Source organism: Eublepharis macularius, chromosome 7 (assembly GCF_028583425.1).
Source record: "Eublepharis macularius isolate TG4126 chromosome 7, MPM_Emac_v1.0, whole genome shotgun sequence".
Lineage (NCBI taxonomy): Eukaryota > Metazoa > Chordata > Lepidosauria > Squamata > Eublepharidae > Eublepharis > Eublepharis macularius.
The window spans coordinates 5,468,069-5,612,247 of NC_072796.1; the positions used below are offsets into that span (position 1 = coordinate 5,468,069).

Here is a 144,179-nt window from a genome sequence, read left to right on the forward strand (position 1 = left end):
GTTGGAAGAGGCCTTACAGACCATCTAGTCCGAACTCCTGCCCAATGCAGGAACAGCCTAATGCATCCCAGACAAGTATTTGTCCAGCTGCTCCTTGAAGACTGCAAATGAGGGAGAACCCACCACATCCCTAGGCAGCCAATTCCGCTGCTGAATTACTCTTAATGTGAAGAAGTTTTTCCTAATGTCCAGCTGGTACCTTCCCTCCTGTAATTTAAACCCATTATTGCGAGTCCTACCCTTTGTTGCCAAAAGGAACAACTCCCTTCCCTCCCCCTGATGGCCTTCTAAATACTTAAAGAGAGCAATCATGTCTCCCCTCAGCCTCCCTTTCTCCAAACTGAACATTCCCAGGTCCCTCTGTCTCTCCTCCTAGGGCTTGGTCTCCAGGCCCCTGATCATCCTGATTGTATTCCTCTGCTCCCGTTCCAGTTTGTCCACACTTTTTTTTTGAAGCGAGGCCTCCAGAACAGTACACAATACTCCAGGTGGGGCCTGACCAATGTAGTATACAGTGGGACAATAATATCCTGTGATTTGGATGTTATGCCTTTGTTGATACATCCCAAGATTGTGTTAGCCTTTTCTGCTGCTGCATCACACTGACTGCTTATATTTAGCTTCCCATCCACCCATGTCCCAAGATCTTGTTTACACACACTGCTACCCAGAAGTGTATCCCTCATCCAGTATTCATGCTTTGTATTTTTGTTACCCAGGTGGAGAACCTGGTACTTCTCCATGTTAAATTGCATCTTATTAATTCTGCCCACTACGGTATCTGAAGAAGGGAGCTTTGACTCTTGAAAGCTTATACCCTGAAAATCTTGTTGGTCTCCAAGGTGCCACTGGACTCAAGTCCTATCTTCATGTTTAGCATGCTAAACTCTCATGATCCCTCTAAAGCCTCGTTCAATCAAGTATCCATAAGGTTATTTAGTATGACAAACTCTTTGCCTAAGATAAAACATGTCACAATGAGCATTTACTGAGAAATTTACGGGATTTCTGGCTTTTCCCTCCCAATGGCTCTGAGTGTGTGGAGTGGTGCCCCTTCGAATCCTGACAGAAAAGGAGCTGAAGGTCAGACAAGAGGCACCACCACCAACTGTGCTGGGAAGTTAAAGAGCCCAGAGGGGGATATGCAGGGCTTTTTTTCCGTTGGAATGTGGTGGAACGGAGTTCCGGAACCTCTTGAAAATGGTCACATGGCTGTTGGCCCCGCCCCCTGATCTCCAGACAGAGGGGAGTTGAGATTGCCCTCCACCGGAGGGCAATCTCAACTCCCCTCTGTCTGGAGATCAGGGGGCGGGGCCACCAGCCATGTGACCATTTTCTCCGAGGGCAACCCACTGAGTTCCACCACCTCTTTTCCCAGAAAAAAAGCCCTGGGGATATGTATCAGAGTAGTGCATGTGTTCATTGCGCAGGCATGACCTTGATTGGATTGAAAAGCAAACCTGGGAGGGGGGCAACCACAATGGCAACAATGAGGCAGTCTTGGCCGTTGCCTCCTCTGCACCACGAGCAGGGCTGTTTGATTGGGACCACTTTAAGCCAGCTGGCGTCTTTCAGCTTGGACTTGGTAGCAGTGGAGAACCGGCAGAAGGTCTGTTTTTACCTGACCAGGGTCAAATCCACATTCACCCATTACCCGCATGTTTATCGGATATCTTCCGTTTGCCTCCAATCCGCGATTTTTTCCTCTTCGTTCACATTCCTGCTTCCAATCCATCTTTCTCGGGCGTCCCTCCCATCACACGGCCGCTCGAAAACCGCTTTTTGGGGCGGGACCTTTTTTCCCCCGCCCATTTTTTTTTAATTTTTTTGAGCGCACTTTTCCGTTATTTCGATCTTTCCTTATAAAGAAACATCATTGAAGATAATGATGCCTCTCTTTCCCCCACTGACAGCACTGATGGCTCTCTCCCGTTTCTTTTTTGGAAATTTGGAAGCATGTGGGAAGCTTTCGTGGGCATTTCCTATGCAGGACAGTTCAGTGCCTGAATTTTACTGAAGTTTCACTTCCTCGGAGTGTCATTATTTCGATATTTTGTAATTTCGATATTACAGTAATATAAAATAAAAAAAATAAAAAACAGTTAAAAAGGAAGTTTCGCGAGTCCATTCTGAGGGTGGATTCACCCGAAAATGATTTTTCAAACTACCAGATTTGATTCAGAAACAGCATAATCAATAAATCCAATGCTATGATGTCAAAAACAGTCTTTTGAAGACTACAGAGCACTTGCAAGTTGAATCAGCCAATAGAAACTCTCGGAACGGCCGGAGCGACAGGAAGGGGGGTGGTTTTTAAAAAAAACGCGTAAATTGCGCATTGGCCCGTTCACGGCCACCGTGAAACTCCCGTTGAAAACCTGTGACCACATATTCGGGAGAAATGCGAATGAAATGCGTCTGTTTAATGAGGTAATGTGACCGGCACTCGGGATTGCGTGGGGAATGCGGGGAACATGCGACTTAGAATGAGTAATGTGGATTTGCCCCAGGTTGGACCCACGCCTTGCTGAATGGTGGCTTGGCTGCCAGTGGCCCTTCATGATATCAACCCACCAGCAACTTTCCCTGGAAGTTAAAGGACTGGTTAGTCCCAACCAGTGGTGAAGGCCTCTTTGGAAAGAAAGGATCCAGATGAACGTCTGGGTTTTTGGACAACCTCCCGTGTACCGTTTCTGCTGTCATGTCACAAGTAATTAAAAGAAGCATTAGATGGCACTGAATTATCTTTATTAACAGGTTCATCTTTATTGATTTGTACATGATTCTTAGTGCATCCTTTCAAATAAAACTATCAAACTGTACAAAAAAACCTAAAGGTATTTTAAAAAGGGAGTGGCAAAACAGGGCGGTGGCTTCTCCGTGGTAAGAAACATTATGGAAACTCAATCATTTATAAATTCTTAAGAGCTGTGAGAATCCAAACAAATCTCTTTATTACCCTTTTCTTAAAAAGCTGCAAAAATATAACCTGTAAATTACTGTAATTAGCAGCAACAAGATCCTTTAAAACTGGAACTTGGTTAACTGTGAACATGTCTAGAAAAAAAGATGAAGATGAATCAATTTGTAAATAAAGTGCTGGAGGCCTTGAAAATGCAGCAGGAATCACTTCGATTGCCAGAAGAAAGAAGAGAAGCAAGACGTCCCGTTAAGCAAGTCTGTTTATGCTGAAAGCGAAATGGAGTTTATGTACAACTATCTGTGACCAGCAGCTTGATTGCCCACCCTCCCCAATGCATGTAGCGAAGCTTGCGATTGCTTGGATGCCCAGAAAGCAGAAGCAGAAGGAACTGGCACAAGAGACAGCAGCAAATTGGCTATTTATGGCAGTGGAGCGCATAGCAACAGGAGCGCCGAGGCCGCAAAGCTAGATGGGAATCTTCTGTTACAAAACAGAAGCAGAAATGTTTAAGCGATTACATTTTTTTAAAAAAAAAAATGCTTAGCATTGCTAAGATCCCTGTATATTAAAGTTGATTTCTTCCTGCCAGTCTCTCACCTCTGCAAAGTTGTACATTTGGCGCTGCATTTTAAAACTGTACAGGCCGCTAATGCAGTTTTTGCAATGCCACTTAGGGAGTTTGCGGGATAGTCGCTAACTCCCGCTAACTCAGAAACTGTCCACCCCAGACCCTGTCATTGCACTGTGGACAAATTCTGCCCACTGTTTCTATACATTTGCTGTCCTACAATTTCTTGACTGATACATAGTGCTGCAGTCCCACCGGTAACTCTTAAAAATAAAAGGACAGACTTGGTTGCGTCTCCAGGTTGTCAGATACCGCAGGAATTGCTCAGTAGAAAAGCCGGCAAACCCCAAGGAAGAGCAGCTACCAAATGAGCAGCTCAGCTCTTCTAAGTGGGGCAGGACCTTTTATTGCACGCCCTTTCAGGCTAACGTCAGTCAAGGAAATGGCTACAGGAAAAACCACAGTGGACAGTGTGATCCTGAAACACTGAAGCACCAGGAGAGATTTAGTGTAAACTAAAGCTTCTTTGAATTCTTTTTGCTGTCGTATTTGAGCCACGTACATTGTGTACCTCTCAGAAATAATTGTGCTCATATGTTGTAGGTGAGGAGGACTGGCTATCCCATGTGGACCACCTGCACTTTATTGGTGGCCAGAAGTGCTTTGCTCTGTAACATCCTTTTCTGCTTTGCTCATTGCCGGCAACTGTCCTTGGCTTATGGACGGGCTGGAATACGTCTTCCTCAAGGAGATGTCTTCAGTTTCCATTGTGAAAAGATTGGCTTCAATTTTTTCCAGGTCATCTGTCCCAGCCTTTATCTTCATGCACAGGAGATTGATATACGTCTCATAGCGACTTTTCTGCAGGAAGTGTTGAAAAAGAAGGAAGCATTTGAGCATCAGCAGTGATCATGGCCACAGAAAGAGGCAAACGATGGCTATTACTCCTCTTGCCTTAAGGGAATCCCATAATCTGTGTTAAAAACCCCTGTGTTTGCTCCAGTGAAAGCTAAGCTGTCAGGCTATTTGGGCACACTGAGAACTGAAAGCAACAATTTCTTAGTCGCAGGTATGAATGGGATTCTGGGAGCAAAAAGGGTTGCACTTACCTCTAACCAGGGCTTTTTTTCAGCTGGAATGCGGTGGAACGGAGTTCCGGAACCTCTTGAAAATGGTCACATGGCCGGTGGCCCCACCCCCTGATCTCCAGACAGAGGGGAGTTGAGATTGCCCTCCGCGCCACCAAGTGGCACAGAGGACAATCTAAACTCCCCTCTGTCTGGAGATCAGGGGGTGGGGCCACCAGCCATGTGACCATTTTCTCCGAGGGCAACCCACAGAGTTCCACCCCCTCTTTTCCCAGAAAAAAAGCCCTGCCTGTAACTGTTGTTCATCAAGTGGTCTTCTGTGCAGGCACACATGGGAAGGCCAGCCTATGCACGTGCAGTTCCCATGTGTGCCAGCACAGAAGACATGATGAGGAACATAAGCGTGTTTTTGGCTGTGGTATATACAACATGCAATACTCAGCCTTGAAGGTTCTGCCAAAATACTGTTTCTATTCATACACAGGACTCCTCCTATTAGTTACCCTTTCCATAGTCCTAGAATTGGCAAACCGAGATCCTAAAAAGGCCATTTGGTTTGTTTGTTTATACAGAGCCATCAGCTTGCATGGTATTGTACTGACAAAAAAAGGACATTTTAAAGAGAGTGAGCCCCAAACACAGTCCATCAGAAAGGGAGAGTGTCAAATAAACTTGGAGGTAAACCCAGGGATAATGAACTTCTGCCTTAACCATACTCAACCCAGTAGAAATAACTGAACAACAAGTTCAAGACGTGTATCACTGTGTCACACTCTTTCCCGTTAGTACTGGTGTAATGTTTATATTTAGTAAAAAGATGAAATTGATATTTTAAGGATTGTTTTCATTAATGCAGAAGAAAAAACTGAAATAACGAAAGGAAAGAAATTTGAGGTGGGGGGGTCGAAAAGAAAGAATCAACATAGTACAGGTTGTTAAAGGAGCCAGAAAAAGTATGCTAAGTTATTTTTTAAAAACTAGGCTAAGAATAAAGTCAAGAGGAATTGTGATCAGGGCTCATTTTGAGGAGGAACACGCAGGAACGTAGTTCTGGTAATTCTCCGAAAAGGTCACATGTCAGGTGGCCCCGTCCATTTGATTTTTACCCATTTTGGGCCTGTTTTGGCCTGGATCGGGGCTGAAACAGCCCAGTTTGGGCCCAAAATGGCCAGAATCAGGCCCAAAACAGCCAGGATAGGCGATGTCAGGGGGTGTGGCACATGAAAATCAGTTATACTAATGACACACTTCCGGTGATGGCAAGGGGAGTGGCATATGCAAATGAGTTGTGCTAATGAGTTGTGCTAATGAGGTCCTGCAGCTCTTTTTCTACGAAATGACCCCTGATTCTTCCCTTGTTATCTGGTCTGGAGGGGTTGCCAGATACCATATCCTTGGCAAAGCTATTGGCTGACAAAAATCCAGCTGTCACTAGGATGACAGCTACGTTGTGCGCCCAGGTGACTGCGCAACAAAACAGACCTGCAAATACTGGAATGGCCACGAGGGATTCTCCACACCCTGATTAAGTTTTAAAGACTTCTGCCTAATACCACTTTTATATATATTTTCCCAGAAAAAAAGCCCTGGCTAAAAGATTAAGGGAAGGAAAACTAGGTGAGGGGAAAGAGAGAAAATAATAAAGCCCTTGTGTAAACCATTGATTGCTGGGTTGAGAAATTTCCGAGTTTGGTCAGATAAATTGAGGGCCAAGCTACAAGTGACGAATGACACTTGAACGGCAAGTGTATTTCTCCCTGTTCACTTGCCCTCCACTGGCGCTCCACTCGATCCACTTGCCGTTCAAGTGTCATTCGTCACTTGTAGCTTGGCCCTGAGGGACTGCACAACTTGTTTATTTCATACCTGGGCTTGCTGGCCATTTAGAGAAAGCTTTAGAAGAAGGTCGAGTGAAAACTGGTGGAAGGAACATTAACAATTTGAGGTATGCAGATGACACCACATTACTGGCAGAAAACAGTGAATCGAAATGACTACTGGAGAAGGTTAAAGAAGTAAGTGCCAAAGCAGGATTACAGCTGAATGTCAAGAAGACAAAAGTAATGACTATTGAGGAATTATGCAGTTTTACGGTTAGCAATGAAGAAACTGAAATTGTTCAAGGTTTTCTATTCCTTGGCTCAATCATCAACCAAAAGGGAGACTGCAACCAAAAAATCAGAAGGAAATTGAGAGTTGGAAGGGCAGCCAAGAAGAAACTAGGAAAGATTCTTTAATGATAAGGAATGGATGTGTCCCTGGGGACCAAGATCAAGATAATCCACATGATGGTATTCTCCATTACTATGTATAGATAAGATGTGAAAGTTGGACAATGAAGAAAGATAACAGGAAGAAAGCTATTTCATTTGAAATGTGGTGCTGGAAGAGAGTTTTATGGATATCATATTCTGCCAAATATGACAAAACTGAGGTTATTGTACTTTGGTCACATCCTGAGAAGACACTGGAAAAGTCAATAATTCTAGGAAAGGCAGAAGGCAGCAGGAAAAGAGGAAGATCCAAAACGAGATGGCTTGACCTCACCGCCGGCGCCAAGGTTTCTGGCACCTGCGGCCATTCTCCTGTGTGTACGTGCGCAGCATGCGCGTGTGCATGCCCCAGACTGCGTGATGACGTCATCACATAATGACGTCATCATGCAGCATAGCCGGGCCCATTGGCCTGTGGGTGGCTGGGGCGGCGCGAGGAGGCTGCCCGCGCTCTGCACGATGCCCCGGCCACCTGCTGTGCCTGGCCCATGGCTGCTGCGCCCGGCCAGGGGCATGTGGCAGTGGCAGGGGCAGCGGCGGCGGCGCAGGGCTGGCCGGCTGCAGCAGCAGCTGCAGGCCAGGCACGCCAGCTCCATGGCACGCGCCTTCGCCCCCGGTGCCCCCTCCGGCCCCATGGTGCCTGTAGCACCTGCCTCACCAGCTCAAAGGTGACGCTGGCCCTGATTGACCTGATAAAAGGAAACCACAGCCTCTGCTTTGCAAGACCTGAGCAAGGCTGTTAACGAGAGGATGTTTTGAAAATTGTTAAATTATAGGGTCACCATAAGTCAGAAGTGACTTGACAACACATCTCTCTCTCTCTCTCTCTCTCTCTCTCTCTCTCTCTCACACACACACACACACACACACACACACACACACACCTATATTCACCTGGAAACTGTTCCTTTCAAGTTACTAATTTTTTTTTTAAAAAAAGAATGTATCTATGATGCCTTTCACCCGGCCGCACTGGTGTGGTTTCCTTTTTGCTGCTGTGACTCCCAAGAAAGCGCTGTGGCATGGAGGGTTGTGCTCTACTCTTTCTCCATTTCTGCCGTCCTTATACAGAGTCCTGATCTGATACTGTATTTTCCTTTTGAAAATGTTGTTTAATGTGGCCATGGAAAGAGCCAGGCCCCGACCCCGCCACACCCTCTCCCTCACCCTCCCATGGAGAACTCCTTTGGCCTGGCAATGGTGGCAGGGCTTGTCCTCTCCGGAATTTCATCCTCTTTGTTGCATTAATCCTGGGCAGGGCTTTTTTTCAGCTGCAACACGGTGGAACGGAGTTCCGGCACCTCTTGAAAATGGTCACATGGCTGGTGGCCCCGCCCCCTGATCTCCAGACAGAGGGGAGTTGAGATTGCCCTCAGCAGCGAGGAGGGCAATCTCAACTCCCCTCTGTCTGGAGATCAGGGGGCGGGGCCACCAGCCATGTGACCATTTTCTCCGAGGGCAACCCACTGGGTTCCACCACCTCTTTACCCAGAAAAAAACCCCTGATCCTGGGTATGATCACTTAAGCCCCAGTGAATGAAATGGGCTTATTCTGAAATAAGCCTGCAGACATTCACAAAAGCAGTTTAAGAACATCCAAAAAGCCCTTCTGGCTCAGACCAGCAGTCCCTCCAGCCCAGCATCCTGTCCCACACAGTGGCCAACCAGTTACTCTGGAGGGCACGGAGGCCGAGGCCTTCCCCCGATGTTGTCTCCCGGCACTGGCATTCAGAGGTTTACTGCCTCTGAATGTGGAGGTTCCATTAGTCACCGTGGCTAATAACCACTGAGAGATGGTAAATTACTCTTTGGCTGGAAGTCAGCATACAATCACTCTGTAACTGGATGGGACCTCAGATCTCTTGCTGTCCCCCCTCCCCGCAACCTAGAAACATTTTGAGGGGCTGCTGTGCTGTGCAGAGCATTGGGAAGGAAGGGGACTGAGGCGCAGGCAAAGGATCTTGCTCAACAATAATCATCTTCGTTTTGGGCTATGATCCTTTGCACTCCTCCCAAGGCGTCCCACTCAGGGAAGAGGCAGAACTGCCTTTCTACACCTGAGAAAGAAGATGATGAAGTGGGAGAGAGAGCAGGAAGGGTTACTTACATCCAGGGCTTTTTTTCTGGGAAAAGAGGTGGTGGAACTCAGTGGGTTGCCCTTGGAGAAAATGGTCACATGGCTGGTGGCCCCGCCCCCTGATCGCCAGACAGAGGGGAGTTGAGATTGTGGCATGGAGCCCCGCTTGTTCTTCTCTCTCTGAGGAAGCAGGAGTTTTGCCCAGTTCTGCCCCCATTGCTTTAGAAAACAGACTGCTACTTTTGCCAACTGCCGTGGTGTTTACTTGCTACTGTTCCATTTTTAAAAAATTCCTCTGCCCATGGCACTTTTGCGCCATGACCTGGATGGCCCAGGCTAGCCCGATCGTGTCAAATTTCAGAAGCTAAGGATCAACTCTGGTTTGTACTTGGACGGGAGCCCACCAAAGAAGTCCAGGGTCACTACACAGAGACAAGCAATGGCAAACCACCTCTGTTAGTCTCTTGCCTTGAAAACCCCACCAGGGATCACCGTAAGTTGGCTGCAACTTGACGGCATTTTACATACACAGGACAGCTGTGCAAAATGATGCCAAGGTGTGGTAAGCGGTTCCTTCTGAAGTGTGCCAGAGACTACAGAAAGGAGGAAACAGCACACCTCTGAGTCATATCAAACAGGAACATCAGAGCAAAGAAAGTTTGAGAACAATCGGGGAAATAACGGGGAAAACCCAGGATAGCAACAGATTTGAAACAAGCTGTGAGGAAGCCTGCAATTCAATTTTAAGTATTTCCTGATAGATTTAAAGTAGAATGTTATGTTAAAAGTCTCTAGAGTTGTTGTCCCTGTGAATCAGCTTGACAATAAATTGCTTTCATGACTGACAGATGCTGCCTTTTGCCCTGACTTTACAAATTGTTATAATGAATGCATAAAATTAAACAGAATTCCAGTTTGGGAGAAAGTAAAAAATAGCTCTGATCAGAAATATTTTGACAGGATATTGTGACAATATGTAAAACACTGGGAGCAAGCCTAAGCAGGCCTACTCAAAAGTAAGTCCCAGGTTATTGACTGAGGGCCAAGCTACACATGACGAATGACACTTGAATGGCAAGTGTATTCCTCCCTGTCCACTTGCCCTCCACTCAATCCACTTGCCGTTCAAGTGTCATTCGTCATGTGTAGCTTGGCCCTGAGTCTTTTTTCCATGATAGTGTCCTTAGGACTGCACTGAGAGGTCACAATAGAGGGGAATTGAGGTAGGTTTTCAAACGTTGGAGTTGCAGAACTTATGAGGACCTGCTGATGCCAACCGCAATTCATGATCAAAGTGCTCTTCCATTTTCTGTGCTGAGGCTTTCTTCTGCCTCCACTGAGGTGTATGTTTTTTTGCACTAAAGAAATTAACTGAATGATTAGAAACTATACCAGGGCCGATTCCAGACGGGCACAAATAAAGCGAGTGCTTTCGCTTTTCAAGCGACAGCACTCGTAAAAACCCGCAATTTCCTGTCCCGGCTTACCTGCGGTCCATGGCGCTCGGTCGTGCTATAAAAGTGGACATGGTATGGCGGGTTTGGCCACTTCATGACGATTCGTCACGGTGGAGAGGCACTCCCCTTTCCAGACCTTTGCCGGGTGGCTGGCCACAATATCGCCATTTTTTTTAAAAAAAAAACACAGTCGCCATTTGCGCACTCGCGCGTCTGCGAACATAGAACTGCGCAAATGCGCACAGATGCATAATCAGCATCAGGACACGTGGCCATGTTTTTTTCCGATCCATTTTCCGCATGTGCGCAATTGCATTGGTGTGGCCCTCCTGAAATGCGCACTTGAGGCTTTACTATCGGCCGCCATTTTGTCACCCTCAGAGAATCCAACCCTGAGACGTATCGCTGCAATCACCGATTGCAGGGGCGTTTGCAGGGGGGCAATCTCAGTTGCCGAGAAATCACAGCACGCAGGCACAGGCACGCACACTTGTGCTCGTGCAATATCGGCTTGTCGGGAGCAGCATGGCCAGCGGAGTGGAAGTGGCTGGGAAGCGGGGGGTGTCCTGGCGGCATAGAGAGATAATGGATCTGCTACACTTCTGGGGGGAGGAGAAGATACAGGAAGCTCTCCGAAGCACCCATAGGAACCTGGACTACTTCCAAACAATCTCGAGGCAGATGGCTGAGAGGGGCCACATCGTCAACCAATGTACCTCGCGAGACGCTCCTGACCAATCATCGAGAGCATCGTCGACGCCGCATTTTCGCACACATGCGCATTTGCGCATTTGCGCAAAACAAGAAAAAAGACCAAAAAAAAAAAACCGAGATGTGAACCAATGAAGGCCCCCGACGTCAGTTGTGGCGGGGAGGAAAGAACCAATTCCGGGTCCCTCAGTTGGCCGTGCGAACATCCAGAAGCAGGACGGCACGGCACAAAGCGGATGTAGACGAGACACAGCGGATGGAGGCGAAAATACACGCGTGGCCGGTAAGCGATTATTCCCGCGGAAAAAAACGCTATTTCTGGCCGTCTGGAATCGGCCCAGGAGAAGCACAGAAGACAGAATATCACTCAGCATTGGTGACTTTGCTGTTACTTTACAGAAAGTTAACACGTCATATGTGAAGGATACTGATATGAGCTTAAAGAAAGGTGGGAGGAATAAAAACATGGCAGACAGATCTATAATTCAGGGCTTGAGAGGAAGATGTTAACGAGTGAGTGGAACGTCGGGTAGATGGCCTTCCTCTAAGGGTTGCAATTTTGGGTTGGGTTGGGAAATTCCTGGAGGCTTGGGGGTGGAGCCTGGGGAGGGTGGGGTTTGGGGACGGGAGGGGGCTCCGTGGGGTATAACAACATAGAGTCCACCCTTCAAAGCAGCAGTTTTCTTCAGGGGAACTGATCTCTGTCACCTGGAGATCAATTGTAATTCCGGGAGATCTCCAGCTACCACCTGGAGGCTGGCAACCCTCCTTCCTCCTGATCAATCGCTGCCAAGTGAGCAAAGCAAAATAAAATAGCACAGCAGAAAGGGTGGGAAACACAGTCGGAAACACAAGAAACCCAACAGAAGAACAACTTCAAAGAAAGGCAGCAGGCAACAGAACATGTGAATTCGTTGTGTGGCAAGTCATGAAATCCTAGAATGCCACTCTGCGCGAAGACAGCAACCTCAACGGCTCGAGGACTTTCCCAAACATCTGGTGTTCACATTGGTAAGAACCATATTTACAGTGCTCCAATCCACTACCTAGAAGGTACTTAACAGAAACACAGGAGAATCACAGCACGATCCTATGCAGATTTACTCCAGTCAAAGCCTGCTAATTTCAGTGGCCTTTGGCAGGAGTAAACCAGCATGGGATTACCATGGCTGTTTCCACACATCCTTAAAAAGGACGGCCCACTCACCAAACGCTGCCAGCTTTTCTCCTTCACTCTGCATGTTTCTCTGATTTCAAAACGGTAGCAGGCTGTTTACCTTCCGTTTTTTCAATGCCTTTTCGGGGAACTTGAGAAATGAGTTCTCAGAAAAGGCACCGAAAAATATTTGGGAGGGGGCATGGCTCAGTGGTAGAACGTCTGCTCGGCAACTTGGCATACAGAAGTTCCCAGGTTCAATTCCCAGCCTCTCCAGTTGAAAGGACTAGGCAGTGGGTGATGTGAAAGACCCCTGACTGATCCCCCACCCCCCTGGAAAGCTGCTGGCAAACTGAGTAGACAAAGCTGACCCTGCCTGTTTCAGTATAAGGCAGCTTCATGTGTTCAATGGGGAACACCCTTCTCAAAATATCATTCAATGGAATGACTTTGAGACCAGTCTTCCCGACTTATGTTGTTCTGTGCATGCGTCAGCCACCCTCTCCAGGGCCGTTTCCAGATGGCTTACCTTCACGCGGGACGTCGCGCCTCGTTGCGGGGAAAATGCGAAATATTGCGTTTCCTCGCGTGAGTTTTGCGCGACGTCGCACAAAACTCGCGCAAGGAAACGCGGTATTTCGCATTTTCCCCGCAACGAGGCGCGACGTCCCACGTGAAGGTAAGCCATCTGGAAACGGCCCAGGTTTATCCATGCTACTCCTCAGTTCTGAGGTAACTTGTCCACTGGAAAACGAAAGAGACTTACCTCAAATATTAAGTAATGCTCTTTCAAACGGTATTCTTCAGCTTCTTTTGACTTGAGGCCTTTCACTACTGGATGTAGTTTATGCTCAGTTAACTCATCCGCAATCTGCCTCATTTTATTCTCATGGGACTGCAGCTGTTCCTCCTGGAAAGAGAGCGAGAGATTTATTTTTATTTATTTAAATCGTTTCTATCCCGCCCTTCTGAATACAGGCTCAAGGCAGCTAATATGACAAATCGCTGCTAAAGGAGCCTTTGAAAAAGCCATTATCACTATTTTTGTAGTGTATTTACATAATTACATGGAGAAATGATTACCTCTCTTATGATCCAATAAATCAGTTGAATGTGTATCAGTAAAAGGAGCAATTTATTTGCAGGAAATGACCGTTTTCTCGGGTGGGAGAGGCTTGAAACAGCGCCCGGAGGGGGGGGGGGGCTTCTGAAATATCACGGGCTGAGTCTGCCTAGCAGAGGAACAGAAAGGGAGGCCCTGGCATTGCATTGGCAGCAGTGTGGAGAATAGGGCCTTCCACCACCAGGTACGCTTCAGACAACCCTTTTCATATGCCCTAGGGAGGTTCCCACCTATCAGACTAATTGCAACTTCCAGCAAATAAATCACCCCCTCTATGGAGGGTGCTATTTCTTCACTCTGTAGGCTTGGTGTTCAACATTTGCTATCTTACTTTATTGATTCATCTTAGCAGAAAGCTCTTTCACTCTGTTCCTGCCACTGAGATACAGAGTTGCAGAACTGGGTTGGACAGAACCAGGGCTTTTTTTCTGGGAAAAGAGGTGGTGGAACTCACTAGGTTGCCCTAGGAGAAAATGGTCACATGGCTGGTGGCCCCGCCCCCTGATCTCCAAACAGAGGGGAGTTGAGATTGCCTTCCATGCCGCTCAGCGGTGCAGAGGGTGATCTAAACTCCCTCTGTCTGGAGATCAGGGGGCGGGGCCACCAGCCATGTGACCATTTTCTAGAGGTTCCAGAACTCCTTTCCACCGTGTTCCAGCTGAAAAAAAGCCCTGGACAGAACATTGTACCACATTCCCAGTATTTAAGCCACTGTTTATTGACAGCAGCTGAACGAACATGCAATGACCGGACTGGCTTGCATCCAATAGTACCCAGCATTTCCCTAATGGTGACTTGAACTCTCCTATCAGGGCTGGGCTTCAGTGTAAGGGTCAAAAGTGCTCATTCTGGGTACACACCAAGGGTATGTACATTTCCCCTTTCCCATGGTTTAAACGGGAAGGAGGTGTCTGGAAAAGAAGGGGGACTATAATATTGAAAAAGTCCTTTTTTTCATACGCCTGATCTTCTGTACTGCAGAATGAAATGGAAACAGGATGGTAAAGTGGGACAGGCATAAAACGGATGCCCCACTTCAGAATGCAGGATACCCTTTTTGAATGCTATTCACGTTTTTAAAAAATCCTTGCAAATAGAAAACGAGCACATCAGAGACAAAAAGTAGCAGCCCAACTCTTTGCCATTGTGCTGGTTTTCTATTTGCAGGAAGATTTTAGTGTAGGGAATAGACCCTTACTTAATGGAGTGGGGAGTGGAGGGACTGGAGGGAGAGGGAACACTCTCTATGGTTTTGGACACAAAGATGGCGGAAAATTCTCAGCGTATTGCATCATGTTGTTCCTCCAGTCTCTACCCCACGAATGCTCCCAACCTCCAGATGCTCCGGGTCGGCAACCTTAGTGGGGAACATTCAACATTCTAGGAATTGACCCAGTCATTCCTAGAGCACCAGGAGGGGGCACTATGACATCCTTTCTGGGCAATGACCTGGAAGTGATGGTTACAGTGTTAGTGATGTCGGCTTCCCCCGTATTCTTCTCCCACTGCTCACTGGAGCGAGTGCAGGGAACTGAAGGTGGGAACTGGAATTTAGTCTTCCTTAGTCTTCCTTACATGGGCCAACTGATCTTTTATCTCACTGGGAAAGTTTCTGCTGCCCCTCAAGGCCACTGGCAGTGGCTGCTTGGCCGGAGAGGAAGCTGGTGAGTCAATACCCACCGTGGGCATTGCTGGCCAAGTTGCATCGGAGCTTGGAGCCCCCTCCAGTACTGGCCACAAGGGACTGCTCAGCTTGGATGGCTCCAGGGCTATTTTAACTTCCACGCACACCCCGGCTTTCTTTCCTTATTTCACCTGCTTTGGGGAGCAATTCTAAACAAGTCTTCTCGGAAGTAAGTTCCATTTTGTTCAACGGGCATTACACCCTGGAAAGTGTCCTTGGGATTGCTGCCAATCTCTTGTAAAACAACCAGGCTTTTGAAACCTTCTCCAGCTGAAGATGCTGTAGACCGAACGGGTCACTTTCCACAGGCAGCGCTTGCGCTCTTCCACTGAGCTAGGACCCCACCCCTTTCTGCAACCATACAGTTTACGGTTAAAGTCAGTTCTAGGTTTCCTTTATGTGATTCTCTTGTCTTCACACTAAATGTTCCATATAGCTATAAAATATTTTGTATAGAACTTCAAGGATTTTGCGTAGCTGCTTAAGACAGTAGCAGGTCTCCCAATTAAGAATAAGATGTACTATTTCTGAACCGGGAGCCTTCAGGGAGATCCGGTGCTGAGCCGCCCTGAGATGGGCCAGAACTTTGATGAGCATTTCAACACAGCTCGGAATGGGTCTGGGAAGAGGCCATCTCTTGAGGTCACCATTCCAAGCCCCGCGTTACAAGATTTGGGGCCGTCACGAGAGGTGGCAAGAATATGACCCAGAGTTTTAGAGGAGGGGATGAAGAAGAAAGGGGTGAATTTTAGAAATGCAGCATAGGGAGAACTCTGTGAAGGAAGCAAAGGTTGGGGGGGAAGTCAAAAATGGAGCCAGGATTGACAGAGTGGATAGCAATCTTGTCAATGCATACAGAGAATAAATGGAAATATGAAAGCTTAAGAAGGAGTTCAGTTCGGGGCATATTATTGTGGTGGTGGTGGTGGTGGTGGTGGTGGTGGTGGTGGTGGTGGTAGTCTGCCTTTCTCACTGTGCTAATCAATGGCTAGGACATTCACTGAGCAAAATACAATATGATCAACAAGTTAGGACATTCGGTGAAAAACACGTACAACAGGGTATGGTAGCAGTATATTTGAAAACAAGCATAAAGCAGAACACAGAGCGGAAACTTTTCTGCAACAAAGACTAATTAATTAACCTGACATCTTTGGCAATGTAGCATATCTACATCAGCAGACAGTACCCAATAGCATAGCATATAGCCCCTTTCACAGAATCACCGAGTTGGAAGGGGCCATACAGACCTTCTCATCCAACCCCCTGCCCAGTGCAGGATCAGCCTAAAGCATCTCTGACAAATATTCATCCAATGCATATCTCTAAGCTACTTCTTATGACACAGTCCTAGAATCTGGGTAGAAACCCCTCCTATATATAATTCAGTTTTGCATAGTTTGCTGAAAATTATAAACCAAAGAAGCTGTTACACTCGAGAGCGCCCAAACCTAAAGACTCAACATAAGCTCTCGTTTCCACACTGTTAACAACTATTTGATAGCTTTACTACAATTTAAAGTGCTCCGTGCCCAAAGTGCATCCTATAATACAAACATCACAAAAGTCAATACACGGTAATACATATTACCAGGGCTTTTTTTCTGGGAAAAGAGGTGGTGGAACTCAGTGGGTTGCCCTTGGAGAAAATGGCCACATGGCTGGTGGCCCCGCCCCCTGATCTCCAGACAGAGGGGAGTTGAGATTGCCCTCCGCGCCGCTGAGCGGCGCAGAGGGCAATCTCAACTCCCCTCTGTCTGGAGATCAGGGGGCGGGGCCACCAGCCATGTGGCCATTTTCAAGAGGTTCCGGAACTCCGTTCCCCCGCGTTCCTGCTGAAAAAAAGCCCTGCATATTATCAATCTTCAATACATCTGTGATTCATTCCGGGTCAACAGTACCAAGTGTGGAAACGAGAGCTTTTGTTGAGTCTTATAGTTTGCTGAAACCCAAGAGAGTGGGAGCTTTTGATGTCCTCAGGCAGGCCGTTCCATAAGGTGGGGGCCATCACAGAGAAAGCACAGATGAGGGCAGCTGTTGATTTTGCCCAACTGCAGGGCAGTATCTGCAGAAGGTAAGAGTCCAGGTAAGTGAAGCTGCTATGGCGGAATATAGGGGGAGAGGCAGTCATGCAGATATGAGGGTCCAAGGCCATGAAGAGATCTGAATGTAATAGTCATGACCTTGAATTGAGTCCAGTAACGGATGAGAAGCCGATGGAGCGACTGATACACATGCTCCTTCAAGAATTTGGAGTAACACTGCAACAATTGAAGAGTCAGGCAGGCAGTGTGAAGAGGGACCAGAAGGAAAGGTAGAGAGGCAATGATGGATAGGTGCTTTTTTGCGTGTAGCTAGTTCTGAATTCTTATGGTTCGCTCAGAACTAAAAAATAGCAGAGGCAACAGAGGAGGGCAAGGTTAGAAGAGGAGCTCCCCCCAGTGGAATAATTGAGAAAGTGGTTAAAGACTTAAGATGACTGAGAACAAGGGTATCTAAGATACGGAGGGATCGAGGAAGAAAGATGGCCCATAATTATGCTCAGGCTCCCATCAGTTCACCTCACGTTCTGCTTGCCAGCTGTGTACAGGAACCAATTGTTTAGTGAGCCATTTCGACGCGTGAATGCGGATGCTTCCTTGCATGATTACAGAGTTACATTGCTTTCTTGCTACACCTAACACCAGACTGCTGCCATTGCCATAATCTTCACACATAGTAACACAAAGGACAAGAATCCTGATTGAGATTCTGAGATGAGACTTACTACTTAGGATTCTTTATGTGTCTCGAATGTTTGCAAACCCAGCTAATCTTGCAATCCGTCTTTGCAATCAAATACATGCCACTGACTGTGCAGGAGGAAAAAATAGCCAATGCACTCCAGCGTGTGTCGCTTATTAAAAAGTGCATCAGACTACAGGTGCACAGAGAAGAGAAACAGCAAGAAATGTCACGCTTTACACAACTCAGTCATGATCCTGGGAGAGATATGTCTCTTCTCCCATATCCATTCATTTATTTATCACCGAGACTCAAGGTGGATCACAATACAATCAACAGCTGGAGCATTCAATAAACAATACAATAGGAGACAGATTGCAGAAATTTGAAAATGCAGAAATCTGATACAGTGCTGAAACACAAACAATTTGACATGACTTCATAAACAACAGTAGCAGACAGTGTGCAGTAGCAAAGTCTACAGCCCCTAAACCTTTACTGACGCATCTCTTTCAACCATTTCCTTATAGTAGAGTCCTTTGGAAGAAAGGCCTCCTGAATAATTTGTTTTTTTACAGTTTGTGGAAAGCAACGAGAGTGGGAGCTTTCCATGACTTCATCAGGCAGCCTGTTCTATAAGGTGGGGACCCATACAGAAAACGAACATATGCAGGCGGTTGTTGATTTAGCCCATTTGGAGGGTGGCACCCGCCGGAGATGAGTGCAGCTTCCGTTGTGGAACATATGAAGAGAGGCATTCCCTGCAGGTATGAGGGGCCAAGGCCATGGAGGGCTTGAATTGAGCTTGGTAACGGATAGGTAGCCTCTGGAGTAACTGCAGAATGGAAGTCATATGCCTCCTCCATCTCACTCCTGATAATAATGGAGCGGTGGTATTCTGCCCCAAATGAAGTCTCTGTGTTGACTTTGAGGAGAGACCTATGTAGAGTGCATTACAGTAGTCAAGTCATGATGTCACCATGCTGTGGACCAGGTGGCCAGATCAGCCACGCCAAGGTAGGGGGCCATTTCAGGCTGGACTGAATTTGTGGAAGGTGTTTTTTGCACCTGCATTAGCGTACTTCTCTAGCAGCGGTGCTGGGTCCAGTATAACCCCCAGGCTCTTAACGAAGTCTGCAAGGGTCGTCTGATCCTGATCAAAAGTGGGGAGCAAAATGACCTTCAAGAGGTCTGCCTTCCCAACCAGCATCACTTCTGTTTTGTATGGGTTCAGTTTCAATGTGTTCACTTTCAGCCAACTGACCACAGCGGTCAGGCAACGATTTAAAATGAGAAGAGAGCCAGTTTGGTATAGTGGTTAAGAGCAGCAGGACTCTAATCTGGAGAACTGGGTTTGATTCCCCACTCCCCTGCTTGAAGCCAGCTGGGTGACCTTGGGTCAGTCACAGCTCTCTCAGAACTCTCTCAACCCCACTCACTTCACAGGGTGATTGTTGTTGTGGGAATAATAATAACAACATACTTTGTAAACCACTTTGTAAACAATAACATACTTTGTAAGTGGGTGTTAATTTGTGTCAGATAGGCCTTCAGCGTATCTGCCATGCATCAAGCGATATAGTATTATGCTATAATGCCTCTGAGTACGTGCAGAGTAGAACCAGCATTCTGTTGCTTTGTTGCTAACTGCTTATTTTCCAGGCAAGGTGTTTTTGGTTACCAGTTCCTGCTGAAGCCTGGGAACCTGACCTTGAACTTAACACAGAGACTGAGCAGAGCTCCCTTCTCCCCCCTCCCTGTCAGGCTGTGGATGACAGGCTATGGCAGATAGATCCCTGTACCATTGCAACAAGAAATCCAGGCTCTTGGTTAAATGGTGTTTATTCAGAAATCAAATCATTTCCACAGATATGTCCATAGGATTACTCAGAAGCAAGGTAAGTGTCTGAGCAGTAAGAGCAAGATTGACAGGAATAGTGATATGTGGAAAAATCTTTCCTCTTAATACACACGTTTGCTCCTTCCCCCCTCCCAATAGTAAATAGGATTTTTGGAGCGAACTTGTGTGAGAACATCTCACATATTTGTACCATCAAGTAGAGTCACTGAGAAAGCAAAAGATCAAAGTCAAGACATGCATGGGAGTGAGCTGTCTACAAGGTCAGAAGTCCTGAGAGTTTCTACAGTCAGTTAGATAAAGCACCTGCCAGAAGCTTGTGAAAGAAAGAGTTATGGCATTGGCAATATGACACAGAGTTACAGCATGAAACATTGGTTCAGAACAGCAGGTCAATATTAGTATGAGTATTGGCATGGATGGGGCTCAGTCATGACATTCTGAATCCCTAAGGATGGCCCCTCCCCTCAAGGGCCAGGTTTGTCAGGATAACATTTATGGAAGTTTGACACACGTTTAGGAGCATTCATATGGGATTGTTCTACCCACTTCATCAAAGTCCTTCCACCTAAATAGGTAAAAAAAAAATTCTGTTGTGTTTAATTTTAGAATCCAGGATTTATTTCACTTCATAATGAATATGTCCATCCACCAGCATTGGGTGTGGGGGTCCCCATTCTGGATGCCGCTGGTCAGGTGGGGGGAGCCTTTTTCAGAAGGCTTAAATGAAATACTGGGTGAATTTGTCTAAGATTCTTGGGGAGCTCAATTTCTACAGTTACTTCATTGATCAACTTCTTTATAGGAAAAGGTCCTAAATATTTCCACCCCAATTTTTTGCTGGGTTGTTCTCCTTTAATGTTTTTGGTGGAAATGTATACAAAGTCTCCTGGTTGTACTTACCATTGTTCAGAGCGTTTTCTGTCTGCAAATTTCGTATAGTCCTCTTTTGCTTTGTCCAAAGTCTTTTGTATGATTCCCCATTGGGAAGTTAAATTAGTCCATTCCTCTAGATCTCCTGGCTGTTGGGATCCAGGGGTTGTAGCAAAAAGCAAGGCGTTTCCTTCATATCCATGTACTATTTTAAAAGGGGTGGCTCCTATAGAGCTGTCTATTGAGTTGTTGTATGCATATTCGGCAAAATCAAGAAAATCAGTCCAATTATCCTGCTGGTAGTTAACGTAGCATCTTAGGAACTGTTCCGATTGTCCATCGCTCTCAGGATGGTAGGCGGAGCTAATTCCTTGTTCAATTCCAGTAATTTTGAGAAGCTCCCGCCAGAAGTTGGCAACAAACTGTGGACCTCGGTCGGATATTACCTTATTAGGAAAGGAGTGCAGTTTGACCACGTGTTTTATGAACAGGCTGGCCAGTTTCTTAGCTGTAGGGATTGTAGTACAGGGAATAAAACGAGCCTGTTTTGAAAATAGATCCACCACCACTAAAATGACTGTGCGTCCTTTCGAGAGGGGAAGGTCAGTGATAAAGTCCATGGAAATGACTGCCCACGGTCTAGGAGCGGTTTCTAAGGGTTGCAATAGTCCAGGGGTTTTTCCCCTCCTAGATTTTCCCATTATACACATTGGGCAGGAGGATACATATTGAGAAATGTCTTTTCTCATCGCTGGCCACCAAAACTGTCTTTGTACTAAGTTTAAGGTTTTGAGATACCCAAAATGTCCAGCTGTTTTGGTATCATGGTATTGTTGCAAGATTTCTTTTCTTAAACTGGCTGGGACGTATAGTTTGCCCATTATGTACCAGTGGCCATATTTCTCCTTTTTCAGTTCAGCTTTGGGCACATTTTCCCCCTCCCTTTTTGTTTCAGCTTTTAATCTCTCTCCCCATTCTGAGAGATCAGGTTTCGTGCTGCTTTGTGTTTTCGCAGCTTGGCTGTCATCACTGCTCCTCCCAATTGAGCTGGTGAGAAAACTGTATCAATTATCTCCTCCTTCTGGCTGTCATGTTGGGGCATGTGCAAAAGTAAGTCCGCTAGGAACTTTGATCGGCCAGGGAGGTACTTCAACACGAAGTTGAATTTGGAAAAGAATTCCGCCCATCTTAACTGTTTGGTGTTCAGTCTACGGGGAGTGCATAATGCTTCTAAGTTTTTGGGATCAGTCCATACTTCAAAAGGAATTGTGGCCCCCTCTAACCAATGTTGCCAGGTGGTGAGTGCAAATTTCACTGTGAAAGTTTCCTTCTCCCACACGCTCCATTTGCGTTCTGTCTCAGATAATTTTTTAGGAATGTATGCGCATGGCCACAACTTCCCTTCGTTATTTACTTGTAATAAAACACCCCCACGGCAGAATCGCTTGCATCTACTTGGACCACAAAGTTTCAGTTCTCATCTGGGTGCTGCAGAACCAGCTCTGAATTAAACAACTTTTTTTAGCTTTTCAAAAGCGTCTTGGCACTCTGCAGTCCAATTCAATTTAGCACTAGGCTTTTCCCCTTGCGTTCCCCTTCCCTTGGTTTTTAGCAAGTCTATGAAAGGGAGAGCGATTTGAGCAAAGTTCTTTATGAAGAGTCTGTAAAACTTAGCAAACCCTAGAAATGATTGCAATTGTCTTCTCATTTTGGGTGGTTCCCACCCCACTACAGCTTGGATTGTTGCCGGGTCCATTTTGAGTCCTTGATGTGAGAACCAGTACCCCAAGAAATCCAGTTCCTCCTTGTGGAACTCACATTTAGATAATTTTACGGGGAGCCTGTGCTTTTTTAAAGCAGTCAGCAACTTTCTGACCAATTCCACATGAGATTCTTTATCAGCAGAATAAATCAGCACATCATCTAGGTAAACAACCACTCCATTGTACAGGTGCTCATGTAGCACTTCATTGATTAAATTCATAAACACACCTGGGGCCCTTTGGAGGCCAAAAGGTATTACGAGGGTATTCGAACTGCCCCAGGGGGGTATTAAAGGCAGTCGTCCATTCATCGCCCTCCCTTATTCTTACCCAGAAGTAAGCATCTTTTAAGTCCAACTTCAAGAAGATTTTCACTTGTGCCACCACACTGAGCAAATCTCTGATTAGAGGGAGGAGATAAGCATTTGACATGGACACAGCATTTATTCCTCGATAATCAGTACACAGTCTCAGCTCCCCATCTTTCTTTTTGCAGAATAACACAGGCGCTGCATGGGTGGAGCTGGCAGGGCAGATGAATCCCCGCTCCAGGTTTTTATCAATGAACTCTCTCAGCTCCTTTTTTTCTGCTGGGCTCATAGAGTACAGTTTTCCTTTAGGCAACTTTTCCCCTGGAATGAGTTCAATAGGACAGTCTGTGTTTCTGTGGTGGGGAAGCTCATCAGCTTCTCTTTCATCAAACACTTGTTTTAAATCTTGATATTTGGGGGAATGGCTTTTTCCTCCTCTGCAGTCAATAACACCGTGTCTAACGGGGAGGGTGCCTCCTGGCCCCACACTTTAGTTCATGCGTTTTTCACAACGATCTCCTTTTAAAATCATCATTCCAGTGGACCATTTGATGTATGGGTCATGGTCCCAAAGTCAACGACTTCCTAGTACCAAGGGATATTTGGCCACATCACTAACTACATATGTGTCAGGCCTGCTATCCACAGTAACTCCATATTGCTTTCAGATGTTTTCTCATGCTGTAGTTTTCCAGTGTTTTCTGTCCATATGTTCACAGCTGTGTTCCCAGGGAGGCAGGAAGGCCTTATCTACTGTGGCTAGACATCGACCTTGGAGGAGCATCCCTCTCCTTCCCAGGCATCGACTGTAGCCGGGCAATGGAGGGGGGGAAATACAGGGAGGATTTGATATATTGCTTTTTGGAACTAATACGTCATTCTCAACAAAGCTTCGCTGTCAGCCAGAAGCTTTCATGCCTTTGGATTACAAATGGACACCTGTACTTTGAATATAATCTTTCAATAAAAATCTTTGAACCAAGAGACCTTGGATTTCTTGCAGCAAGGGGTGGGAGATGAAATCAGAATAACTTGAATTCCATAAACTGAAAATATGTTCTATTCTCCCAATGATTCCTCATGCCCGTTGGGGTAGGCTCCGTTTTAAAGGTTGCGGGAGTCATACTAGACCCGTTCATTTGCTCAAATACTATAGGGTCTTTGAGTTTTATTAGTGCCAGTCCTAGTCCTGCGACCAGGGCTGGCGATATTAAGTCCTGGGAACATCCAGAATCTATTAATGCTTGCACCTGCACATGAGTCCCCTTTTTTGGATTCAGTAACATCACGGGCATAAACAGTATGGCCCCTCTTTCTCCCACCTCTGGTGGTTTGGGCTCTTTAGAGACCTGCCACCGGGACCTTTTCACGGCAGGCCTTTCTCATTTTCCAACGGCAAGGTAAAGTCCTCCTCTGCTTCCTTTTGTATGGGTTTCTCAGTATTTCTGGGACTCTCATTGGCATCCAAACCGGTCTCTGGCCTCCCCCGCTTCGGAGGCAATCTCCGACTCGGTGGTTTAGGGGGGGGCTGGTTTTCGGTGCACCTTGGCCCCTTCTCTCCTGCACCGGTCTTATGGGGCATTGTGCTGCAAAATGTCCGACACCCCCACAGCCCTTGTCTCCATTGTAAGTCTCTCCCAGTTCGGAGACTTCCTGTTTGGGATCCATGGAGGTCTAACGCAGCTCCACTTGCGGAGCTGACCGGACTGCCATTTTAACCGGCCGGCGGGGTGAAAATAGCCCGCGGCCGACTGCTCTCAGGCGGGGAGCAGGCAAAGAACGCTCAAGACCCTAGGGTGAGCTAGATCTCGGACGAGGGGGGGCTCTACACAACGAGTCTCCCCCCGATCCTTGAGGTCCCACCTTGCGACGGGTCGGCTATAATCTCTGCGGCAGTTTTGGGGCCAATTCGGCTGGCATAAGACCTACATACCCAAGCATCGATTGGGGGAAGAAGCTGAGAGGAGAACTTAAAATCGAAACAGCGATTACAACCCGAGAAAAGTGAAGAGAAGGTAAAGATCATTATCTTCTGAGACGGGACAGATTGATAAAAACAGAGAGGAAAAAAAAAGTAGATTTTTAAACTGCAACAGACTAGTGAAAAGGAGGGGAAGACTCGGCAGGAATCGAATTTAAAAAGAGACTAAGTTTAAAGAAGTTATTAAAGAAATGGGACTATTGTTTTGAATACCTGTGGCTTTGGAGCTGTGAGAAAAAGACACCATCGCGAGATCTGCTGTGGGAAGACGGGAGACAGGAAGTGCGTAATAACAATAGAGTGGCTGGAGAGAAGCGGCCCTTGCTGGAGGGCAGGAAGTAGGGAATCGCCATTTTTGAAAGGGGAAGGGTCGCGGCTTCAGCGGAAAAGGAAGTAGGCCATCTTGGATTACAAAATCATAGAGAAACCATAGAGAAAAGACGCCCGACATTTTGGACTCTTTAAAATTTAATTTCTATAAGAAGACCGGGACATTTAAAATAGAAAAACGTTAAATTTTACGCCACGGAGTTAAGGAAGAGAGCGGATTCGTGGGAGCGAGCTAAAGCAAGCCCCACGATGTCAAAAAAAGAGTGGCAATCGGCAATAGAAAACCTGGATAAAAACCTGGACAAAAAACTTTTAGATATGATTAAAGAACTTAAGGACACGAAATTGGAGCTGATAAAAGAGGTTAAAGAGGTTACACAGACAGTAAAATCGGAGCTGTCAGAAGTGAAAAAAGGTATGGAAACAATACGAAGTGAATTACAAGGAACGCAGCAGAGAGTTAAAACAGTAGAAGACGCGATGGAGAATTTAGCAGACACGCAACAAACAGAGATGAGATTGGTGAAGGGGAGAATGTCAGTTGCAGAAACTAAACATATGGAGAAGCAGCTACGTTTTCGTGGCTTGCCAGAAGTGGAAGGAAAGTCAGCGCAAGAACAGATGACTGAGGTGTTGGCTGAGTACCTGGGGAAGGAGGAGGAGGAAGTTGTGGCTATCCTAGATGTGGCATACCGTGTGAATTCGAGAATAGCAACCCAGAGGAAACTACCAAGAGATGTGATTGTGCAGTTTACAACACGAAATATGAAAGAGAGGATTGTGACAAAACAGTTTCAAGATCCATTGGAGATTGATGGCAAGACGATTATTATAATGAAGGAACTGCCCAGATCAGTGTTACTGGACCGGAAAAAATATAAAGTGCTAATTCAGATTTTGAAGGACATGAAAATCAGGTACAGATGGGAGTTACCGGAAGGAGTGTCCTTTGAGTTTGGAGGGGCCAAAAAACGCATCAGATCTGAGCGAGAGATGGAGCGATTTATTAAGGACAATGAAAAAGACTTACCAACAAGATCATGAGTATGGAGTGTAAAGTATTATCTTGGAATGTAAATGGACTAAACTCACCGAATAAGAGGAAAAATACTTTTCACTGGCTACTAAAACAAAAATGTGACATTGTTTGTTTGCAAGAGACCCATGTCAGAAAGCAGGATGTAAAATATTTAAAATCTGGAAAATTGGGCAAAGAATATGTAGCGGCCTCCAACAAGAAAAAAAGAGGAGTGGTGTTGTACATAAAAGAGGAGCTACAGCCAAAATTTGTTATGAGAGATGTGGAAGCTAGATTTGTAGCAGTGGAATGTATTTGGAATTTAAAGAGAGTGTTGGTAGTCGGACTTTATGCACCTAACGGTGCAAAAGAAAGCTTCTTTGAGGATTTAAGGAAGCATTTAGACGATCTTGCATACGATCAGATAATTCTTGCTGGAGACTTCAATGGAGTGACAGACTTGGAACTAGACAAAAAGACTACAACGGCACAAAAGAAAAGAGGACTATTACCAAAGCTTTTTTTTGAGTTGATTCAACAAGAGACTCTTGAAGATGTATGGAGGAGAGAATATCCTAAAAGCAGACAGTTTACTTTTTATTCTGCAAGGCATTCTACATTATCAAGAATTGATATGATCTGGGCCTCAAAAGACTTAGCATTATGGACTAAGGAGGTAGAAATAATGCCTATGGTAGGCTCAGATCACAACCCAATTATGTGGAAATTTGGAAAAAAGAGAAAAAGGAAAGCATGGAGAATAAATGAGGACTTGTTACAGGAAAGAGAGAATATGGAAATACTGAGAAGAGAGACAAAGTTTTTTATACAATACAACGTGAATAAAGAAGTACCAACCAATAAAGTTTGGGATGCTTACAAGGCGGTTGTAAGGGGCATACTAATGGACTTAAATGGTAGAGCAAGAAAGAAGAAAGAGGAGAAAAGACAAGAGATTGAGGAGAAAATAAAAGCCAAAGAAATACAGCTAAAAAAGAGACCAGGGAAAAAGAAGGTATACCAGGAAATTAAAATACTTCAAGAACAGCTAACAGCAATGAGCAATAAAGAATTGGAGTGGAATCTCAAAAGACTGAATCAAAAAGCGTTTGAGGGTGCTAATAAACCTGGGAAGTACCTGGCATGGCAATTGAAGAAGAAAAGGGAAAAGAAGATAATAAATAAAATTTGCGAAGATAACAAAACGTATTTGGAGCAGGCTACCATTAGTAGAGCCTTTTATAAATTTTACGCTAAGCTGTATAATAAAAAAGAAGTAAACAAAGAATCAATAGCGTCATATTTGGAGAAAACCAAACTTCCAGAAATCTCGGAAGCTTGGAGAAATAAGTTGAATAGTGAAGTAACTGACGAGGAAATAAGTAAGGCAATACAATCTGCAAATCTAGGAAAGGCGCCAGGGCCAGATGGACTTACGGCTAAATTCTATAAGACAATGGCTAATGAACTGGCACCATTCCTAAAAGAGGTGATGAATGGGGTTTTAAGGGATCAAAGGATTCCAGAAACTTGGAGTGAAGCGAATATATCATTGATCCCAAAAGAGGGCCAAGACCTGACTAATGTGAAAAATTATAGACCTATATCGCTACTCAACAATGACTATAAAATTTTTGCGAAGATATTGGCGGAGAGATTGAAGGGGTGGCTCTCGGAAGTCATAGAGGAGGAACAAGCAGGCTTTTTGCCAGACAGACAAATAAGAGACAACTTAAGGACAGTGATCAATGCTATTGAATATTATGACAAGCGTTGTGACAAAGAGGTTGGTTTCTTCTTTGTTGACGCTGAAAAAGCGTTTGACAATTTAAACTGGGACTTTATGTTTGCCACTATGGAAAAGCTACAATTGGGAGAAAGATTCATCAGAGCAATTAAGGAAATTTATAGAGACCAGACTGCAGCAATTGTGGTGAATGATGAATTGACCAAGAAATTGACGATAAGTAAAGGAACAAGACAAGGTTGCCCGTTATCTCCATTGTTGTTCATTTTAGTATTGGAGATTCTGATGATACAAATACATCAAGATGATGAAATTCGTGGAATAAAAATAAAGGACTATTCATACAAGGTCAGAGCATTTGCGGATGACATAATGTTAATTGTAGAGGACCCATTGGAGAACATGCCAAGAGTGATAGATAAGATCAAGGAGTTTGGAGACTTGGCAGGTTTCTTCATTAACAAAAAGAAGTCAAAGATATTATGCAAAAATATGACTAAGCAGAAACAACAATTGTTAATGGAAACAACGGATTGTGAAGTAACAAGTAAAGTGAAATATTTGGGAGTCGAATTAACTGCAAAGAACATAGATCTATTCAAAAACAATTATGAAAAACTATGGACTCAGATAGAGAGAGACTTGATTAAATGGAATAGATTGAATTTGTCATGGTTGGGCAGGATTGCAGCAGTTAAGATGAATGTGTTACCAAGAGTAATGTTTTTGCTACAGACAATACCAATCATCAGAGACTCCAAACAATTTGAAAAATGGCAGAGGAAAATATCAGATTTTGTTTGGGCAGGCAAGAAGCCTCGAGTGAAAGTGAAAGTTTTACAAGATGCAAAGGAAAGAGGCGGAATGCAACTGCCCAATCTGAGACTTTATCATGATGCAATCTGCCTAGTTTGGTTGAAAGAATGGATGACATTAAAGAACAAGAAACTATTAGCCCTAGAGGGATATAAAAAAATATTTGGATGGCACGCATATTTATGGCATGACAAAGTAAAGGTCAACTCGATGTTCCTGCATCACTTTGTTCGGAGAAGTCTATACATAATCTGGAAGAAGTACAGAATTTATCTACAAGAAGGAACCCCTTTGTGGGTGGTTCCATATGAGGTGATAGACCCGAGAGCTGTTGATAATGAACAACAATGTTTAACGTATAAAGAAATAACTAAAACTGAAGCATCCAAACTTAGAATAAAGACACAAGAGGAACTATCACCTAACTACGATTGGTTCCAGTATAGACAGATCAGAGACTTATATAATTCGGACTCTGTAAAGGGAGGTATACGAATAGAGAATTCGGAACTAGAGCAGACCCTTCTTAAAGAAGATAAGAAAAGAATATCCAAGGTATACCAAGTACTGTTGAAGTGGTATACCGAGGATGAGATAGTTAAAACACAAATGGTGAAATGGGCTATAAACTTTAATAAAGAAATAACAATGGAGGCATGGGAATACTTGTGGAAAACTACAATGAAGACAACGACATGTATTAATATCAAAGAGAACATTTATAAAATGATCTATCGTTGGTACATGACACCAAAGAAGATTGCGCTAGGGAATTTGAATACTTCTAATAAATGCTGGAAATGTAAGAAGCATGAGGGCTCCCTCTATCATATGTGGTGGTCGTGTGAGGTAGCCAGGCAGTACTGGGGGGAAATAATAAGAGAAATGAGTGAAATTTTACAATTTCAAATTAATAAGAACCCAGAACTCCTGCTACTGAACTTGGGAATGGAGGGAATTCCAGCCCAACACAGGACGTTGATATTTTATATGACAGCAGCAGCTAGACTTTTGTATGCGCAAAAATGGAAAGTACAAGAAGTGCCAACTATTGAAGATTGGACTTACAAATTGCTGTATATGGCTGAAATGGACAAGATGACAAGAAAATTGAGAGATCTGGACTCAGGGCAGTTCAACACAGACTGGGAGAAGCTGAAACAATACCTGGAGAAGAAATGGGAGGTGGGAGGAAAACTGTGGCAGTTTGAGAACTACTGAAGTATTGAAATAGAGGGGGGAGACTTTACCGGGGGGAGAAGAGATAAATGTGAATTAATAAGCAGTCAGATTAATAGATTGACATATATACAGATATATATAGGTTAACAAACAGAACATAGAGAAAATAATTAATTATAAGGATTAAATATAAGGAGCGATTAACTAACAATATTTTCTTTTTTTTCTGACAAGTTTTGTACCAAACTGAATGTCTGAAGATATAGATGGGTCAAATTGATTGACTACGTGAGGAGAGATATATAGAACTATTATAAAAAGATAGAATGAGTAATATATATAGAGAATAAGTCAAATTGTTTGATATAAACGAATGTATGATCTATATGGTTTATGATATATAGAAATACCTGAAATTGAAAAATTGGGATAAATTGTTTATCTAAGATGGAAACAAAGGCTTACAGTTTGGGCATATAATGTTAAAAATAGTTAAGGATGTACTGCTTAGAATAATGGAGAATATATATTTGTTTTAGATAGAGGAAGCTAATAAAAGTAAGGGAAAGGGGACAAAGGGTTGGAAAGCTGTTGGAAGTCAACAAAAAGGGGGGGGAAAGGGAGGGGGTTAGAGATGAAAAAATTGGGGAAAATTGAATGTAAATGTGGAAATAATGGAGTCTAACCCAATAAAAATTTTTCAAAAAAAAAGTAAGTCTCTCCCAGTTCTTGGCCCTTGCAGGGTATGTCCCCTGTCCGCGGTGGTTGGCTTGTACTATAAAAAATCATAAGTTTCTGGGGTTTCCATCAAATTTGCCCTCCAATTTGAACCCTCCTTGCAGCAGTCCCGCTCCAGGAGCTCCTGCTCCTTGGTGTCCTGCCAGCTGCTGGATTGGGGCCATTCTGGGGGGTGGCTCCTTGAGGTGGTAAAATGGGAACTGTCATTATGGGTGGGGAGCTTGACTTGGTAGGTTCCTTGACATCCCTGTTGCGGCAATTTGTGCCCGTGCACTGCTCACGACCGGAGGTACGATCAAAGGCTGTGCTCCCCCAGATGGACTCATTCCCACTCCCTGGGAGGGTATATTAGAGGCAGTCACTATGGTGCGAGGTGGAACGGATCTCCCTATTTCTGTGACTGTTGGAAACTGTGCTGTTGGGAGAATCACTTGAGCTCCCATAAAGTGTTCAGGAGTTACTAAAACCGGCCTTCTCTTTTCCGAAGGCATTGATCCCACTGCATTTATTGGTTCTTGGCCAATCTGTGGAGCTCTCCCTTGCTCCTCTGGCAGTGGTTGTAAAACTGGTCCCACCGGCAGGGTCATCATTTAGTTTACTAGCTGGGCGGCTTGTCACAACTCCTCTCTCATCAATGCCACTTGGGTCTCAACAGTTTGGTACCTGTTTTCCAACTCTCTTGGTTGTGGCATCTGGCCCCCGAATGGGACTGATGGCCCGGCCACACTCCAGTCCTCCTCCTGGGTCTGGGGTGCCCATTGTCTGGGAGTTGGTAAAATTGTCCATGTATGATTGGTGGTCCCCCTTTTTGGGATTGCCCCCAGTTGTGGGTGCTCGGGGAGGTTTCCTGCAGCTCCCATCACAGATATATTGGAGTCCATTAGGTAGTCCAATCTCAGTTGAGTTGCAGGCACCAGCCCCTATAGGCAGTCCTCCAGGAGTTGCACCTGGTCCCAGATGCTGGTCTGGGTTGCATGTTAAATCCTCTGGCTCCACAGACCCCGGGTCTGGCTCTGACGACATGAAGCCGGTAGCCATCCTCCAAAGGTTACAGGTACAGAGGGGTTGAAGAGGATTCCTGTCAAAATGTCAGGCTATGGATGACAGGCTATGGCAGATAGATCCCTGCACCATTGCAACAAGAAATCCAGGCTGTTGGTTAAATGGTGTTTATTCAGAAATCAAATCATTTCCACAGATATGTCCATAGGATTACTCAGAAGCAAGGTAAGCGTCTGAGCAGTAAGAGCAAGATTGACAGGAGTGATATGTGAAAAAATCCTTCCTCTTAACACACACGTTTGCTTCTTCCCCACTCCAAATAGTAAATAGGATTTTTGGCACGCACTTGTGTGAGAACGTCTCACATATTTGTACTATCAAGTAGAGTCACTGAGAAAGCAAAAGATCGAAGTCAAGACATGCATGGGAGTGAGCTGTCTACAAGGTCAGAAGTCCTGAGAGTTTCTACAGTCAGTTAGATAAAGCACCTGCCAGAAGCTTGTGAAAGAAAGAGTTATGGCATTGGCAATATGACATAGAGTTACAGCGTGAAACACTGATTCAGAACAGCAGGTCAGTATTAGTATGAGTATTGGCATGGATGGGGCTCAGTCATGACACTCCCTTCTTCCCAGGCAATGCACGCCAAAGCCTCCAACGGCCTCCCCTTTCCACTGGGGGGTGGGGGGTGGAGACAGTGACCTATAATTGTTCCTGCTTTACTACCTTTAGGCATTCCAGTCAATTCCATTGTTACAGCTTCTTGAACTGATACCTTTCCTTAATAAAATCATATTTAACTCATACACCGGAGTGATGCAGTGAAGTGATTGGGGAAGTACCTGGCAAGACCTGACAATTTGTCCTGAAGAGCAGTATATAAATCGAATATTATTATTATTATTACTTAATTATCAGATTATGCAAAAAGCAACTGAAAGCTACAACAACCTGACCTTGTAGCACAAGGGTCTACTGTGCAGGCACAAAGCTGTGGCATGGTGCTATGCTCAAGCCAAGTTTCACCAAGGAACATTGAGGCAACCAGCTCAAGAGCTTGCCTCGCATATAGCTGAAGGAGTTTGGAGTTTAAAGAGGCTGGCCTGGCAATCAAGTTCAACATAGTTTTCAATATGCCTAATGATTGTACCAAAGGAGGAAGGGGACAGAGCAGAGTCTTTCTCTCATTTTTATTGTGCCCTTACTCCCCACTCACAGTGTGCATAATATATTGTGAATGCACCAATCTCCTGAAGAAATAGAATGAATATTGGTCAAGACACTAGGGTTGTCAACTCTGCTTCAAAAGTTCCTGGAGATTTGGGGTTGGAGCCTGGGGAGGGTGGGATTTGGGGAATGGAGGGTCCTCAGTGGTGTATGATGACATAGAGTCTACCCTTCAAAGCAGCCATTTTCTTCAGAGGAACTGATCTTTGGAGTCTGGAAATCAGTTGTAATTTCAGAACTCCAGGCCTAGGCTTACCATGTGCCTGCTTATGATGGCTAATTTCCCAGCGATTATCTCCATTGCCTGCCACCACTTGGAGCGGAGGCAGGAGAAAAATGAAGGGAAAAAAGTTGCCAGCCTCTGTGCTTGTACATCCCTTCCTGGTAAAATCCAGAAGTGACAATGGGTAGTTCTAGGAATTAGGGTTGTACCTGGAAGCAGGGTCATGATTAGGAGTGTGCAACCCGAAAAGATTCGAAGCGGGAAAAAGATCCGGATATCCCTGAAATCCGAAGTGGCATGTCGCTTTGGATTCAGGTTTCCAGGTCGCTTCGGTATGCTCTGTAAAGATTCAGAGCATACTGAACTGATGGGGGTGAAGGGAGGGGGAGGCTGCCCCCACCCTTAAACCCCCACCCTTTAACCTCATGCGATAGCAAGAGGGCCTTCCCTCTTGCCATTGCCATGGCTGGCGTGGCTTGCCAGCAGACAGGGCCTTCACTCCTGCTGCCGCTGCAGCCGCCACAGCTGGCCAGCAGAGAGGGCCAGCCTTCCCTTCTGCCGGTGCCAGGTAAGTGGGGGGGTGGGGAGGAAAGGGTGGGAGGGAATGGTTAGGTTTAAAAGGCCCTGCCGCTTGTGAAAGGGCCCTTAAAACCTAACCCCCTGGGTCCCCCAAAGGTTCCTGAAGCATTCCGAATGCTTCGGGAAGCTTTGCTTTGGGATTTTCAAATCGGCACCAGCATGCTAGCCCCGATTTGGAAATCCCAAAGCCTTCCGGATAGGGTCCGATTCGGGTATTTTACCCGAATCGGATTCCCGAAACGCACACCCCTAGTCATGATGTCAGCAATGTCAATTTCACATGCCCCACTCCAACCTATGCAGGCCCCAACTTGAAATTGGTAACTCTAGAAAACTACAGAAGTATAGTCTTGCAACGGATTCCAGCTCCTGTTGTGCATTCTCTCTTTCTTTCTCTCTCTTTCATACACACAAATAAAACTACAGTTTTACCTGACAGAGTTTAGTTGTTGAAGATGGCAAGAGGGGCCTACAGAACTTCTTCATGGAGCAAATAGCAGCTGGGAAAGCAGGAGCAGAAAAGATGGCAGCCACCAGGTTGATTCTCAGGATCCAGGATAGCATCTCTGCTTTGCTTCTATAGAAATGGGGAAGATTTGGAGGAAGGAGGCAAGGATGGTTACATCATGGACAGCATGGTTACGTCAGAGTCGCATGAAACTGAATCTCCTGAAGATGGAGGTTCTATGTCTGGGTTGTGGGGCGATTGAGCTGGGGACATTACTCCCAAACCTCGACGGGGTACAACTGAAACCTTCATTGATGGTGAGGAACCTGGGCATGACCTTGGATGTCACGCTTTCAATGGAGGCCCAGGTCACGACTGTTGCCAGGTCTGCCTTTTTTCATCTTCGACAGGTCAGGCAACTGGCGCCCTGTCTCTTGTCCCAAGACCCGGCTACAGTAATCCATGCAATGCTCACCTCCAGGCTAGACTACTGCAACTCATTCTATGCTAGGCTGCCCTTGGGCCTGACCCGGAAGTTACAACTGGTCCAGAATGCAGCAGCACACATCCTTACTGAACCGTCTCTTCCCTGCAGGGCGTTGCACTCTGCAGACAAGCAACTCCTTGTGATTCCCGGTCCAAAGGACATCCGTCTGGCCTCAGCCAGGCCCAGTGCTTTTTCTGGTGGAATGCTCTCCCGCTGGAGATCTGGGTCCTGCAGTACCTGTTACAGTTCCGCAGACCCTGTAAAACGGAGATGTTCCACTGGGCCTTTGGCTGAGGACCAGTGGGTGTCCCCTCTCTTCCATCTAAGACCACCACTTTTTCTGAGAATGCTCTCAGCCATGTGCTATGCCCATATATATGCCTATATACGGACTCCTGACTATTTAAAGTAGCCTATGGATACGGTACCTAGACTATTTTAATGACTGTTTTAAGATTATTATTGATTTTATAGTTTTATGATTAATTTATTGTATTTTATGAATGTTGTGAGCCGCCTTGAGCCCATTCATGGGGAGGGCGGGGTATAAATCAAATAAATAAATAAATAAATAAATAAATAACTGCAGCCATTTAAATATTTTAATAATTAAATAGCTGATTCCCCCCCACCCACCTCGTGTGTCATATTTGAGGGATACTGGGGCAGATGTAAGAAGATGAAGGGCTTTTAGGTGATAGGTTTCCGTGGGGCCCGTGGAAGTCTGTTTTAGGCTCAGTCTGATTTTCAAATATGATATAGTTGCCTTGATTTTCTTTGTAAACCACGTTATGCTTTTAGGAACAGTGATATAAAATATCTCTAAATAAATAAATAGCTTTCGAAGGGAGAGGAGACCCCAGCCAGAAACTGTGGGACTGGAATTTATCCATAAGTTTAATTGCATTAATTAACGTTTAAACTGAGTTGACACGTTTCTTAGTCACAGGGATTAATTTGCTTAGTATAACAGATGTTATTACCAATTACAGCTTATCTTATATAATCTACACTTATGTACAGAAATGTCCCAAATCTCTTATATTTCATGAGCTACACTGTTCATCTCTCTCTCCCTCTCTCTCTCATCCTGTATGTTTATCTATCTGCTGACTTAGAATTCACTTCCTGCATCATATGAAGCGGGAACTAGCACATGAAAGCTTATGCTTCAATAAATTTGTTAGTCTATAAGATCTCATAAGATTTCTTTTTGTTTTTGCTACCATTACCCCTCTGGAATTTATTCTAGAGTTGTAACTCAAGACGGGCATGAACGGAAATATGAACCAAAGTTCATCACAAATTGGGCAATTTTTTGGTTCACGAACTGGTGGTTTGTCGGCGGGCATTTCTGACAAGCTGCAATGGACAGCAACAATTTTTAGGCCAGTTTGTTTGGTTCCTTTTTTGGTTTGTCACTGCAAACAGCCTGGCGCCAATCAATCAATTTCCTAGGCAACGTGGGGGGGGGGGGTGGAGGATGGGCTTTCTGCAGAACTTCTGCTGCGCTGGAAGTGACATATTCAGGAACCAAATGAACCGGTTTGCAAATTGGGCAATTTCATGCTGGTTCATGGTCCATGAAACGTGACGAACCACGAACCGCGACGAACCACCATTTTCCTGGTTCATGCCCATCTTTAGTTGTAACCCCTCTTTTGACCAAAGTTGTACCCTGAAGGCAGTTACAATACAATAAAATTAAAATAATTACAATAATAATTTAAATGGCATTAAATCAATAGGCATAGAAATTGTCTTAAAGTGAAGGACAAGGATAAAATAACAACAGACTAAAACAGTTTTGTAGAAAACAAAATAGTTTTAACCTACAGTTTAAAAGCTAAATGGTGCGTGTGTATACTTCCCTAGGATGAGGGCTCCAAACTATCCTACCACAGATGGCAAGAGAATGTAAGAAACAGCTAGTGTTGTTTGTGGTTCTGAGTTAATGTGATGGTTCATGGCTAAGGAGACAAAGCAGGAGGAAGAGTAACCTCTTTTGGCCCAGCACATGGCAGTCCTCTAACTGAAAATGACATGTTTGATGATGGCCACTAAGGACCAAGCTAGAAGAGACGAATTACACTTGAATGGCAAGTGAACACTCACATGTATTCCTCCCTGTTCACTTGTGCTCCACTTGCACTCCACTCGATCACTACGTGAGGAATACTTGTGAGTCTGTTCACTTGCCATTCAAGTGTAATTCGTCACTTCTAGCTTGGCATTAAGTCTCCATCTAAGACGGCCAGGAGAGCTGCAAGACTGAACTGGTAAAAGGCTGAAGTGCCCCCCAACTGAACACGTGCCCCTCATCCAAGTACAACTGCACTGAGAATAAAACTTTAGTTTCCAAGTCACAAACCAGACGTCCTACCACCAGCATTTCCATTTTATGTCAATTGACCATCAGTCAATTCAAACAGTTCTTTAGAGTCTTCAGACATTTATTCGGGGAATCTCTGGAATCCCTAGATCAGAGCAGCTCCTTCTGTTTTCAAAGCTCAGAGCCTCCCCTCTTCTAACCTCAACTTGCCTATTTACTGATAGTTCTATAGATCTCATCCTGTGCTGATACGGCCCCAGTTCATGCACTGGACATAACTGGACCACTATGGTCCCTTCAGCCTTATCCAAGCCAACCTCAATGCCTGAGTGATATTATAGCTTTGTATTATCTGCACTCAAATGATACAGGTAGGTGTCTGAAACTAATTGTGCAAAATGCCTGGGAAACACAGTGAGCTAAAAGCTAATCCACAGTCTTTTGTGAAAGCTCTTTTACTGGCCACCAGGAACTAGTCAAACAGCCAATACTGAATGCCAAGTACCAAAATAATCTGTTTTTCTTTGCTTTTACAGTTGATTGGCTGGCTGAGAGACATGTGACTCTAAGGAGGGAGTTACATAGCCCTGGATAGTGGTGATCTGGCAATATGGATACCTGCATTTTGCTTCTTGGGATAACAGCGTCATGGATAAATGAAATATAGGCAGTTTCTGCACGTCCTTATAGGGACGGCCTATATGTCTCCATTTGCAAAATGGCTGCAGGCTGTTTCCCAGATATCTCCATTTGCAAAATGGCTGCAGGCTGTTTCCCAGATATCTTCATTTGCAAAATGGTTACAGGCTGTTTCCCAGATATCTTCATTTGCAAAATGGTTACAGGCTGTTTGGTTTCCACTTTTTCAGCACCTTTTCTGGGACCCACTTCTCCACAGTCCCAGAAAAGGCGCCGAAAAAACAGAAACCAAACAGCCTGCAACCGTTTTGCAAATGGAGACATCTGGGAAACAGCCTGCAGCCATTTTGCAAATGGAGACATATAGGCCGTCCCTATAAGGATGTGCAGAAACTGCCTATATTTCATATCCAGATGGAGATGTCTGGTTTCCTGGGGAAAAGCCACCAAGGTTCCGTGAGTGGGTCGTCCCTTTAGGGATATGTAGAAACAGCCATATTTTGCGTTGAGACTTAATAACAGCTTTGCATGTGGAGGCAAGAACAAGAGCCTCCCAAGGAAAACTGAATGTGTGTCCATGGACTACATATATTTATTATGCCTATATCCCACTTTTTTTCCTCCAAAAAGTTCAGTGTGTTTCCCAGGCACTTTGCACAATTAGTTTCAGCAACAGACCTATATCATTTGAGTGCAGATAATACAAAGCTATAATATTACTCCGGCATTAATTACCTGTCCCTCACTTCCATCGTTCAGAATATACATATAACAAGATATTAGTATTAGTAGTGTAGTTATGGGGAAGGAAAATTCTTTTTCCAAAATTCACCTTTTTAGATATAGCCAATCGTTCTTTTATCTCTTATAAAAGAGGGATTTCTCTTCCATTTCTCTTTGAAGAGAAAGCAATGCACCTTTTTGTAACTTCATCCCTTGCAACTGCTTTATGTTACATACCACAGGGTGGTACTTTTGCAAGCGCATAGGAAGGTTAGGGAAGACACTGCCTGCCTCTGAGCATTTACAGAGAGAAATTCCAAATTTTTGCAGCACCTCCCTTCCTGCCCCTCCTCTCTTTGGATTTCTCTTTGATCAAAACGGAACTGGTTAGAAACAGACTCCAAATTCCTAAAAAGAGGAAAAGACATGAATTTCAGGAAGAAAACGGGTAAAGAGTTCAGAGACTTTCTCTTAACAACCCTAGAAGATGCACATAGCTATAACCAGGGCTTTTTTTCAGGGGGAATGCGGGGGAACAGAGTTCCGGAACCTCTTGAAAATGGTCACATGGCTGGTGGCCCCGCCCCCTGATCTCCAGACAGAGGGGAGTTGAGATTGCCCTCGCAGAGATTGCCCTCTGTCTGGAGATCAGGGGGCGGGGCCACCAGCCATGTGACCATTTTCTCCGAGGGCAACCCACTGAGTTCCCCCACCTCTTTTCCCAGAAAAAAAGCCCTGGCGATAACCTGGTTGTAATAAAACCTTAATGCCACACTTGGTGTTCTGTCAGCCATTTGACAAGGAAAAGGGAAATGATGATAATCCTGTCTGGGTCTTGCTGGCCTACTTACGGAGCTTGGAAGAGGAAAACTCTCCAGTCTGCTGTCTTCAGCTTCAGCACATTGGACTTCTTGCTGTAATCAGAGGCTTTCGTGGCTAAGGCGTGGTGGATGCGGATCGCATTCTTGAGATCGACTTCAGAGAGATCCTTGTCAGGTTTATATTCATCCTGTGGAGGAGAAGAGGGGCAAGGAAAATGGCAGCACAGATAGAATTACACCCAAAGGGATCCTCGAGGCCTCCTAAACATTCCCAGCAGGTGCTTATCCAATATTTTCTTTAAAAACGTGAAATGAAGGAATCTTTATATCTTCTCTAAGCTGTTTATTCTACGTACTTCTTTCCCCCAGCATTTAATCAAGGACTTTAGGTTACTGCCTCTTTTCTACAGTACATGACGAAGAGACGTTGTTTCACTTCTGCTAGAGACATGGTTTTCTTCAGGCAATGTAGAGTTTCTTCAGGCTTTTCCTATATAACGTGCGTTGCCTGTTTGAGGCTGTTTTCTGAGGCTTCTTTTCCTCTATCCCTTCCCTTCCTTCAGTCCAGGACTGGTTCCCCTTCTCTGCGCTCCCCACTCTCACCTCCCTCCCCACCCACCTGCATCCCCACTCCCCTCGTCATCTGTCCATCCCCCACGTGCTCATTTTCCGGTATTCCCAGTCCCATTCACCGTTCCCTGACCATCAGCAGTGCCTGAAACTGGGAGCAGGACAGGTGAGAAGGTTCTCAGCAAGCAGGTGGGCAGCAGGAGAGGTGAGTGGGTGGCAGTGGTGGATCCCACCGGAAGACCTGGCCTTGGCAGCTGCCCCACCTCAGGGGATGCTGGCACTGGCCCCACTTTAGTTACTGTTACTGCTATAGTTTAGTTTCAGTTTATTCAGCATAATGGCCCATAGGCCGTACACTGTAACAAAAGTTTAAGAATTTAAAATAACAGTGAAAGAAAAGGTTTCCACGTTTATCTTCTCACAAGGAGCAAGTGTAATTGATTTTGCGCTGATCGGTGATTCTTGCCTCTCTAAAGTATTAGAGTTCAAGGTGGAAGGCCATGGAACAAACGACCATTTTCCAATCTCCATCAGAATATTAATGGAGACCACACCTAACTTGAATGCCAGCCTAACCGATCCCAAAGCTCTACCTTCCAAACAAAGATGGTCCAAAAAATCAGCTGAAGCTGCTATAAAAACATTGCATAGCACTGAAGTGCAAAACTTGAAAAGGGAGATGATGGTGGAACAAGACAGCCACTCAGCAGCACTGGGCTCCATGACACTGCTCACCGAGCTGTTTGACCCAGTTCTGCTAAACTTACTGCTATAGATCGACGTCCAGAGAACTGACTTGGGGCAGGGCTTGTAAAGAGTCGGCTAGTGGCACTGGCTACACAGATACTCTGCTCTGCCTACAGTATAAGATCACTTTCAGATGTCAAACCTTTATTATATGCATGTGGTTCTCAAATGACAGGAACAACGATTTGCCTTTCTCTGCATCGATGCTCTTTCTTTCCGATTCGGATTGGAGAGTGAGTCACCCTACCCTCCAGAGTAAGAAATGGTAGTGTGTAGCAGTGGTTCCCCGCTGATTTCTGCATATTTGCTGATTCACACTGACAGTAGATGCTCTCTAGCTTCGGTTATTTGATGGGGATATGAAAAGGACTAAGAATCAATATTTTCGGAGCCAGTGGCATCTTCCCAGTTCAGTTGGGGCCTTCATGGCTGAGGCCCAGCCCAGTCTTTCTTTCAGTCTTGCCCCCCAACTAGGAGGGGAAGGCAGGTGCCCTGTTTATGCCCCTCTGGCTGTTCTTTGCGTTTTCTGCAAAACTGCTGCCACCAAGAGCAGCTGCGGATATTATGTAATACTGGGACGAGCAGCAGAGAGCAGCAGTGACTCGCTCTGGCTATTCTCAGTACTTGTTTTACGTGTCCATACTGAAGCAGTCGCATCTCACCCACTCCCTGGAGAACCGCCCAAATCGTTGATTCGGGGACAGCTTGTACATCTTACCCTGGAGGGAAATGTACAAAGTTCTGCCAGCCATAACCAAAGAGACAAGGAAGGCAACCGAGTTTCCTGTTTCATTGCATGTCCGAAACGCTTCCCTGAGTTTAGTGGCAGTCAACACGCCATGGATTTAAATGCAGTTACGCCGTTCGTATTTTAATTGCCCACTGGCAGCAATTGCCCACAATTGCTCAGGCTCCACTGGCAGCCTGAATCCCCAAATCCATTGTGGGTGTCCGCTCCAAAAGACACATCCAACCACTTGAGTGCAGCCTGCATGTACATCTTAAAGGTGCATCCAGTACCTGATCTTTGGATCTTTTAATTAATAGCATAACAAGGAGCAACTAGTTATAGGTTCTGGTGGGAGAGTGGGAGGGAACTTCTGTTGCAACTGCAGGGATGTCAGACTTTGCCAGCCCAAGGCAACAGCACTCAAGGGCACTTCTTGAGTATTGCTCACAGCAAAGACATTAGTGCCCCCTTTTCCAAGCTGTTGAAATGGTTTGGGAGGTTTAAATCTATAACATCAACAACAACAACAATAAAGAATGTGAGCTGCTGCTTGTCACCCTTAAGTTTTGAAGCACATTTGTAATCCTTTACATGTAAAGCATGGAACATGAATGAGGACACTCTTTCCTGCCACATCAAAGCACTTGGTGGCAGCAAGTGCTGCCATTAGCTCTTTTTGCCAGATGTCTCTGAGTCTCTCCACATGAGACGCTCAAGAGTAAGGAGACGCAATGATAGCTGGGAAGTGTGGTTTTAAACGACAGAGCTGAAGGCTCTGTCAATTTAACCTCTCTAAGGAGGGTAGTTTAAAAAAGACAGAGCCGGCAGAGATCTGTCCTCAGAGGATTTGTTAATTTTATCTTTGCCTCCCAGAAGGGGAGGTGAAATTGACAGAGCCTTCTGGGAGGTAAAGATGAAATTAACAAACTCTCTGAGGAGCAATCTCTGCCTGCTCTATCTTTTTAAACTACACTTCACGGCTATCATTACGTCTCCCTACTCTTGAGCATCCTCGTGTAAGCGGTCTTGTGTAGAGAGACTCTCTGTGAAGGTAGCTTGCAGAAGATCCTACTGACAAAGATGAGCTGAAGACAAAAAGCCCATGGCAAAAGGAAGGCGGCAGGAGGATTCAGGTGTCTCCACACTCCACTCCCGTCTCCCCACAGCCTCTCTCGACCTTTCACTTCTGAGGATTTATTTTAAACAAATCCAGTCCAGAAACTAAGTTTCCAACACTTCCAAACTGGGAATTTTCACCAGAGCGGAGTGGGGTTTCAGCCCAGGAGGGGCATAATTTTGACAGGGGCTTTGCTTTGTACAGTACGGATGGTGCCCATCCAACCTTATTTCTTGCATTTCCTAGGTGTTAGCCACAACAGCTAGGTACAACTCCATGATCCCAGTGGGCGCAAGTGATGCTCAACAGGGCTGATTCAGGGTCTTTTCCCCTCTAAGCAAAGTTCACCCATCACCACTGGGCTCAGGACAAGCTTGACTGGCAGCTAGTGGGCATTGGCACAGGTCCAGTGAGGGGTGCCTGGCATCTCCTGTGTCACTGGAAGTGAGCCAAGCTCCAGCAGAACACCAGCACCTTCCTTCATTTATGCCCTGACTTTTTCCCCAATAGGGAACACAATGCAGCTTACATCATTATCAATTTTATCCTCACAACAACCCTGTGAGGTTGAGCTGCGAGTGTGTGACTGGCCCGAGCTGCCAAGGCAAAGTGGAGATTTTAACCTGGGTCTCCCAAATCCTAGTCTCATGCTCTAACCATTATACAATACTGGCACTCATGCTTCCCCAGGGTGCTGCTCGGGTGGCTTGGACCGAGAACCGGCCCTACAGCATTTGTCCTCAAGGCTGGCTGGTGCCCACGACAATGTCAGGTGCTCAGCATCACCTGTCATATTCAGCAACACCCTGCTGTCTTAATTGTGGTGTAATGCTTCATTTTATGGTTATGCTATTCTTTTACTGGCCTGCAAATGTTACTCATCTTGTCTTTTGAACCCGTGATGTGAAACTATGCAAGGGAGGCATTTGTTCCTGCTGTTATCTGCATGATCTGCACCAGGGCCTCTCTCCTTAGTCAGGGAAGAGGCGCCTGCCCAGATGCCATGACCTTGAAAATCCTACGCATCAGTTCTGCTGTTTTCCTACTTAGATGTTTCCCCTCTGAGCTTCTTAGCTGACCATTAGACTTGGGGCAGAGGGGGGATCCTAGAATTTGCCCATGCTCTGGGAACCTATACATGTTTGATGCTTGCATGTGAACACTATACCCCAGCAAAGATGGAGTAAGCTCACGATACTAGCAGCTTTCCAATACAGTGAAGTCTTTTGAGAGTTGCTTGGCAGATCCTTACAGATCGCCAGGAATCCCTTTCACCTTAGACCTGAGCAACCGTAGACTCCTGATACCTGTGCCATTGCAGCTGACGGGGGCAAGGATGCCAGTGCTAGAGAGAAGGCTGAGGAAAATCTCGAAGACCCCGCAAACAAGCATGGGCCCAACGCACGTGCGTTGCCGGAAGCTGGAGCGTGACCCTGCACCAGTTTTCGTTGATTGACATCAGCTGTAGAGACTGGCTGGAAGACACTCCACTGGGACGGACCCCTTGCGTGGCATCGGCCAGGAGGAAGACAAGATCACCAGCAGAGCCAACTGTTCTTGGGGAAAGACTCTTCGAGAGGGAGGAGGAAGAGTCCGAGGAACCAGAGCAGAGCGAGTTGTTGGGAGCGACTTCTTCTGATGAGGTGGTGCAAAAGCTCCAGGCCAAGGTGGGGGAGCTGTGACATGCACACCTTTATGGGCAACATCCAAGACATGATGAGGGCTGCCTTCCGACTTGATCAGCCGGCCAGGTCAAGATGCTCAACTACAAGGGGACCAACAGCCTATCCCCCCACCGGATGATCAAGGGGCCCAAGCCCCACCGTGGCAGCCAGCCACTATGTTTACACCAACCCAGCTGGGAGGAGCAGTAATGACGCGGCAACAAGCCCACGAATTCCGTTCAACCCTGCCCGACCCCTGGGTGGAGAAAGTAAAAGCAGAAATGGAAAGGGAGGAGGAAGAGGGTTTAGAGCAGGGCTTTTTTCTGGGAAAAGAGGTGGGGGGACTCAGTGGGTTGCCCTCGGGAAAATGGTCACATGGCTGGTGGCCCCGCCCCCTGATCTCCAGACAGAGGGGAGTTGAGATTGGCTGCTGTGTGGCCCAGTTGTGAGGACAGATGCCTTGGGTGGGGAACCCCAGGGCAAGCCAGTCTCCCCCCGCTGCTGTAAAGCCAGGTGGGGGAGCTTTAAGGGGGTGAACCACTTCACCTGGCCAGGCCAGGTCCCAGCCATTTGAAGGGGTAGCAGGTGACTCGCTCAGACAGGTCAGGGCAGGGTCCAGGTAGTGACCCCAGGGCCCGACCTGTACCGCTAGTTAGGCCCTTGCCATAGTTGATGTTTAACTGTTTAACTGTTAATAAAGTGGCCTATTTTAGAACCCAAATACTGTGTCTGCCTTTCATTCCGACTGAGGTGGCAAAAGTCTGTCCAAGCTGAAAAAGTTGTGTGGTACCAAGTCACTCAGGTGAGTTGTAGTGTTCACTTCCAGGCCCAGTCAACTTGTGCAAGTTGTTTAGAGGCTACCACTGGGCCCAGGTGTGTTGTATGGCATCAGGTTATCTGCTAGCTACCACCACTAAGAGAGTTGTACATAGAGTTGCGAACTCCAGGGTGAGAAATTCTTGAAGACTTGGAGGTGAAAATCTCAACTCCCCTCTGTCTGGAGATCAGGGGGCGGGGCCATCTGCCATGAGACCATTTTCAAGAGGTTCCGGAACTCCGTTCCACCGCGTTCCAGCTGAAAAAAAGCCCTGGTTTAGAGGAACCCCTTGTGAAAGGGGACAACGGATGCTGGTATAGAAATGGCAAATTGTTCATATCAGAAGGCTTGTGCAGGGAAGTTTTGAAAAGGCTCTTCATCTTTTACCATAAAGTTCCCACCTTGTTTCCTAGAGCTTGCTCTTTATAAACTTTTCCTTTAGACAAGGCTTGTGTTTTGAGGAGCATGTGTTTTAAGAAGGAAGAACCAACGATATCATGAAACAGAATGGTCTGCCAACTTTACCTTTTGCAGATACAGAATGGTTCCTTTCAGCACAGCATAAAATTTCTTCCATCCTCGTCGTCCCCTGGGAGCTGAAAAGCAAGGAGGTAACTATGCCTCTACTCTAGAGCAAGTAAGAGACCAATCATTCATTTCAGGAGAAGCCCATAGAAATACCATTCCAGTGGCGAAAATAAAGCAGGTACCTAACACATCTTTATGTTTTAGACTCACGTGTATTCCTCCCCGTTCACTTTCCCTCCACTTGCGTGAGTCTGTTCACTACACGTGACTCACTACACGTGAGTCTGTTCACTTGCCAGGCAAGTGTAATTCCTCACTTGTAGCTTGGCTCTGAGGTTAAGCAGAGTCCAATCAGCTGAAACCCCCACGGAATACCTTCTGAAGATCTCTACTGAAAGCTCCATCTGGTACGCCAGCAGCTGTGGAGGAAGGATTTATGCTGCTGACATTTCATTCTCTTATGTTATTATTTGTGTGTTAGGGAAAGCATCTCAAAACTGAGAACAAACACACCTTTGAAAAATAAAACCTTTCTGGGAGCAAAGCAGAATTGCATCTAGAAATTATGAGATATCTCTTTATGAATAGAAATTGACCATTTTAATATTAACTCCCTAAATCTATTTTTTTAAAATCAGTGTTTGGATTAAGCCCCCCCCCCCCCAATTCAAAGCAAATATTTTCTCTTCTTGCTCCCAGGTCAATAACCTACTTCTCTTCCCATCCATGTCCGCGTGGGTCTTCCGTGTGAGGATGCCGTGCTTGTAGGTGACGGCGTTCTGGGACTGGGGGACATCCAGGAAAGGGTTGCTGCCGTCCACTATCCTTGGTCCTTTCTTGGCACCTGCCCCAAATTTGTCATCAACCAGTTCTGACAAGGATTTTCTGAGTTCATCTTCATCCCTTGAAAAGAAAGCAAAATAAAACAAAAATTACCATGTTGGCGAGAAATCGGCTATATTTGTGGGTGTCAGGGCTTTTTTTCTGGGAAAAGAGGTGGTGGAACTCAGTGGGTTGCCCTTGGAGAAAATGGTCACACGGCTGGTGGCCCCGCCCTCTGATCTCCAGACAGAGGGGAGTTGAGATTGCCCTTCGTGCTGCTCGGCGGCGCGGAGGGCAATCTCAACTCCCCTCTGTCTGGAGTTCAGGGGGCGGGGCCACCAGCCATGTGACCATTTTCAAGAGGTTCCGGAACTCCATTCCACCGCGTTCCCACTGAAAAAAAGCCCTGGTGGGTGTGCATTTATATATAAAAAAACAAAATAGGACAAACTAAAATTACAAACTAACTAAAATTTACATATGATATACTTTAAATGTATAGTTCGATACGAGTTATTCAAAAGGACCAATTTGTTTCATACTGAATTAAATTCTTTCCTTTTTGTAAAAAGGTTAATTTAATCTTAATAAAAGTTTCTTTTAACTTTATCAGACCATTCTTTTAAACCTGGGACAATGTCCTTCTTCCAAGCATATATCAATCTAGCAACTGTGATAAGTCGTAAAATAATATCGTGAATTGTTTCTCAACTTTAGAAAGAACATTTAACAAAAACAAAGGTGACATAGATCTACGGGAGTTAGCTATGTTAGTCTGTAGTTGCAAAATAGTAAAAAGTCCGGTAGCACCTTTAAGGCTAACCAACTTTATTGTAGCATAAGCTTTCGAGAACCATCTGACAAAGAGAGCTGTGGTTCTCAGAAGCTTATGCTACAATAAAGTTGGTTAGTCTTAACGGTGCTATTGAACTTTTTACTAAAGGTGACATAGCTGTACTATGGTTTAGATCAGCATTTATAACTTCAGCTACTTTCCCCCAATAAACTGCTGCATAGGAGCAGGTCCAATATAGATGATCATCTATGGAGAAATCTGCTTTTGAAAATGCCTTCCCCAGGTGAATGCAGATGCCATTTATTGTGGGAGTAACAGAACTTAAATGAACAAATCTCAGAATTCCAGGAAAAGCAGACCCGCAGCATAAAACCAAGGTGGGATTATGGAATCAGACGGAGCGAAGATCAAGAGCACTTTTCTAGCTGGATCTGTTCTCTTAACGAGAGGTCAGCCCGCCAGCTTTGCATTCATTCCATGGCCTCTTGAGAGATACGGCTGGCTTTAAATAACTCGGGTTATGGTGAAGAGTAGAAAATGTTTTTAATATCATATATATTCTGAGCCAATACAAATTTGGCTTCAAATGAGCTTACTTCTTTGTAAAAGTTATCAGGCTGCAGCTGGCTATTTGAAATTGGTTGCCTGGATTCCTGTGACTACGGATTGAAGCTTTGCCTAAAATGTTGTTTAATCTATACAACTATTATTATTGTTATTATTATTGATTTCATTTATCGTCCACCTTTCTTGCTGAGACTCAAGGCGGATTACACAGTGTACGATTAGTCAATATTTCCATAAACAACGCCATAGGGTGAATAAACACAAGTTTACAAAGACGTAGCATTAGCAGGGATCCGATACAGAGTTGAAGAAATACTGAAACGGAACATAAGCAATTCTAAGGCTGACATTAGACAACATGAAGCACAGGTAGCTCATAGGAGCATATATTTAAAGCCATAGATAGTATGTAAGGCAACATAGTGGTGGAAGTCTATGGTCCCTAACTCTTTAGCGAAGCATCTGAGAGCCCCTCCCTACAATACAAAAGGTACATTTTGATCTTATACTTCTACCCAGTAGCTCAAAAGGGCACAATGAGCCTCTCCTGAATTTTACTTTCACAACAACCCTGTGAGGGAGGTTAGGCTGAGAGAGGAGTGAGGATTTCCAGTGGGTCTTTCCAGTCGTTGCATGACATTCTAATCACTGCATTTCTATGCAATCTAGCACAAAGACAATCTGGATTTTAAAATATGGTTTACACATTAGTATCGAGAATGTTTTTAAAGTACTGCAGTGGCTCCACTGATTTCTCATGATCCCGTGTCACACTTGTGTCGAAGGGCAGAAGTAGGCAGAAAAAGCACTGCATACCTCTGTCCCAAAGGAGGTATCCCAGTCCATCTTTTCCCAGAAACAAACATGGGGTGTCTCTTATGCCAGGCATCAGGGAGTCAACCCAGGTCTACAGCACAGAGTGCTTGTGCAATTTGCCCAACCCAGCCATTAGCCCCTCTCCATTCGCGTAGGGTGGCACCTGTGGGCCAAGCTACACGTGACGAATGACACTTGCCTGGCAAGGGAACAGACTCACGTGTATTCCTCCCTGTTCACTTGCCATTCACTTGCGCTCCACTTGATCAAGTGGAGCGCAAGTTCACTTGCCAGGCAATTGTCAATTGTAGCTCGGTCCTGTGTGTCCTCTTTCCATGCAGCTGGCAGAACATGCCCAGGGAGGCATGCTGATGTGGGAGGAAGAGGAGATGTGTGACATCTCCTTTTGTAATGGAGGCATGGTAAGAGGCACCCTGACTTTCTTTTTTGCTGCTACTGGATAGCATCTGAAGCTAGCCAGAAACTCAACAAGCACAACCGTTTCCCACAGGCAGTCTCTGGTCCTAATGCATCTCTTATGCGTGCTAGAGTACATGCTGTGGTTAATACACATACTGCATTCCATATGGTAGGAAAAGGCATATGATAGCAGACAGATAAACTTGGCCGTCTTCAGGGAGACCCCCTTGAGAAGAACTTGGCTTCTGAAATGTCCTATATACAGGGCTTTTTTTCTGGGAAAAGAGGTGGTGGAACTCAGTGGGTTGCCCTTGGAGAAAATGGTCACACGGCTGGTGGCCCCGCCCCCTGATCTCCAGACAGAGGGGAGTTGAGATTGCCCTCTGCGCCGGTGGCGCAGAGGGCAATCTCAACTCCCCTCTGTCTGGAGATCAGGGGGCGGGGCCACTGGCCATGTGACCATTTTCAAGAGGTTCCGGAACTCTGTTCCACTGCGTTCCTGCTGAAAAAAAGCCCTGCCTATATAATATATATTGTTTTTATCATCACTTTGGCACCTTGGAAGGTTAATAAGTTTCCATTCTGCCTTTGTATTTTTTGAAATAAAATTTCTTCTTCTCATGCTGGCGTTTATTTATTTATTCACTCCCGTTTTACTTTCTTTGAACTACCTTATATAATCTTTCCCCAAGCCTGTGCTTGATACGTGGAGAGAGAAGGATGGCCCCCTCAAGTAGAGCAGTATGTTTCAAAAGAGCATAACACGGCGCTCTTGCTGAAGTAAAACAGCCTTCAAAAAGAGACGCCTAGGTGTTGACACCACCTCAGAAGAGATTTGCTGTCATTTCCCCAAATCCTTAACATTAGAGGTATGCAAAACACTCCTGGAAAAGTTTGTCAAGGATTCCTCCTAATTCTTAGATAGCCATAGATTCCCTCAGAGATGTGTGAACCACCCAGATGAATGCAATCCATGAAGTTTATAATAACATTTGCTGGGCTCTAACAACCTCCCTGGTTTTGTAGTTCCAAGCAAGCAGCGCAAATAGGAACTTGGGGGAGACCTGTTTGGCTGCCACGTTTGTGAGGTGAGCTGCTTTTGGTGGGTGAATCACTGCTCAGGGAAAAACAGCCTGGACCGTTCGCTTGGGGGACCACTTTCCTGAAAAATGATGGGTAAACAGCTTCCCTCTCACCCCAGATTTTTTTAAAGCTATATATTCAAATAAATGCCTTTGATAAAGGCGTTTTCCCCATCATGAGATAAAATACTTTAAAAAATACTTACATAGCCCATTCAAGCTTTTCATTTTTAATTGAGTTATACAGGCTCTGAAACAAAGACATGTCAGTTCTTAGCAGGTTCTCAGAAAAAATACCCCTATATGTGGCAGACGTCCAATCAACCTCTACTGAGGTCCTACTATAGTAAGGTATTCTCAATGCAACCCTCTGTTACTGGTTTAACATAAGAAATAGTTTTTCTCAACAATTAGTCCTTCTCTATCACATATCAAATTAGTTACACACTGAAGGAGTAGACTTTTCATTTAGCTTTTCCTGTACAGCTTGTAGGTTCTGCTCACATTTCAGAATGTTTAGACAAGTAATAGAGCTGTGCTATTAGGAAAGGGTTGAGAGAGGTGCTTCGGTAAGGGGATGTGCCGGAAGACTGGAGGAGGGCAAATGTCACCCCAATCCTTAAGAAAGGGAAAAAGGAAGATCCTGGGAACCGCAAGCCAGTCAGCCTGAACTCCGTCCCAGGGAAGATACTGGAACAGATATTAAAGGCTTCAGTCTGCACTTTACTAAAATCCAGATAAACTACACTAGCAGCTTTCCCACGATCCAGTAAGCCTGTCACTCGGTCATAGAAGATGAGGTTGGTCTGGCAGGACCTGCTGGGGACAAATCCGTGCTGACTTCCCCATATCACTATGTTGTCTGTCAGATGCTTGCAGACTTCTAGAAATGACATCACCACGCTCCGCGCTCCGCATGGGGGCGATTTGGCCCATTTGGGGCCCAAATCAACCCCAAATGAAGCACAGAAATGCTCCAGTGGGCGGTGCAACAACATCACTTCCAGAACTTGAAGTTGCTGCACTGGTTGGGATCGTGCGCATGGTGCACACTCCTGAGGTGCCTGCTGGTGGCGGGCAACCTCTGGGAGCTTGCCCCTGCTGCTGATCGCTTGGTAAACAGTGGGCAAGGGGGCAGATCCCTGGGAGTTTGCCTGCCACTGGTGGGGGCACCTGGGAACCCTATGCATAACTCCTATATCTTCAACATACCAGGCAAAAGCTGTATTTAACATGATGTTATTTAAAGTGAACATATTGTTTAAAAATATTTTCTTGCATACATACAGCTTCTCTTCAGTCAAACCGGAAAAAAGCTGGTGCTGTGCTGGTAGCTGCTGGCAAAGCAATTTCTTAAAATCTGCACAGCCAATCAGATATTCAGTGTGTCAAGGCAGGCAAGCCAGCCTGCCTGCCATGACTGTGAATGTAGGTCTACTGGGGTGGGGGTGGGGGTGGGCTTTCTTCCTGTAGTGCAGCTTCCTTCACTATGCCTATGCTTTGCTAAGAGACCTTTTCAGTGCAGCTGTGCGGGAACCAGGCGTGGGAACTTCGGCTGGGCATCTCTTGCAGGACTTTCGCTGACTTCAACCGACTTGTTTGGACTGGGGGAAGGGAACTGGAGTATAACCTCTCGGGGAAGACTGTACTTCAGCATTCTGGGCAATCTCTATGTATCAGTGGCACAGTGCACTTCTAGGGAGTTTTATCTGAATAAAGACCCTTTTAACTCATACTACTGTGTTGGTATGAGAGAATCCCCTAGCCAGGCCTGACACAGTGACCCACCTGGCCCAACAGGCCCACCAGGTCCTGCCTACTTTCTAAACACACTTGACAGGTACCAGGGAAGGTGTCTGCGAACACCACATTGGGGAACCTTATATAGTCCCTTACCTTACGTGTGAAGTGGTATGGCCCTGAGGTTGATGCACCATATGTGTGCTTTTTCTCAGCATGTGGATTCAGCCTTAGAGACCATCTAATTAGCTTTCATGTTTAGTAGGCAGGATTTCCTCTGTTTCTCGAACAATGACGTGTGACTTCTCTCTACCCCTCTTTTCTGAATTCAAAGTAAGGTTGCCAGCCTCCTGGTGGCACCTGGAGGTGTCCCTGAATTACCCCTCATCTCTAGAGATTAGTTCCCCTGAAGAAAATGGCAGCTTTGGTGGGTCAACTCTATGGCATTATATCCCACTGAGGTCCCCCTTCCCTAACCTCTGCCCTGCCCAGGTTCCATCGTGAAATCTTCAAAAAATTCCCAGTTTGGAATTGGCAACCCTATTTCAGAGCATTACCTTTAATAGTTCCTTGGCAAAATCCTTCCCATCATTTAATCCATCCAGGTTAGCAGTAAATTGCTGGCAGGACATCTTCTTCCCAATATTCTGTAACACAGAAGAGAGCAAATCACTGGATTACCTTTATATTTTCCAAAGACTGTTTCAAAATGCTAGATGCAAAACTTTAAAATACAAGGTAATTTAGGCAAACATTTCTTAGGCAAACCCCTTGGATCAAGCGCAACTGTACAAAAGACTCGAGCAGGTTCTCTGGACAGGTGGCATGGCATAGGAATGCTATAAATTAGTAAACGAAAAGGAAGATGAGAATCCATCATAGTATAAGTTTCTTTTTGAAGCATATGACTATGTCAATGTTTGTACATGACTGCAAATGGTTAGCACCACTGCAGCAGGCCTCCCAGCATCATCCGAAGACTTATTTGTTTGGAGAGTCCTTTAAGGAAAATCACTGGGCCTCAGATTTACTGATGTTGTGTTTTTTAATTAATACTATATTTTATGAGCTGCTTGAATGGAAAGATGGCATAGAAACTTAACAAATGAAGTGCTGTAGTCTAGCAGATAAGGCACCCACTCCCAATTTTGTGAAGCCACTAATGGAATTTTGATAGAAGATAGTGGGCCATTCCACAAAATAGTGGCCATGGGGGTATGGGGGCTATAAGGAAGTGTTGGGAGGTTTCAAGCCAAGCTGATTCCAAATTTGGGTTGCCAGCTCTGGGCTGGGAAATTCCTGGAAATTTGGAGAGGTAGAGCTGGAAGAGGACAGGGTTTGGGGAGGAGAGAGACCTCAGATGGTTATAATGACATAAGAGTTCTCCCTCCAAAGAAGCTGTTTTCTTCGGGGGAAATGATCACTGTAGTCTGGAGTTAGTTATAATTCCGGGAGATCTTCAGACCCCACCTAGAGGTTGGCAACCCTACTCTCTGCAAACATAAAGGTGATGCTTCCTACTCTTGGTCATTTTCACACTGCTTACCAGCCACAGAACATCGCGGCAAACTCCTGGAACAACAGCGTCTTCCTGGTGCGATTTCACTGCCGCTCTCGCGTGAAATCGTGCCAGGAAGACGCTGTCGTTCCAGTAGCTTGGCACAATGTTCTGTGGTTGGTAAGCAGTGTGAAAACGGCCCTTGTCTGAAGTGTCCCCTACTCCAATGAGGTGGAGGGAAGCCAGGAATGGCTTTGGGAAAGAGATACTTTAGGAGGGAAAGCAGGATATGAGTCCAGTGGCACCTTGGAGACCAAAAAGATTTTCAGAGTATAAGCTCTGACTCTCAAAAGCTTATACCCTTAAAATCTTACGGGTCTTTAAGGTGCTGCTGGGCTAGGGTTGGAAAATTCTTGGAGATTTTGGGGGTGGAGCTTGGAGAGGGCAGAGTTTGGGGAGGGGAGAGGCCTCAGTGGGGTATAATGCCAGAGTTCACCCTTCAGAGCAGCCATTTTCTCCAGGGGAACTGGCCCTGGAGAACCGCTGGAGCGACGTGACGGGCCTTGGAGTGCTCCCACGCTTCACTGTGGGCCAAATTAAGGCCCTAAACAGACCTGAATTGGCTCATTTAGGGCCCAAATTGGACCACCGCAGGGCACAGGTGAGGGCCACACTGCCTTGGAGCATGCCTCCAGGTGCGCGCGGGGTGTGTGTGTGTGGAGGGTGGTAGCAGGGGGCCTCCTGTTCCCAGCAGGGGGCTGGCAACCCTATGCTGGCCTCAAATCCTGCTGTTCTACTGCAGACCAACGTAGCTACTTACCTGAAACTATATTTCGGGAGGGATGTGAGCAGAGGGAAACATGTCGGTGGGTGCCACATTGGGAATCACTGACACAAGGCACTGCATTGTAAACATCTAGGTTGTGGTCTTTAGCCCTCCCACAGGCCTGCTTTGAGAAACCAGAGAGTGCTTTCCTCATTGGTGAGGCAGAGGCCATATCATATTGCCCCTTTTAAAGATGGTTTCAAATGCGTCTATTTTGCAGGGTTGCCAACTCTTGCCTGGGAAATTCCAGGAAATTTGGTAGTAGTCAGGGCTTTTTTTCTGGGAAAAGAGGTGGGGGAACTCAGTGGGCTGCCCTAGGAGAAAATGGTCACATGGCTGGTGGCCCCGCCCCCTGATCTCCAGACAGAGGGGAGTTGAGATTGCTGAGCGGCGTGGAGGGCAATCTCAACTCCCCTCTGTCTGGAGATCAGGGGGCGGGGCCATCAGCCATGTGACCATTTTCAAGAGGTTCCAGAACTCCGTTCCACTGCGTTCCTGCTGAAAAAAAGCCCTGGTAGCAGTGCATGTGGAGGGGGGAATTTGGGAAGAGATTTTGCCTAGAATCTATGCTGTTCCATAGAGTTTGCTCACTGAGGCTGTCATGATCACTGTAGTCAAGAAACCAGTGGTAATTCCAGGAGATCTCTGGGCCCCACCTGGAGGCTGGCAATCTAAGTATTACGTGACACTGCTTTTATGCTATGGAAACTCCTTTTTTACTCATAAAGCCTGAATGTTAGAGATAAATGTTGATTAGTTGGTGCCTCATAAAACAATATCAAGGTAGAAAAGAGCTACATACATATGTATGCACCATTAAGTCACAACTCGCAACCAACTTACGGAAACCCCAGAAAGGGGCTTTCAAGGTTAGTAAGAAACAAGAGGTGGTTGCCACTGCCTTCCTCTGAAGAGCAAGTCCAGTCTTCCCTGGTGGTCTCCCATCCAAGTTCTGACTGGGGCCAAACCTGTTTACGTCCGAGATCTAATGAGATTGAGCTATACCATGCCGCCTTCCCAGGAGAAGCCTACTAGAAGCAAATCTGAAAACAGTCTTTTATATTGTGAAACATACTGAAATGGGGTGATACTGAGAAGTTGGGACCATATTCTCTGATTTTACACAGTAACAATATGCTAACAACACCTGCATAATTTAGCAAAATAAGTGTCTTGAGAACTATTAAAATGTGATGTTGTAAACAGAAGAGATAAGCGACTTTACCATTAAGGGGGAATTTAATTATTACAATCTAAGCTAGTATTATGTTTAAGCAAATCTTACTTAGAATATAGAGTTTAATCAAGGAAGAGTAAAATGGATACATTGGTGGATTAGTGATTTTAATATAGTATATATATAAAACAATTTGAATATGCTTAGAGTAAGAAATATTACGATATATGTGTTATAGAAGAATATAAGTGAAGTCAAGTTAAGTAATAAGAAGGGTTAAGGGTTGGAAAGCTGTTGGAAGTCGATAAGGAGGGGGGAGGAAAGGGTGGGGGTTAGAGTAAATTAGATATGATGGGAATGTATGTATTAAATATGAAATATAAACTCACCAATAAAATTTTTTTTAAAAAAGTGTCATGTAATAATCACGCATGGGAAAGTGAAATGCAGTGAATGAGTGATGGATCATGATGACCAGTATATGGTTTCCTTTTAGACTTGTAATAGTAACTCTTTTCCAGGGCCGTATTAACCCATGCCTGGGCCCCTAGGATTTCACGTATTTCGGGCCCCCTCTGGCACTTCAATCTTTCACCCCACTACAGCTGACAGCCTGACCTGGCATTGTAGTAGGCAGGGCTTTTTTTCTGGGAAAAGAGGTGGTGGAACTCAGTGGGTTGCCCTCGGAGAAAATGGTCACATGGCCGGTGGCCCCGCCCCCTGATCTCCAGACAGAGGGGAGTTGAGATTGCCCTCTGCGAGGGCAATCTCAACTCCCCTCTGTCTGGAGATCAGGGGGCGGGGCCACCGGCCATGTGACCATTTTCAAGAGGTTCCGGAACTCCGTTCCACCGCATTCCAGCTGAAAAAAAGCCCTGGTAGTAGGTACTAGACCACAGCACATAGCCCTAATTGCATTTTGAGGGTCTCCTGAAGAATTCTAGTCACAATTTTAAAAATATTTTTATTGCATGAGTAGAACTCTTCAGGAAATCACATTTTGGGGACATAATTGTTCAATCCTGTAATATTTTGAAGTGAATACATTTTTATTATTTATTAAAAATATGTAATTTATGGATAATTGTTTTAATATATGAGACTATTTGTTTCCCTTCAGTAAGGAAGCAGTTAATTATCTTATTAATAGAGATTATATAAGAGAATCAATTAATTGTAATTTATGTGGGGGTGTGCCTCAGCAAAAACAATGGATGGGCCCCTAATCCCTGTGGGACCCCTAGGCTTCGGCCTAGTCAGCCTTAGGAATAATACGGCCCTTCCCTTTTAAGTCATGGAATGGTGCGAGTCAAGCAGGTTTGCCACAGAAACCTTTGGGCCGCCTGAAGAATGCCCACCCCCAGCAGACACCCCAGGAACATGTGCTCTGCATGTGCTCTCAGTGGGCGTAACAACGTCACTTCCGGAAGTGACATCATTGCGCTGGCCACAGGAACACTTCAGTGCTTTGTTTGGGGTCAATTTTGGGTGCCAAATAGGCCAATTCTCAAAGACTCCCATGGCTGGTGTGATGCCGCCACTTCCAAAAGTTATGTCATCATGTTAGTGTGAGAACAAACTTCCAGTAAGTTACCAGGTCCCCCTGCCCCCCATCCTTAGGGTTACCAATTCCAGGTTGGCAAATTCCTGGAGATTTGGGGGGGGCGGAGCTTAGAAAGGGCAGAGTTTGGGGAGGGAAGGGGGCTAAGCAGAGTATATTGCCATATAATTCACCCTCCGAAGCAGCCATTTTCTCCAGAGGAACTGATCTCTGTGGCCTGGAGATCAGCTGTAATTTCGGGAGATCTCCAGGCCACCACCTGGAGGCTGGCAACCCTATCCCACCAGAAGGGTATAGGGACCTGGGAACCCTAGGAGGGTCTGATGTATGGCTGAATCTGAGGCCTGAAGAACCCTGGCTGAGTGAACAAGGAACTGTTATAGCCAGTAAACCAGGAGGAGAAACGTTATAAAATTGGTGCAGAATCAATACAGGGCAAAACTCACAAAGAAAGAAGCCAGCCAGTAAACTACCTCACTGTTCCTATTCTTACGCTATTTCAATACCTGAAATACCAGAAGGCCAGGCTTCTCCCACCGTGGGGCAAGGGATCTACTCCTTCCCGAAGCAGCCTCGTTGCCTCTCAGCTTCAAGGAGTGGCCCCCTCCTTACTTGTGCAGGGCCTTATACGCTCCCTCCCTGTTAGAGCTCTGCCTCCTTGCCCCCACCTTGCCCCCACTTACCTGGCCAGTGGGGCCCCCGCACCTTCCATACATGCTCCCCTGCGGTGCTGTGTGCTTCTGTGCACAGCAGCCACCTGGATCGGGCCCGTTTTGGCCCAGATTGGGGCTGCTGCAGAGCATGGCAGTGTTCCCACGCTCTGCAGCGGCCCCAATCCGAGCCCCTGCAGAGCATGGGGATGCTCCCAGGAGGCTGCGTGATGACGCCACTTCCTGGACGTTGCGCTCCCCGCATCCCAAGAGGTAAGTGCAGGGAGCCAGTCCCCCGCCAGGAGGTTAAGAGGGACTGGCAACCCGATATCCAACTGGTTTAGCTCAGTAGATTGGAGTCAGTAGCTAGAGGCAGGCTGCTGAGGAGCAGCTGGTTGCTGGGGAGCTTAATAATAATTTATATGCTCTTACCACCTTGAATAAGGTAATCAAATGTTGTATGTAAACAATATTACTTAAAGGGGTGGTTGTGTCTTGCGTTTGGTTGGTGTTGCTGGGATTGTATTATTTTTGGAATTCCCCAACAAGAGGACAGAAGCCTGGTCTCCAGTTGCTTCAAATGAGTGAAAAAAGTCTCACCGCAGTTCATGGAATGTTGAACTATTTTACCTTCTCAAAGACATGGTTGATTTAAAGCTTTCTGTATGGTTGCACTTACGAGTTTAGTTTTAAAAATAGTTGCATTTTATTCATTGTTTAAAAGTTTTAAAAAGAAAAGTTCTTTCTTAACTTAGATTTGTGTGAAAGTTTGCTTCCTAAGCCCCGTAGAACCCATAAAAAGAGAAGTTACCCCTACAGCTGCTCATTCTTTAGCCTTAGGTCCAGGATCATGACATCATTTATGAGGGCAGGATGAATATATCCAGGGCTTTTTATCTGGGAAAAGAGGAGGTGGAACTCAGTGGGTTGCCCTTGGAGAAAATGGTCACGTGGCTGGTGGCCCCGCCCCCTGATCTCCAGACAGAGGGGAGCTGAGATTGCCCTCCGCACCGCCGAGCGGTGCGGAGGGCCATCTCAACTCCCCTCTGTCTGGAGATCAGGGGGCGGGGCCACCAGCCACGTGACCATTTTCAAGAGGTTCCGGAACTCTGTTCCCCCACGTTCCCCCTGAAAAAAAGCCCTGAATATATCTGAGGAGAGGGTGGGTTCAACACATCCTAAAAAGGGTGTGTGTTTATTCTCTGCTAAGTAGGGTCGCCAGCTCTGGATTTGGAAATTCCTGGAGATTTGGGGGATGGAGCCTGGAGAGGGTGGAATTTGGGGAGGGGAGGGACCTCTGCAGGGTATGCCATAGACTCTACCCTCCAAAGCAGCTGTTTTCTCCAGGGGAACTGATCTCTGTGGCCTGGAGATTAGTCGTAATTTTGGGAGATCTCCAGCCACCATTTGGAGGTTGGCAGCCCTAATGCTAAGTGCCTTAAGTGTTGCTTAAGTGGAAAGTGACGCACACTTAGGGTTGCCAATTGTCCGGTTTTCACCCAGAGAGTCCAGTATTTTGTTGGACTGTTCAGGGGGAAATGTTCTCCAAATACTGGACAGTTAAGGAAGGGAGGTGAAAGGGAAGGAGTAGCACAGAGGAAGCCAGCTGGCCCACTCACCGGGGGTCCATGTTGACTTGCGGGGGAGGGAAAATCTTATTTTCCCCTTTTCTCTTTTGCTGCTTGCTCAGCTGTCTCCCATGCTTGCTGCTGGCTGATTTTCCCCACTGTTGGCTCTGGTGGCTTCTCCCCTTTCTTGCTGTGGCTCTTAATCCAACTCAGCCAGTGACAGGATTGGGGGGGGGGGCTGATGTCGGCATTGGTGTCAATGTCACTGACAATTCTAAGGTAAATTCTATCATGTTTCCTAGAGCTACCATTGTCATTTCCTGGTTGTACCTGGAAGTGACATATTGGCACAGAGGCCAGCAATAGTTTTTACTTTATTTTTCTTCCGCTACCATTTGGAGCAGCAGTAGGCAATGAAAATAATTGCTGGAAGACTGGACACCATAAGTGGTCACATGGCAACCCTGTCTCTAGGCCCCACCTGGAGACGGGCAAACCCAGTTGCTGTTGTGTCTAGGTCATCCCATTAGATACAGTAAGGCAGCCAATATCAGGCTGCATAGTTTGGGAGGCCTTTACAGGGCAGCAAATAAATCTTGCAAAGGGAGGGGGAAGCTCTCACAGTGATGCTGTTTTCATTAGAAGATATGCTATAGCACAGTGGTTAAGTGGTTCTGCTGCAAAACAGCACTCTACTGGTTCAAATCCCACTACTGCCATGAGCTCAGCAGGTGGCCTTGGGTAAACCACTCCTCTCAGCCCTAGCTCCCCATCGGTATTGTGGGGATAATAATAACACTAACTTGTTCACTGCTATAGGTGAGGTGCTAATCTGTCTAGAATAGGGGTGTGCACACTGAAAATATTCAGATTTCCTGCTTCGAGTTTACCTGAAGCAGGAAAAACATTCAGAAATACCCAAAGTCCAAAGCGGCAAGCTGTTTTGGATTCTGGTATTTTAATCACTTCAGAATGCTCTGTAAAGATTTGGAGCATTTCAAAGTGATTCAGGGGGCTGAGTTTTCTCCCAGCAACCCCACCCACCCCCACTTCCAAACCCCCTACTTAGCCACCCCTCCCTATCAGCTGGCAGACGGCAGGGGGGGATTCCCCCCTGCCACCTGCCAGCTGATAGTTTAAAGGGCCCTCTCCTGCCACTTGCAAGCAGCAGGGCCCTTTAAAAACCCCACAATACCCAGCCCCCCCCCCAGCCCTCCCACTTACCTTTGCTCTGCTGAGGTGTAGGCTTATGCCTGCATCCCCGCTGCCTCCTTCACCCGCCACTAACGGGGCCGAGGAGTTCCTCGGCCCCAACACTGGTGGGCGAATGGAGCGCCTGGCGGAGCGCCTGGCGGGGAGATGCAGGCCTATGCCTACATCTCTGCCACCTCTTTCGCCCACCGGTGTCGGGGCTCAGGAGTTCCTTGGCCCCAACACCAGAGGGCACCCGGAGCGCCCGGTGGGGACGTGCAGGCTTATGCCTGCATCCCCGCTGCCTCCTTCACCTGCTGCTGACGGGGCTGAGGAGTTCCCTGGCCCCAACAGCGGTGCTGGCACTCAGCTGCTCATTGGGGAAGCCCCCGACGAGCAGCTGATTCAGGGATTTAAATGCCCCTTTCCCTGCTGCTTGCAGTGGCAGGGAAACGAGTATTTAAACTACTTGACCCAAAGCTTCCTGAAGCATTACGAATGCTTCGGGAAGCTTTGCTTCAGAATTTCTGAATCTGGGCCCGATTTGGAAATCCCGAAGCTTTCCAGATCGGGTCCGATTCGGGTATTTTACCTGAATCGGATTCCCAAAGCGTACACCCCTAGTCTAGAACAGAGGTATATAAATGCAGCTATTGTTGTTGTTATTATTAGAAGGGATACCTGGTCTCAGTAACCTTTACAACGACACTGTAAGGCAGTTCAGTGTTGCCAATGGAGGAAAGCAGGTGAGGATAGCGGCTGGCCACAAAGGCTTATTTTATAGCCTTAAGACCTTCTTCAGCCTCTTGGCCACAAAGCTACATTTGCTCTAAAGGTCAGCCAAGCACAAATAGTTGCCCCCAATATTTGGTCCTTGAAGGACTGGAACATGAAGCGTGGATTTAGGATGACAAAAGCAACCAAAGTATCATTATTGCACCGGGATCCATTTGCTGGGACTGAAGAAGGAGCAAAAGATAACTGGGGTGCAATAGGAATGTTTAGATTACAAATAAGCATCTGTAATGATGGCTAGCTATGACGGGGCTCTTAAGCGGACGAGATCAAGGTCAGCCCACTTCCAGGTCTCTGCATGCCTTGGACAGCTGCAAGATGCTTTCCACGGGAACTGGAAACTCATCTACTTACAAAAATGCTTCTCTTCCTGTGTGACTATGGACAATGGTGGAACTTGTAATGTTGTGCAAAAGAAAAGAAAAGAAAAGGAAAGGGCAGCAATATTTGTGGGATTTGGAGAATACATAAGGCCAAGCACCAGGAGCCTAGTATCACTTTAGAAGATGCTGGCGTGCAGTATGCATATGTGGCCCCCACCCCCGCTGCAGCTTCCTTTTGCCAAGCCAGATTTCCATAGCTGACTCCAATGTATATCAAGGAGCCTGAACATTTAAGCCCATCGTCATTCCACAAAGGTCAATGACAAAGGCTACCAGAGATTTTCCTCTGTTATGGGCTATAAGATACCCCCATATCTTGTCTTTTGCTTAGTCATTAGGAGAATTGTTCGAGTTAGTCAAGCGTCCAATGCTGTGTATCCAACACAATAATTAAAGCTTGTTACTGTAGAGTTTACAATGCAATTGTTTAAGAGTCCATTGTAAAATAATTCACAAGACATAACTGTTGGAGGCACATGGTGAGAAAACTGAAGACAGGGAAGGACTGGTCTGTGGGTAGAAGATTGTAACTATATATTATGTTTTTTCATGCATCCTTCCTGGGATTGCCATGAAGACTCTATGTCAGATAGGAGCTCCATGCTTGGAACTCAGTTCCCAGGTAGATAAAGCCCCAGTTTGGCTGGGGACCACAGCAGACTTGGGGAGGGGCTTAAACCTTCCTCCTTGCACTGTTTTCCTAACCTGAAATAGCCCTTGTGAGCTGCCGTTTACCACACTGGGGAAAATTACCTGTCGCCCATCAGTATATGTCTTTCTGTTTCCCAACCGTACCAAAGAGAAGGCTTCAGACAACACACTGCAGTCTCGATCTAAATCGAACCCTAGCACAGCTGGGAATTAAGTTCTCAGTGAGGAACTTACAAGGCACATCTGATCAAAAGTTCTCATGGAATACTGAGGACAATATAACATATGAGAGATGAGGAGGGAGAAAAGAGAGGGAAGGTGTGTGGACCAGTGAGTAGAAGACACTGGAGACAGCAGGTGCAGAAAGACATCTACCACTAATTTAAATCAGTTTGAAAGCAGTATAACTTTTGTGGCTTCCATTGAGGCCTGTAGTTTTGTGAGGGTGCCAAGAACTGAGCTTGAGAAGCCGATGCTGAGAAAAATAATGGATAACATACAGTTTGTGGCTTTCCTTTTCTGTACTGCTGGACTTTGCTGTAATGATGAGCACATTTTTACACACATACAGTCCCATGAATGTAAAGAAAGTACTGCAACAGGGGCACTTACCACCTGAGAAAGTGTTAAAGAGCAAAAATAGAGGATCCAGAAGCAGAAGAAAGAGGGAGAGAGGGAGAAAGAAAGAAATGATGGGAAGGAAAAGAAGACATTAACATCACTCAAGCTGTTACATGTTTCCCACTCAGAAAAGCTTTCTGAATCCTTACTCCCAGGAAACTAACTGCACTTGTCATACCATTTCACTCACAGAAGGATTTGGGGCCTAAGTGAAAAGTTAGTTTCCTGCACAATCCTTATCGAGATACAACTAGAACTCTTCATTCTCCATAGCAATGCTGACCAAGTCCTCATGAGAAGGTGGTCTTCGTTGTGTTTATCATTCTGTTTTTATTTGTATTTACATTTGATTTCCCTGTGATTTTGTGAACTAGCTTGATCATTGCTTAGCAGGGCCTTTTTTCAGCAGGAACGTGGTGGAACGGAGTTCTGGAACCTCTTGAAAACGGTCACATGGCTGGTGGCCCCGCCCCCTGATCTCCAGGCAGAGGGGAGTTGAGATTGCCCTCTGCGAGGGCAATCTCAACTCCCCTCTGTCTGGAGATCAGGGGGCGGGGCCACCAGCCATGTGACCGTTTTCTCTGAGGGCAACCCACTGAGTTCCACCACCTCTTTTCCCAGAAAAAAGGCCCTCTTGCTTAGTATATGTATGTAATATGTTTCACTGCATTGTTCTCCAGTCCATAATTGGGCTGTGGATGAGCATACTAGTTGAGGTGGTACCCCAGGGCAAAGAGTGATGGGTGGATGAAGCTGGCACCACCGGTTCCTAACAGGAGAGAGAGTCCTTTAGAGAGGTGGATCCCAGTTCATGAAGCACCTTAAACTGAACTTGGAAACAAAGAGGCAACCGATAAAGTCCTCCAAACACTGCTGTAATGCGATTTTATCTGCGGGCTCCAGTCAAAAGAGGGGCTGCTGCATTTTTCATTAATTGACATTTCTGAGTAATTTCAAGGATAACCCCGCATAGGATGTGTTGTGGCAGTATAACCTTGAGGTGACCGTAATATTCCTCAGTGCAACCATGTCAGTTGAGTCTTGAAGTGGAATATTTTCCACAAAAGATGCACTAGAGTAAAGCATTCCTAGCAATGACACCAGGGCTTTTTTTTCAGCGGGAACGCGGTGGAATGGAGTTCCGGAACCTCTTGAAAATGGTCACATGGCTGGTGGCCCCGCCCCCTGATCTCCAGACAGAGGAGAATTTAGATTGCCCTCCACGCCACTCAGCAGCGCGGAGGGCAATCTCAACTCCCCTCTGCCTGGAGATCAGGGGGCGGGCCACCAGCCATGTGACCAGTTTCTCCAAGGGCAACCCACTGAGTTCCACCACCTCTTTCTCCAGAAAAAAAGCCCTGAATGACACCGAGTTCTAAAAGCAGAGCTTGATCCAGAAGCTTGCTCACATCATCAGCACGCCACATCAAGGGTTGGCAGGTAAATCTCTAGAACATCAACTTTACCATCTACCATCACTTCCTGTCTGGATGAATTTAGCTGGTTTTCCCTCAGTCACTTGACTACAGCTTTCCGGCACCGGCTCAGGTCCAAACCAGCCACTTCTTGAGGGCTTTGATAATGACACCCAACCCCAAAGCTATGGATGAGCTCATCTGAATGTAGATATTAATGTAGATATTAAAAATCATTGGCAAGAAGTACAGAGTCCTGCACTACCTCATAGGATGAACCCCAAACTTCACTCAATATCTCTGATCGCTAATTTCTAAGGCAAAGTCCAGTGGCAACTAACTCGTTTTGTTATGTTGTTAGTCTTTAAGGTGTCACTGGACTTCTGCTTTATTTAGCTAAACTACTACCACCTTCTAATCACAGCTTGCTCCCCAAGAGAAAGACTAAAACCACTGGAGGGCCCTTCCTGTAATTTGACTCTAGATGTTTCAAGATGGAATCTTCAGCGTTGCCCATACGAAGCTCCCAAAGTGATGTACTACCCTGTCCAACTGCAGCCAAAGATTATGCATCAAGAAATTTATAAATTAAATCTCTAACTTTATATTTTATATTTTTAATGCCCCAGCAGAAGCATTAAAGGTTTCATTGCTGTTCCGTATCCAGCCGTCAGCTCAATAGCTGTTTCTGTCCCTTTCCAGCATGGCTCGACCTCCTCACAGTCCCACTGCGCATGAAGAAAAGAGCCCGTTCTATTAAACCACCGGCAGCAAATTCCTAATAATGTTCTATCAAGCTTTTTTGTTTTTTTTAGTCTCAAGGGTATATATTACGATCTTAAAACAATTTTAAAATAGTTCTGTCTTCATCAATATCCAACAGTTCTTTTGGTTTATTAAAATATGTTTACAGTGGGATTGTCTAGAACTGGCTTCTTCAGGTCTAGTTGCCATTTAGAGTTATATATCTAGTTTTTTTCATGCAGGAAATATTTTTGTGTGGAGGAACAGTTAGTTGTGTGAGCCAAGCCACAATTATCAGCTTGCAAGACCTGAGTAAGGCTGTCAGTGAATGGAAATAAACATTATGAAGTACCTAGGGGCTCAATGGAACCTCATTTTATGTATCCCCCTCCAACTTTCCATATACTCGCTTGCACAGCCACACTTCAATTTGCTCCATGTGAATACATTCACATGTTCAATATCAGTTCCTCATCAACTGCTAAAAGTATCCCAGTTTCCCCTGTGTCCACATCCATTAATTGAAATGCTGATCTTGACACTTTCTCACACCTTAAAGAAATGCAAATTGGCAAATCAAAGGAGCCTACAGTACTTGTTCTCACAGCAAAAACAGAGGTGAATTGGTGCTCTGCCCTCTGGAATCATTTGCAGATGCAATCACACAAAGGGTCCTCCTGTAAAGGGGCATTCATGTGCACCAAGCAAGAACAGCCTGCATGTGAATTGAGGACCACACATAAAATCCTGCACTTGAGCATCCTCAAGTAATTCGCGTGTATTTCTACTCAATGATAGGATGTATCAGAGGTCAGTAATTTATAGGGTTGCCATACATTGGAAGCAACTTGATGATAACTCACACATTACCTGTAGTTAGTGGTATAGCCAAGAACTTGGTTTACATCTTCATCTCCTGCTTGTGAAAACAGGGCCTCAGAGACAGAAAATCATGACAAATGTGTAAAGGAGTCTAGTTTAATCAGAGACTTCCTCTTATAGTCATATCTCTTTCTGACAGGGACAGCACTTCCATGCAGGGCTGGATCGAGGGGGGGCAGGGGGGTAGTCAGCCTCACAGCCTCCCAAGCTGCCTTTCGCCTGCCCCACAGGACGGGGCGGCCAGGCGCCCCATCTTGTGGGGCAGGTGAATGGCGCGAGCAGCCTCACAGCCCCCCGCGCTGCCTTTTGCCTGCCCTGCAGGACAGGGCACATGCGGCAAGCCAGCCGCCCCATCCTGCAGGTCAGGTGAAAGGCAGCGCGGGGGGCTGCGAGGCCACCCGCGCCATTTGCCTGTGGGGAGGCGAATGGCGTGGGCGGCTTCCCAGCCACGTACGCTGCCTCCACCACTCAGCCCGCATGATGTCACAGAAATGATGTCATCATGCAGCACCGGGAAGGGTCGGGCTAGGGTTGCCCTGGGCGCCGGCAACCCTAGATCCGACTCTGCTACCATGAACCAATGAGGAACTTTAAAAAAGGAGATTTGGGATGTCGTTCAGGATGATGGAGCGTAGGGATGCTAGCCCAGAACTAGCAACGGGCGGGACAGGGACATGCAAATAGGTATCATTCTGACACTGCAACATCATTTCCAGCACAACTTCAGAACTGAGGTTTGAGCCACTCCTATTTCCGCTTCTGCCATTCTACCAAGTGGCTGTGGGCAACCAGCGCTCCCAGTGGCAGGTCTCTCGCCATAGCAGGAGACCTAGCAGAGTGCAGGCAGATTTTTTTCCCCCATGGGGCACAATCCACCGGGACATTCTCCTGCTCAACTCTCGCTGAAATGAAAACAAATCATAAAACACAAAAGCCGAAGGACGATAAGGCTGGTCTGTCCCCACACAGTACATAGCAATGGTCCGTCATCTTATTCAAAGTGCAGTTATTAAGAGACTTTGCACTTTCCCTTCTGTGCAAGACTTTAAAAACAATATAAAGGAGGAAAGAGAATTTTCCCCTACAACAGAACTTTCTCCCATTCATCATATGCGAATACTGGATCAGAGCTACCTAGCACTGTCTACGTATCTAATTCCCATGTCCCAGTCTCTATGGTGATAGTATCCAAGTACATGACAGCTGCACGTGTTGAGGGAGAAGGAGAGCAGGAAGGATTTCCAAATTAGAGTGTCAATGCAGACCACAGGGAGGGAGAGTTCACACAGCCACTTCCTCCCCGCAGTTATCCCTGCAGATGTCCAGACAATCGCGAATGTAGGGAGCTGGGCCAGCCCGCTTCCTCCCATTAATTGAAATGCTGATCTTGACACGTTCTCACACCTTAAAGAAATGCAAATTGGCAAATCAAAGGAGCCTACAGTACTTGTTCTCACAGCAAAAACAGAGGTGAAGCTGGGCCTGCCCGCTTCCTCCCATTCTCCTTCCCTGTGCATTCAGTGAGTGTGTGGATCTGTCACATGCTACTGAATCCATGCCATGGAGTCGAGCACAAAGGAGTGGTAAGAGGTGCTGAGCTTCTGGGAGATATTGGAGCAATCTCCCCCAAAGGAGGGTTGCGGTCTGTGCAAGTGTTGTGGTTACATCACAAAGGTTGCAAAATTATCTAGCCCTGGAAAGTCCTGCGCAACTTTGGCTGTCATTTGCTGCTGGATTCTGATGCCCCAGCTCCTGTTATGTTGTAGGGCCTGTCTGTACAGTACAGTGCCCTCGGCTGAGGGCTGGGCGTCAGCTTCCTGGGGGCACTGCATTCTATGGACAGGCCCCGTGGCCCAGTGGGGTGCCACATAGCACAGCATCTTCAGCTTAGTACAGGAACCCAAAACGGCATCTAAAGTCATCTCACGAGACTTCAGGCCCCATTTTGGTTTGCCATAGCAGGCTCACCTGGGCTATCCAGGTCAGGGCCTCCAAATGGCTACGGACACTAAATAATACGATTGCCAGGTCTTCTGCTATAACCCTGTTTGTTACCTGCTGGCACCTGAAGTGCTGGCAGAAGGAAAGGCAGAGAGATATGGAAGCCAATGTTGGCTCGCCGACATCACTTCTGGTGAAAACTAGAAGCGACCTCATGGATGCTCCAGGATTTGCAAAGCATTCAGTTTCCACCAAAAGTGATACCACCGCACTGGCGTAATGCTGGCGTGCCAGTCCACATGCACACCCCCAATTGCTTCCAGCGGTTGCCAGTGTAATGCAATCAGCATAAAGATACAGTGCAGTATCAGGAGATATGCTGGTGCCAAGGTGGGCCAGCACTGTACTGGTGTCGGCGTATACCTGAACCATGTCAGGGGCTCGGGAAGAGCACGGCTTAGTTGGTATTCTAAGCTTCTTCAGCCTTCTCCCTGACACCAGCTCTGGCTTAATGGTATATCAGCAACAATGCCAACATAATGAAAAATTTCCCAACTGTAAAAATACAACTACCTGCCACCCTCAGCCTCCCAGCACATCTCCAAGCCACAGTGCCCCTTAGGACACCAACGAAACCTCAGGCAAGAGATGTGTTGCTCCCATGCCTCTGGCTTCACGTCTGGTACTCTTAGCACGCTCATCGGGGAGCTCGGGTGATGGGGACTCTAGAAAAGGGGCACTTCACACCAACAGCCATTATCAAACACTGGTGTAGCACATTTCTAATTCTGCACTGCTCAGAACCTCTGCAGGTGCTTCCCCTCAGACCACCAGCAAACAGGAGTCTCCACAATTCCAGCAGGGACACCGGACCCCACACAGGTAAACAAGGAAGGGATGCTGTCTCTCAAGCTTTGACCCATTCAGATGTTTCTTCGTGCCCCAATGCACCTCTTCGGTGAATTGCTTCCAGAACTGTTCCTCCCTCCACAGAAGCTAGCAACAAGGCACAGTGCAGAAAGGGGGAAGGCCGGATAGGCGGCTGGTCTGTCCCTGCACGGTCACTCTGATATCATGTTGGTGTCACTCCACAGGGAATAAACCTTTGCTTCCACCACCCCACATATTTATTTGTTTTATTTGCACCCCCTCCTTTCTCCACAGTCCAACTTCCATCTTTCTTCTCTCCTGCATTTTATCCTCAGCATGTGAGGGAGATTAGGTTGAGAGAGTGTGACTGGTCACCCAGCAAACGTCTGTGGCACAGCAGAGACTTGAACCAGATCCTAGGATCTCCCAGAACTAGTCTGGCACTCTAATCACTATGCCACACTGGCTACTGTGCAGGATCCATGGAGCAGCTCTGACAGAAGACATGGACCCCACAGTGCAAAAGCAACTCCCTAAAAGAGATGGGTAACTCCTGACACAGTGGGGTGCACTGTGTCCTTCATAGACATAGAGAGCCAGTTTGGTGTAGTGATTAAGAGCAGCAGGACTCTAATCTGGACAGCCGGGTTTGATCCCCCACTCTTCCACTTGAAGCCAGCTGGGTGACTTTGGGTCAGTCACAGCTCTCTCAGAGCTCTCTCAGCCCCACTCACCTCACAGGGTGATTATTGTTGTGGGGATAATAATGACATACTTTGCAAACCGCTCTGAGTTGGCATTAACTTGTCCTGAAGGGTGGAATATAAATAGAATGTTATTATTGTTATTAAGGGGTGGTGGTGGAGAGTGCCCTCAAGTCATAGCTGACTTACGGCAAACCCTGGCAGGGTTTTCATGGCAAGAGATTAACAGAGGTGGTTTGCCATTGCCTGCCTCTGAAACCCTGGTCTTTGTTGGAGGTCTCCTATCCAATCCTGAGATCTGACGAGCGCAGGCTCACCTGGGCTATGCAGGTCAGGGCATCCTTCAAGGGGTACATCCTGCCGAAGGGGAAGGGAGAGTTGAGGGACTGCAAGAGCATCGTGTGCACAGTCTGGGGAACCTACTTGCTGTTGGCTGCTGCTGGGGAACTCATGACTGTCCTTGTGTCTCTTTGGACTCTGCTGGGCGTTCACACAGCAGCGCCAACTACTGCCGGTGTCTTGTGCGGGGGCACCAAGGAAGGGAGAGACCCCAAGGGTTTCTGGGAGCAGGGGCAGCAGAGGGATGGTGCATGTGGCATTGCTAACCAAAATGAGTGGGGTATGGGCCAGCAAATCAGCGTGAGAAGAGGGGTGGTCTTTGCCAATTGGCAGCAGGGGCAGCTGACCTGGGCACCACATTTTGGGGGACAGCTTCCTACAGCCTCATCCCCTGAAGGGAGGGGGGGGGGAAGAAGAAGAGAACGTTGGTGTTATTGCTTGGACGTGCTCTGGCTGGGACTTCTAGCTGCAGCAGTAGCTCCTGCCCTGCTCACAGGGTGTGAGGGCCACCCCTTGCCTGCCCCTGGGGTGTGTGTGTGGGGTGGGGGGGAGACAGCAATAGGCTGGCAGTGATTCTGGGTCTCCGTTCCAGACTTTTGCCTGAGGCACCAGAATCACTGAGATCTGACATGCGCAAGAACCCTTCCCAAGGGTTTGTGGGGATTGTGTTTGATGTGATAGACCTAGAAGAGTTAGCCATGTTAGTCTGTAGTTGCAAAATAGTAAAGAGCCCAGTAGCACCTTTAAGACTAACCAACTGTATTGTAGCATAAGCTTTCAAGAACCACAGCTCTCTTCTTCAGGTGCAGCATCTGACAAAGAGATCTGTGTTTTTTGAAAGCTTATCCTACTATATAAAAGGCTAAGCATATTCAAGTCAACTCACTTCATACCCTGGTGCGGCACCAGAGGGCGCTGCTGTGGAGGGAAGCCCAGATGAGGCATAGAGAGCTTGCCACAGTGGGAAGCCCAAGCTGAAATCAGGCACGGAGCAGGCAGCAATGCCCGCCCCCCGCCATCACCCAGCTGGGATCAGGAGTAGAGAAGTTGGCAACACTGGCCTGCCCTTCATCCAGCTGAGATCAGGAGTGGAGAAGTTGACAATGCCCACCCCCTGCGTTCACTCAGCTGGGATCAGGAGTGGAGCAGGTGGCAATGCCTGCACCCCTCCATCATCCAGGTGGGATCATGAGTGGAGCAAGTGGCAATGCCCGCCCCCACCTTCACCCTGCTGGGATTAGGCGTGGAACAGGTGGCAATTCCTCCCCCTTCACCAAGCTGGGATCAGGCGAGCAGCAGGTGGCAATGCCCGCCCCCCACCTTCACCCAGCTGGGTCAAGAGCAGAGCAGGTGGCAATGCCCACCCCCATCTTCACACAGCTGGGATCAGGAGTGGAGAAGTTGGCAATGCCCGCCTGCCCTTTACTCAGGAGGGGATCAGGAGGAAACGCCTGCCCCTCCTTCACCCAGCTGGGATCAGAAGCAGAGCATGAGGCAATGCTCATCCCCTTTCACCCAGCCTGAATCAGGTGCAGAGCAGGAGGTAATGCCTGCCCCCAACTTTACGGGGCAGGGATCAGGAGTGGAGCAGGCAGCAATGCCTGCCCCCTTCACCTGGCCAGGATCGGGCGAGGAAAAGGTGACAATGCCCACCCCCTTCACCCAGCCAGGATCAGGAGTGGGGCATGAGGCAATGCCCCCCCCCCAATTCAACCTGCTGGAATCAAGTGCAGAGCAGGCGGCAATGCTCCCCCCACTTCACCGAGCCAGAATCGGGGGTAGAGTAGGAGGCAATGCTCATCCCTTCTTCACCCAGGCAGGGTCAGGAGAGGAGCAAGAGGCAATGCCTGCCCCGCAGTCACCCGGTCGGGATCAGGTGCAGAGGAGGTGGCCATGCCCCCACCCCCGGCCTTCATCCGGCCAGGATGAGTGTCGGAGGAGGAGGGGATGCCTGTCTGCCCACCCTCCCCTTTCTAGAGCCCATTGTATTTCCCCCCACAACTGGCTTTCTTGCTAGTGCTACAATAAAGTCGGTTAGTCTTAAAGGTGCTACTGGACTCCTTAATGTTTGATGGTGCACACCCTTCGCTGTGATGGGGACCACTTCCGGGGCTGTTTGGTAGCCTCAGGGCGTACCTGTGCAAATCGCAATGCCAGCATCTGCCCTCTTCCCTGCCCTGGTCTGTGTGGCTGGCTTCAGCACCACGGATGCGAGTGGATGCCTAACGGTCTGCTCTTTGCCATTCATTTACATGCCCAGCCAGGGGTGTGGTTAGGGGATTGTTCCAGACAGTGTGAGGTGTGGGTTCTAGTCTGGACTCTTCTTTCTGTTCTGCTGCTGATCCAGTAGTCGTTGGTCGAAAGGGGAGTTTTGCATTCCTAACACCATTCTTTTCAGTGGGATTCAAACCATGCCTCTTTACCCCACTGAGCAAATGGGGAGCTTACAGGAACGCTTTCCGTGACTATGCGGCTGTGTGTTCCCTTGTTGCTGCCCTAGAGACACTTGCCCAGTAAAGGGAGCCAGTCCCTCACCATAGCCACAAAACCTCGACCCTTGTGCAGAAGAGGGCCGTTTCCACATGACTTATCGGCCTCTGGAACATTGCGCAAAACACGTGGAAGATAGCATCTTCTTGCGTGAAATTGCGCCAGGAAGATGTGATGTTGCGCAAAACTCCCGGATGATAGCATCTTCCTGGTGCGATTTTGTGGGAGAAGACACTATCTTCCGCGTGTTTTGCACAACGTTCTGGAGGCCGGTAAGTCGTGTGAAAACGGCCAAGGTGTGGTACCCAATGGGATCATCTCTGTCCCATGAGCCGTGATGCTAGGAATTCTTGAACTCCCTCTAGTTTGCCTTGTATCCTGTTTGACCCTGGTGAACAGGGAGCTGTTTTTTCCCTTCTTTTGACAGTCAGTCCATATCTGTTCCTTGACTTCCCTTCACTGCATTCCTTCCTAATAATGCCGTAAAGCACCACTGCCTTTTCCTGCCGAGGTGGCCGCCCACTTTCCCCACCACATCACCAGAGGAGTCACTGAGGTTTTTTTTTTTAAAGTCTGGAATTGCTATTGCGCAAAGTTGCTTCCTATATAAAATTGAGCTGGTTTTCACTCTATTGTCCAATGCAAAGTATTTCAGCACAGAGACAAGACGACCGCTTTGCATCCATTGACAATACTAGCTAATGTCACTTTAGGGTCGCTCTTTTTCTAGTTCTTTGAGCCGCTCTGAGAACTTTTACCAGGTCCCATTCCTACTATCAGTTACCAACTCCAGATTGGGAAATTCCTGGAGATTTGGGGTGAAGTCTGGGAAGGGTGGGATTTGGGGAGGGGAAAGCCATCGGCAGAATATAACGCCATAGAGTCCAGCCTCCAAAGTAGCCATTTGCTCCAAGAGAACTGATATATGCAGCCTTGAGATCTGTTGTAATTCCAGGAGATCGCCAGGACTCACCTGGAGGTTGGTAACCCTACTTTTTCAGCTCGCCTCTACCTGGCTGGTATTAAGCAATACAGCCTCTGGTGCCAAATTCTGTCCAATCAAGGGGTGAGACTGACCAGAAGTTGAGTTCTGGCCCTATAGGCCTGACCTTCTAGGCCATTTACCAACAATATGAACATGTTTCTAAAATGGATTCTCACTGTATTGCTTTGAGAGCATTGGAAGATGGAAGCCTCTATTAGGTAAGCACAGCTTGTCTGTGCACTTTGAAAGGGAGCTATCCAATATGTGGTGGGTACCAGTGAGGGATGAAAAGAGGGCTTGGAGGGGCACAAATATTTTTAGTTGAAATGGGGACTCTCAGGTTGTTAAAATTTCAAAACAATGGATCTATAGCAAGAGGGATCAGTGCTGGCCAGTGCTCCCAATTCCAGATCTCCAGAACATGGGCTGATTCCGCACACGTTGGATAATGCACTTCCAATCCTCTTTATAGATCATTTGGAACGGATTTTTTCATGTGCGGAACAAAAAATCCACCTCAAACAACTGATAAAGTGCATTGAAAGTGCATTATCCAACGTGTGCGGAATCAGCCATGGTTTCAACTGGCATCTGGAAGAAAGCCATCTTTATATCTTATGCCCCTATCATATGTCTTATTTTATGTCATTCTGTTATGGCCCACCAACACAACTCTCTGTCAGCTCAACCAGATGTAGGTAAAAGAAACTTTCATTACAGTTGTGTGTGATGGACTTCTGCTGTCTGCACTTCAAACGGGAAGATTCGAGCTTCAAAAACCCCTTCTGTAACCGTTTAATCCTGCTGTGGTACAGATCCCCAGCTTTCCCAGGTAGCAGTAAAGCTACCTAAAGGGCAGGGGAGAATCTCAGTTTTTCTGACAGCTACACTTACATGTCCATGCAGATCTGTATTGAGCAGCATCAGGGCACAGGTAAGGGTATGAATTCCATCTGAAAGACACAAGAAAGATAACCTGCTGTCATGTCTGCACCACATGCATGCCATTATTTTAAGCTGAGCTGTTACAGTGAGCCACTGCTGTTATAATGTGAACCATTATTGATGCTGCACTTTGATGTCATATTGCCAATGCCATAAATTGCCTTGCTTTCACAGACCTACTGAAGCCGCAGGTGCCTTATCTAACTGCTTTGAAGCTCCCAGGACTTCTGACCTTGTAAACTGTTCGTTCTCATGAATCACTGTGTTTCAACTTTAATCTTATGCCTTCCTAGTGTCTAGACTTGATATGTAAACTACGCGAGGAGTACTCAAAACTGCTTCACGCCAAAAGTTATGTTTTACTGTTGGGAGGGGGGATGAGTTAATTGTGCTCGATAAGAAGAATGGTTTTCACACATTGAGGTATTCCTTTCAACTTGCTTGTCTGCTTGCTTTTCTTCTGCGCAATCCTATGGACATATCTGTGGATTTGACGTGATTCCTGAATAAAGCCTTTCAACCAAGATCGTGGATTTCTTGATGTGGGGGTACAGGGGTCTACCTGCCATAGCCTGTCATCCATAGACAGACACCTGCTTTCAGGGTAAATAATATTACAAATCATATTCAAAATAATAACAACAACAACATTCAATTTATAAAATAGTAAAGAGTCCAGTAGCACTTTTAAGACTAATATCTGACGAAGAGAGCTGTCGTTCTCGAAAGCTTATGCTACAATAAAGTTGATTAGTCTTAAAGGTGCTACAGACTAACACGGCTAACTCCTCTGGATCTATTCAATTAATATACTGCCCTTCAGGACAACTTAATGCCCACTCAGAGTGGTTTACAAAGTGTGTTATTATCCCCACCACAATCACCCTGTGAGGTGGGTGGGGCTGAGAGAGCTCTAGAAGAGCTGTGACTGACCCAAGTTTACCCAGCTGGCTTTAAGCGGAGGAGTGAGGAATCAAACCCAGTTCTCCAGATTGGAATCCTGCCACTCTTAACCACTACACCAAACTGGTTCCTGTTTCCACTTAGTTCATGAGGCAAGATGACATTCCAATAGTTAAAAACAGAATTTGAGGAGTGTACTAATACAGCCTCCTGGCTCTGTTACATTCCAAAATCAGGGATTTTCCTGGAGTTCACCTTTTTTTACTCACCCCAGTTTCATTTTTTTGGATAAATTAATCATCAGAATTTCAATTTCACAATTTCATTATGATTCTCATTACAATCTTAACATTACATCTCATTACAATCTTAACATTATATTCCCAAAAACCTTCTGATTTTTTCCCTGCAGGTTTTGTTTAATAATAAAACTTAGCTTGATAAACACCATTTAAGAGTTCAATATGCTTCACGTACTTTATCTCAAGACTTTGTATAATCACCCTATAGGGTAGGCCAGCCCCGCTGATTAGGATGGCCTAGTCTAGCCTGATCTCATCAGCTCTCAGAAGCTAAGTAGAGTTAGCCCTGGTTAGTAATTGGATGGAAGCCCATCAAAGAGGTCCAGGGTTGCTACTCACAGACAGGCAATGGCAAGCCACCTCTGCTAATCCCTTACCTTGAAAACCCCTTGAGGGATTGCCATAAGTTGGCTGTGACTTGGCACTTTACACACACAAAGAATGCAAGCATCATGTTGTAGACAGAGGAGAGGAAACACGGGATGTGAGGGCAGCGGCTTGTCGCCCAGTGAACTGATGGCATTTTTTGAATCGCGGTTCAATCTGTTAGGTGCTTTTCACACTTGTCAGCGTTTCAGTATCTGTTCTGCTCCCCATGTTTGCAGGAGTTCCACACTTGCAAGCTAGTCATGAGATGTAGAATCGATATTTGCTCACAGTATCCCGATTTTCCCACCTGCAGACATACTGCAATTTTATTTTGAAGCCGCTGCTGAGTCGCATCTGGCCCAATTAATGTCTGTACTCCCCTTCTGCTTCTCTTCTCCCCCTCTTCCCCAGGAGCTGATTGGTCTGTGCGGATTTAACTACTCCCGCCCCCCTCAGCTCTCTGAACTCCTTTTCCTCCATTTTTATCAGTAAAGCAAGGTAAGAGTCATAAGGCTGCTTCTCCATTGGCTTCCTTCCTCCCGGGTATGCAAACACTCTTAATTTTTTTTAAAAGCCAGGAACAATTCCTAACGTTGCTATTTATTCCCTGTTGGCTTTAAAAGCCAGGGAAGGATTAAATGGCTGCTTTTACCTTCCTCAGTGGTATGAACACACTCTTTTATTTTTTTCAAAGCTAGGAAAGTGTTGTAACATTACTGCTAATTTCTCCTGGCTTTAAAAGCCAGTTAAGGGTTAAATGGCTGCTTTCCCCTCCCTCCTGGTGTCTTCTGCTAATGGCAAAGAGGAAAAAAACAAGTGTTTTGCACAGCAGTTTGCAAAACAAAGTGGCAGGGAAGCTGCTGGGAGGGAATGAAGCAGCGGCATTTAACCCTTTCCTGGGCTGGCTTTAAAAAAAATAAACGAGAGTGGAATAAGCACAAAAAGCACATGTTTTCCCCTGGAACTCTGCCATCAATTGCCTCTCCGGTGGGCACAGGACAGCCAAATCAGCAAATACAGGGAGCGGTGGGTGCGTTCATCATGCAAGTGCCAGGAGCGCAAAGCATGCACAAAAACAAACATGCAAAAGGCACAAGATGTGCCAGCCCACCCCCTCCTGCTGGGCAATCCTAGTTCCCCTGGAGGAAATGTCAACTTCAAAGGGTGGGCTCCAGGGCTTTTTTTCAGTGGGAACGGAGTGGAACGGAGTTCCGGCACCTCTTGAAAATGGTCACATGGGGTGGCCCCAACCCCTGATCTCCAGACACGCATGGCGCAGAGGGCAATCGAAACTTCCCTCTGTCTGGAGGTCAGGGGGCGGGGCCACCAGCCATGTGACCATTTTCGCTGAGGGCAATTTAAACTTTAAAAAAACTCCCCCCTTGCTCCAGCTGACCCAAAGTGATGTCATTGTGCGGTCTTGAGTTCCACCACCTCTTTTCCCAGACAAAAAGCCCTGGTGGGCTCTATCACAGCACATCCCAGCTGATTCCCTCTTCAGGAATTTCCCAAGATGGAGTTGTACAGTTTTAAAATTATCAGATTAGTGGGCAGGGCCAAGGGCAGAGGTGGGGAAGGCACTGAATGACTCGAGGGTAGAGGTAGGTGGTAGATCCAGAGGAGTTAGCCATGTTAGTCTGTAGTTGCAAAACAGTAAAGAGTCCAGTAGCACCTTTAAGACTAACCAACTTTATTGTGGCATAAGCTTTCAATGACCACATCTCCCTTCGTCAGAGGTAGGAGGGTCTTCAATGGCTCTCAAGATGGCATAAAATTAAACATAGGCAGCTCTTGGGATCACATCAGAGACAGCCCTGTCTGAAAAAGACAGTTTGTGTCCATTCCGCTCCACAGACCACAAAGGAAGTCCGGGGGGGGGGGGGTCTTGCTAAGCACTCCCTCTCTGTGGGAGGCTATGAGGCTGGCTGACTTCTCAGTTTCTAATAGGCAGACTGGACGCCAAAGGAGGCAGCAAGCGAGGGGCGTTTGAGAGGTGCGGGCTCTTCTGTGTCCTCATTTCTCTACGACTCTCTGCTTTAAATGAAATGCTTGGATGTATGTTAAGGAGGCATGTGGGGTCATGTGCAACATTCACTCAGTCATAGGAGGCAAATTTGTGTGCTTAATGGAAGGGGGTTTGAAACATGGCATCTTCTCAGCCTGCATTTCTGTTGTTTTTGTTTCTTTCATCTCTGAATTGCCACTGAGGGCCAAGCTACAAGTGACGAATGACACTTGCCTGGCAAGTGAACAGACTCCTGTGTATTCCTCCCTGTTCATTTGCCATTTACTTGCGCTCCACTTGATCAAGTGGAGGGCAAGTGAACAGGGAGGAATACACGTGAGTCTGTTCACTTGCCAGGCAAGTGTCATTCGTCACTTGTAGCTTGGCTCTAAGCTTTGTATTTTTTGTGAGTTCAGACCCTGGTTACTGTGAATGTCCTATGGGCTTGATCTGTGGTGTTATTCCTTGTGGGAATCAGAGCAAAGGTATAGCAAAAACGTGCACTGCCAATATGACAGCCGGCACCACCTACCACAATTTCCCCCACCCCTCCTTTTGGGGAGGAGTTGCTGCAAGGACTAAGGCTGCCCAGCCCAGCAAGCGTATCAAACGCAGATGGATCAGTGTTGCCAATTTCGGGATGGGAGATTCCTGGAGATTTGGGGGTGGAGTCTGGAGAAGGCAGGTTTTGGAACCTCAGTGGAGCATATTTATGTATTTACTTCATTTATACCCCCTTTCTCCCCAGTGGGCACCCAAAATGGCTCGCAACGTTCTCTTCTTCTCCATTTATCCTCACAACAACCGGTAAGGTAGGCTAGGTTGTGTGACTGACCCAAGGGCACCCAAGCTTCTATGGCAGAGTGGGAACTTCGACCTCCCAGATCCTAGTCTAATGCTGTAATCTCTTTGACACACTGACCTATCAGAGTCCACCTCTGAAGCTGCCATTTTCTCCGTGGAACTGATCTCTGTAGTCTGGAGATCCACTGCAATTTTGGGAGATCTCCAGTTCCTCCCCCCACCCCCCGAAGCTGGCAACCCTAGAATGGAAGGATTTCCCAAGGCATGGCATGGTCTGTCCCAGAAGCAATCACTTCTATAGAAGAAGAGAATTTACAAAGCATTTTCAGCTCCTTGTGCACATTCAACTTTGATGTGGAACTTGGGGCAGAGCTGTGAGTTTTTTCCCTCTTTCCTGGCTGGCCAGAGGCAGCAACGTAGCCAAGAATTATCCTGGTGCACTGTTAGGGTTGCCATCCTCCAGGTGGGGACTGGAGATCTCTTGTTGTTACACTTGATCTCCAGATGACAGATGAAATGGAAGGAAAAACCTGCTTGAATTGCTACAGTGACACAAAGCAATCAAGTGGTGAAACATTCTCCCACGCCCTCTTCTCCAAAGGGAACCAGCCCAGCTAGCTCCTGGAACTTTATCACTTGGAGAAATTTCAATCAATTTTCCAAGATGATATTTTTAATAGAAATGTTTTCCCAACGAGCCTCTTAAGCAGCTGAGGTTGTGGCCCTGTCAGTTCTGCGGTATGAGGGCTCGGCTGTGGACAGAGGGAAGTGTTACCTTCAGACGTGCTCTCCTCCGGATTGCAGTGGCAGTATCTGTGCGAGAAATGGATGAGGACACGTTCCCGTTCTTGTGTCTCTCCCATGAGGGGAAAGGCTTTTAGGAATGTCCTAGAAAAAGGGAAAGGACAGCAAAGCAAAACTACGTGAATAAGAGGTTCACTCTCAAATACTGCGTAGCGAAGACAGACCATAGCAGCCCCAGTAGCTCAGGCTAGCCTGACCTTGCCAGAGATGGGAAGCTAGGCAGGGTTGAACCCAGAGAGCACTTGGATGGGAGTCCACCAAGGAAGAACAGGGTTGCTATGCAGGCAAAGGCAGCAGCAAGCCGCCTCTCCTCATCTTTTGCCTTGAAAACCCCATGAAGTGGAACTTGATGGGGCCTCCATGGGTAGGTTGTGAATTGACAACACACACATACACACAAGACATATAGTGAAGTGTTTAATTCAGATAACTGTCTCAGTAGGGTTTCTTTACTACAATTCTTGAGTATATTATCCAGTTATGAACAACTAGCAATAAAGCCTGTTGTGTGAAAAAATACGGGGGGGGGGGGGCTCTAGAAAAAAAAACAGCGGGCTCTTGTTGGTAATTTTTTTTTATTTTTCAGTTTTTCATATTTGTATTCTGCTCTTCTTCCCCTCAGCACCCTCCTGCTCTGGCCTGGGGGCTGCTGTGAAGTGCCTGCTTGCTGCTGTGAGGGAGCTCGGCAGATCAATGGCCTGAGCACTCCTCCAGGCGGCAAGTGGGTGCTTCGCAGCTGAGGGGAGGCACGGGGAGGAGTGCTTCGTCTGTCGATTCAGTGGGCCACCTCCTGGTGGCAAGCAGGTACTTCACAGCGGCCTGGAGGCCAGAGACGTCAGCAATGTACCTGTGCGAGGGTGAAAAGTGAGTTGTCGCCAATACAGCTTGCCTTTGATATAGTAGGTTAACTGTATGCATTATGCTAAGTGACGCATCCACACAGACATATGCAAGGTCCCCTGTCAGGGGGGATCTTGGGATTGTGTTTGCCTCTGTCAGCTACAGAAGAACAGTTTCCCTTCCTGATTCCGGTATGAAAGTCTGGGCAGGGCCAGAGGGATAAGCTGTAGGGCCACAGCCAAAGGGGCCTTGGCCCTCGGTTCTTGCAGCCTGTGGCCTTGAGGGAACAAGCTGGGTTACAATCCAGACCAGCCCCAGAACTGTACTGAATTTTTTTTGTTGCTGGTTGTGTGTGGTGGGGTGGTGGAGATTGTCTAATTATATTTGTGAGAATTTTTGTAAGCCTGTGAGGAGAAAAGAGGGATATAAATATTTCAACCGATAAACCAGTTCTGTAGAAGTCTTAATCTTGAGAACTTGCAAGCTTGCGCATTGCTACGTGTCATCTGGGTTGGTCTTTTTAAGGAAGGGTGACATGGCTTATGGCTTTTGGATTTTTGGTTGGCCCAGTACTAGGTGCACTCTTTATCCAGGGGAAGCAGGGCTTTTTTCCAGCTGGAACGCAGTGGAACGGAGTTCCGGCACCTCTTGAAAATGGTCACATGGCCGGTGGCCCTGCCCCCTGATCTCCAGACAGAGGGGAGTTGAGATTGCCCTCCGCGCCAGTGGCGCGGAGGGCAATCTCAACTCCCCTCTGTCTGGAGATCAGGGGGCAGGGCCACCGGCCATGTGACCATTTTCGCTGAGGGCAATTTAAACTTTAAAAAACTCCCCCTTTGTTCCAGCTGACCCAAAGTGATGTCATTGTGTGGTCTTGAGTTCCACCACTGAGTTCCACCACCTCTTTTCCCAGAAAAAAGCCCTGAGGGGAAGAATAGCTCCATCCAAACATTTGCTCCCATGATTCTCATGGTAAAAAGTTCACTAGGCTGCCGCAAAGACTTTGGGACAGATGTCTGGAGTTCAGTGTTGGGAACTCTATTTCTAGGGCTTGATTTCAATCAAGACCACAGCCTGTGACAGAAGTGGGCTTCTGCCTTCCCACTGGAGCTGTTTTAATAGTAGGCCATAGGGTTGGAAGGAGGGGCACCTGCCACTTGCCTGGTTCCTCCTGCACGCTTCTGCTCGTGCACGCGCTTTGTGTGTGTGCCTTTCCGGCACTTGTGTGATTATCTCAGTTTTGGAAGCGATGTCATGCCAGCTGCATGAACGCGCCCGCACTCTATGCAGGGACGATTTGGCCCATTTGGTGCCAAAATCGGTCCCAAATGAAGTGCAGGAGCACTCCCCGTGGCCGGCGCAACAACATGGCTCGTCACATCCGCTGAGAGCGCATGCACCATGTGTGTTCCCAGAGTGCCTGCTGGTGGCGGGCAATCTCCAGGGGGCTTGCCACCTCCCACCAGTTGCCAGCCATCAATGGGCAACGGGGCAAACCCCAGGAGTTTGCCAACCATCAGCAGTCACCTGGGAACCCCAGCAAAACCCCAGGGAGTAGAGTTGCCAATTTCCAGGTGTGTTTGGACTAACAGTGGCCTGGAGATCTCCTAGCATTACAACTGACCCCCTGACTACAGAGATCAGCTCCACTGGAGGAAACAGGAGCTTTGGAGGGTGGACTATATGACATTAGACACCACTAAGGTCCCTCCCCTCCCCAAACCCCACTATCCTTAGGCTCCACCCCCAATTCTTCAGGAATTTCCCAACCTGGAGTTGGCAGCTCTACTGGCAAGTCTCTATTTTCCCTGTTGGGGGAACTTACAAGTAACCCTCTGTTTTCTGGGAGCTCTGGATTTTGGTCTCCGTGCTACTGAGCCTCAACAGATTAAAACCTTTGGGGAAAGGACTGAGAAAGTTACGTTCTGCTGCTTGGGTGTTTTTAGCTTCAAAAAAGTTGCTTAGAGGCACTAAAGGAAAGGAGCACATCTCCCCTCGTCCCTGCGGTTAAATACGGGTAGGGAACACCCCCCCCCACCCGCCCCTTCTAACTCACAGCTCCAGTAGGGTGAGTTCTTCTTAATGGGGGAAATCTTTGCCTGGGGCCCCCTGGAGGCTCTTGGGAGCTCTGCAGGCTAAACAAGCAGTTGTCTGATTATTAGGTATATTAAATAGGATGTGTGAAAAAATCCAGACTGAGAGTCTCTGTCGTACTAAGTACCTAGGGATGCTCAAGTGAACCTCATTTCACGTGTTCCCCCCTCCAACCTCCCATGCACTCGCTGGCACAGTCACACTTCAATTTGCTCCACGTCACATGTTCGATATCAGTTCCTCCTCAACTGCTAAAAGTATCCATTTCCCCCAAATCCATTAATTGAAATGCAGGTCTTGACACTTTCTCACACCTTAAAGAGAGCTGCTGTAGCACTTTTCACAGCAAAAACAGAGAAGAATTGGCACTTTGCCCTCTGGAATCACTTGCAGATGCAGTCACACAAAGGGAGCTCCCGTAAAACCAGCATTCCCGTGCACTGAGCAAGAACAGCCTGCACGTGAATTGAGGGCTAGACATACAATCTTGCACTTGAGCGTCCCTAGGTACATAGTAACGTGTAGAGAAATTCTTAGAAGGGATAAACATATAGACTGGAAATGTTTGATGGTTGTAAAATGCATGAAATTACTTAAGGGTGACAAGCAGAGATTGGAAACGAGTGGCCTTACCTCTTTATTCATTCCTTGGAGATCCCTGACTGCCACTCACCTGAGTGCTTTGTCCAAGGTCAGCCCGGTGAAGTCAAAGAAACGGAGATATTCTTCTGCTACCAGTTTGCTAAACTCATTACTGTAATTAAGGAAACCACAATCAGTCAGAAAAGTTGGTGAGTGCCTCAAGGCATCTATTGCTGAACGGAGTTTGCCTAAGCCAGCCACTTATTGGCTGTATGCAGGGCTTTTTTTTTTCTGGGAAAAGAGGTGGTGGAACTCAGTGGGTTGACCTTGGAGAAAATGGTCGCATGGCTGGTGGCCCCGCCCCCTGATCTCCAGACAGAGGGGAGTTGAGATTGCCCTCCGCGCCGCTGAGCGGCGCGGAGGGCAATCTCAACTCCCCTCTGTCTGGAGATCAGGGGGCGGGGCCACCAGCCATGCGACCGTTTTCAAGAGGTTCCGGAACTCCGTTCCACCGCGTTCCAGCTGAAAAAAAGCCCTGGCTGTATGGCTGATGTGTGTGTTTGTGTGTATGTAATGGAGAAGGTGCTTCCTTTCTGGGCCACATTAAATGTAACCCTAGCTGCTGTAGACCAATTTTAGAAACAGGGTGCCAGAGAACACCTGCTTAATCCCCTACCAAAAAAATCAATACTTTTGCTTCAGTTTTATTTGGCATACATGGAGGAATACGATTTTAAAACAGGTATCCATAAATTCACCGCTGTCGTAGCCAGCATCTCTGGCAAGTGGGATGTTCAGCCTCAAGAAAGGGGGGGGGGGAAGGCAGCAGACTGCATACTGTTAATAAGACAGCCACATCTGTGGAATCTTGTCACAAACAGCTTCTTTGCTCGCTCTCTTCCCACTCCCCAGTTATGGCAATATTTGGCATTTCTGGAGAATCACAGGACAGCAGCACACATCTGAAGGGGGACAGAAGATGTCAGAATAATCCTGGGCTTGCATTTAGTATGCAGTTCTTGTCCAGATGCTAAAATATTACATTTAGAGGAATTCCTTTTTGATGTAGCCTCCTTGGATTTTGGAGCTCTGCCCCTTTAAAGCAAAAGCAAGACAATAGTGTCAGGATGGAGGTGTCATTTAGAAAGTCAATTTTCTCTTTTCTGCATTCCATTTTCAGCGATTGAGGCCAGGGTGCCTTTAGGGAGTGGGCAATGATGCTATTTTCATGCTGCAGAGGCATCCAGAGCATGGAACTGGGGGCTGTCCCTTTCTCTATCAGACCTCTCAGATGAAACTGTCTCCCATTAGAGGATATTTTCTCCTTGTCTAATAAAGGCATCATGTATTCAGGACACTTAAGCAAGAAAGTCTTTCCCCTATCATTAGAGAACGGTAAGTCTACCCCAATTCCTACTCCGGTCTATTCAGTGTGGCTTACTCTCAAGAAAATGCTCTTTAGTTTGCACTGTTAATTGCCCTTCCTTCTGGAATTCCAAACCGCTCCCAATTACAAATCAATTACTTCCTAAAAATGGCATTTTGCAAACTGAAACAGGGCCCTAGAACCTTGATTTTCAAGTAAGCGTTACCCTCTTGCTGCCCAAAAGGACCAGTGTCTCTTGGCATTCAATATTTTCCTTCTGAGAACTGAATTAGAATCTTTGCCACACCATAATGTGTGAATGGGCCAACACAGAAACGTTCCATGCAGGCATAGCTTCAGGGTTCAGATTTGCATGAATGGAAGTTAGACCTGCATGGATATCCACAAACTGCCAATTCACAAGTTACGAGCTCGCACGTATTAAGAGTTCATGGGGATGTGCGTGCTCCCCATATGCCCAACCGGCGGGCTTTTGCAGTGCATGGATGGAACACCACTGCAACATCTGCAGAGGGCTCAGCCAAACATTAACACCTAAAGCAGCTCAAACCCAAGAAAATTACAATTACTATTGTGCACATCTTCTCTCACTGGCAGTTTCCCCATGCCGTAAACCCTCACACAATACTGGCGGCTGTTCCAAAACGGAGGCAGGCATTTTTGTAGAGCCACCAGCGTTCTACGAGTGCTACTTTTAAGTCATAGGGAGACAGCCTCTCTCTCCCTCTCTCTTTATCTTGAACAGGACAGAGCTTTACAGGTTGGCAAGAGTGCGACCCAGGAAGGGTCTCCACACCAAGCTACTCTTTCTAATACTACTATACAGGGCTTTTTTCTGGGAAAAGAGGTGGTGGAACTCAGTGGGTTGCCCTCGGAGAAAATGGTCACATGGCCGGTGGCCCCGCCCCCTGATCTCCAGACAGAGGGGAGTCTAGATTGCCCTCCGCGCCGCTTGGCGTGGAGGGCAATCTCAACTCCCCTCTGTCTGGAGATCAGGGGGCGGGGCCACCAACCATGTGACCATTCTCAAGAGGTTCCGGAACTCCGTTCCACCGCGTTCCTGCTGAAAAAAAGCCCTGCTACTATATAAAAAGGCTAAGTGCAATCAAGACAACTCACTTCTGACACTGGTGCGCCTCCAGAGGGCGCTGGTGTGGAGGGAAACACAGACGAGGCAGCCAGATCTCCAGAGAGCATACCATGGTGGGAAGCCCGGGGTGGGATCAGGTGTAAAGCAGGCGGCAATGCCTGACCCCCAACTTCACCCAGCTGAAATCAGGAGTGGAGGAGGTGGCAATGCCCACCCCCCCACCTTTACCCAGCTAGCATCAAGAGCACAGCAGGTGGAGCAGTACTTGCCCCTATTCACCTGGCTGGAATCAGGCATGGAGCAGGAGGCAATGCTTGCCCCCTTTTCACCCGGCCAGGATCAGGAGCAGAGCAGATGGCAATGCCTGCTCCCCCTGCCTTCATCTGGCTGGGATCAGTGACAGAGGAGGATGGAATGCCCTCCTACACGCCCTCCCCTTTCTAGAGCCTGTTGTATTTTTTTCCACAACGGGCTTTGTTGCTAGTCTCCGATATGTGTAGCCTGGTTATGCTGCCTTTTGAGGGAGAGATGATAACATGGGACCTGTGCTGAAAGGGACACTATGAAAGGCCCCAGCTCTGAGATTTAGAAATGAAAACAGACTCCAGGACAGAGCCCCGGCAAGCTCTAGCATAAGTAAGCCCTGAGGGAAGAAGTGAAAATGCTGTTGGGGTCTGTACGGGAAAATAAACTCTTTAAGTTCCCTTTCCCCAATATATCTGGGCAGTAGCCAAGTAAGGGGATGTCAACAGAGGGAAGGGCTACCTGTCTGGTGGAGTCTCTTGGAGGGGGAGAGAGGCGACCTGGTTAGGATTTGGGGCAGGGCTCTCTGCCCGATAATAGAGGTTAGACAGGCAGTGGGTACTACCCTTTATTTCTTGGGAAGCCCCCAGACCTGTGAAGGGAGGTTTAGGGGAGTGGCAATGTGTAAGGGGGGGGGGTCACATAGGGCAATACCAATAGGAAGAGAGGTTGCCCCTTTCAAACTGTCAGTTCAACAACTCAAGAGAAAAAGAACAAATGCTTGATATTTATTTTTTAATTATTATTATATGTTTATCTTACTCTTACTCCAAGGAATTTAGGACTGAAATTTAGGACTCTTACTCCAAGGACTTTAGGACAGAAAGAGGTCATGCAAATTTGCTCCCTGGGTGAGGGGTCCACTCAAGATTGGAGGAAATGTTTTTTTCTTTTCAACTGGTCACCAAAATGTTATGGAGGCAGCTGTGTATAACAACAACAACATTTGATTTATATACCGCCCTTCAGGACAACTTAACATCCACTCAGAGCAGTTTACAAGGTGTGTTAATACCCTGTGAGGTGGGTGGGGCTGAGAGAGCTCTGAAAAGCTGTGACTAACCCAAGGTCACCCAACTGGCTTCAAGTGGAGGAGTGGGGAATCAAACCCGGTTCTCCAAATAAGAGTCCTGCTGCTCTTAACCACTACACCAAACTGGCTAAGATTCCTGTATGCAGGGCTTTTTTTCCTGGGAAAAGAGGTGGGGGGACTCAGTGGGTTGCCCTAGGAGAAAATGGTCACATGGCGGGTGGCCCTGCCCCCTGATCTCCAGACAGAGGGGAGTTGAGATTGCCCTCTGCGCCGAGGGCAATCTAAACTCCCCTCTGTCTGGAGATCAGGGGGTGGGGCCACCCACCATGTGACCATTTTCAAGAGGTTCCAGAACTCCATTCCACCACATTCCAGCTGAAAAAAAGCCCTGCCTGTACGGGTCTTGAGCCCCAGAAGGACTTCAGAGCCCATACAGGTTTTTGCTATCAACACTCATAGATGACACCTTTGATTTCGAATTGGGCTCAATTAACTGTACCATTTCCCCGAATAATCTGAAGACAGCTTGGTTTCCCCCTCTGTGCAACAAGAAGGACCTCCACCTGAGTCCCTGGGGAGCAGCTGCCAGAGAAATCAGACAAGACTTACCCTGATAGACCCAGGCTCTGACTTGGGATAAGGCAGCTTCATATGTACAACTGCAAATAGGGAACTTTCTTCGCTGTGATGGAAAATTAAGGGTTTGCCTTCTATCACTGATAATGGTGCCAATTTTTTTTAAGGATAGATTTTCACTACAAAATTTGCAAATGTAAGATGGGAGGAGTCATATTTGTAAAGAAATGCTTGCCTTCCCTTCATGCATTTCTCCACTTCTTTATAGCTATTGTCCATGGGTGCTTCGGTACCATTTGGTTTTTGTTTAATTCTTCGGCATAAATTTCCAGACAACGGAAGAACCTGCGGTGAATAGGATGATGTCGATGTCGAAATGCTATGCATCAAATCGGATGTGGCCATGAGATGAGGTCAAGGAGGGCAAACAAAGTTTTTAAATTGCGCTCCCTCTGAATAAAGAGTGGCCAAACAAATTCATCTCTGCGGCCCACCCAGGTAACTGGGCTGATGCCCTCCATCTTCCTGCACAGTGCAGGTCGTTTTGCTGGCAGCCGAGATTCAGCTAGGCATGCTCAGGCAAGGATTAGCTCACATGTTGCTCACTGGCTACAAATAGAGACCTGGTTTTTCAATTATTGGATCTGTTGTTTGTCTGTTCATAGGTGTTTGGCAGTTTGTTTCCCTGCATTCCTTACTGATCATGCAGTTCGGCACAATTGCTTTTTTGCACATGCACATTGAAGTTCTACTGTCATTTTCCTAAATGTTCTGAAGATACGTTGCTGTGTATCTCCTTAATTGTTTACATAGACAATGAGATCACTCTCTTATTGTATAAGTCATTCACAAATAAATGCTGTGTTTTGATAAAATTCATCTAAGTAGTCTTCAGGGACACTAATGGACAGCAATCAGTTTGAATCAGCATGTTTGCATATGCACAGTTTTGGGAAAACCCAATGCAAACCAGTTTGGCTAGTGCTTGCAGATGCTGGGCACAAACTGAACAGACGGAGTGATCAGCTCAGATCCGGTTGCTACCATCGAACATGGTAAGTGCGACAATTGAATGTGTTCCTGATGAAATTCACAGCATCCCCAGATTAAGTTCTAGTGATGTAAAGGTAAGGAGGGCCATCTGGGGATGTGCTTGCTTACACATGTCCATCCACATGTGTAACGGAGTTCTGGAACCTCTTGAAAATGGTCACATGGTGGGTGGCCCCGCCTCCTGATCTCCAGACAGAGGGGAGTTGTGATTGCCCTCCGCGCCACTCAACTCCCCTCTGCCTGGAGATCAGGGGGCGGGGCCACCCGCCATGTGACCATTTTCTCCAAGGGCAACCCACTAAGTTCCACCACCTCTTTTCCCATTAAAAAAGCCCTGTGTGTATCCCATTGAAATTAATGCAGTGCACATCTGACTGCATGTCCTCACACACATTCTGTCCTCAATGGGCCAGTGCAAGGGAACATTGGCCCACTTGCCTCAACATCTGGGGCAAATTTGCGCTGCCCCCTTGCAAACAATTTAGCATCTTATTGCAAAGAGGCGTGACAGTAACTGGAAAGAGGAATGAGCTTCCCAGGAGTGGAAATGTTCATGAAAAGCCTTCCCGCCATTTTTACTCTGCAGTTGTTCCATCCCTGTTATTTCAGGCTGTTGCTTACTTCTTCCCAAGTTGGCGTGCCACGTCACAGTGCTTGAACCCTTCGAGGTGAAAAAGCCTTTTGGCCAGTCTCTTGGCGGCCTCGTTGTCTGCTTTGCAGCCGTTGGCCAGAGTGTCCGTGCTTCCCTGGTCCAGTTGTTCCATGCTGCCCATATCAGAATCTGAGTCAGAAAGTGTGTCTTTGATGCTGGCATCGCTGAAAGAACAAACTGCAGGTTAGTAAGGAGAAACGCAGCATGAAGGTTTGCAGGGCAGGTGGCATTCTCAGGCCTTCACTGGGGAAATCACCAACTTGGTCTAGTTCAGGCCCCTCCCACCAAGAAAACATTTCTGGTTTTTCCCAAATAACTGGGCCTCGGGTAGTTTGGATGTTTTGTGACAAATGCAAAGATTTCATTGACAGGCAGTTCAGAAGGTACAAGGTATTGTTCCCATGGGCAGATACAACACTGACAGATACTGAATTTTTTTGTGAAATGCCCTTTGCGATCTTGTCGACTGAGGTCTGTCATATCTTGTCCAAAGGGGCCAAAAGAACCACATATCACAGCTGATTCACATATGAAGTCTGGGAGGATTTTCTGCTATGATCTCTCCCCGGCCCTTTGTGCCGATATTTAACAAAACAGGGCCGATTCCAGACGACTAACCTGAAGGCGCTGCATGCCGCCATGTTCCGGATTGCGATGGGGAAAATGCAAAATATTGCGTTTTCTCACACAAGTTTGGCGCGACATCGCGCCAAACTCGCGCGAGAAAACGCGATATTTCGCGTTTTCCCCGTCGCGATCCGGAACATGGTGGCATGCAGCGCCTTCAGGTTAGTCGTCTGGAATCGGCCCAGGCAACAATAGACATTTTTTCAGTATGCCAGCTAACAAGTACTTTTGTTTTATTTTAAAACAATTTTTAAAACAAACTATTTTGATCAAATATTTCAAATTGTGGTTCTATATGATACTGTTGTTTTTCTAAACCAAAAAATCTCAATATCTTCTTAAAATCTGCTTTTAAGAGTCTAAAGATCATGCTGACAAAACTTGGCGTTTTAAGGGACAGTATTCCATTTATAAGGAGCCCTGTGGCACAGAGTGGTAAGCAGCAGTACTGCAATCGAAGCTCTGCTCGTGACCTGAGTTCGATCCCAGAAGAAGCCAGGTTCAGGTAGCCGGCTCGAGGTTGACTCAGCCTTCCATCCTTCTGAGGTCGGTAAAATGAGTACCCAGTTTCCTGGGGGTAAAGTGTAGATGACTGGAGATGGCATGGCAACCCACCCCGTAAAAAGTCTGCCAAGAAAACATCATGATGTGATGTCCCCCTATGGGTCAGTAATGACTTGGTGCTTGCACAGGGTCACTCTTTTCTTCTTGGCTTTGTTCCAGGCACCATCTCTCTCCTTCTTCTCCTTCCATCTTGGAAGCATGGATGCATCCATGTGCATCCTTAGACTAGATAGGTAGATAGGATCTATCTCTCATGCTTTCCTGTCAGAGTATGGAGTTCCTACAATAAAGAACGCTTGTTTCCTTTCTAAATATAAGTAAGCGTTATTTTCTCTCCTGCACACACACATCAGCCAGCAGAACCAGCTCACAACCACCGATAATCACGCTTCCATTGCTAAATGATAAACTCTGCTAATGGTTCAAACATGGAATCTTTTAATTAGGTTTGTGGGGCCAACATACGATTTATTTATCAGAAATCACCCAGCATCACAACATTATCTGCTTTAGTCACCTCTCTTATTTCTTTCTCCATCTCAAGATCAAGCTCAAGGGTTTGATCAGTAGGGCGATAGTATACCCCCACTTTTAAGTTCCCCTTAGGGGCCAGTTTCTCCATCCATATCATTTCTGTTAGGGAGTTCATTTCCAAGTATGAGTATATTCAAACCTGAATATAAAATGTTGTGTGATAAACGGCTCCAAGCTCTTTTTGGCTTTAATGTGCCTAATTTCAGACTGGCTGGGAGTGGTACACATCCCAACTGACCTTGAGATATTTTCAAACACGTTCTTTCTGTACGACCTCTGTAGCAGCGCGGGGGATCTAACCTGGTTTCTTGCCCTGGATTCTGTTGCGGCCTTACTATGTAGCTTATTATTATTAAGGATTAATTATTATTTCGTACAGTGAGTATAAACATAACCCCCTACCTCACAGCTTCCGGCCATAAGGAGTTTGCATCTCATTTTGGACAATGAGGAAAACATGCAATAGAATTAAGATGCACCTCCATAATTTTATGTCTTGAAAACTAACTTTTTAAACAAAATTAACAAAACAAAATTGTGAGAATGAAACCTCATAACAACTTTGAGTTTGGTTTGGACTCAGACAGCCATTTGATCCACTGGATATTTTCAGTTTTTGCTTCTTTCTCCCAAAGAGCGAAACGTGATACCAACTGTACCTAGCACTATTTTATCTTTGCAAACTTGCTTAACATTCCGCATGTATGCTGGGATTACAAACCTCCAGGCAGAACCTGGAGTTCTCTTGGAATCGCAACTCACCTCCAAACGAAGGAGATCAGTTCCTCCGGAGAAGATGGCAGTTTTGTACTCTATGGCAGAACATTCCTGCTGAGCTCCCCCACTTCCCCAGACTCTGCCCTCCCCAGGCTCCACCCCTAAATCCCCAGGAATTCCCAAGCCTGAGTTGGTAACCCTGATGTCTTTCTAGCCTTGCCATTTGCCCATCTGGTGCAGAATCCCCCCCCCCTCGCTGACTGGAGCAGCAGGAGCAGCAGGAGAAAAATGGAGCCATGACACTGCATGAAGTGGTGATGTCACTTCCAGGTAATCCTGGAAGTGATGTTACTGCATGCTCCTCCCCCTCCCTGGAAAGCTTCCTGGATTGCCAGGCAGAGGCCTTAATATCAGGGCCTGCAACGTCTCTGCCCACTTTTGATCTTAACACATTCAGCCGAATGAAAAGTTTTAGAAAACTCAAAGCAGTATTGTGTTATTGTTGTTAGCCTTAATAGGAGGCATTACAATTGCTTTTGGTTTTGAAACTTAAATTAATAAATCTTATTCCAAACTCAACAATTCATTTTCAAAAGATTCCAGACCACTTCCAGCTTATAAATTAGATAACATTTATAAGCTGAAGTAATATGTATTCCAGATTTCGTTTAACCATTTGCAACTTCTCTTTATATAATATCTTTTCTTTAGCCATTCATAGCTAACCAGAATCAACTTGTTGTTTCACATCATTGCAATTAACATTTTTGCTGTTCCTCAGACTGCTCCTATTCAACTGTGTCATGCACAGAAAGATCCTGGAACCATCCTCAGAGGTCCAGCTCAAATGAGAAATTACAAAGAGCAGACCTCATACGCAAGGTCAAGGGTAGAGGACCAAACCCACACAAAGCTGAGAGCAGGCGGCTTTATCTGGCTTCTCACTAATTGCATGCTTGTATAATTGGGAGAATGATTAACACTTTCATTCTTCTTGAGCTGCAAACACTTCCACAACTTTTCATGCAGCTACCTCAGCAGATCTCTGCATTTCAATGGATGGTGTGAAGATCCTCTAGAACCTACTATTGCAGTCAAGTGTCCCAGTGACTGCTGTTAGCCGCTGTAATTTGCACTGTGTATGGCTGGATCTTGCATAACGATTGCATCTCCCCCCCCCCCCGCCCAATCTCTAATACGCTCCAGGCTCTTCTCTTCCAGACTAACTCATCCATAAGGCAGGTGTCAATCATATCACATGAAACTGTTGCTCAAGTAAGGCTAGTAGCAAAAATTATATCAATCGGATTGGAAGTACAAATCCCTCAGAAACCAGAGATATTACTGCAGTGCTGAACTATTTGTCCAGTTTACTTAAAGATCAGCAGATAATTTGCCCTGCATTTGATTACAACGGCCAGGTGGGTTTTTGCCACACAGTGGAAACCAAAAAGCACCCCTAAACTACAAGATCGGTTGTTGAAAATAAAAGGGATTTCTACTTCAGAGAAATACACTGCATATCAGAAAAATAGAGATTCTGGTAACATAAATCGTTTATGGCCAGGAGCAATACAAAGAATGGAACCTGTAATTAAGTAACTAGAGGAGGTATTGACACTGGCTATTTTCACATGGTGTGAAACTCACGGCATGAAGCGTCTTCCTAGCACAATTTCCCAGCACGATCCCCTATAATGGCGCGATGATGTCAGAAATCGCACCACTAAACAGGATCGTGCGGGGAAATTGCGCTGGGAAGATGCTTCATGCCGTGAGCTTCACTTGATCTTTTGGAGGCTTTGGGATTGTGAAAACGCCCATTATGAGCTGATTATGAGCAGGGCTTTTTTCCTGGGAAAAGAGGTGGTGGAACTCAGTGGGTTGCCCTCGGAGAAAATGGTCACATGGCTGGTGGCCCCACCCCCTGATTTCCAGGCAGAGGGGAGTTGAGATGGCTGAGCGGCGCGGAGGGCAATCTCAATTCCCCTCTGTCTGGAGATCAGGGGGCGGGGCCACCAGCCATGTGACCATTTTCAAGAGGTGCCGGAACTCCGTTCCACCACGTTCCAGCTGAAAAAAAGCCCTGATCCTACCAATTAAAATAGCCATGTTTCAAACGTTGCCCCCACCAATTACTCTACTAAAACTTTAGTTGAATAATGGAACCAATTGAAGTCTGAAGCCTTTCCAATCACTGCATTATTATTAAACATGTTTTTATATTGATTCATTGGTCAGCCATATGGCTGAAACAGCATAGTAACTCAACTTCAAAAATGCCATTTGTTGACTGCTGCGGCCTGAGAAAAATGTCCTTACCTGACTGAATTAATAAGCTTCGATGCCTCGTCCTCGGGCCTCTCGATATGGTATCCATTGGGGATGTTTTTCAAAAACGCCCTGCTCAGCACATTCTCGGAGCGGCTGCTGGTGATGGAGTGTTTCAGTGGGCTCCCACACTCACCCTCCACTGCCTTGGCCATTGTCTCCTCCTGCCTATCTACCACCACGGGCTCCAGAGCTTCCTTCTGGTGATTGACGAGTTTCTGCTCCAAAAGTTTAGAGCTTTCCTTAGTTCTTTGCTGAATGAGAGGGGTGAGTGGCGCTTCAAAGCTAACGCAGCTGTCTGTCTCATCAGTCAGAGAGAGCACATCCAAGGAGTCCAGACTGCTGTAATAGGTGCCCTTCATCAGGTCAGACTCCACGATTTTTTCAAAGGTAGAGCTGAAGCCGTCTCTGATGTCCTTAAACGCAAAATCTTCTTTGTCGTCCTCCAGGCCACTTTGCTGAGCTTCTGAGACAGCAAAGCTGAAACGGAAGGACACAACGGAAGTACAGAGAAGTTGCACTTGCTTCTGCTTAGGGCATCATTTGGGAATTAGGAGGGAATACCGAAGATGCAAAGTACGGAATGCGGGAAAGCTTTGGAAGGGAAACATACCTGGAATGTGTCGGTGTGTTTACAAAAATCTAGGGATTTAGTTATTTGGAGAATGTGTATGTCAACTCTCCAGAACCTGCTCAAGGCATCTCACAGCTAAAACAACAAAAACAGGACAAACCAATAAAACAATAAAACCAAACAAGACAATAAAGCAATTAAAACAAAACGAGTCAATTAAAAAGTCAATAAAAAGATGACAAGCCAATAAAAACATAAAAGCAGTATAAAACAACAGAACAGTTTAAAACAATAAAAAAAATTCTCAGGCTTGGAGCTGACCATAATACACCTAAACAAAGATAAAAACCACTTAGTTAAAAGCCTGGCGAGACGTGTATCTTGACCAGGCACCTACAGGAAAGTATGGTAGGTAACAAGAGAACATGAAACAGAAGAGCATTCTAAAGGTGAGAGGCCACCACTGAATGTGCCCCATCTCTTTATACCATGCCAGAGGGAACCCACTCTTAAATCATCTTTCAGACAACGATGAGTTCTTGAAGAGCTCATTTTCTCCTCACAGATTGCAGAGCAGACAAGGCACTTTTCAGTGCAAATTTTCAGAATGACACTGAAAAACAGCTTGCTGTCTGAGTGGGGGAGACAAAGAATGGAAGGATGAGAAATAAAAGCCAGTGAACGAGGGTTAGGTTGGGATTCTCTAACCAGACTTCTCATGCCCCAGAATCCAAGGACTGGTTTAGGCCATTGTTATATTGTCCGACATATTGTGATCTCTTGAGATCTCAGCAGCTAAGCAGGGTTGGCCTTGGTTAGTAATTGGATGGGAGACCCTCAACGAAGACCAGGTTGCAGAGGCAGGCAATGGCAAACCACCTCTGTTAGTCCCTTGCCCTGAAAACCCTATCAGGGGTTGCCGTAAGTCAACTTGGACTTGAGGGCACTCTCCACCGTTGTCAGACTAAGTACCCACGGCTGTCTGCTCTCCTGTTGGAGAAAGCAGAGGGCACTGTGGTGTCAGAGTGGATGGCTCCAAGCCAGAGTACCACCTCTTTACATTAAACTCTGAGATAGGTGGGGCTTATGCTACTTGCGCAGGTGTCACATGGGTCATGTGTCTCCAGATCCATGGGAAAGCATGCCTGCCAATCATGATGCTACGGCAGTGACTCCAACATTCTGTTACCTTAGCTGGTCTTCACCATCTTCTGGGTCTAGCAGCTCTGCATTGCTGTGCATCTTGCAGAAGAGCAACTTCTTTGCCAAATCTCTCTCTTCCAGAATAGGACTGCCTACACTTGGACTGCTCTGATTCTTTGCTTCTGCTCTTTCCTTGCCATCAAAATCTTTCTCTTTCCCAGGCTCCGATTCACTGTGCAACCCATTTATCAACACCAGGCTGGAGCTCTTGCCCAAGGGACCTCCAGATCTCTCAGGCTGCCCCACTCTTCTCTGCTTCTCAGTCTCCCTCTGGGGATCTGCTGCTGCCCCCCGACATCGGTCCACAGTGTCCTCGGCGAGGCTGACGCTTGCTGTTCCCACGGCAGGCTCAGAATCGCGTTGGATGCTGGATGTGATGTCAGGAGACTCTGTCTGTTGTACGTCGTTCTCATTAGTGGAGGTCGTAGATAGCTGCATGCTCGAGGTATGTGACTCATTATGCTTGGCGGGTGAGCGTGGCAGTGGGATATTTCCATTCATGTTCTGCGGATTCTGGCTCGGTTTGCGCTGCTCTGCCCGCTTCGCTCTCCCTTTTTACCTATGAAACAAAGAAGCAGGGAAACTCAGCATCTCAAACATGCTGCATCTCAAACATGGCCTGGTTTTTCTATTTACTGAAATCACTTTGTAAATATCACAGTAACATCATAACCAGGGCTTTTTTTCTGGGAAAAGAGGTGGTGGAACTCAGTGGGCTGCTCTCAGATAAAATGGTCACATGGCCGGTGGCCCCGCCCCCTGATCTCCAGACAGAGGGGAGTTGAGATTGCCTTCCGCGCCGCTGAGCCCCTCTGTCTGGAGATCAGGGGGCGGGGCCACCAGCCATGTGACCATTTTCAAGAGGTTCCGGAACTCCGTTCCACCACATTCCAGCTGAAAAAAAGCCCTGATCATAACTAATAATAGTAACCCCCAGCATTGTATCATAGCTTGAATAATTTCAGGTTTTCTTAAATGCCAAACTGTGGGAGATTTTTGGCTTTCCTGTTTTTTAAATATTGTTTAAAGTTCTAGTCTGCACAGGAACACTAAAAAAATATGAACTCAGTCCTCCTGAAGTGGCACTGATTTCACTGGGAAAACACACCTAATTGTCCCCCTCGTACGGCAATAAAAAGGACTTGGGTTCAACTGCAGCTCTGCTTTTGATTAACAGTCAAGGCAATGACAAGCTCTTTGAAGTGTTACTGCCCGGAGGGAGTGATTTCAGCATTTGCTGAATTCCCCTACTGAAACCCAAGCACCTCACTTTGGATTGTACCCTTCCTGAGAGCCAGTTTGGTGTAGTGGTTAAGAGCGGCAGGACTCTAATCTGGAGAACCAGGTTTGATTCCCCACTCCTCCACTTGAAGCCAGCTGGGTGACCTTGGGTGAGTCACAGCTCTCTCAGAGCTCTCTCAGCCCCCCCCCCCAACCTTACAGGGTGATTGTTGTGAGGATAACAATAACACACTTTGTAAACCGCCCTGTGGTACTAATCTGTCCAGAAAAACGGTATATAAATCGAACGTTATTATTATTATTCCTGTTCCAAATGCAAATTCTATGCATGTGTTACATCTAACAAAAACCTCAGGATTTTAAATCCAGTTTCATTAAGTGGGAAGCTCTGTTTCTTGGATGGCTCCCATGGAATTTTTAAAGGTGAAAGATGGGTTACATTAGATTTTTTAAAAATGAATAAATAAACTCAGAAATATCAGCCATGAAGTGCAGCTAACGTAGAGATTATATTTGACAGTGGGAACCTTCCGCTGTGTAGGAGTTTTCAGCTCCTCAATTTAAGTGATATTTTGAGAACAGAGAACTCATTTTCAGCAGTCTCACGTTGTAATTTTCCTTTGAAGTTTCTCTGCTTGAGGACTGCTGCTCTTTAGGTCAGTGATGGAGTGGCCTGGCAGAATGAAATGTTCTCCCACTGGTCTTTGAATGTTGTGATTTTTGATGTTAGATTTATGCCCATTCATTCTTTTGTGAAGGGACAGAATGGGACTTGTCCATATTGAACAGTTGAGTTTATTTGCAAATTTGGAACAATAGATCCCCCAGGGTTGAATCGGGACATAGGATTTGTCTCGCGTTATAGATGTAAATTTTCTGATCTTCACACACAGGCTCTATCAAGCTAACTAAACATGTTTTATAGGTAGCTTCCTGGCACTCTGATTTACAATACTCCTCCCACCCTCTGCCTAGATTATAAGGATTCCTTTCTTTTTCCACTCTTCATATCTGACAAAGGGACCTCTGCCTCTTGAAAGCTCACACCTTGGAAATCTAGTTGGTTTTTAGGTGCTACTGGACTCGAATGTTGCTCTTGTTGTACTACAGACCAACACAGCTAGCCACCTGAACCACTGAAGAAAGTGTCTGAAGAAATTCGGGGGTAGGGAAGAAAAGGAGGAAGAAAAAACATCCTGGTAAACGTTGAGGCATAAGAGCAAGAGTCCAGTAGCACCTCTAAGACTAACAAAACTAGTGGTAGTATATGAGCTTTCGTGAGCCACAGCTCACTTCTTCAGATGGAGGCACATGAGTGTTTGGAATGTGTGAATGTCTGAACTATAACAACTGTTGTCTCTACATGCTGGCTGTTTCCACATGGCTCCCCGCTGCTCGTAACAACCTGGAAGATCGCGCAAAAAACGTGGAAGATCACGTTTTCTTGTGACGTCGTGCAAATCTCACGCAAGAAAACGCGATCTTCCGTGTTTTTTGCGCGATCTTACGGGTTGTTATGAGCAGCGGGGAGCCGTGTGGAAACGGCTGCTGTTCTAATAGTCTAGACTATGACCAATGCCTATATAAAGAGAGGTTATAGAGAATTTACCACAATCTCTCTTTTAATTAGCAATAACAATTAAAACTGGATGTGGCCAATGTCTTAATTTATATTTTTATAAAGGAAAAAAACAATGAGGGGACCCATCCAAATCTGTCCTAAAATGAACGTGGTGATGCATTTCTCAGATGTTCTTTGAATCTAGGCTGCAGATTGAGTTCAGATCAGGAGTTGCCAACTCTGGGTAGGAAAACCTGGCGATTTGAGGGGTAGAGCTTCAAGAGCGGAGGGTTTGGGGAGGGACCTCAGAGGGGTATGATGGCCTAGAATCCGTCCTCCAAAGCAGCCAAGGGACTGATCAGCTTGGAGATCAGTTGTAGTTCTGGGAGATGCTCAGACCCCCACCTGGAGGTTGGCAACCTCACCAGAAGCCAGATCATGCTGCAAAGGTGGGTGATTCCAGGGACAATGCGGTGCTGCTGCTAGGAATGCCGTGACAGGGATCGAGTCCATGCAGCAGTCAAAGATGTGGTATCCCGGGCTGCCTTCCGGCTGAAAAAAAAGCCCTGCGTTTGATGTAGTAAGGAAACAGATCAACAAAGCCAGAAGGAATCCAAGGGTACAAGGTAAGCCTGAATGAAACAACAACAGAGCACTGCTGGTGCACTGGGCAGGGGGTTGGACTAGATGGTCTGTAGGGCCCCTTCCAACTCTATGACTCTATGATTCTATGATGGCCACATACGGCTCCCAGCTCGAGCCAGTTCAATGCATCTTTCATGACTTGCAACCTGTGCCGGACAATGATACTCTTCTCTCAAAGCCCCCCCCCCAACCTGAAACAACAACTCACTTCCAAAAATGCATGTCCCAACATGGACATGAACTCTGGGACCAAGGCCTGCAATAAACCAAGATGCCACCTCTGTCCCTACATTCCCTCCAAGAACACAATCGCTGGCCCTAACCACAACATCTATACCATCTCAGGCTCCTTCACTTGGTAGTCTTTCAGTGCTTTTTTTCAGCTGGAACGCAGTGGAACGGAGTTCCTGAACCTCTTGAAAATGGTCACATGGCCGGTGGCCCCGCCCCCTGATCTCCAGACAGAGGGGAGTTGAGATTGCCCTCCGCACAGCCGAGCGGCACGATGGGCAATCTCAACTCCCCTCTGTCTGGAGATCAGGGGGCGGGGCCACCGGCCATGTGACCATTTTTTCCGAGGGCAACCCACTGAGTTTTACCACCTCTTTCCCCAGAAAAGAAGCCCTGAGTATGCCCATCAAATGTCAGCAATGCCCTTCAACTCTCGTTATTGGACAAACAGGTCAGTCCCTTCGCAAAAGAATGAATGGGAATAAATCTGATCTCAAAAACCACAACACTCAAAAACCAGTGGGAGAACATTTTAACCTTCCAGGACATTCCATCGCTGACCTAAGAGCAGCAGTTCTCAAGTAGAGAAACTTCAAAGGAAAATTACAACACGAGATTGCTGAAACTTTGTACATTTGGGATCAATGGATCCCCCAGGGCTTAATAAGGCCAACTGGATTCTTCTTGCATCACAGAAGCTGATTTTCTGCTGTTCACACCCAACTCTTATTAAGCTAATTACAGTATTATTACACCTTACACTGTTACTTTAAATATCCCTCCCACCTTCTGGCTGGAGAAAACCCTACATACTTCTGAATGTATCTGAAGAAATGGGCTTTGACTCTGGTCTTTAAGGTGCTATTGGACCCGAATCTTGCTCTCATTTCAATAACTATCAATAAACACTATACTCGGTATGAACAAGAACAATCCACTGTTTAAAATGTTAGTGAGAGCGTTCAGACATCCCATCACAAAATACTATTAGAATAAAGAAGCCATTCAATTTCTGCAATATATTCGGTGTTACAAAAATCAATTGAACTTCAAGGGAACCTCCCCATCAAACTCACAAAGGAGGGGTGGGGGGGGGACCTAGAAAGAAATCTAGACATTATGTACTAGGTGGTGGTGCAGAGTGCTGTTAAGTCATAGCTGACTTATGGCAACCCCTAACGGGATTTTCATAGCAACAGATGTGGTTTGCCCTTGGCTGCCTCTGCTGCAACCCTGGTCTTTGCTCAGGTCTCTGATCCAAGTACTAACAAAGGTGGATCCGGCTTAGCTTCCAGGGGTCTGGGAAGATTGGGCTTGCCTGGGCTATCCAGGGTAGGGCCGTTAGAATCCAAATAATTAAAACATATAACGTAGAATGACTACCTTTCTACGCTTAAAGGCCTTTGCAAATGGGGTCACTTTGTACATCATTTGGCAGAACCTCGGGCAACTACTCTGATTTTAGACCAGAGAGCTAGTCTTTTAGGGGCCACAAAACCCTGGTACCTCTGGTCTTTGAAGAACTGCTTCAAATACTTCTGGTTTGCATCATTTTCAGCTTGTAAAGTAATGGACAAACTGTTTTGACCAGCTAAACCATTAGTTTGGAATTCTTTGAAAGCAAGCAAAATAGCATCTCCTTTCCCCATTTTTGTTCACCCAAGCAGTCAAAATTAAACCCCTGATTTCAATCAGAGTGACTTTAAGCTGATGGACAGTGTTTCCACGAGACTGGGAAGGACTTAGTTTTGGCTCAGTTTATGGTGTATCAGTTCTCTTACTTTAAGGACAATTCCCAGAGGTTGCGTAGAAAAGAGATGTCCAGGTTTTGTGACCTTTACTGGAAGAGCTGTTAGAGTTGGGGCTGTTTGGTTTCTTACCTTTTGTACTCCAGTATAAACAGTTCTATTGATCACCACTTTCTCCACTACTGATTCCTTCTCTGCCTAGATACGGTACAGGACTGTGACTAGTAATTTTAATTCTTTGATGAATGAAATCAATAGCTTATCCTTAGCAGCCCAGCGGAAAGAATGGTGGATAGATTAAATTCTTAAATCACCATTGAAGATCAGCCACACCTTCCTAGTCTGCCCAGTATAAACTGGACTGTAGGATTACCAACTATGAGTTGGAAATTCCTGGAGATTTGGGGGTGGAGGGTGGAGAGGGTGGGTTTGGGCAGGGAAGGGACAGTGGGGTATAATGCTGTAGAGTCCACTCTCCAAAGCAACCATTTTTTCCAAGGGAACTCATCTCTGGAGATGAGTTGTAATTCTGGGAGATCTCTGGGCCCCACCAGAGACTGGCAACGCCATGGAAATGATCTGTATCACGTGGTAGCTTGAGGTTTCAAGGAGAAAAACCATGTCAAGTAATCAATACAAATGCAGATGCACTCTGTAGAAGTTCAAGATATGGACACAAATGAACGCTCACAATGGTTTTCTCCAGTTTGCTGTAGGAGAGCCAGTTTGGTGTCGTGCTTAAGAGTAACGGGACTGTAATCTGGAGAATTGGGTTTGATTCCCCACTCCTCTACCTGAAGCCAACTGGGTGACCTTGGGTCAGTCACAGCTCTCCGGATCTTTCTCCGTCCCACCTCACAGGGTGATTTTTGTGGGGATAATCCTACTATATAAAAAACTAAGTGTATTCAAGACAACTTGAATACACTTACCCTGGGACACCACCAGAGGGCACTGCTGTGCAGAGAAGCCCAAATGAGGCAGTCAGCCCTCCACAGAGCGTGCCATAGCAGGAAGCCCAGGATGGGATGAGGTGTGGAGCAGGTGGCAATGCCTTCCCCCCACCTTCACCTACCTGAGATCACGAGAGGAGCAGGTGGCAATGCCCATCCCCTGCCTTCACCCAACTGGGATCAGGAGCAGAGCAGGCAGCAATGCCCATCCCCTGCCTTCACCCAACTGGGAACAGGAGCAGAGAGGGGGCAATGCCCGAACCCCGCCTTCACCCAACTGGGATCAAGAGGGAAGCAGGTGGTAATACCTGACCCCAGGGGTCATTTCGTAGAAAAAGCGCTGCAGGAACTCATTAGCATAACTCATTAGCATATGCCACACCCCTTCATCAGCCCGAAATGGCCGGGATTTGGCTGCTGCCAGACGGGGGAGTGTTCCCCCACCTGGCAGTGGCCCGATCAAAATAGCCATTTTGGGCACGTTTTGCCATTTGGGGCATGTTTTGGCCTGGATTGGGCCCCAAATGGCCTAGATTGTGGCAGTGCTGGGCAAGGGAGGGGTCCCCCGCCAGGCACCGACCAAATTCTGGTGGTTTTGGTTTTGATCCCAGCCGAATTGGGCCACAAATGGCCAAAAATGGCCATTTGGGCCCCATTTGGGCTCGGATCAGGGCCAAAACAGTGAGGACCAGGTCAGTGCCGAGCAGGGGAGGGTTTCCCAAACTGGCACTGACCCAATCCCAGCCATTCCGGCCCCAATCCAAGTGAGAATGGGGCCAAAAGGGCAAAAAATGGCCTTTTGGGGCCAGTTTTGGCCCGGATCAGGGCTGAAATGGCCGGGACTGGGTTGGAGCCAGCAGGGGGAGGCTTCCCCCACCTGGCACGGAACCAATCCTGGCCGTTTCGGCTCCAAACCCAGCAGAAAAGCCCCCAAAATGGCCAAAAGTGGCCATTTTGGCCCTTTCAGGCCCCGATAAGGGCGAAAACAGCCCAGATAGTGTCAGAATCCACGGGGGACCCTCCCCTGCCTGGCAATGACCCGGTCCAGGCTGTTTTAGCCCAGCTCTGGCCCAAAAGGGCCCAAAAGGGCTGAAAATGGCACTTTTGGGCCTAGATAGGAGCAGAAACGACAAGGGCTGGATCACTTCTGGGCAAGGGAGGCTTCCCCCACCAGACATCGACCTGATACAGGCCCATTAGGACCCAATCATGGCCGAAACGGGCCCAAAATGGCTTCCCCCACCCGACACTGACCCAATCTGAGCAATTTCGGCCCCGATCCGGCCCGAAAAGGGCCCCAAATGGCCCAAAAGGGCCATTTTTGGTCCATTTCGGCCGGGATCAGGGCCAAAGCAGTCAGGACCAGTTCATGCTGGGTGGGGGACGGTTCCTCCACCCAGCACTGACCCAATCCAGACCCCTGATCCTCCTCGTCGCTCTCCTCTGCACCCTCTCGATTTTGTCCACATCCTTTTTGAAGTGAGGCTTCCAGAACTGCACACAGGTGCGGCCTGACCAAGGCAGTATAGAGAGGGGCTTTGACCTCCTGCGATTTCAATGCAATGGCCCATTTGATACAACCCAAGACTGAGTTTGCCTTCTTTGCCACCGCATCACACTGAGTGCTCATTCTGGGGCCCTATCCTCGACTTTTGCCCAGGACCCAGAATCACTAAGACTGCCCTGCCTGAACTTCTCTGCTTCCCTCAATTGTTGCTCTTGCTAGAAAAAAAGCTCATGTCATTCAACCTGAACGTTGCAGGTGGATTTCCTTCTTCTTTGTGTACACCCCGCCCCTTCCCAGCCTCTTATTTACAGATTTACTAGAGAGAGCAAGAGCAACTATACTTAGTGAGACTAAACATACTCAGGACAGTGCATTGCGTTGGTAATGGTTTCCTCGGCCACTTGACTAGTGCTAAAGACAAGAAGGATGTATTCACTGCACATTTGTTGTTCAATGGTCTCATTTGAATTTGATGCTTAAGCAGTAGTCTTTTGAGCTCTGGCAAGGGGTTGTTTGTCTTCACTACCAGAGAAGGCCATTAATGATATTGTAATGTTGGCAAAAAAAAAAAAAAAGGACTGAAAGGATGTGGGTCGCCATGGAAAAACAGTGCATGCTAGAAGGTCATCGCTTTGGCCTTCTGTATACCGCCTTGGTCTGGCCCCACCGGAAGTATTCTGTGTAATTCTGGAGGGGTCACTTCAAAAAGGATGTGGACAAACTGGAATGGGTGCAGAGGAGAGCAACCAGGATGATCAGGGGCCTGGAGACCAAGCCCTACGAGGAAAGACAGAGGGACTCGGGGATATTCAACTTGGAGAAGAGGAGGTTGAGGTCTGGAGACTGAGCCCTACAAGGAAAGGCTGAGGGCCTTGGGAATTTTTAGTTTGGAGAAGAGGAGGTTGAGGGGAGACCTGATTGCTCTCTTTAGGTATATAAAAGGCTGTCGCTTAGAGAAGGAAAGGAGCCGTTCCTGTTTGCAACAGAGGACAGGACACGGAAAAATGGGTTTAAACTACGGGAGGGAATAGGGATCCCAGGTCCACCAGTAAGGACGGAGGATCCCCTGCTCCCACCCTCTGCCCCCTGCCACTACTCACTTGGCTGGCAAGAGGAAAAGGCGGGGAAATAGGCCTCCTGGGCGTGCTCTTGGGGCAGGGCAGGGGCAGTGCTCCTGCACTTTGCAGCAAGCCAATTTGGGCCCCAAATTGCATCAATCAGGCCTGTCTGGGGCCCAAATTGGCCCGCTGTGAAGCACAGGAGTGCTCCCAGCCCCTGCGTGATGACATCACTTCCTGGAAATGACCTCATCATGCTACCCTGGGAGCTCATGTGCTTTGTGTGTGTGAAGACTTCCCAAAAGGTGAGCGCCCTGTCCTCCTCTCCTGCTGAGAGGGTAAGGGGACTTGGCAACCCTAGGAGGGAAGATACCAGCTGGATATTAGGATAAACTTCTTTATGTTAAAAGTAATTAAGCAGTGGAATTGGCTGCCTAGGGGATGTGGTGGGTTCCCCCTCATTGGCAGTCTTCAAGGAGCAGCTTGAGGAATATTTGTCAGGGATGCTTTTCTGCACTGGGCAGGGGGTTGGACTACAGCCTGGCTGAGAGGGAAAAAAATCAAAAAGTGTATTCAAATGGGAAAACGTCTGAATGAGACAGGGTGCATTTCCAGTTTTGGAAGAAAAGGATCTTGCTGGGTCCTGAGACAGTGTTGGGCTTTGGAGGTTTTCAGTAGGTCGCAGTCAGTTCGGAAACACTAAGTGCTTCGTGAGCATTCTCCCTTCTGGATAAAAGCAAAATTAGTTATTCATAGCACATCTAATCCTGTGGGCCATGAGGCAGATTTGTAGCAATTTCGCCCCCAAATATAAATCACTAGCAACGTTTACTTTGTGTGTACTGAAGGAAGGGGGCATGGTGTGATTTCCGTAACATCTCCAACCACGACAGAGATGTGCAAAGTTGTGGGCTTGTTCCAGCTGATAATTTAGTTAAAAATATCTTCTTCGGTGCTAGAGTAACACCTTTTGCTTCCCATGAACACTGCTGAAAAGTATCACATCTGTGACGGCTGTTGGAAATCTATCCTGTACGAGCCTAATGAGATTTTCCTCCAGATTCAAGGAGATCTTTCTCTGGGTGGGAGAAGCAAAGCCCATTTTGGCTGCTTTGGTTCTGTTGCACGAACCAATAAACTGCTACAAGAGGGACTTGGCTAGACAGTCAATGGGGGCGGGTGGGGAGAGGGAATAATGAAAGAGGAAGCCATGGCTCCCTGCTTGGTGATTTAAAAAGATGATGTTGCTGTCCATGGACATGGATCTTAATCGAGTAGAAGAAGGCCTGGGAGGGAAGGCAAGACGCTCCATCTTTTTTGGATATCAGCAAAGTTCACGAGCAATGACAAACCATGGATTGCCGTTACAGGAATGATCCTGAGAATCAGGGGAGGTCTTAGTGATTCTGGGACCCTGGTCAAAAGTCCAGTATTAGGCTCCAGAAGTACCACTGCTACCACCACTCCTACAAAGGCAAAGAAGCAAAGAGTGGCCTTTCCCCCATGCAAGCTGGCTGGGAGTCACCAGAGACGATCCAGTAGCACCTTTAAGACTAACCAACTTTATTGTAGCATAAGCTTTTGAGAACCACAGCTCTCTTATGATGCATCTGACGAAGAGAGCTGTGGTTCTCGAAAGCTTATGCTACAGTAAAGTTTGTTAGTCTTAAAGGTGCTACTGGACTCTTTACTATTTTGGAACTACAGACTAACTAACTCCTCTGGATCTATGACCAGAGACAATGGGTATTAAGGCAGTAGGTTCTCTCTCACGTATTTACTTTCTCTTTCCCCGCTGCTGCTTCCAGAAGTGCCCTTGAAGGCTGGCTGCGGCCCGCTCGAAATGCATCTTTCTTGGGAACTGAGATGATCTCATTCTTTGCTTTGTTTGTTCTGTTTAGTCTAAACCTTGCTCTTCCCTGGCAAACCCCTGGCTCTTTCGTGCCCGAAAACTTTAACAGCCCTTATCCTAGTGGCAGGAACGTTCCCTATAACTAAAATCACCAGCCCCAGTTACGTCACTTCTGCCAATGCACTTGTCTGAGCACCTTGAACTTGCTGAATCTCTAAAAAAGTTACTTCAACCAATACACCTGTGTGATTGCTGAGGAGATCTGGGGATTCTACCTGCCAAGGACTGACAATAGATGCTTGAGAGTCGCCATACACATTTCTGAAATAAGAAACTATGGGTTGTCATCACATGTGAACCTTGTCATTAAGTTTGAACTGGCAATACCACCATCTTGGCTCTTTAAATACCATTTAATATTCCTTTTCTCCATTGCCTGCGAATTTCTGAAATATGCTGACTGTCTGGCATTTCGGTCTTCAAGTGCAGTTCTCATCTCAAAACAAGGATGGGCCCAAGACAGAATTTCCCCTCTGAATCTTTCCTCTTTGGTGTTCTGTTCCAAAGCTGTTGACAACATGCGCCATTCCCTCTCTTGCTGAGGCATGAAGCTTTATCACTGATCCTTTTCTTCTCCCCTGTCAATCTGTTGCCAAGACATATGATGCCTCCCTGAACAGCATTGCGGATTTTTTCTACTTCTTTTTAAAGAAAACTCTGACACGAATAAGTTAAGTTTTTCTGCTTTGAGTGCTTAATAAGGTTTGGCCATTTTCATATACAAATTATGACAAATGATGAATCTAGTTTAGTCTTCAGACAAAAGAACAATAGTTTAAACCGATAAGCAATGTCTTCAAATTTCAGAGCCCAGGATATTAAATTTGATACTACAGTCACATGAGTCTGAACAAAGTGCCTGTTCTCTATGTGCATGGTCTTCACCTGAAGCAAGAACTCTACCGATGTGCACCCATGTGGCATCGAAAGCTCTTCTCCTGTCTAAATGATGATGGCAGATCTAAGACACCTCCTACCTGTAATGCTTATTTTCCAAATCTCTTTTGCAGGACACCCCCCCCCCCTTTTGTCTTGTGGTCAAACTAGGTCACTTTGGGAACTTTCTGTGTTTCTGACAACAGAGTATAGGTCTTAGGAGGCCTCAGCCTGGTAAGAACTTGGAAGGAAGGTCAGCCAATGAAGTAAGAATCTGGCCTTATTTTACCAGTAATTGGAAACAACATAATAGCTCTTTTAGGCACTTGGTTTGGAGCCATACCAGCTTTTACTGAAGCCAAATAGCCAGCAAAGGCTATCGTTTGTTATTATTCCTTGCTTTGTTTCAGATCTGGGAAGGTTTCCATTGGTAAATGGGACATTGCTCCAGCAGCGGAGAAGCGTCAAACTGAATCTTTGAACAGCATAACTGTTTGGGATGGCATGATAAGAGTGGCGGGTTCCCCAAAACTTTGGTCGATGGTTGGATAATAAATTCCTCTCGCAGCTCAAATGTTATCACACCACTCACTTTCTGGCAATGAAGTGGCCTTTGTGCTACTGATGGGAAGGGCAAGAAAGAAGAGCAGATTCCAGAGGTTTTAAATGGGATTTACTTGGAAATCAGGGCAACTAGATTTAAATGAATCAGATCTTTGGGAGAATCAGAAATAAATGATGTTGCAAAGTACTGTAACTGCTAAGATTAGTGTTTTGTTCTGTTTTTCTACCAGACTGAAAGAAAAATTTTGTTTGATTACTTGAATGTGCTCGCAGTGGCACAAAGGAATTGGAACGGTGCTGAAAGCAAACAGAAGGGAGACCAAATGCAGCTGTTTGTGGGTACCATGAGGAATTTTTTATCCTGCATCTCTTGAGCATGTCAAAATTTCATGCTTAGGGCTTTTAGCTAAGTGTAAAGACCAGGGCTTTTTTTCAGGGGGAACACGGGGGAACGGAGTTCCGGAACCTCTTGAAAATGGTCACATGGCTGGTGGCCCCGCCCCCTGATCTCCAGTCAGAGGGGAGTTGAGATTGCCCTCCGCGCCGCTCAGCGGCACGGAGGGCAATCTCAACTCCCCTCTGACTGGAGATCAGGGGGCGGGGCCACCAGCCATGTGACCATTTTCTCCGAGGACGACCCACTGAGTTCCACCACCTCTTTTCCCGGAAAAAAGCCCTGGTAAAGACTGCACAAAGAACTCAAGGTTTCACTTAGATGACAAACAGCAAAAAGGGAAGTTTGAGAGTCAAAGCTACGCGAGGTTATGGAGCTTCCAAGCAAGATCAATTTTCACCGTTTAATTAGTCAAAATTAAATGGTGAAAATACAATCAAGGCCATAAATACATGGGCAATTCCAGTGATCAGATATCCAGCTGGAATAATAGATTGGACTCAAGATCTTGTGGGATTTCAGACTGATCAGCACCTTGAACATGATACACCAGACATAACAGTTGTGGGAAAAAATCAAAAAGTTTGGCTAATTGACATTGCAATTTCGGGGGATGCCAGAGTGGCAGAAAAAGAAGAAGAAAAAATGATTAAATATAGAGATCTGGCAATAGAAACCTCTCGACTATGGATGAAGAATACAACAGGAGTCCCCATTGTCATCAGGGCACAGGGAACTATTTTGAAAAAAATTGCAACTTATATGGAAAAACCAGCTTTCTGACCTAACACCTACAGAACTGCAAAAGATGGCGTTACTTGGAACAGCGTACGTTTTACACCGATACCTGGCTGATACGTAGGTCTCTGGTGGAAACTTGTATCAGCTCAGCAAAACCAATCAATGATAACATGTGATCTTTATTTATTATTGATTGGGTTGTATGAAATTTGAATAATAATAACAACAACAACTGTGCTCATATCCTGCTCTTCTAGACAGATTAGTGCCTCACCCAGAGCAATGAACAAATTAGCATTATTGTTATCCCCACAATACAGCTGGGGAGCTGGGGCTGAGAGGAGGGCCTTACCCAAGGCCACCTGCTGAGCTCTTGGCAGTAGTGGGATTCGAACCAGCAGAGTGCTGATTCGCAACTCAACAACTTAACCATTGTGCTACAGCAGCTCTAGAGACCATTCTAAATCTCTTGCTGACTAGATGAAAGTGTGTTCATTTTAAAAATCAGTAAGTTCCAGATTTTGGGGAGGCAATCACTTCATTACCACCCCCACCCCCACGAACCCCCATGCATTTGCCTGAGGATGGGGTAATTGCTTTACAAGTCAAGACGTGAATGTGGCCTTATATTGCTAAGGAAAGGTCAAGTTACAACTGGAAGCAGAACTCATGCTGAGCTAAAGGGAAACGAAGTATAGTGACATTTTGGTGATATTTGGGTAACATTATCTTGTATGTTTTTGATTTCTTGTTACTCTGTTTATTTTTCTTATAGGAAATACACAATATGTAGAACTCTAATCAGGTGACTAGACCTTTTCTTGGTGGTGGTGGTGGTGGGGGGTCAGTGTAAAGTCCTTGGAAGCTAAGCAGGGTTGGCCTTGGTTAGTAATTGGATGGGAGACCTCCAAGGAAGACCAGGGTTGCAGAGGCAGGCAATGGCAAGCCACCTCTGTTAGTCTCTTGCCATGAAAACCCCACTAGGAGTTGCCATAAGTCAGCCATGACTTATTGACAGTCTCCACCACCACTTTCTTGTAGCATAGTGGTGAAGTGGCTGGGTTGTGAATCAGCACTCTGCTGCTTCCTACTATGGCCATGAGCACTGCAGGTGGCCTTGGGTCAGCCACTCCTCTCAGCCCTGGCTCTACAGCTGTATTGTGGGGATAATAATAACACTGAATTTGTTCACTGCTCTGAGTGTGGCATTAATCTGTCCAAAAGAGCAGTAAATAAGCACTCTGTTTTTTATTGTTGTTGTTGTTGTTGTTGTTGTTGTCGTTATTAGAATTAGAATTATCCAAAACACAATCAACAATAAGCAGAGGGCAAGTGTTATTATTGATTGACCTTGCTAAGCTGATACAAGTTTCCACCGGAGACCAACGGAGATGTCAATCAGATATCAGCATAATATGTGTTGTTCCATGTAGTGCCGTATCACATTCTTGTTGTTATTGCCACTACTACTACTACTACTACTACTACTACTACTACTACTACTACCTTGAGTAAATCAGAGCCTGTGAGAAAAGTAATGGTAATGTTTCTTTATGACTGCAAAATGGATCTTGATGGGCCTTGCTAAGTAGCCTGTCTGGCATGGGGGAGATCGTTGAAGGTTGGGGCACAGCAGTATGTATGTGAGTGTGAAAAAGCACATTTCTGATGCTGAGAGAGGACAGACTGTCAGGAGTTGACTGAAGCATGTTTAAAATGTATTTATGTTATATATAGTCTGCCTTTCGCACTGAGACTCAAGGAGGATTACGCAGTATAAGGCAATATGACCAAGACTGGGATGTTCAATAAACAATACAGTAAGGTATGGATAGCAGACATTTGAAAAACAAGCAAAAATACGAACACAGAGCTGAAAACAATACTGAAACAAAAGAAATTTAACACGACATTTTAAATAACATGGAAACTACCCAGTAGGAGCATCCTTACAGCAATAGAGTTTACAGTCCCTATCCCATTTTCAAACCCTCTCTCTGAGCCATTTCCGTACAGCACAGCCACGATACTGATTTTTTTAAAAGCCCTCCTGAATAAATCAGTTTTGTATAGTTTGCGGAATGCCAGGAGAGGGGGAGATTTCCTGACCTCTTCCAGCAGACCGTTTCATAAAGTGTAGGTCTCTAAAGAGCAGGGCTTTTTTTCAGGGGGAACGCGGGGGAACGGAGTTCCGGAACCTCTTGGAAATGGCCACATGGCCGGTGGCCCCGCCCCCTGATCTCCAGACAGAGGGGAGTTTAGATCGCCCTCCGCACCACTGGAGCGGCACGGAAGGCAATCTACACTCCCCTCTGTCTGGAGATCAGGGGGCGGGGCCACCAGCCATGTGACCATTTTCTCCAAGGGCAACCCACTGAGTTCCACCATCTCTTTTCCCAGAAAAAAAGCCCTGCTAAAGAGAATGCGTGTGTACATGCAGTTGTTGATTTTTTCCACATGCAGGGTGGTACCTGCAGACTGCCCTGCTTAGATGAGGGGCTCTGCCATGGTGGAGCATAGGGAGAGGGCTGCTCCTGCAGATGGGAGGGACCACGGCCATGAAGGGCTTTGTATGTAATAGCTAGAAACTTGATCAGAGCTCAGTAACTGAAGGGCAGCCAATGGAGGGATTGCAGAACGGAACTGATAGGCGTGCTCCATCTGGCTCCTGGTGCAGCATTCTGCACAAACTGGAGTCTCCCAGTTGACTTTGAGGGTAGACCTCTGTAAAGTGCACTACAGTAGTCCAGTCTCAGTGTTACTGTGGCATGGATCCAGGTGGCCAGGTTGTCCATGTCAAGGGAGGGGCCATTCAGACTGGACTGAGTTGAAAGGAGGGCTTCCTTGCAACTGCATTAACTTACTTCTCTAGCAGAAATGCTGGATCCAGTATAACCCCCCGGACCTTAATCAAGTCAGCAAGGAATCCCATCGAAAGTGGGAGCACGATGTCTTCCAAGATCTCTGCCTTCCCAACCAGCATCACTTCTCTCTTGTCTGGATTCAGTTTTAATTTGTTCCCTTTCCGCTATTTGACTGCTGCTGTCAAGCAGTGATCTCAACTGCATCTCCCAGGGATTTGGATAGCAAGATATGGTGCTAGGTGTTAACTCTCATATTCCTGACATCCAGTTGGAACCTGGCAAGATAATTCCCTCCCTGAAGATAGCTGGTCTTTCACAGCAGACTTTTGATTCTGATCCATGAGGAACGATTTGAACCAGTCCAAGGCATGCCTACTTCTGCCACCAGACGCCTTAACAGGGTGGCAAGATCTACTGTATCAAAGGCTGCAGATTGAACCAGGAGGAGCAACAAAGAAGCATGTCCCTTTGTCTATATTCAGATGGAGATCATCAACTAAAGCCACCAGAGCCATCTCTGTCCCATAATTTGTCCTGAAACCAGACTGAAAAGGGTCCAGAGCACAAGCGTTATCCAAGAAGATCTAGAGCTGGTCTGCTATTGCTCGTCTTTGCTCAGGAAGGGCAGTTTAGAGACTGGGTGATATTTGGCAATGTCATTTTTGATTTTGGCAATGTCATTTTTGGTTTTTAAAGTAGTGGGCAGATAATCACCTCTTTGAGAGGTCGAGTGCCCTTGAATTAGTGACTGATTTATGATAAATATCAAGGGCTCATTTATGTAGTCTTTACATAATTTTAGCAACCAGTGCACAAGCAATGGCCTTCAGAGATGCCATGTTCCTGTCAATATCCATCACCGTAACTGGGTCAAAATGGTCCATATGTGGACCAGTTGGTGCATTAAGCATTTCTTCCATCTTACCTATATTACAGCTGGCATTCAGATCAGATCATATTTGTGCTATTCTATCAGCATAACACTTTGCAAAGGCATCACAGCGAAATGTCTGTTCCTGAGCAACTAAAGTTTCAGATTTAGGAGTCAGAAGATGATGAGATACCTTAAATAATGGGGATGGTTGTGAACTTGCTGGTGCAATAGTTGCAGAAAAATAATCTTCCATTGCTGCTATCACTGCTGCTTCATAGGTCTTCCAATGAACACTGCAGCACAGTCTATCAGATTCAGTGTGAGTTTTCCTCCAGCGTCTTTCTAGACATCTTCCAGCTCTCTCTAGGCCACCCAGCTTCCTGGGAAACCACAGGGTCGGCTTCCACCCGGAGGGAGGGAGAGGTCAATGATGGGCAACCTTGTTGATAGCTTTGGCAGACCATTTTAGTGGGGTGTTGGGGGCATATGCACCCTTGCCTTCAGTAGGTCATCATCAGACTATGGTTCAGGCTGACTCACCGATCCCAAAAGACCTCCCCTCAAACGCTCAGTATAAAAATTAAGTCCAAGGTGTGGCCTCTCTCCTGTGTTGGACCCGTCACAATTTGAGAGAGGCCCAGGGAAACCAAAGACACTATAAGACTGGGCTGGCCCTGGCAGGAGCAATCAGCATGAAAGCCGTGCAGAACATCCAGTCTTGGTGTCTGCAGCTCCACATCTGAGAGCATCTCTGCAACTCAGGGCCAAACTACAAGTGACGCCTGACACAGGTTGGACACTTGCCCGCTTCCCTCAAGTTTTGATGGGAAATGTAGGCAGCTTGGCGGAATGTTGGACAAGTGACAGTTGAAAAGTCCATTGGACAGCAGTCGGAGAGCCAAGCTGCAAGCCCAGGACGCCTACATTTCCCATCAAAACTTGCAGGAAGCTGACAAGTGTCTAACCTGTGTCATTCGTCACTTGTAGCTTGGCCCTCAGAATGGGTGCTTACTGGGGACCTAAGTGGCCTGTATATTTGCAGACTACCTACCCTATTCTTGGTTCCTAATGTAAAGAGCAAAATGTCAATGCCAGCTATAGTCTGTACCAGGAGTCTGTGGAAGTTGAAGGGCTTATGGAGGATGACAGCAACCCCTCCTCCCCAGTCACCTGTCCAGGGCTGGTGTAGGAATGCATAAAAAGGCAGAGTGAGTTGGAAGAAAAGGAAATAGTCCAAAAACACTTCTAAGTATCAACTACTTTTTCCTTTAAAGCAGCCACCCTCCCAACCTCTTTGAGCCTTTGGGTACCTTTGGAATTCTAACACAGGGTGAAATCCTAAAGGCAGAGCCAGAGGGCAGAGCCAACCATAAAATGGCTGTTGCAGAAGGTGAGGCCAACCATAAAATGTCTGCCACAGGGCTTTTTTTCTGGGAAAAGAGGTGGTGGAACTCAGTGGGTTGCCCTCGGAGAAAATGGTCACATGGCTGGTGGCCCCGCCCCCTGATCTCCAGACAGAGGGGAGTTGAGATTGCCCTCGGCGTGGAGGGCAATCTCAACTCCCCTCTGTCTGGAGATCAGGGGGTGGGGCCACCAGCCATGTGACCATTTTCAAGAGGTTCCGGAACTCTGTTCCCCTGCGCTCCAGCTGAAAAAAAGCCCTGGTCTGCCATAGGAGACAGATCCACACACACACAGAGAAAGCCCAAATGCAAGAAAGAAGAAGGGAATTTAAAAAAAATACACTGGGAAAAGGAGTGAGAGAGAATAAATCCAACACTTCGTGCAGCTGCTGCTGAAACATTGCTATTTTAATCTGCATACCCAAGCAGATTTTCAGTGACCAATTGGAAGCCCTGCTGGCCCCACCCATTTTCTAAAAACACTTGGTGGGTGCCGAAAACACTTGGTGGGCACCATGGTGTGGGCACCACATTGGGGACCCCTGCTCTAAAGGGAAACAAACGGGGTAAACTATGACATATAATCAAGTTGCCACCCTCCAGGTGGGTCCTGGAGATCTCCTGGCATAACAACTGATCTCCAGATGACAGAGATCAGTTCCCCTGGAGGAAATGACCGCTGTGGGTGGTGAAGTCTATGGCATTATACCCCACTCAGGTCCCTCCCCTCCCAAAGCCCCACTTTCTCTAGGCTGCTCTCCCAAATCTCCAGGAATTTCCCCACCGGGAGTTGGCAACCATAGCACATAACATCTATTTATTTATTTATTTATTTATTTATTTATTTATTTTGAAAGCTTCAAATTAGTAGCATCGGTTGAAACAGTCCTGGTATTCTTGTTCTTGAATGGATCCAATTTTTACCTACTGGTTCTACATTTCTTGCATCTCCCTGTTGGCCGGATGTCAGCTACAGCTGTATTACCTTACCCAATAAACTGAAACTATAAAGTGTTCTAATTTGCCCAAGCTGAAAAACTAACAGAGCAAAAAGGAGAAGGCCGGAGTGCGATGTAAGACTGGAGAATCTCCTGAATAGTCAACTCCTGTGCTGCAGTGATGAACAATGAGAGCCAAGCTACAAGTGACGCCTGACACAGGTTGGACACTTGTCAGCTTCCCTCAAGTTTTGATGGGAAATGTAGGCATCCTGGTCTTGCAGCTGTAATGGAGAGCCAAGCTGTAAAACCAGGACGCCTACATTTCCCATCAAAACTTGAGGGAAGCTGACAAGCGTCCCACCTGTGTAAGGCATCACTCTTGGCTCTGAGACCTGCATTTGACATCCAACGGCATTTGATTTCCACAACTATACTGCTTATGTCTTTTATTTATCTAATTGCATTTGTACCTAGCCATTCTTCCACAGATCTCAGCACATACAGGCTTAATCCCATGTATTCCATGAGGCAACAAGTTACAAGCATTTTCTCTCATGTCAACCCTTTCCAAGCATTCCGTCACATTTTCAGTAGACCAACTAGATCGCCAGGGTGTGAGCTCTTCTAACTACAGACCAACACGGCTTCCCACCTGAAACCATTTTCAGAAGTGACTTTGATACCTTCCCTCTGAGTTGCAGTCAAAGCCAACACTCTCAGCACGGCCGAGGAAGGCTCCGTTTCAGCTTGCTCTGGTTTGGCCTTTCTGAGATTGCCAGGAGGCATGAAGCTGCTGGATCCTAACACCTGCTTGAGAGGCGGTCTCCCACTTCTGGAGTACTTACTGGCCATGGCAGGCCAGGGACTACCAGCAGCTTCCTCCCTCTTTCTGTCCCCTTCACCAATCAAGAGAGGGCCCACATATCATTGGCTATTGTGCTATCGGCGTCATTCATCCGCTGGATTGTTTTGTATTGATGGGAAAGTCTGGGAGGTGAATTATCACAACTGCAGAACGTCCACGAATGTGTGGATGCATCCTAAGGATGCCTCTTGTTCCTGCTCTTCCTTGTACTGCTGCCTTTTTTGCTTCCTGCAAACCTTAGCATATTGAACAAAATTGTACAACAGTCTGCCATGGCTAGCAATTCCTGCTCTTGTCTGTCTTTGGTCTACTTTCTATCTGAGGGCCAAGCTAGAAGTGACGAATTACACTTGAATGGCAAGTGAACAGACTCATGTGTATTCCTCCCTATTCACTTGTGCACCACTTGCATGTGCAAGTGGAGCACAAGTGGAGTGCAAGTGGAGCACGAGTGGAGCGCAAGTGAACAGGGAGGAATACACGTGAGCAGGGCTTTTTTTCTGGGAAAAGAGGTGGTGGAACTCAGTGGGTTGCCCTCGGAGAAAATGGTCACATGGCCGGTGGCCCCGCCCCTGATCTCCAGTTGAAATTGAGTTGAGATTGTCCTCCACGCCACAGGCACAATCTCAACTCCCCTCTGTCTGGAGATCAGGGGGCAGGGCCACTGGACATGTGACCATTTTCAAGAGGTGCCGGAACTCCGTTCCCTCGCGTTCCTGCTGAAAAAAAGCCCTGCACGTGAGTCTGTTCACTTGCCATTCAAGTGTAACTCTTCACTTCTAGCTTGGCCCTCAGAGAACTCCTTTTACAGTCATAGGAATGTATTCAAGAACACCATGCCATATGCTCTGCTGGGGTTGCCTGTCGGGACCTCAGACCCCTCCTGGTGGCGGGGGATCCCCTGCTCCCGCCCTCTGCCCCCCAACACCACTCACCTGGCTGGCGAGGGGGGAGGGGGGGGAACAGACCTCCTGGGTGCACCATCCCCGGGAGTGCTTCCATGCTTCACAGTGGGCTGATCTGGGCCTCAAACGGGGGAGCCGCACATCTGTGCTTTGTGCAAGTGTGAAGGCATCCAAAAAGGTGAGTACCCTCCCAGGGACCTGGCAACCCTAGTTTATAACAACAACAACATTTGATTTGTATACTGCCCTTCTGGACAACTTAATGCCACACTCAGAGCAGTTCTGCCACTTTTAACTACTACACCAAACTGGCTTACTTTTGAGTCAACCTCATGCTACCCATCTACCACGTGTCACAATATATTTTTTTTGTTAAAACAAAATACCAAGAAAACCAAAGAAAAATGGAGACTGCAAAAGTGAGAGAAAAGTGGAAGCGATAAAAAGAATAAAAAAGAAAAGAAGAGAAATAAGGAAAAGAGAGAAAAACCACAGGAGGAAGAACGTAAAAGAAAACTGGACTGAAGAAAGGATGGAGGACAAATCAAAAGTCCTCAAGAAGCCCACTGGAGACAGTACAGAGTTGAGGGCTGTCAAACTCCAGGAGGGACCTAGAGATCAACCAGAATTATAACAATTCTCCAGACTGCAAAGCTCCGTTCCTTTGGAGAAAATGACTGCTTTAGAGTTGCCACCCCCAAATCTACAGGAATTTCCCAACCCAGAATTGGCAGCTCTGTTAACTAATTGTGCAGCCCTACTACCCACACAGATCAGTTCTTCTGCTGCTTTGGAGGGCGGACTGTGGGGCCTTGTACCCTGCCAGGGTCCCTTTCCTCCCATGCCCAGATTTCCAGCCCTTTCCCAACCCGAACTGGCAAGAGTTGATGGTGGTAAGGAAGGAGAATAAGCCAGAGGTTGAGAAAGAAACAGAGAGAAGGGGAGAGATGCTTCCTAAATCCTACCTAGCAAGATGATATTAGACCTAGGAGCTTTCCAGCTCATAGCTTGGGCTTTTAATTAGGGTTGCACTCAGGCAAACATTTTGAGTACAAAATGGAACAATTTGGGGTCCCCCAGTGGTCTACGAACCTCACCAAATCTCACTTCTTTGGTCTTTTTCTTTGGTCCGCTTTTTTTTTTAAAAAATCATCTTTATTGACCCCAGCAAATGAGGGACCATGGAACCAGGGAGATGACAACACCACGTACTAATCAGATCTGGCTGCATATCAGCATCACGAAACCAAACCAGAGAAGTCAGCGCCTCCTGCCCTCACATGTACGGGCCCTCTTTTTAAGATCCTCACCTGAATCTCTGACTAGGAATGGGAGTTAATTTGTTTTTCTGGTAGAGGCAAAAGTGATCCTGGAAAATGCTTTGGGTCCTACTCCTACGACTCTGCAACGCTCGCTCTTGCAGACTACTTCATATATTGTTGGGTCAAAGCATCAGAATAGTTGGGAACGGCTGAGGGCTAGCTGTGGATCTGAATTAGAGAGTGCAGAAGATGCAATGAGCTGGCTTGCTGTATAAACTCTGAGATAAGTGTGCCCTCAATATATGGGATTAGATCCCACATTCCAATTTCATTAGTGGAGGCAAAATAGTAGGGCATTAAGGAAAGGCCCCCTGCACTAGATGGAAGTGCAGCCGCTAGGGAAATCCATGGTTTTGAAAGATCATTTGACAATATCATTTTTATTGTATGGGACTGCAAAGGCAATCACACCCATATTTCCCCATTTCCTGAAGTGACGTCTGTTCAGTGCTGACCCTAGGGTTGCCAACTCCATTTTGGGAAGTTTCTGGAAATTTCAGGGTGGTGCTTATGGAGGGCACAGTTTGTGGAGGGACGGATGTTCAGCAGAGGTGTGATGTCATGGAGTCCACCCAGTGAAGTTGCCATTTGCTCCAGAGAAATCAATCTCAGCAGGCCTTTTTTTCTGGGAAAAGAGGTGGTGGAACTCAGGACCACACAATGACGTCACTTTCGGTCAGCTGGAACAAGGGGGGAGTTTTTTAAAGTTTAAATCACCCTTGGAGAAAATGGTCACATGGCTGGTGGCCCTGCCTTCTGATCTCCAGACAGAGGGGAGTTTAGATTGCCCTCCGTGCTGCTCAGCTCAGCGGAGGGCAATCTAAACTCCCCTCTGTCTGGAGATCAGGGGGCGGGGCCACTGGACATGTGACCATTTTCAAGAGGTGCCGGAACTCCGTTCTGCTGCGTTCCGGCTGAAAAAAAGCCCTGAATCTCAGGAATCTGAAAATCAGTTCCAATTCCAGGAAGTTGCCAGGCATCAGCCGGAAGTCTGTAATCCTGGCTGAACCTCACCAAGTAAGAGACTGAATGGCTGGAATGAATGAGAGATTAGCCTTTCTGACATCATGCCTATCTAATTTTCAGGAAGAAAAAGTCACAGTTACATCACTGAAACGGATGGGTCAAGGAGGTATGAAGATAAAAAAAAAGCAAGGTTGGGGTTGCCTGGAATAGGAACAGAAACTAACCAGTCAAATCAATTATGGGAAGAGGAAGTGATGCAAGCCCTTGGTCGGGCCTGGTTCACTCCAGGCTGGCTTTCAATGAGAAACTGTATGGTAGCTGTGACACCTATCTCTGTGTCTTCTCCTGGCCAATGACAGAGGCAGCTCCACCCATGGCAAGACGGAAGGGCAGCCCCTCCTCCTGAGGAGGGCTGATCAGCTGGGGAGGAAACTCGACTCTGAGCAGGCCTTCCCATACCTCTTTTCCTGTTTCTGGCCTGCAGCATACACATGGTCCATAATGGTGGTCATGACCTCGAGTTGATTCTCTAACACGGTTCTTTACATCTGACCTGAACTGTCGTGCAGACACAGAGCACCATATTATACTGATTGGTCAGCCACAACACTGGCACTATCCTAGCAATTAATTCTCCTTAGACTTGTAGATAGTATAATTACAGCAACACTTCCTTTCTAATAGGCTCTCCTCATGCTTAAATAGATGCTAGTATGAGGACAGAACAACAAAAAATTGGACAAAATGGTATTTGCAAAGACAACACAGATGTTTTTCCATTGCATTTCAGTCAGAGTTGCCTTCAAATTACAGGCTCATTGTGTGAGCACACAATGAGACCAGATTAAACGTTGGACAAAACTGGTGTGCCATCCAATACAAAAGGAGAAGACGATTAATTTCCAGCTACTGGTGATGACACGTCTGTGACATGAAACTGAATGGATTCGGTGAACAACATGAGTACAGTTTTCAGGGAAAGAAGCCTTTGTATTGCCGCCTGCCTGAGGCAGGAGAATTTCTGCCTTATCAATTATGCATTCCCTTCAGTAGCTGACACGTTTCCTTTTTCCTCTTGCAAAATGTCACGCAGCCTGGCTGGTAAAGGCGAGGCAAGAGGACAAAATTGCATTGTTAAAATTCAGAGCAGGAAAAAATATGGGAATCAAATCTGTGTAAAGCAGTAACCTTGTCATTTCCAGCATTGGAAAATACCCCTGCAGATGAAATGTGTTTAGGGACCAAACCCATTCAGAAGAATTCCCTTTCCAGTCTGACAAAAAAATAAACGGTGGGCACAAACACAAATGTTGCAACGAGGATAATGACCTGGGGCTGAAGAAGTCATCCATTTCCGTATAAAACCATAGACCTTTAAAATCCCATAATATTGCCCTGTGTCTTCTAGCATAAAGGGGTGGGGGTGGGGGTGTAACCTAGCTCATAAAACCCAAAAAGCACTTGGTGGAAGCAGCAAACAGGAGCTGCAGCAGCTGATCCTTCCATAGTCCAGAGGCAGCCGTATCAGTTCACCTTCTCTGTACCATCTCCATGACAACCATGTAATTTGGATGCTATAATCACTGCTGAAATGATGCTTAAATGTAGCTGGGTTGTAAAATACTGCAATACTACATGAGAGTCCTTAAAAAAAAAGGTAGCCCTGCAATGTGGTAAGCACTGACTGTTTCCATTATTTTAAATATAAATGGTGTGCTTCTAACTGTTATCCTTCAGAGTCTTTGAGAATAGGGTGGGTTAAACACTGAAATCCTTACACAAATCAGTCTTCATTTTCACCTGCTTCATCTACTCTTTTCATCTTTGCGGCTTCCTTCCTATGACACAGAGGTGTATATTGATCCCCTTTTTTTGAATGATTCAAGAATTGTGAAATCGATCATTTAAAATCACAGCTGTGTGTGATCGGGAGCAACAGTCTTTCCATTCCAAATTGTCAGTCTGGGGACACAGTCAGGGAATATCTGACTGTGGACACAAACACACACACACACACATCTAAAGCTGTAAAGTGGAAACATCTGGAGACAAATCAAACCACGCTACTTGAAGCGAATGCATCAAATATTAATAATGATTCTGCTCCTAATGAAATGCCTAACCGAGAACAATATAATGCCACCAAGGGGAGTGAAGTACAGAATCAAAATGAAAAAAAAGTGTACATTTTGCGATTCCACTTACCAGAGCTAAAAGCCTTCTCTCATCAGTGCAGCCGGCTTTTCTCCTCAACAATCCATTCCCAATAAGCAGCAGCTACACACAAGGAGGCATCTATCCCCATGCCTTCCCAGACTTTCCTTTTTATCGTCTACCCCCACCCCCTTGTAACGGGGTCACGTCTCCCCAGCTTTCCTTCAGGTGTCAAAAGATTGCTAGGAAGCAGGTTGCTGGAAAGACGGAGGGGAGGGAAAGGGAGGGGGAGAGAGAAGTCTGAAAGGGAGGCTGAGATCGAGGGAGCTTGCATTCGGGGAAGGAAGGAAGGAATCCTCCTGCACAAGCCTGGGGATACAGCTATACTGGAGGAGCAGCCTACAGTTTGGTTAGGAGCCAGTGTAGCAAGTGTGAGCAAATAGCAAGAATATTTTAGCATTTTTCCTCAAAGACCTGAGGGATGGCTCTGCCTTCTGGTAGCCAATCCGGTACCTTGAAACTACAGCTTGGAAATTTCTGCCAAACAGGCCAGCTGTCTTTAAGAGAATGGGATGCATACATAAAAAAATCCAGCCTTGATAAAACTCAGAAGGAACTACTTAAGTAGCCTGTGCATCCTTCCTCCTTCTCCATTGATTTGAGTGGTCGTTTTGCACGCCTTCTTTCTACCTAGCTTATCGTTTTTCCTTTGTTTCCTGCTGGGTTTCCTTTTATGAGCCTTTCCATATGTTCTGGAAGACAGAGCATGCATGCTCATGCCACCTTTTCCTGCAGGAATCATTGCAGGTGGAAACATTTGCACATAGTAGCAAGCTGCTTATTATTTTATACTAGTAACAAAGCCCGTTGTGGGAAAAATTACAACAGGCTCTAGAAAGGGGAGGGTGGGCAGGTGGGCATTCCCTCCTCCGCCATCACTGATCCTGTCCATGTGAAGGGGGGAGGGGCATTGCCACATGCTCCACTACTGATTCCATCTGGGTGAAGGGGGAGTGGACAATGCTGTCTGCTACATGTCTGATTCTGACGGGGTAAAGCAGAGGACGAGCATTTCTGCCTGCTCCACTCCTGATCCTGGCTGAGCGAAGAGGGGTTGGACATTGCCACCTGCTCTATGCCTGATCCCGGCTAGGTGAAGAGGAGGTGGGCATTGCCTCCTGCTCGGCGCTTGATTCCATCTGGGAGAAGGGGTGGGCATTGCCGCCTGCTCTACACCTGATTCCAGAAGGTTGAAGGGGGAGCATGCATTACCCCTTGTTCTGCTCCTGATCCCAGCTGGGAGAAGGAGGAGTGGGCATTGCCTCCTGCTCCACACCTGATCCCAGCCAGGTGATAGTAGAGGGCAGGCATTGCTACCTGCTTCACTCCTGATCCCAGCTGGGTGAAGATGGGGGTGGGTATTACCACCTGCTCTGCTCCTGATCCCAGCTGGGTGAAAGCGGGGGCGGGCATTGCCACCTGCTCCACTCCTGATACTAGCTGGGTGTAGGTAGGGCGGGCATTGCCACCTGCTCTGCTCCTGATCCCAGCTGGGTGAAGGCAAAAGTTGGAAATTGCCACCAGCTCTGCTCCTGATCCCAACTAGGCGACGGTGGGGTGGGCATTGCCACCTGCTCTGCTCCCGATCCCAGCTGGGTGAAGGTGGGGGCGGGCATTGACACCTACTCTGCTAATGATCCCAGCTGGGTGATGGTGGGGGGCAGGCATTGTCACCTGCTCTACGCCTGATCACGGCTGAGTGAAAGGGAGGTAGGCATTGCCTCCTGCACTGTGCCTGATTCTGGTGGATTGAAGGAGGACTAGGCATTACCACCTGCTCTGCTCCAGATCCCAGCTGGGTGAAGGGGGAGCAGGCATTGCCTCCTGCTTTGCACATGATCCCAGCCAGGTGATGGCGGGGTGGGGTGGGGGTGGGCATTGCCACCTGCTCCACTCCTGATCCCAGCTCGGTGCAAGTAAATTCTAGTGACGTAGCCATGAGAAGAGTGATCCTTACAGGATGCTAGCATCTGCCATAACCATGAGGGAAGGTTCCCATGAACTGACTATTTTCACTAAAATGTTCCTAGCACTGGGAAAGGAGTCTCTGTGGCCTTGGAGGCTTCAGGGCCCTGTACACATAGTTCCCAGCAGGACGGGGGGAGAAATACTAGCCTGGGAGGGATTTATGTGTCTATGCTGTTGTAGTGCCTTATTCTGGACAAAGACCATTGTAGGGCGGCCATCGTAAGATTATGAAACTAAACACATTCAATAAAGCTTTACAAATCCTGTGGAAACTTTTGGAAATGTGTCTTGGCATGATCCTTACAGTTTGTCCAGAATCACCAATTTTCATGTCCTCAAACTCTGAGTACCTGACCCCAGTGCCTGTTGAATCCTGCTACTGAGCCATGGCTGGAAGAGGAGCAGATACCGGGAATGGGGGGCTGTCAGAGAACGAGTGTGGAGTGAAAGACCCTGCAGAAGAGCATGGGCTCAACACGGATGCATTGGAAAGGACAGATGGAACCTCGTCTGCGGGGGAGAGCTGTTCAGATCTGACAGACTCTAAGGAGGGGATGTCGGAGGAGTTCTCCAAGGAGGCTGAGGAGCTGGAGAGCAATGGAGAAGCATGGCTTCAGACCGAAATGGGAATATTAAGGAACAACGTGTATCGGATTATGGAAGTCCAACTCTGTGTATGCAGACCTGGAAGCGATTAAAAGAAGGCTAACAGCAACCAATATCCCGGACCTGCAGGACTCTCTCGCAGATGTGGATCCGCAGGAGGTACGGAGAAGCCATCAGTATAATCCGAGCTCGCTTCTGTGGGAGATGTTCCCTTCGGGGCTTGATGGGAGAGCTAAAGAAAAGGGGCCAGTTAAGAGCAACTGCTACAGATAATGTGCAAAAGCTCAGGACCCAGATAGGGAAGATGCAATGTGACATGCACACATTTTTATGGAATCTTCAAGAGGTGGTAACACCAAAGCAACTGGGGGACCCGGCTGGTCTGCAACCACTCCTCCCTTCCCTCTACAGACAAAGAGCCCCTGCGCCTCCGGATCGACAGCTGCCACCGGACATGTGAGCCTCAGCGGGGCTGCCCACACAACCTTCTCCTCCCAGCTTGGTGCTGCTGGTCCGGCAGCTGCTAGGCAGGCAGGTGCTGTTGGGATTGCTGGCACAATCTGCTCCCCCTGGCCCAGTACTGCCGCTCCAGCCACTGTCAGGAAGGTCAGTGCCAGTGGGACTGCCTGCACAACCTGTTTGCCTGGGACTGACACAGCCACCGCCCCAGCAGTGGTGGGTCCAGAAGAAGTTAAAAGCCTGCTTTGACAGAAACTCAGAGGAGTTCGGATACTTTTTAGTGCAAGTGGCTGAGTTCTTACGAGAGTGGGGAGATAACTTCCCTGATGAAGAAAGCCAGGTCCGGTCTGGGGTGGGGGGGAAGAGCTGCAATGTGGTATGTAATGCTTTACTCCACCCAAGCCCCAGAGATCCAGAGTGTCAGAGCTTTTATGTGGGCACTGAAAGTGCAATACGAAGATGCTTGGGAGCAGGAAAGGGCAAGAACTAAATTGAAGTGCATACGGCAAGGGAAGCGGCCTGTATGCGAGAACGCCACCGAGTTTAGAGCACATGCTGCTAAAGTCCCAGACTGGTCTGAATCAGTGAAAGTGGAATTCTTTTGTGCTGGATTAAACCCGGACTTAGTAGCTAAAGCAATGATCCAGGATGTTCCACGAATCCTGCTAGGGTGGATCCAGTTGGCTTGTGAGATCAAGAATCCGGAGCGAGTGGTGAAGCTGCTCCGACTTCGGCATCAAGCTGGCCAGCTATCATGTCTGTGTACAGCCCTGCCATGACTGTTTGGTTGTTATTTCACTGATGCCACAGTATATTGAATGTTTAATATGTTGAATGCTAACCTGAGGTATTCTCTCCTTAGCCACGTTCTTTCCATATTATGTTATTTCTCCAGGCCTTCTAACTAGAGGGGGCCTCTCACGTTATCTCACAGAACTATGTGTCTCTGAGCTAGAGACGACCTTGGAGACTCCAGATGCCTGCTACTTTGCTCAGATGCTAGGAACCTGTTATTTTGTACTCCTTGTTTAGCCATAACTATAAAGGGTTCTCACAGGACCCATGTTGTCAGGCTATGGGAAACAGGATACAGTAGACAGATCTCTGTACCATTGCAACAAGACGTCTAAGCTCTTGGTTAAATGGTTTTACTCAGAAATCCAATCATTTCCATATATATATGTCCATAGAATTACTCAGAAGCAAGAAAGCATCTAAGCAGTACACTTTCCTTGACAGGAATAGAAACTTGAAGAAAGTACATCTCTAAATACTCAATCATTTCCCCCCCTCCCACCTAGACCACAGGTTTGTGCAGGAAATGGTCTGGGAATTTCTTCCAGGGTTTATACATCAGCCTAGACAGGACAAAATACGTAACAAAAGGCAAGACCCAGCTAAATTGCACAGAAACAAGAGAGAGAACCCCCCCCCCCCGCCGCCAAGTCTAAAGTGTATCCAAAATTTACTAGAACAATTTTAAGTGGCAAGTGCTCAATTTCTCATATTCAACAGCAATTCATAGTCAATACGTATTGTGTAATAAACTCCACAGGTGAAGACTCCAAGGTACAAGGTAAGTCAGTTCAGCAAATAGCCTTGAGATATAAACTTTTCTTTCTTTCTTCTTTCATTTGCAATGTGACCAGTGGATTGATGGTGATTGAATCCAGATGCCCAAACCGGGGCCGGCTTTTTCTCACTCAGATTTTCGTCCCCACGGACTTCCTCAGGGGCGTGTCAGTATTGCACAGTGTCTTTTACAATTCTTTCATAGTACCTGGAGAGCACCGCTGGTAGCAGCTACCTGGCGTGCTCCCTCACAGTTTGTATGGCTTTTTTATGTTGACAGTGCAAGGTCGCTTCTGGAAGCTCCAAAGGAAGGAGATAAGACAGCTGTGTTCTCAGGATGCTTGAGAAATGAAAGTGATGGTTAGAGCATTTGCAAAATGACATTAAGGTACAGCATTAGCAATAGTTCACCACAGAGAACAATGACATGGATGTAGGGGTACAGACATGGCATGTGTTGAGTTGTGCACCAAAATCCTGACAGTTGTTTGAGAGCGGGAAAATCAAGTATAACAATACTTATCTGCTTTGCCCTGTCACTTCTAACAAGCTCCGTGATGGAGTTCAGACCTGAACTGTAAAGATCCTAATAAAAAGTTTTTCTACTGGAATCAATGCATGTTCACTGGAGAGGGGGCTGAGGGATCTACCTGCCAGGAACTGACAGCAGCCTTGGGGAGTTACAACCCGGGAGGGAGAGGATTGCTCTGCTCAGTCAAGAGGGAGAGCAGGCTAGAACAAGCGTGCTGTTTAAAATGTGGTGGGTCCGGCCACTTCACAGCGGAATGTCCTAAGCCGGAGAAAGGTGCCCAGGGAAGCAGCTCCAGTGCCCAGGGGCAGGAGTAGGAGTGGAGTGAGCCATCCCAAATGGAGGGGGGCAGCAGCACCAGCTAGTGAGGAGGCAGCAGCTGCGGCGAGCCCAGAGCCTGGAATCTCCAGGGATAGCAGCAGTGAGGAGGAAGAGATGGTGATGGGAAATGGTGGAGCTTTAGGTTACACAGTAGGAGGGCACAACAGGACATGATAGCAATGTACTACAAAAAATAATACAACCCACTTCACCGTTTTTGACAGCAATTGTGTTTGTGTGATTCTCTGATGTGAAGTGAGTTGTGTTATTTTTGTGTAGTACACTGCTTTCCTGCTCTGTGGTGCCTTCCTACTGTGTAACCTAAAGCAGTTACAGAAATAAAGTGCTTTTGACAGCAATTTTTTGGGGTGATTCTTTAATGTGAAGTGAGTTGTGTTATTTTTGTGTAAGATACTGCTTCCATGCCCTTTGGTGTCCCCCCCCCCTGCTGTGTAGCCTAAAGCTGTTCAAGAAATAAAGTGTTTTTGCCAGGAATTGTGTTTTTGTGATTCTCTGATGTTAAGTGAGTTGTGTTATTTTTGTGTAAGATAGTGCTGCCATGCCCTTTGGTGTTCCCCCCTGCTGTGTAACCTAAAGCTGTTCAAGAAATAAAGTGTTTTTGACAGGAATTGTGCTTTGTGATTCTCTGATGTTAAGTGAGTTTTGTTTTAATTTTTCTGTGTGGGGGACTGCTGGTGTAATGTGTCATAATGCTTTGCCTACTTGTACTTTGGAAGGGAGAAAAAAAAATTAAAACTTTATTTTGTGTTGTTCTTGTTTTATTCTTTGTTGTGCAGTTGGTTCCCATCATAGGGAACAATGGGGCTGGCTGGCCAGCCATCTCTGTAGGTGGTGGGGGAATTTGAGGGAGGGTGTCTGTGGTTCAGGTGCTCTTTCACAGGGACCAGCTGGCACTCAGAAGTGTGCCCACCATTGTGGCACCCCTGGGCTGTGCAGAATTGCCCAGGGAAAGAGAGTTTAGAAGTTCCCAGCATAGGGAACAAAGGGAGAGGGCTGGCCTTTGCCAGCCTGTTCCTGGGGTTATGGGTGTGGGGCAGGTGGGGGTGGATTTGGGTCTGTGAGGGGCTAATGTGGGGATTTGGGTCTGTGTGTGGCAGCTGGGGGGGAATTGGGTTTGTGTGGGGCTGTAAGGGGTGGACTTTAGGGGCTGAGAGGACCTACTTGGGGAGGCCATGAAATGCCCCCCCCAAGTGGGAGCAGTCTGAGCCTTGGTGGGGGGTGGGAGGAAGGGTGGGAGAAGGGCCCCAGAGGGCTGGGGGGCATTTTGCATGCAAAATGCCACCCCTGGCAAGACAAGCCTCCCCCAGCTGTCAGTGGTAGAGATGAGAGCAGAGCACCTACTTGGGGAGGCCATGAAATGCCCCCCCAAGTGGGAGCAGGCTGAGCCTTGGTGGGGGGTGGGAGGAGGGGTGGGAGAAGGGCCCCAGAGGGTTGGGGGGCATTTTGCATGCAAAATGCCACCCCTGGCAACACAAGCCTCCCCCAGCTGTCAGTGGTAGAGATTAGAGCACCTACTTGGGGAGGCCATGAAATGCCCCCCCCAAGTGGGAGCAGGCTGAGCCTTGGTGGGGGGTGGGAGGAGGGGTGGGAGAAGGGCCCCTGAGGGTGAGGGGGCATTTTGCATGCAAAATGCCACCCCTGGCAAAGGAAGCCTGCCTCTTCATTTTTTCCCCATAGGAAATAATGAAGAAAGATGAGCAGCAGCATGCTAACAATATGCTGCTTCTTCGCTTTCTTATGGGAGGATGGGGGGACCAATCTGTCTGAAACTTGGGTGGTTGTTAGAGAAGGGTTAGAGGAAGGTCCCCACCAATTTTGGGCTTATTCGGTGGGAAAATGCCTCCCCCAGACGTCCGGGAAGACGGAGGCATTTTCCCATAGAAAAAAGCCGAAAGAATGCCGAAATAATGCCGAAAGAATCCCGAAAGTCGAAAGCCGAAAGAGATTCTTGTTTCGGCTTTCGGCTTTAACGATAGAGAATCTTCTTTCGGCTTTCTACTTTCGGCTATAGCCGAAAATTTTTGGCTTGCACACCCCTACCCTTCACCAGAACCAGTTGTATGCCAAGCTGTCTAAGTGTCAATTTCACAAGAAGGAACTGAACTTTTTGGGGTACAGGGTGTCAGGCAATGAGCTAGGAATGGACCCTGCTTAAGGTACAAGCTATCAAAGGGTGGGAAGCCACAAAGACGAGATGCCAATTGCAATCCATAGTTGAAAAATCAAAAAGAGTCCAGTAGCACCTTTAAGACTAACCAATTTTATTGTAGCATAAGCTTTGGAGAATCAAGTTCTCTTTGTCAGATGCATGGTACAGAAACTGGTCAAATATAGAAGAGGAGGGGGGAGGGGAGGAGAGAGAAGATTCAGTTATGGGGGGAGAGAGAGGGATGGAACCAAAACATTCCTTTGCTAGTAAATGTAAACATCTCCTCTTGGTATGGAGATTAATTGGCTTGTGTGAGGCTTCAAAGGAGTTTGCCGTGTTGGTTTGTAGCAGCAAAACAACAAGTTGAATGGCCTTGGGAAAAGCCAGCCTGTTCAATTTCTAATAGATTCTCTTGGTCTAGCCATTTGCATAGCTTCAGGCATAAATGTTTAGTATATAATTTACAGATGACATTCAAAAGGCTGATTGGCCTATAATTTTTTGGGTCATTTCTGTTCCCCTTCTTATATACAGGGACTATGATGGCTAGATCCCAGTCCTTTGGTATCTGGGCTGATTGATCTATGTATGTAAATAAGTTAGCTAATATTGGAGCCCACCAGTCTATATGTGTTTTAAGCAGTTCTACTGTAATGAAATCACTTCCCGGCACTTTGCCATTTTTTAGCTGTAATATTAATGAGGTGACCTCACTAACTGAGACTAGAGGCCAAGACGGAATATTTGCTAAGCAATCAGTTCTAGGTGATATGTAGTGTTGGTCTTTGTACAGGGTATCAAAGTGTTTTCCCCAAGTTTCCGATTGAATGGTATTTGTCATAACCTTAGATTTGTTCTCTTGCGTTCCCAAAATTATTTTCCAAAAGCTTCTATTATCCCTCTCCTTGGTGTGATTGCCACTGAGTGTGCACAGCCGCTATCTTCTTTTTTTCCAATAAGTTTTTATACTCCCTCTTCTTTGATTGGGTTTCAAGATTGGTATTTAGGTTTGGGTTTAGCTGAAATGCTTTTAGGCTCTCTATAAGTTCAATCTTGGCTTGTACACACTCCTGGTCAAACCACTTTTTATTCAGTGGTGTTCTACCACTGAACACCAACTCTTTGGAGCAACCAACTCTTGATAGGAGGGGGGGTAAGATTTTATTATAAGCACATCATGTTTTTAATATAGCGTTTCCATTTTCTATAAACGTCAATGCATGGGAGATAGATTTTGCGTCTTCAGTCTAAGTCCAAATGAGGAATTTCTCACTAAGTTTGATATTCCATTTGTTTCTAACCCTCCCTATCTTCTGTATCACATTCAGCCCAGTCCTATCCCTATTCTTAGGGGGCCTTAGTATTTCCCCCCAACTAAAACTAAGGGGTAAATGATCACTATCTGGTCTCACATCAATCTTGAATTTAATATTACTATGGTAAAGGTTCAAGGAGGTCATTATATAATCAATTGTTGAATGCTTTATACCTGTCCAATAAGTAAAATGGCCTGGACAATCATCAGGTAACAAACCATTCAGGATGATAAGATTCAATCTATACGCCATTTGCGTTAAACATGCGCCAGCGAGATTTGCGACTGGATCTAATGATTGTTGGTCCAATTGCAATCTATAGATCCTTCATTAAGAATTTTGCCCAAACTGCCCTTCCTCTAACTGAATTGTTAAAAACCAAGGGGAGAAGGGCAGGGGATATAAGACCAGGAGCTAAACTACACTGGGATGTGGAGTGCCAACGGGGCCTTTGAGAAATTGAAAGAATTATCTACCTCTGAGCCAGGACTGCATCATCCTGATGAGAATAAAAAATTCATTGTGCAGGTGGATTCCAGCGACGCAGCCATGGAGGGAGTGATTTCGCAAGAGGGCTCTGATGGGAAACTACATCCTTGTGCTTATGTCTCAAAGAAATTCTCGGATACGGAGAGGAATCGGTTGGTGTGGGGAAAAGAAAATTGGCACTTTCGACGTGGAGGCATTTGCTAATGGGGGCAAAAATACCCTCTGAGGTACGGTCAGATCATAAAAATTGGGGAACTCTTCATGCACCCAGAAAATTGGGAGCAAAGCAGCTTAGGTGGGCAGGATTTTTCTCTAAGTTTCGGTTCACCCTTAAGCATCTCCCTGGGAAATCAAACTTCTTGGCTGATGTCTTATCTTGCCTCTCCCAACAAGGCAGAGGAAGGAAATAATTGGTTCTATGTTTACACCCAGCCAGCTGGGAGGAGTGGTGTAACATGATCCCAAGCCCGTCAGTCCCCTCTGCCCCAACCTGATTCTTGGTTCGACAGAGTGAAGGCGGAAACTGAATTTGACCCTCTGATCAGAAATATAGAATCCCTGAAAAGAGCTACTTCCCCCATAGTTGGATCTCACATCCTTAAGATGGATATCCAAGAGCACGTCTTGATTCAACCCAAGATGTCTATGGAAGAGGTGAAAGTAAGTTTAAATGGCCTCAACACCTCTCTCACAATTCCAGAATGCGCCCCCTACCTTCGCCCTAGCAAGCAAGGTTGGAAAGAATGGGTCAGATTGTGGCAAGGCGCTAACCACCCCTTAAGGGGGAAGCACGATTTAAAAGAGTGGATCGCCCCAGTTGAAGCGGGTGTTTCTCTTATAGATGCTGCTAACATCGAGGTCCTGGCAAATAAACTCTCCTATGCAACCGCTAACGTAGCCAAGCTAGAAGACCCACTGATCCAGTCCCTCACTTCCGTCACTGATGTGCAGCATTCCATTTCATCCCTATTAATTGCTTGGGAACAGCTCATTGAAAAAGATTTCTCCCTGCTGACTAAAGGAACCCAGTCCTTACAGTGCATTGTCTCCATGGCAATTGCCTGTACCCAAGCCCAAGCAGTTAACATGGCCACCGCCATGGATATCATTAGGAACTCCCTTAGCGGCACCATCCCCCTCGAACTGAGGTGGCTCATAAAAGCCAACCTCATCCAGGCAGAAATCCAACTAGAAAACTGGTGGAGTCTTGTTAATGCCACTTATGACTCTTCCCCAGGGCTTTTTTTTCTGGGAAAAGAGGTGGTGGAACTCAGTGGGTTGCCCTCGGAGAAAATGGTGACGTGGCCAGTGGCCCCGCCCCCTGATCTCCAGACAGAGGGGAGTTGAGAGTGCCCTCCGTGCCGCTCAGCGGCGCGGAGGGCACTCTCAACTCCCCTCTGTCTGGAGATCAGGAGGCGGGGCCACTGGCCACGTCACCATTTTCAAGAGGTTCCGGAACTCTGTTCCCCCACATTCCAGCTGAAAAAAAGCCCTGCTCTTACCACCACCAACTGCCCCTCTTTATTGTAACTGTTGCAGCCCAAGAATCCTTTCCCATCTATCCAATTGTCCCCCTTGGCTTGCAAGCAAGCACCGGGACCATTTTATACTCAAGGGACCGCAATCAAGTATACTCAAGGGACCGCAATACATGTTCAATCGATTCTATATTCCCCGACCCACAAGGACAGAGCCGTTCTATCAATGGCATCTTTTTGTACCGGCCTTCTGTTACCACTGAGGGAAAGATGTTACATCTGGCCATTGAACAGGCCCTACAATGTGTTGGAATCTCTAGAAGTAATAAGTACGCTGCTGGGGCTACTATATATTTTATTTTCTGTGGGGCCAGATGGCCAGGAACCCTTGCAATATCATTCTGCCTTTCTATGTCATATATTCTTTGACTATAGCCTTAGCTTTTTCAGGTGGCATTATGTGCAGCGACTCAAATGAGAACCCCTGAAGGGCTAGTCATATCAACTAATAAATAACAATAACAACAACATCAAGGTCATAGGTGTGTACATGCGACAGTAAGGTAAGTAGTGCACCACGTCCCCCGTCTCCCACCAGGAGGCTAGGGGTACCTGGTAACCCTACTTACATCCTATTTGTTGCTTTAAGTATGTGCTCCTGTGTGCTACCTGTGCGTCAAGTATGATCCAACAGGGTAGTTCTGTTGTCTAATATAATTCCTAGACTTGCTTATGCTCAATTTCAACATTTGTTCAACTCTGTGTTGGATTCTTGCTAATGCTATGCCTTTGTAAACGTGCATTTATTTACCTTATGGCATTGTTTATGAAATTGTCCTCGATACTGACTGTACTAATCACACTGTGTAATCGGCCTTGGGTGTCAGTGAGAAAGGTGGACTATAAATGACATAAATAAATAAATAAAATTAAATTAACATTTGACACTTGTAGTGGAATTGCGGAAGAACATTGTATGGTGAGCAGTGATGCCACAGTCGTCCATCTTGCCTAAAGAGCCATTTTTGGCCTATATATGCTTTCTGTTACGTATGAATCTGCCTTGCTAGCTTGTTCTATCTTCTGCTGATGGAAGCTTTTGACCTTGTGCTGGTATTATTCCCCATCCCAGGGGTGTCAATTAGGTACCTGGCCAAGGAGTGCGGGGATTAGGAAGGGAGGCCCCAGCAAGTGCCAGGCGCTTAGTCTTGTCAGTTAGCCTTGAACCATCAAAGACAGCCTGACAGTGAAAGCACTCCTTGGCCTTGGAGCCCCCTTTCTCCTTTGATTAATCATCTTCCTTTTAATCGCTCCTCTTCCAGGGAGGGTGATGTTGCAGGTGGGCATATAGGATGCTTTAACTATGTAAGTCTGAGAGAGAGCCGTCTTAGTCAGGATTCAGTATAGACAAGTACTGGTAATGTGCTGTGCAAACTTGGCCAAGGAGCCTGCCTATTGCCGCCTGAGGGTCCCCCGGTTGTATCTTTCCTCTGCTTTATGTTATGTTATGTTGTATGTTTCCCTTGTTATTGTGTCTTTACATATACGCTTGGTTTTGATTATTGAACTTGCTTTGTATAATACAATTATTTTCCTTCAATACTAGTGTGTTCATTGCTGTCAGATCCAAAGAACCTTCTGCCCTTTGGCAAAACAATTTTTCTGCCATGAGGGGTGGCCTTATTCCACACTGCCATCTGCAGTGGACTTAACTTTTTTTCTAGTTACACAACCAGACTGACTTCTAACAATAACCATATAAACACCAATTAAACACTCTAATTCAGAGGAAAAATATCATATTATTAGGATGAATAAAACCATCCTACTATATAAAAGGCTAAGCGTATTCTAGACAACTCACTTCCTACCCTGGTGCTCCTCCAGAGGGCGCTGCTGCGGAGGGAAACACAGATGAGGCAGCCAGATCGCCAGAGAGCGTGCCGGGGCGGGAAGCCCAGGCCGGGATCAGGTGAGGAGGAGGCGGCAATGCCTGCCCCCTGCCTTCACCCAGCTGGGAAGGAGCAGAGCAGGTGGCTATACCACCCTCTGCCTTCAGCCAGCTGGGATCAGGAGCAAGTAACAACAAATAGGGCTTCCCCCGGGTGGACCACAGTCAAGAATAGCAAAAAAAAAACAGAGGAGAAAAATATTTTTAACTCACAATTTGAAACAGAATATATATTAGTCATGCAAGGTAAGAACCTACTAATGGTGTATTCAGTAAGTGTATCATCTACATTTCACATTAATTACACATATACATCATGAATTCATAACACAGTGCCCGCCCACCACCTTCAGCCATCTGGGATCAGGAGCAAAGCAGGTGGCAATGCCCACTCCCCAAATTCATCCAACTGGGATTAGGAGCAGAGAGAGGGCGATACCAGGCCTCTGCCTTCACCCACCTGGGATCAGGAATGGAGGAGGTGGCAATGCCCGCCCCCCACCTTCACCTAGCTGGAATCAGGAGCAATCTCAACTCCCCTCTGTCTGGAGATCAGGGGGCAGGGCCACCAGCCATGTGACCATTTTCTCCAAGGGCAACCCACTGAGTTCCATCACCTCTTTTCCCAGAAAAAAAAGCCCTGATGAAGAGACATCTAATAAACAATGTTTCAACGTGTTATGCAATTATGCCAATGCATCTGACGAAGAGAGCTGTGGTTCTCGAAAGCTGGTTAGCCTTAAAGGTGCTACTGGACTCTGTACTATAATAGGACTAGGGAATTCAGGTTGGTTCTAAGGAACCCAGACCCAGCTCTAAAAACCTGCATGTCTAGTTTGACGCTCAGGGAGAAAAGATCCCCTTGACGAAGTTTAGCCATCAAACGGTCGGTAAAGGCTTCAGGGCTCAAGAGGTGAAGCCTCTTTCGGTACCATCCATGCAGGCTCTAAGACAGGCTGCAGTGTCCCTGCAACCCATTTTGGCCCCATGTAGCAGCAGCAGCATGTTTGGTGAAATACAATGACAGGTGCAAGCCGAGCACCCCCTCTTGTGGCATGCTGGAGCCCTCCTGCCAACTTGGGCACTGTGAGGTCCGTTATTATATAGCAGACAACGGCTACTAAGTTGTTATATTTGATACATTATAAGTGATTGTGGCATATATTTGTATATCATTGTCATTTTTGTTAGTTAGGTTTCACGATATTTCTTTGGGCTTATATCTACTCGTGATACTCTCTTACGCTGGTAACTTGGGCACTGAAGCAGCTCCTCAAGGCCTCTCAGTAACTAATCAGTGAGCCATTCTGCCCCAAAATGTGCAACTGGGGTAAGAATTTACCCTAGAGAAAATATGTAGGGAAAGAAGAAGTCAACACAAAACCAAGACGTTCAAATATTAAATTCTCTCCATCTTGGTGCATAGCCAGGGCTTTTTTTCAGCTGGAACGTGGTGGAACGGAGTTCTGGAACCTCTTGAAAATGGTCACATGACTGGTGGCCCCGCCCCCTGATCTCCAGACAGAGGGGAGTTTAGACTGAAGCGGCGCAGAGGGCAATCTCAACTCCCCTCTGTCTGGAGATCAGGGGATGGGGCCACCAGCCATGTGACGATTTTCTCCGAGGGCAACCCACTGAGTTTCACCAACTCTTTTCCCAGAAAATGAGCCCTGTGCATAGCTAAATGAAAATAATTTCATCTTCTCACTGAAAATATAGAATTAGAATATTCTCTTTAGCCTGACTGCTTATCTGTAAAGAATGAGTAGGTTATTGTAAGCATTACTTAGGAACCCACAGCGATTCGTTTTTTACCTTAGAAGGATTGCAAAATCAACAGTCGGGTAGAAATGAAAATTAAAAAGTAATACTTGAATCATTTTTCATATTATTGTAGGAAATGAGGTTCTCAGGGGTTTGTTCCCTGAATGTGAAAGGTCTTAATTCTTCAAATAAATGAAGAAAATGTGTAATAGCTTTAAAAAAGGTTGACGTTGTTAATTTGCAAGAACCTCGTATTTACTGGCCTCACCCATTTATCAGGACGCACACTGGATTGGGTTCATTATACTGATGGGGAGGGTGATCTGGAGGCAGGGGAGTTAAAACTTACTTCTTTGTAATGGACAGATCATTACCTGATAGAGTTTAGATTCACTTTTAAGACTAACCAACTTTATTGTAGCATAAGCTTTCGAGAACCACAGCTCTCTTCGTCAGATGCATCTGACGAAGAGAGCTGTGGTTCTCAAAAGCTTATGCTACAATAGTTGGTTAGTCTTAAAAGTGCTACTGAACTCTTTACTAATTTGCAACTACAGACTAAGAGCCAAGCTACAAGTGACACCTGACACAGGTTGGACACTTGTCAGCTTCCCTCAAGTTTTGATGGGAAATGTAGGCATCCTGGTCTTGCAGCTGTAATGGAGAGCCAAGCTGTAAAACCAGGATGCCTACATTTCCCATCAAAACTTGAGGGAAGTTGACAAGTGTCCAACCTGTGTCAGGCGTCACTGGTAGCTTGGCTCTAAGTCTTCTGGATCTAGACTCACTTTGTTCTCTTCCCTCCAAATGGGATGGTGGACCCCTTAAGATGGTCCAACCCAGTTGCCTGATGGATCCCAGTGGCCTCCTGTCATGCTTGGGGATTTTCTCACCTCTGCTGCTGCTGATCTTGTCAAAACCCTGACCATTCTCCGGAACAGGGAAGTGGCCCAGGTGGCTGACACAGTTGCTCCGAATTGCCCTCTCCCCACCACCTAGATAGAACCAAATGATCTCCCTGATTTATGGGGAAAGTGATGGTAGTGGAAAAGATGGGACGGCTAGAGGCTGATTGAACACAGCATATATTAGAGCATATTCCATGGTGTTGATGGCAGCAAAAAGGCAATATTTCTCCGTCTCCATTACATCTGCTAAAATCACGTAAACGCCACATAAATGAGAACTTGATGTCTATTATAAATCAGTAACTAACTCAAGATGCTCTCCCCAAGCACTCAAAGAAGCACTTTTCAGCCCAGTACTTAAAAGCCATCACGAAACAAAAATAATGTGGCCAATTATTGCCCAGTCTCTAATTTGCCTTTTAAAGGCAAAATGATTGCGAGAACTCCTGGCCTTCTTGGATAACTCTGGTGCTCTGGGCCCTTTTCAGTCTGGTTTCAGGCTGGGCTATGGGATGGAAATGACCCTGGTGAGCTGCTGTAGCCGAGTGGCTAAGTGGTTCGGCTGCGAATCAGCACTCTACTGGTTCGAATCCCACTCCTGCCATGAGCTCAGTAGGTGGCCTTCCTTTGGCACTCCTCTCCGCCCCAGCTCCCCAGCTGCATTGTGGGGATAATAATAACACTAATTTGTTCACCGCTCTGGGTGGGGCACTGATCTGTCTAGAAGAGCCATAAATAAGTGCAGTTGTTGTTGTTGTTATTTTAGTGGATAGCCTTTTTCTGAATGTAGACATAGAGCATGCTTATCGCTTGTCCTGACTCTATCTGCAGCCTTTGACACGCAGGCACATGCCATCCTGTTGAGATGTCTGGAGGCAGAAGTGGGTATCGGGGAATGTGCCTTGGACTGGTTTAAATTGTTCCTCATGGAATGGACTCAAAGGGTTGCTGTTGGAGACCAGCTTTCTTCACAGTGGGAATGATCTTGTGGGGTTCCAAACGACACAGTCTTGATCCCCCATGTCATTCATGTTATTAAAGCCTTTAGGAAAACTCATTCGTAGCTACGGAACTGGGTGTCACCAGGGGCCGTTTTCACACTGCTGACTGGCCACGGAACACCACGCCAAGCTCCTGGAACGACAGCATCTTCCTGGCCCGAAATCGCACCAGAAAGACGCTGTCATTCCGGGAGCTTGGTGCGATGTTCCGTGGCCAGTCAGCAGTGTGAAAACGGCCAATATGTGGATGATGTCCAGCTCTATATCTCTGTACCCTGGCGAAGCGTTAGAGGCCCTCAGTCACTGCCCAGCAACTGTGGTCAATTAGCTGAAAGTGAAAAATTGAAACTGAACACGGACAAGACAGAAATGAGGCTGGTTGGGAAGGTGGAGATATTGAAGGACTTTGTACTCCCTCAGCTGACCCTTGCAGACTCAGGTTATCTAGAGCTCCTGCCTGAAAAGCAAGGCAAAATTTTATACAAACTCAGCCTTGCCTAGAAGTTGACCCCCTACCTTGACATAACCAATCAGGATTCATGTTATAGCAACAGTGAGACTTGACTACTGTAATGCACTCCACATAGGTCTCCCCTTGAAGTCCACTTGGAGATTTTTTTGGTGCAGAACCCCGCAGCTCAGTTATTATCAAGAGCTAGGCAAAACATGGATATTAAACCCATTCTGCTGTCACTTCATTGGATACTCATCAGTTACCAGGCTGATTTCAAGGTTTTGGTTTTCACAAACAAAGCCCTTCGTGGCCCTGGTCCCTCATATCTCTATGTCCGCCCTCTCCCTGTACTCCACCATGGCATCTTCACTCATCTGAACAGAGACTTCTGAACAGAGACTTTTGCAGTTAGGCAAAATCAACAGCTGCCCATTCTATACAGAGGCCCCCACCTTGTGACCTGCCTGAAGAGGTCAGAAAAGGGAGGGGGTCTTGGATGTTTCACTAAGAGGAGGGCGGATGTTTTGCCAATAAGTTGGGAACCATGGGCTCCACCATTATGTTGCTTTACATATTATCTGTTGCTTTGAATATGTACTGCTTGTGCTTCATGTTGTCTAATGTCAATCCCAGAATGGATTATGTTCTGTTTCAGCAATCCTTCAACCCTGTATTGGATCCTTGCTAATGCTAAGTCTCTGTAAACTTGTATTCATCTACCCTATGACATTGTTCACAGAAATGTCCTTGACAATGTATGGAAATGCCTACCCTTGTCCTTGCTACTGATTGTACTGATCTCACACTATGTAATCCGCCTTGAGTCTCAGTAAGAAAGGACTATAAATGACATAAATAAAATAAAATAAATAAATACTGTGTAGTGCTGTAAAGATCTGCCAATTGAATCTCAATAACTTCACTGCAAGACTGCATGAGTTAAAGATTTCTTGATGACCCCCAATTCAGCATCCCAAAACGTTCTTTGTTAGGAATAAAGTCTGGTTCTCAGTACCCAGCATATATAGATATTTGAGCTCAGGGAAGGAATGTCGCTACAGTAGATACCTACAGCAATGCGAGCTAAGAGAATGTTTTTATAAAGTCAAGGTTATGTATCTATGGCAACGGCTCATTTCTTGCTAAAAGTTCAACGTAGTCCGAGAAGCTTCTCTGCCGTGTCAGTTAACAGGATCTTTTATACACAAGATTTTACATAGCACTTCAATGAATATCAAGCCCCAGAATAATAGTTAACATTAAGCCCCTAAAATATGGCAGGGGCTGCTATATTTTAGCTTGTAAAGTATAGCTTGCGGCAGGGGCCATGACCCTGACAACTGCCTGTTGTGGTGAGTATGCTCCTACTGGATAAGTCTACGTTATTTAATATGTCATATCAATCTGCTTATGCTTTGCTTCTGCGTTTTCCCAGTCCTGTATCGTATTTCTGCTTGTTTCCAAATTTCTTACCCTATTGGCTGATTCCGCACATGTCGGATAATGCACTTCCAATCCTCTTTATAGATCATTTGGAACGGATTTTTTCGTGTGCGGAACAAAAAATCCACCTCAAACGATGGATAAAGTGCATTGAAAGTGCATTATCCAACGTGTGCGGAATCAGCCATTGTATTGTTTATCGAATGTCCCAGTTGTTGATAGTATTAACTTACACTATGTAATCTACGTTGAGTATCAGTGGAAAAGGCAGACTATGTAGAGATAGATAAATAGACAGACAAAAAAAATTTCACTTAATTGTCCACCTGAGCTTTTTCATGTGGTTCACTTGCTTTCACATGTTAGCTCCATGGAATTAGACCCTGACCATACAATGGCCCACTGTGATCAATTTGCTACTTACTTGGCAGACAAAATCACCCAGATCTACTCTGAGTCGGATGCTGGCATGGAACGGATTCATATTCAGAGGATGTACCTTTGGCACTTGCTTGTCTGATTGTCTGTTCTAGCAGAGCGGGGGCTGGCCAAGTGGGAAGGGAAGCAGTGAATGAGTTCTTGAATGCAAGAGTTGTGCCACTTGTGCTCAAGGAGGCAGTGATTTAGAGCCAAGCTACAAGTAAGGAATGACACTTGCCTGGCAAATGAACAGACTCACGTGTATTCCTCCCTGTTCACTTGCCATTCACTTGCGCTCCAAGTGGAGCGCAAGTGAATGGCAAGTGAACAGGGAGGAATACACGTGAGTCTGTTCATTTGCCAGGCAAGTGTCATTCCTCACTTGTAGCTCGGCTCTTAGATCCATTTTGAAAAAAACTCTCCCTGAGCCATACTAATTTGGAGAACTTCTGGCCAGTCTCCCAACTTCCATTCTTGGGCAAGCTGCTAGGGCAAGCGGTTGCTTCCCAGCTCCAGGGGCTCTTGGAAGAGAGTGATTTTCTGGACCCATTTCAATCCAGCTTCAGGCCAGGATTTGGGACAGAGACTCCTTAGGTTGCCTTGGCTGATAACCTCTATCAAGAACTAGACAAGAGGAATGTTCTTCTAGTTCTGTGGGATCTCTCAGGGACCTTTTATACTATCAACTCTAGTATCCTACTGTATCCAATGCCTCTCAGCAGTGGGACTATGGGGCGCCATGATACAGCAGTTCAGATCTGATCTAGCGGGTTGGTCCCAGGAGGTAGTATTGGAGGACTCCTGCTGTGCCCCATGGCTGTTGGCCTGTGAGGTTCTGCAAAGTTTGCTCTTATCTCCGGTGCTATTTGAAGCCAACAGGAGAAGACATCAGGAAGTTTGGGCTACGGTGTCACAAATAAGCAGAGGATACCCAGTATTACCTATCGATGAACTGGTGCTTGGAGTCAGTAATGGGCTGGATGAGGGAGAAGAAGTTGAAACTGAATCCTGAAAAGACAGAGGTTCTCTGGAATAGCAGAAAGGCTGACCAGCAATGTGAGATCTCTCCTGTCTCGGTTGGAGTTACACCCCCCTTGAAAATCAGGTGTGCAGCTTGAGAGTGCTGTTTAACATGGTGGTCACCTTAGAAAGTCAGATGGCTCCAGGGCTTTATTTTTGCCAAGCTTTGGCTGGCGCATAAGCCGGGCCTGTTCCTGGTTCATTCACATCTAGCCACAGCAATCCGTGTCTTAGTTATATCACAACTGAGCTATTACAATGTGGTCTATTTGGGGCTACCCTTGAAGACTGGAAGCTGCAGCTAGTGCAGAATGCTATAGCTAGACTGCTGGTCAGGGCCAGCTCCGGCGACCATGCCCTGATATTACAGCAATTACACTGGACTGATACACCCCTGAACCAAATTTAAGGCATTTGTTTTGTCCTTTAAAGCCCTACAAGGCTTGGGACCTGGATAACTGGAGGCCTCTCTTCTCCCATACATTCTTGCCTGGGAGTTAAAATCACAGGGATCCGTGAAAAGTTTCTCTTAGTTATGAAACTACTGTTACATATTCAGCATTTGTGAAAAATGCCAGCTTTTGCGACTTTTGTTTAACAGTAACACCCAGCCTGAGAGTCCTACAAGTTTGCTAACTATTTTGTAATTTTGGGGGCATTAAAAAGGAACTAGAAAAGACCAAGATCAAGGTAATTCTATAGTATTCCCTGTTACTATGAGTCTCTCTAGATGAGACATTTTACACAAGTGTAGGGAGACACAATGTTATCTGGGAAGTGTTTTAAAAGAACGGAAGGTTCTGTCAGTTTCACCTCCCTACATTGAGCTAGGTTGCTCATCAGAGGGTTTATTTATTTCCTCTTCTCCTCCCTGAAGGCTCTGTCAATTTCACCTCCCCTACTAGAAGGAAAAGATGAAATTAACAAACCCTCTGAGGAGTGATCTCCACCTGCTTTGTCTTTTAAAACTACCCTTGTGTAAGGTGAAATTGACAGAGCCTTCAGCTCCATCTTTCTGAACTATGCTTTCTGGCTAACATTGTGCCTCTCTACACTTGAGCATCCCTGTGTAAGATGTCTCGTGTAGAGGGAATCTGTGAATGGATGTGGAAGTTAGACAATGAAGAAAGCTGATAGGAAGATTTTTTTTCATTTAAATGAGGGCGTTGGTCTTGGTACGGACCACCAAAAAGACAAATGAATGGCTTTTAGATGAAATCAAACCTGAAGTCTCCCTAAAAGCTAAAATGATGAAACTGAGCCTATCATATTTTAGTTACGTCATGAGAAGATAAGAATAATTGGATCCTGGGGAAAGTTGAAGGCACTAGGAAAAGAGGAAGACCCAGCATGAGATGGATTGACTCAATCAAGCAGTTTGCAAGACCTGAGCACCACTGTTAACGAAAGGACATTTTGCAGGTCATTCATTCATTAGGTCGCCGTAAGCCAGAAGCAAGTTGATAGCACAGCACCTACACACACCAGGACACAAATACCTAACAGGAACGTTTACTCCACTCCTCCAGCTGAGGATCCAAGGACAAGGCACACTAGGCAAGTAAACAGAGTGGGTACCGTGCCTCAAAGCCTGAGGAACCAGGAAGGAACTGTGGCTCGTTAGCTGTAATTCTAGTTGGAATTCAGGCCCCACTTTGACATTGGCAACCCTACATTGTTGGGTTTGCTCAGATCCTGCAAACTGGAGGACGTGGCTTCTTTTATTGAATCAAGCCATCTTGTTTTAAGTCTACGTGATCAAGTGGAGGGCAAGTGAATGGCAAGTGAACAGGGAGGAATACACGAGAGTCTGTTCACTTGCCAGGCAAGTGTCATTCATCACTTGTAGCTCGGACCACATTCTGTTTGATCTGGCTAGCAGCAGGGGTTTCTGATATTCCTGCAATGAAGGCTCTTTAGCCCCATCTAGTGTCCCGTCTCTGAACTGGCACCGTGCGCACATTGCCATGGCGACCAATTTTCCACCGCAGGGAAAACAAGACTGAGGAACGTCAGACTGAGGGAAGTCTTGTTTCTTCACAGAATCATAGAAAGAATCCTAGAGTCGAAGGGTCCTAAGAGGCCACCTAGTCCAACCCCCTGCCCAATGCAGGAACAGCCTAAAGCATCCCTGACAAATATTCCTCTAGCAGCTCCTTGAAGACTGCCAATGGAGGGGAGCCCACCACATCCCCTAGGCAGCTGATTCCACTGCTGGGTTACTCTTGTTTCTTGTAGGAAGCAAGACCGCAGAACCTACTCTTTAATGGAATGTTCATGAACTTGCCCCGGATCCAGACCCCACAAGGTAGCGACGGCTTCCTAAGTCAAAATAAGCAGAGAATACTGTGGCTGGTTCTCCTAGCCCTCATACTCAATGGGGGCTGCAAGATCTTCTTCTTTGACTGCAGTACAACATGGCTACCCAACCGAAACTATCTTTGGGGGGGCGGGGAACGAAAAAGGAAAAAGATTAACTCAAAACTCATAGATCAAGATGGGCAGCTGCATTTGTCTGTAGCAGTAGAAAAGAGCAGGTGTCCAGTAGCACCTATAAGACTAACAAAATTTGTGGTGGGGTAGGAGCTTTCATGAGCCACAGCTCACTTCTTCAGGTAACATAGGCTGTTTCCACACGGCTTACCTTATTCTGCAAAATAGCGAAATCTTGCACGAAATCTCGCGAGAAGACGCTGTTATTGCGTCTTCTCGCACGATAACCACATCTTCTTGCGTGATAACAGCGTCTTCTCGCAAGATTTTGCACAAGATTTCACTATTTTGCAGAATAAGGTAAGCCGTGTGGAAACGGACATAGTTTGTTAGCTTATGCAAAACTCCCCTAGGTCTCCCCTAGGTAGGCGTCTAAGCAGCATGAGTAGAAGTTGACAGGAATGACATCATGTGAGAGAAACTTTTCTTTTAACATTCTAGCTTTCGCCTCCCACCCAACCGTAAACAATACTTTGGCGCTCTCTTGGTGTGAGAACGTTTCACATATTTGTGATATCACGTTGAGTTACTAGGAAGCAAGACACAGCACTGTCTGGGAATGAGCACAAGGTCATAAACACTGGAAGCTGTTGTAGTCTAACAGATAAACACCTGTGAAAGCCTGAGAAATAATAGTTATGACACTAGCAAAGTGATATTGAGCTACAGCTAGGTACACTGTGTTCAGACGTATGTCTGAACTATGCACTGTGTACTGTGTACATTGTGTACACGTATGTCAGACATGACATACGTAAATGACTTGGATACTGATCTCTGTACCCCTGATAAACAGATGTCCCATATTTGTGCACCATAACGCTTCAATACCTTCTTCTGTACACACCGTCCCAAGCCATTCTGGTTGCTGTACTTAATCAAGAGCTACGTTACCGATTAATTCTGGTAGGCAGGCGTCTCAAGGAGGAGGGATTTGATAGAAGAAGATGGGAAGTGGCTTGATGAAGCCTTTCCCCTGTGGTAAGGATCAGCCAATAAAAAGGTGAACCAAGGCTGGAGACAGAAAACAGAAGCATCAGTAGGGGCAGGGCTTAACAGTTATTGCTGATGTATGGTTTGTGGTGAAATATACTTTGAAGATTTTTAAAGAGCTTGTCACTCTGACCCACCTGGTAACAAATTAATAATC

General features: G+C 46.5%; 1 protein-coding gene across 1 annotated transcript; it reads right to left on the minus strand.

Annotated features, from left to right (window-relative positions):
• Positions 1-4,133: 4,133 nt before the first annotated feature.
• On the minus strand, positions 4,134-95,382 carry PSD2 (pleckstrin and Sec7 domain containing 2). Its single transcript, XM_054985238.1, has 14 exons — positions 94,868-95,382; positions 93,096-93,584; positions 88,301-88,495; positions 82,329-82,409; positions 78,693-78,805; positions 73,484-73,542; positions 51,856-51,945; positions 49,765-49,808; positions 45,768-45,958; positions 45,053-45,123; positions 38,913-39,070; positions 33,865-34,009; positions 13,020-13,163; positions 4,134-4,352 (listed from the first exon to the last, which is right to left on the minus strand). Exons 1-14 carry the CDS (start codon positions 95,380-95,382, stop codon positions 4,134-4,136), a joined length of 2,514 nt encoding a protein of 837 aa, XP_054841213.1.
• Positions 95,383-144,179: the final 48,797 nt, after the last annotated feature.

Excerpts from the sequence above, each read along its gene's own strand:
- PSD2 (XM_054985238.1), bottom strand. The coding sequence starts at position 95,382 with ATGAATGGAAATATCCCACTGCCACGCTCACCCGCCAAGCATAATGAG. Across the intron at positions 34,010-38,912 it reads GTTTTCCTCTTCCAAGCTCC|AAGCAAAGCAGAGATGCTAT; the intron begins GTAAGTAGGCCA and ends CCATTTCTATAG. Across the intron at positions 13,164-33,864 it reads CAACAACTAAACTCTGTCAG|GAGGAACAGCTGCAGTCCCA; the intron begins GTAAAACTGTAG and ends CTCTCTTTCCAG.